The 113484-nt window shown below is 40.7% G+C and overlaps 3 protein-coding genes across 9 annotated transcripts; all 3 read left to right on the forward strand.

Moving 5' to 3' along the window:
• Positions 1-3318: 3318 nt before the first annotated feature.
• rbm8a (RNA binding motif protein 8A) lies at positions 3319-7666 on the forward strand. Of its 2 annotated transcripts, none has more exons than XM_047358302.1 (6): positions 3319-3457; positions 5311-5370; positions 5459-5536; positions 5987-6123; positions 6830-6966; positions 7280-7666. In XM_047358302.1, the coding sequence occupies exons 1-6, from the start codon at positions 3391-3393 to the stop codon at positions 7326-7328; spliced, it is 528 nt and encodes a 175-aa protein (XP_047214258.1). In that variant the 5' UTR covers positions 3319-3390; the 3' UTR covers positions 7329-7666. The 2 variants fall into 2 exon arrangements, with proteins under 2 accessions (XP_047214258.1, XP_047214265.1); XM_047358309.1 differs by having other exon boundaries at positions 3339-3451.
• Positions 7667-9123: 1457 nt separating this feature from the next.
• On the forward strand, positions 9124-51599 carry otud7b (OTU deubiquitinase 7B). 6 transcript variants are annotated; one of them, XM_047361194.1, is made up of 14 exons: positions 9267-9432; positions 18116-18313; positions 18456-18572; positions 31115-31349; positions 33450-33620; positions 35079-35309; positions 36546-36647; positions 37053-37180; positions 40026-40132; positions 40406-40533; positions 41945-42094; positions 43487-43604; positions 44400-44478; positions 45778-51599. In XM_047361194.1, the coding sequence occupies exons 4-14, from the start codon at positions 31265-31267 to the stop codon at positions 47278-47280; spliced, it is 2802 nt and encodes a 933-aa protein (XP_047217150.1). In that variant the 5' UTR covers positions 9267-9432; positions 18116-18313; positions 18456-18572; positions 31115-31264; the 3' UTR covers positions 47281-51599. The 6 variants fall into 6 exon arrangements, with proteins under 6 accessions (XP_047217151.1, XP_047217150.1, XP_047217149.1 ...); XM_047361193.1 differs by lacking the exon at positions 18116-18313; XM_047361195.1 differs by lacking the exons at positions 9267-9432; positions 18116-18313; positions 18456-18572 and adding an exon at positions 9124-9248.
• A 5234-nt stretch (positions 51600-56833) lies between these two features.
• Positions 56834-106696, forward strand: mtmr11 (myotubularin related protein 11). Its single transcript, XM_047361198.1, has 17 exons — positions 56834-57500; positions 71688-71757; positions 76810-76946; positions 77868-77937; positions 78183-78322; positions 78778-78862; positions 85057-85204; positions 85462-85549; positions 85788-85876; positions 88945-89072; positions 90558-90636; positions 91770-91840; positions 97936-98108; positions 99201-99371; positions 99473-99691; positions 101290-101607; positions 104481-106696. Exons 1-17 carry the CDS (start codon positions 57444-57446, stop codon positions 104904-104906), a joined length of 2469 nt encoding a protein of 822 aa, XP_047217154.1. The 5' UTR covers positions 56834-57443; the 3' UTR covers positions 104907-106696.
• The last annotated feature ends 6788 nt before the right edge of the window (positions 106697-113484 follow it).

Consider the following 113484-nt stretch of genomic DNA (forward strand, 5'->3'; position numbering starts at 1 on the left):
TTAAACAGCTATAAGTTTCTTATGTTTTAGGGTCAATTTAGATGTTTGTATTGAATCTTAAGGTGATGTTTAATGTCATACTGTGCTTTAAATGTTTTTATAAAATGCATTGAAGCGTCATATACAGTTTCATTTCTATATTTTTTTTAATTCACCCAGGCTCATTTCACTTTTTGTCAGAACTCCGGTGTTTATGTCACTATTCTAGATTTGGCTTCGATTAGATACAGATTTGTAATGTAAATTTCATTATTTATGTATTTTTATTTACAGTTGTGTTTAAAAAAATACTCCCTTTTTAATATTACATACAAGGATATAGTACTTTTCATCTGTTTTTTTTTTCAGGTCCTAAAGTATTTGCTTTTAAAGCATTTAAGCGTATTTGCACTATGACAGCCTGTTTTTTGTTTTCCTTTATAAAAAAATTGTGTATACATACACATACTTGTACATGCGGTTTGTTTAATCTTTATTTTATCTATATAATTATTTAGATAAATATAATAAAGGACTAAAGTTCCAGCAGGACATCAGAAACTCATCCGTATGTTTATTCTTAGTGGAATCGATTACTGCAACGGTGTCTTCACAGGTTTGCCTAAAACGTCAATCAGACTGCTGCAGCTGATCCAGAACGCTGCTGCCAGTGTCCTCACTAGAACTTGGAAAGTAGAAAACATCACCCTAGATCTAAAGTCCTTACACTGGCTCTCTGGACCTCAGAGAATAGACTTTAAAATGCATCTGTTAGTTTATAAATCACTGAATGGCTCAGCACCAGAGTACATTAAAGATTTACCTTCCAGACCACTTATTGGTCCTACAGTTCTAGTCTACTCTGCATCCTCAGAACCAGAACCAAACATGGAGATGCAGCATTCAGTTCTTATGCCCCACTTATCTGGAACAAACTTCCAGAAAACTGCAAAAATGCTAATTCCCTGAGTTCTTTTAAATGAAGGTTAAACATCTATTTGTTCAGAGTGGCTTTTGATTTTTCTATTTAAACTAAATGAAACATCATTAATTTCAATTAGTTTTCCATCTTTTCTTTACTTTCATTTATCATGCCACTACAATGTACTTTTATCATCATGTCAAACACCTTGAATTGTCTTGTTGCCAGAATGTACTATACAAATAAACTTTCCTTGCCCTATATTTTATATGCTGTGAACGTGAAACCTAAGTCAAATTCCTTGTGTGCGTACACAATCTTGATCAATAAAACTGATTCTATTTCTTCTAAGAGGAAAAAAAGCATCCAGGAGCTAATAATTAAATATACTTCATTGTTTAAACATCATCAATGTGATTAACTCTGTAAAAGCACGACGTCTGGTAGTTTGTTGCTGTGGATCATACAGGTGTATGTTAAGGCAATGCCAGGACAGAAATATAAGGGGCATAAGGCTATTTTAAAACAGTTTGAAGTTCATAAATAAAAATAAATATTAACATGAGGAAAAAATCTAGAAACAGGTTCCAATCTTGCCAGGAGTGGATGTCTGGAACGCACACCTATACAGGTCCTTCTCAAAATATTAGCATATTGTGATAAAGTTCATTATTTTCCATAATGTCATGATGAAAATTTAACATTCATATATTTTAGATTCATTGCACACTAACTGAAATATTTCAGGTCTTTTATTGTCTTAATACGGATGATTTTGGCATACAGCTCATGAAAACCCAAAATTCCTATCTCACAAAATTAGCATATCATTAAAAGGGTCTCTAAACGAGCTATGAACCTAATCATCTGAATCAACGAGTTAACTCTAAACACCTGCAAAAGATTCCTGAGGCCTTTAAAACTCCCAGCCTGGTTCATCACTCAAAACCCCAATCATGGGTAAGACTGCCGACCTGACTGCTGTCCAGAAGGCCACTATTGACACCCTCAAGCAAGAGGGGAAGACACAGAAAGAAATTTCTGAACGAATAGGCTGTTCCCAGAGTGCTGTATCAAGGCACCTCAGTGGGAAGTCTGTGGGAAGGAAAAAGTGTGGCAGAAAACGCTGCACAACGAGAAGAGGTGACCGGACCCTGAGGAAGATTGTGGAGAAGGGCCGATTCCAGACCTTGGGGGACCTGCGGAAGCAGTGGACTGAGTCTGGAGTAGAAACATCCAGAGCCACCGTGCACAGGCGTGTGCAGGAAATGGGCTACAGGTGCCACATTCCCCAGGTCAAGCCACTTTTGAACCAGAAACAGTGGCAGAAGCGCCTGACCTGGGCTACAGAGAAGCAGCACTGGACTGTTGCTCAGTGGTCCAAAGTACTTTTTTCAGATGAAAGCAAATTCTGCATGTCATTCGGAAATCAAGGTGCCAGAGTCTGGAGGAAGACTGGGGAGAAGGAAATGCCAAAATGCCAGAAGTCCAGTGTCAAGTACCCACAGTCAGTGATGGTCTGGGGTGCCGTGTCAGTTGCTGGTGTTGGTCCACTGTGTTTTATCAAGGGCAGGGTCAATGCAGCTAGCTATCAGGAGATTTTGGAGCACTTCATGCTTCCATCTGCTGAAAAACTTTATGGAGATAAAGATTTCATTTTTCAGCACGACCTGGCACCTGCTCACAGTGCCAAAACCACTGGTAAATGGTTTACTGACCATGGTATCACTGTGCTCAATTGGCCTGCCAACTCTCCTGACCTGAACCCCATAGAGAATCTGTGGGATATTGTGAAGAGAACGTTGAGAGACTCAAGACCCAACACTCTGGATGAGCTAAAGGCCGCTATCGAAGCATCCTGGGCCTCCATAAGACCTCAGCAGTGCCACAGGCTGATTGCCTCCATGCCACGCCGCATTGAAGCAGTCATTTCTGCCAAAGGATTCCCGACCAAGTATTGAGTGCATATCTGTACATGATTATTTGAAGGTTGACGTTTTTTGTATTAAAAACACTTTTCTTTTATTGGTCGGATGAAATATGCTAATTCTGTGAGATAGGAATTTTGGGTTTTCATGAGCTGTATGCCAAAATCATCCGTATTAAGACAATAAAAGACCTGAAATATTTCAGTTAGTGTGCAATGAATCTAAAATATATGAATGTTAAATTTTCATCATGACATTATGGAAAATAATTAACTTTATCACAATATGCTAATATTTTGAGAAGGACCTGTAGAGATGAATTTTCCTCTCTGATGTCCCACAAACATGCAGTCCAGTAGGTGGCAGTAAAGTAGCCCTAATACCGGAAAAAGCACATTCTAATTATATACAGGCAGAGACATCCAGTCCAGTAGGTGGCAGTAAAGTAGCCCTAATACCGGAAAAAGCACATTCTAATTATATACAGGCAGAGACATCCAGTCCAGTAGGTGGCAGTAAAGACCCAATGCCCAGAAGCTGGTGTACACAGACCGAGGCATCATGGCGGACGTGTTGGATCTTCATGAGGCGGGAGGCGAAGACTTTCCTATGGATGAGGATGGTGATGGTGATTATATTCTTTGCACTTTTACTGACACATAATTTGTTTATCGCGGTGTACAAGTTATGGGTCAGTTATACTTTTCTGTGAACGTGGAAAACTGGCAAAAGCCACTCTGCGTGTTGGCAGGCCTGAGCTAAGCTAAGCTAACAAAGCTGAATGCTATTTCATTCAAACGCTCTGCGTCTGTTAGCTGCTTAATCGGGCAGCTGCTTTTCAGATAGTTAAAGACTACATTTTAAAGTATATTTTCAGGTGTTAACGGCTTCTTCCTTGAATTTTTACCTCTAACGTAAAAGGCCAACAGTTATATGAAGTGTGACTGAGATTAACCGCCGGTTAACCGAACGCAAATCTACCGAAGCGCAATTGTAATGTCTAGTTTCTGGTTTGTAGTAAGTAAAACTTTCCTTATAGTGCAGCTTTCAAGACATAGATCAAGAAGTTCTGTATAGGAGAAAACTAAAAATATTAAACATCACTACGTCGTAATAGGTCGTTAAAAGCAATTGTGGATCGATGAGCCGCCACACAGACCGTTTCTTCCTCCGGGCTGTTTCTCTGTTGAACATTTAATAGAGTTTCAAACAGCAGCATACAGACGTTGCAAATGCACCTTTTTATTATATATGTGTATATTGTATATTTGTATACTCTTTAATGCAAAAACCAGATAGCAAAGTGTACCGGAGTCAAATTCCTTGTTTGTATGTACGAACCTGGCAATAAAGCTGATTCTGATGAGTTGAAGTTGTTTTTGTTTACATTGAAGAGTATAAAAAAATAATATTGTTAAACTTAGTTTTGTCATAGGTAATGATTCATTTATTTAGTTGATTGTTAAAGCAGTTTTCTACATTGTCTGATGTCTCAACCAAAGCTTTCTAGAGCTGAACTGTCAGCAAATCAGATCACAATGACTAAGCTGGAGATGTGGCTACCTTAAAGTTTTTAATGCCCTGGTCAGACCTGGCATTAAAACGTGTCCTTGCTGATTCAGATCCTAGTTGACGTCTGTCCTCAGAAATTAAGCAAGCAGACTTCCAGGTTATAGATATAAGCATGTCAATTAAAACAAAAAAAGCTGCATATTAACTTACTCGCTTGCAACAATCAGCTTCTCATCACACCTATGTTAGCCAATGAACACAGTGCAGTATAAAAGTTACTTCTATATGTGCTTTTCCATGAGCCACTTTAGAAGGTGGGACCCTGAGAGCAATTGGCTCCAAAAAATGCTAAAAACAAATCACATACTACAGAGAAAAATCACTGTACAGTGTCCTCATATCTAAGCTTCAAGCTTTTTATAGATGATGGTAAATTGGGCATAAACCTTTGACATCTAAACCAACATTTGGTCTTCTTTTGAAATCATCTTCACAATAACTGCTGCAAACCTCAGCTGCAGAAATGTTGACAATCCACCCCTAATGGAGAAAACATATCACAACAATTTTGAAATCTATGCGTTGGCTAGCATGGTTACTTTAAGGATTTATTTAGATCTTGAAAGAGGTCAGTATATTTTCCGGACTAAAGATTATACAGATTTTTTTTCTTTTAAATGTTGGCTCTTCCTCCAGCACAGTGTGATTTATTATGTTGACTGTGGTAAACACAGAAACAGGTAGACCCAAATCTCCTGTTTTCATCTGTTTTGTAATTCAGGTGACCAGTACTTCCCTTTAATTCCCAGAGAAGCCAGAACAATTGTGATCTGAATTTAAAACCCAAAGAAAAACAGCATATGGGCCAGTAAATAAAATAAAAATAAATACCCATCATAATTTATCTGTGTCAGCCATCAAATCCCCTTTGAGCTTTTCCACACACCGACTTTCTCTTTCTCTCCTCAGAGAGCATCCACAAGCTGAAAGAGAAGGCCAAGAAGAGAAAAGGACGAGGCTTCGGCTTGGGTAACTTTATGTTCATTAGATAAAGCCTTGCTGAGCAGTTAGAAACTATGTTCTGTGATGTTTTAAAAAAACATGTTATGGATTTCAGAGGAGGGGTCCAGGTCCAGAGCTAAAGAGGACTATGATACTGTGGAGCAGGATGGGGATGAGCCAGGTCCTCAGAGATGTAAGTCCTAAAGACTTTACTAAACCTTCTCCGACAGGTTCTTGAAGAAATTATTTGTCGGTGTAATCTGTTTACATTTTTTCCTTCTTTACTGTCAACTTGTTTGACTCCAGTTGTTTTTTTGTCATTTAAGTACTGGGGGACTGGTTTCACCAGTTAGCAGATCTTCTGCCCACGTTAGACTTTTGACAGATATTGCAAAACAGTTAAAAAAAAAATATTCAGCTTTAATTTAACATTTAATTTACTTAGTTACTATTATAACTAAGGATACTGTATATGTATAAACTTGATGTCTGTATGTTGTGAATGCGTGAAACCAAAGTCAAATTCCTTTTTTGTGCACACAATTATGGCCAATAATGCTCATTCTGACTTGGCTGATTTAAATTTCATAAGAGCCAAACAAAGTAAGTGAAAGGATTTAATACCTTTTTTAATTTGCTGTAGCTGTGGAGGGTTGGATCCTGTTTGTGACGGGTGTGCATGAGGAGGCAACAGAGGAGGACATCCATGACAAGTTTTCAGAGTTTGGAGAAATCAAGAACCTGCATCTTAACCTTGACCGAAGAACAGGTTACCTGAAGGTAAGAAAATTAAACCATGACTCTCAGTGTGTCATTTTTTGAATTATGACTTTAATGCAGTTTCACACCTTGTGAAAAGTTTGTTCTCACCTGTTTCCCTTCCTTTAAAAAAAAACAGGGATTTTCTCCTCATAAATTAAACTGATTTTTTTCTATTGGCTGCAATGTATATCAGACATTTAGTGATAGTATATATAACTTTAAAGTGAATGATTACGCAGGATAATAGTTGCATTGTGATTGTGTACTAAAAAAATAGACTGAAAGTAAAATTGTCTAATTATAACGACAAATAGTTTTAGTTGGTTTACTCCACAAACTTTCCTCAGTTTAGGTTAATTGTAAAATATTTTCTGATTAAAACACTCATGGGTTGCTTTACTAAAGAAATAATTAGTTAGTTTTAGACCTCTGTTATTAGAAGTATCTGTGTTGACAAACCTACATGATCTGACTTATATTTCTGTTTGAGTGTCATCGTTTTGTTTTTCTGCTCTCTGATTCACATCCACCAGGTGGCAGCATTGCCTTAGTTGTGTAGCCAGAACTGACTATAGGGATTTATTTCAGGGTTGTTGTGCTTCCTTCTGCTAATTATTTTATTTGGTAAAATACTTCTTATAATTCCAGAGTTGGATAAAAAAAAAAAATATGAACAAATGTGTCGTATTTTTGTCCCGATAATCTATTTAATGCTTTTTCTCAGGGCTACGCACTGGTAGAGTATGAGACGTACAAAGAAGCACAGGCAGCCATGGAGGGACTCAACGGTCAGGACCTGATGGGCCAGACTATAAGCGTAGACTGGGCATTTGTCAGAGGACCTCCTAAGAACAAGAGGAGGTGAGACATCTGGTTTTATTTGGTTTTTATTTTTTAGTAGTGCTTCAAAGTATGTAACTTAAAATCTTTAGATTTAGTCAGCCTCATATGTTTTATCATGCATTTATGTTTATATAAATATGCTACTTTGTCAAAAAATGCAGCATTTTGTTCAGTATAGGTTTTTATTTTAATATTTGTTCAAAAGTAACAGTGTACATTAAATAAATAAGTTAAATGTAAATGCACTGTGGTTCGACAACATGCTGGTTTTCATTGGTAGTCCTTATGCCTGATGTGTAAATCCAACATAATGTGACTTGTGTTGTCACAGGGGGGGTGGACGGAGACGCAGCAGAAGTCCAGACCGGAGACGACGCTGAGTGGAAGCGGAGTTTATCCATTCATGTTGGCGGGCAGTTTCTCAGTCTTTCATTTAAAAAAATATCTTGCTATTCTTTCACTAATTTTTCAGCTACTGTTGTATTATTATACAGAGCAACTGTACTGGACATAAGGCGCTCTGCAAGAAACAGCCGGTTTAACTGCACCATTTGCAGCACATTTGAGTCTTTTAGTGAAGGTTTGGTAAACACTGAAAACCAACTTGGTCGTGCATGTTTATAGTTTCCGTGATTCCTCAAAATGTTTGAGTTTGAATTTCATTGTGATTGTTTTGTGCTTTTACAACCTGGGGACAAATAAAGTTTTAAAAGATAAATGCGTGCCTTGTTGTATTTTATGCCACTTCATTGTTAGAAGGACGCCAGAATTGTCCGGCCAATATCAGTGTTTTTCAACATACGTTGCCTGATAACAAACGATGCACATCTTTAGTGAATCAAATTGTTAAAAGCAGATGCCACCAGTGTCTCCGTGCTGCTAGTTTGATGACAAGCCTTCAATCAGCTCAGCAAGGAAGGAGTTCTGCACTGCAGGAGGATTTAGAAGCTTAGGAGTCAACGATTGGCTTAAAAATATTGATTTCAGTTACAAATAAATTGACGGTTTGGGAGGAAAAAAAATATTAACCAAAAAACCTCTGGTTTTTTCTTCATACGGGTTTCTTGTTCAGTTTTGAATTTGATTACTTTCCAAAACTAGATAAGTACGGAAAAATAAAGAGATTTAGAAATGGAACAATCACCATGCATCTGTCCATCAATCCCTGTTTATGCACCTGGTTTTCTAAATGTCCAATATTTTTCCATCAATTCATCTGTTAGTCAATTATCCAGCCAGCCACCCATCTATCCCTCTTTCTTAGTTGGGTCTTTTTTTTTTTTTGTCCATTAACCTACTCATTCATCCATCTGGTTTTGCTACCATCCATTATTCATTCTTCTCTCAATCTGTTTATCCCTCTATCTGTGACACAAATGTCTTAACCATCAGTCCATTCATCTGTTTGCCTGTCCATCTGTCTATTCATCCATCCTACCATCAAACCATTTGTCAATCAAACTATTGTTCCATCTGTCCATCTAGCTCAGTACATCTTTCTCTGTCCATCCATTCATCCACTCATCTAGTTTTTGTACTGTTCACTACTCATCCTTTCATCCATTCATCTATTGAGCCATCCGTCATCCAACTGGTCCCTATTACTTAGTATTTTCTTTACACCCATCTTTAGATCCTCTGGTTTTCACTAACATCCATTTTTCATCTAACCATTGGTTTTTGTACTATCCATTCAACCGTCCATCTAATAATTAATTTAAGCTTCTATCGTTCTATGATGTTTTTTTTTGTGCTCACCAATTTTATATTCGTTTGGATTTTACCATCCAATATTCATCTGTTTCCATCCATAAATATATCCATACATACATATTTTCCTTACGGTAGTTGGTTTCCGTATTTACAGCCCTACCTTTGTAGAAATTTCTGCCAAGACTTATGTTTTATATTTATACTTTAAAAGTTGGCAAGACCAGAGAGAACTCTGGGAATTTGAGTCTGGAAAGCTGTGGCTTTCTGGCTTGATAGAAACATGTAGGAACCCTGTAAATATCGGCATCGACCATAGAAAACGACATCAGTCGACTTGTATGACGACGGTTTTACATCATCTGGGATGATCTCATTCATTGCTTTTTGTCAACCACACGGCGCCTATAGGCTACTGGGACAAACCCAGCAGCCGCTGCTCTCATTTGGTGTTTACTCTAGTGGTGAAAATCAGTCAGTGTTTGGGCATGTTCATTGGCTAATGTCTACATCGGTTCAATCAGCAGGAGGCCGTGATTGGCTCATCCGGTCGCGTGGGCGGGTACAAGCCGTGACTTGACGTTGTTGTTGTAAGTGTTAGAGAATTACTTTGTCGTTGATGGTCCGGTTTGGGATCCCGTGCTGTGTGTAAGCTGTGAATATGTTTAAAAGTTAAATTTCTGTTTTTGGGGGGTTATTCGTGAGATTTACAAGTTGGGACTTCCTGGGAAACTTAATGGCACGATGAGAAGTACATCTGCGAGGCCGCTGAAGGTAAGCAGTAAGAGGATACTCCAGCTAGCAGCGTTAGCCTGGGTTAGCTTCTGATTAGCGTGAAGTAGCCACTTGCTAGCTAAATGTTACGGCTTGGTGTTCTGACTGAAAACAAAATGCACCCCTTCGTTGTAACCAGCATTCATGCCCGTATATTGTACGCTTTCCGCGAATACTCCCATTATTTTTGGGTGAATGTAAAGTTCGGGGGTTGTATGTAAACGGAGCATCATTCTGCGTTTGAACGCCTCAAATGCGTTTATGTAAGCATGTGTATTGTTCGTAGATGTTTCAAAGAGTAGTCATAGCTACAATAGCTTCATCGCAAACTGCAACCGTCTGCAAATAAAATGCTTCCTGGACATTATTTGTAATAATTTAAACCACATGTTCCTTATTTCTGCCACACTTTATTTTATTTACAACCAAAATGAAGAATACTATCATTTGATTTCGTCAAAGCTGGCAGTCACGATCCAGAACATCGGAAAACCGGTGTGTGTTTAAGGTGCAGGCGTGATGTAAGGTTTATTTAAAGCACCAGCTTAGCGGGAAATTACCCGAAGTCACTGTTTACACCTGCTCACGTGTAAGTCCTAACCCACAATCAGAACAAGACGTTTTTATCAAGTCCATCAAACTTGGATCCTTTTGGGTCACCTGAGTTCACTGCACCGTGTTCGGGTTGAAACCTCGACTTGGTTATTTGCCGTCATTTCCAGCATCTCCTCCATATGAGAGAGGCAGGATTGAGTTTCTCTGGACGTTGAATTATTCACCTCTTGTAGTTGTGGAGGCCTTTGTTTTTTTGGCAGACGTTGGGCTGATGGTCAACACAAGAAGTAGGGCAGTGGTTTTTACATGGATTGTACTGCATTTGGCCAGATGGGGCGGCTTATGTTGTATTTGGTGACATTATGCAGGACCAAAATGGATCTTATATCTGAGCCTAACTGTTGGCTTAAGCAGCAAAGAAAATGATCTATCAAACCCTCCCATTTCTTCAATCTATTCAGTGGATAATCGCTATGTTAGCAACATTTTCAGTTGAATGTGCCTGGCTTTGCAGACTTCCATGTCCAAGCTGTAGGGCACAGAGGAGGAAGATGACCTTTGTCCCCAGGGCTGTCCCATCTCCTGAACTCAAAATCTGAGAACATTGACACAGCTACATAAATTCACATGTCCGAAAGTCCACTTTATAGTTTTTATTATTGATATTTTTACCTGTGCAAAGCGACAGTTGTACTGTATGTGTTGATCTTTAGGACAGTTCTATGTGTTGAAGCTATGTTCTTATTATTTTAAATGACCCCCTGGGGACAAATCGGAATCATCCATCTAGATAAGGGGTGTCCAAACTTGGTCCTCGAGGGCCGGTCTCCTGCATGTTTCAGATGTTTCCCAGCTTCAGCACACCATATTTTCATCGATGGCTGAGTAACAGGCTTTTGCTGAACTGTTAAAGCAGGAAAACAATTAAAACATGCAGGACACCGGCCCTCGAGGACAGACTTTGAACAAGCAATGCTGACAGTTTTAGCATTTTCAGTTTACAGACCCGAAGATATATGCAAATATAGATTCGGTGGAATTAGCAACTTTTCCTCTGATCGGGGAATTACTGAAAAATCAATTTTGTCTTCGATATGCATCAAAACTCCCATCATTGTTGTTCTATAAACGCGTCAACAAGCAGTGTGTACTTTCCTGCACTTTTTGAGTGAAAAATAGATCATGGTTAGAGAATAATACTTTAGGGAACACCTTATGCAGGTGTTTAAAGAGTTTCTTTCCGATCCCGAAGCAATCAGGATACATAAAATATAAAGAATACCTTTAAATGGATGTTACATCCACTGTTTAAAAACCACATCTATGTACGAATGTAGCAGTAGAGACTAAAAAACAATGAGCGACTTCCACACATTACCCAAGAACCAAACAGAAACATAAACCTAATTTGCTTACCGAGTTGTATACTTTTATGTGTCATTTAAATTAGTTGTTCCTGATGTAAATTTGTGGTTCAGAATGCCCTCTGTGTCATGCACCATTATTCAAAGGGACTGTGGTAAGCAGCCTCCAATAACCTCAGTTAAAAATTAAAAATGGCGAACGTGACGCAATCAACCAAAGTAAACGTTCTTTGAAAAAAGCTTGGTGCAGGTAGAAGGATAGCTTTCTGCTGTGAAACCTTTGCTTGTAGTACCTTTTCTAACCATTTCCTTAACTTGTATTATTCCTTTTGTATTTGACATAGTTGCTGATTGTTGCTTTCTCAGTGAACATTGTGTTTCAGTGACTGCTGTACTTGTGCATCTTCTGCAGCACACAGGGTATGAAAATGTAACATTTGTCTCTCACCGGGTTCCCCAAACAGCTGTTCACCGCCTGTTTGTGTATGAGTGTGTCATGGATCCAGTGTCACTTGGTGAGCCAGGCCCATTTGGCCACAGAGCTATTCCCTTAGGGTCCTGAAAGCGTGGTCAGATTAATAATTGGATAAGTGCTTCCTCAGGTTAGTAGGACAATGCATCACATTTATGATGAGTCTCCACGTTATTCTGCAGTGTTCAGCCTGCAGCAGGCGTAAGCTAACACTAGAAGCTGCTTCTTTAGATTAATAAAATTATGTTTGAAAGCCCTCTTCTCTGCAGGATGCACCATAAATACAGGATTAGATGCAGTAACCAGTGGAAAACAACTTTAGTGTTCACATTGTCGCAGCGAAGAAGCCAATTGACGGTTTGTGTGTGAGACAGCCATTATTGAAGCACCTCAGAGCCCCACCCTCCCCTGCATGCCTGGTTGCCAGCCAGTCTGTGACACAGCACCTTGCTTCTGGTCCAGGCAGCTTGTGTCATTGTGGAGAAACTCAGAACCGAGGCACCTGTCTGGATGTCTTTGGCTGATTGACTGCGGATCTTGCAGCTGTACTTGTTGCTGTGGGATTTACATAACTCAACTTGTCATCAAATAGTAGAGTAATACAGTTATTACATCAAATGAAATGGAGTATAGCCTCATGGTGAAAGTGGAACAGCCATAACCCAATACACTCCCATAACAGAAGCTGTGGTAATGAGAGCGTGCTGTATCAGTTACTCTCTCCAGTTCGCCTTTTCCTTCTCTTCATGGACTACAGAATGAGGACTGGATATTGATTGAGTTTGCTGCTGGGGTTGAGTGATTAAACAGTCTCCAGGTTATGTTGCAGTTACATTTTTGTTGAGTTCTGGAACAAGAGTTATACATTATCAGCCATTCTGTTAGTGGAGACGGCAGCCTTTATCTCAACGTATTTAATATAAAAGCTTCTCAGCAACCAAGGTCTGAGAGGAAGGAAGCTTAATGCCTGGACTCTCTCCTGAACTGTTTTCTCATGCTGATTAGGAAAAATATTTCGCACCATCTCCATAAATGGACAATATGTTTGTTTGAGGAACAAGAGTTTCTCCCCACAACAACTCATTAGCACACTATTCACACTAAACCCCAAATATTAGTGCTTTACTATAGAGTTGGGTGTACTTAAAATTACAATGTATTGCCAGAAGTGTTTGTCAGTCTGTCTACTTGTACATTAACATGAACTTTGATGACAATCTATTCACAATCAGCAAGGTCCAAGGTATTCCTGGTATTTTAGCTTCCTCCAAAGTCCAAAAACAAGCTTGCTATGTTGCCTAGAAGCTCTACATGACCCTTACCTGTCAGTGTTTGTGTGTGTTGGCCGTGGATAGAAAGGTGACCTGTCCATGGTGCACTCCAGCTCTCGGCCAAGGATTTCTGGGATAGGCTTAAGTCCACAATGAATGAACAAATGTATTTAAATGCTGACAAATGCCAGAACTTTTTAGAAATATTAGGTTAAAGGTTACAAGGTTAGGTGAGGCTTGAGTAAACCACACACAACAGACTTTATCCTGGTAACAGTTTCCTTGCATGTGCTCAACCTGGTAAAATAGTATCCAGAATCAGAGGTCTACAGCTTTGCAGTCAAAACAAAGGTCCCAAACCCGTTCTGTACAAATATAGACACTGATCACGAATGGATTTTGTGGTACCCATAGCAAAGACAAAGACAAAACAGGAAAGGGTAAGGTACTGGTATGTTGTGCTTAAAATGTACTTGAATGCAGCATCTGCCCAGCAGTGGTCCTGCTTTAATCTCCTGCCTTATTTGGCTATCATCTTATTGGTTGCGCAGACAGCCTAAGATGCTTTATGTGGTGTTACTTCTTCTGATAAAGATGTTATAAATTCTTGGTAGAGCAAACACTGTCTGATAAAATGATATCTAGTTGGATGTGAGACTCTTGATAGTCTCTCATATTTTTGAACCCAATCCAATATGGCTGGTTATTGAAACACAGTTACTTCAATGGATAAATACCCATAAGATAAGAACCTACTAAACATGACGGATGGGTTTGAACTTGAGGCAGCTGTGAAGGGCTGGACTGTGTCTTGATGAGTTTAGTTTTGGATGTACTACTCCAGCTTGCAAGTGGAAAAATATTCGTTTCCGGTTCAGACTTAGAAATGTTGCCATCCTCAGCCCAGGCCCGTTAAAAACAAGACAGCAGGAGTAATCCCACACATGGCCTAATGATGAGCCTGTTATCCTTAATGACGTCACCCAGAGTGGCGTTAGGTCGGTCCTCGGTGTACACGGCCTGGCCTGCAGCACATGGGGATTCACATGAGTCAGTGCTGTCTGCCTGCAGAGACAGAGGATTAAATCTAGAAGAATCCAGTGAGCTTCAAAGAACAAGAGTAGACCTTTTAAATCTGACTTTCAGCTCATAGAATAGTCTTATTTTTAATATTAATGTACTTTTAAAAGCAGATTATTCTGCTTTTACTCTATTCTTTGTGTTGCAGAAGGGGAGAAATCCCATTTGATTGTTGAACAGCTTCACCAAACATTATGTTGATGTGGAATAAAAAAAAAGAGCCTCATATTCCTTCAGGCTTCATATATTTATTACATCAGAAGTCATTGCTCCAGCCTTTTAAATGTGACTTGTGTAATAATAAGCAATCAATTTATATACAAAACAAATGTGATATTTTGGCATCATAATCAACTCCCTGACATTAAATGCTACAAGGAAAGCTGGAATCCAAGAAAACTTTAAAGTTAGAGGAATTAGGAAACTAAAACCAAGCATATGTGGCTTTGCTGGGAATGCTCCAAAAATCACATTAATCACTGTTACTCCGGTTATTCAATCTTGATATTCCCATAAGGCAGCATTGCTTGGATGGATGCAGAGGCTTGTGTTTCTTCACTAAGCAAAAAAATGAACGTGGAGCCCTATAGGACTGAACCAGGACTTCTCATCCACAGTCTGGAGTTTAGCTTGGCAGCTGTCCTGAAAACTGAAACCAACACTTACTCTTCAGCAATTTATCCATCTATCTCTGCACTGGTGATCCCTTAGCGGGAGAACATCATGCTCCGTTTTCTCTAGACAGCACTGGATAAATGCTCCTCCTTCCTTCTTTAACTCAGACAATACATACTTTTATCCATCAGTAGCAGAGCTAAGTTAATCCAAAGAGTTTCACAAATCAGAGTTTCTTAGCCAAATTCTGATCTCCAGTCTTTTTAAAACTTTGACCCGTGGATAGCAAATTTAGCTGATTCCGACTTCTCTTCCAGAACTATGATTACCAACCTGGAAAGTAATTGCTTTAGCCTTTCAAATTGGTTCTAACACTTTTTATGCTTCTGCTGGCTTCACTGTTACTGAAAATACCTAACTGTGAGTCTTCTTCCCTCACTAAGTACTTCCATGGCTCATGGCCTGGTCGGACCTGGTAATGCTCAGGTATGGTTCGTTCACCCCCCTTGGGTTCTGTCTTTGTTGTAGCACAACCATGACTTGGTTTGCTGACTGAACTGTGTCCATCACCGCATCTATAAAAGGTGAAATACCTCCTTTTAACTTATAAATATTGGATTTTTTTCCTGCATGACATTTTTTTGAAGCATAGACCAATTGAGGGACATTTTCATTGACTTCATCCAGTTTCAGATAGTGTTGGATGCTTTAGCATTTCGTGGTTATTGTTCGGCTTCTGACTGAAACTGCTCAGTGGAATGTGGGAATGCCACGTCTGATCCTTTAAAGCCTTGTCCACAGGAGCCGGCTTCATGTGGCTGTTAATTAGCACTCTGTGAGCAGTGATTAGTGGGCCGGACTGAACACATTAGGAACTTCTGAGGCACCTCTGAGCACAGAAACAACAGCTAAGGTTGAGAGGGATGAGTAAAAAACCCAAACTATAATGAGGTTGTAGCATTATACGTTCTGGAAAGCTTTTTAGGGCCATGTTTCTTTCAGTCCACTAGTTTTGTCTTGATTGATCACTGAATCATGTGACTGCTGAACTGTCAGCACAATGAGGAAAATTACACATTGTCAGGTGGTCCCTATTAAAATAAAAGAGCAAAAACTTTCAAATGACATTCATGCGCTTGAAGTGAGAACATGTATAGGAGAATTAGTTTTATCTATAATTAAACAAACAAAAGCTTGTTCACGTTAGTATTAAAGACAAGTAGAGCCGTGGTCCCAGCTTTGTCTATTAGCCTCAGTCAGACCAGGCTCTTTCTTCCTTTTTAAAAAGGGAGTTTGTTATTTCATGTTGTGCAGAGCTTCAGGGAACAGAAGATTCAGACGTCTCTGCTGCATGCTCTGCTACACCATGACATCAGCTCTCAGGCACTGATAAACACTCGTGCTCCGGAGCTACTGGCCGGTTCAGTAAGCTGGATTTAGCACTTATTACTTTGCTTCAGTGAATATCGGCAAAAGCACACATTAGGCTTTAAGAAGCCACAACGAAACACACAACTTCAGACACAGTTTGTTGGAAAATGCAACAGACAGATCAGTTTTTATCTGAATTTTCATCAGATGACCAGCGAGATCAGGTTCTCTCCTTCCCAATAAGGAACCGGAGGCAAAGCAAAATTCCTGGGAAGATGTTTCTTCTAATGACAACGTGTTCATTTAACTGTGGTTGTTTACGAACAAAATGTGGTTCAACTTCTATATGATAAGCATGCCTCAAACACTCATGCGAGGAGAGGTGCTTCATGTTTCCATGACATAAATTGGCATTTTTTGGTACCTTAGTATACCTTAATATCGTATTACTGTCCAACCCTACCCTTCCTCCAACTGTTTCTGCACACAGCTGGTCAGCTGGCTGAAAGAAAGCTACAACACCTTCCCCTTGTTTAGGAAAAAGACAAGTTTGGGTGTTATTAAATATCTCTGGCTGCAACAAACAGGATGTCATGGTACCAAAGCTAAATAAGTTTTACGATGTGCATCACAGGACAGGTTTGCAAAGTGAAAACTACAGCCACATGCGAGCTACACTTTTTATTTCTCCACACTTTCCATCCTTTGTGTTTCATGGACTAGGATATTATTTTTAAACAAGATAAATAAAATAGCTTGCATAACTTTGTTTTAAAGAGCTTATTCCTCTTCAAAAAGTCCAAACTATATAAATTAAGTTAAATGCTCTTGTGTCGTCACATAGAGAGGGAAAGGTTCAGTCACACGGAACAGCTTCGGTTGTTTCCGAGCCGTCAAACAGGTTAAAGAGGCTGCAGGAGGGAAATGAGGCTGTGCAGATATTTCTTTGATGACTGAGGAGCATTTGGACTCCACCAACTCCAGTGGCATAGCCTCCAAGGTGGAAGGCATGGCGTTGAATCTCTGACATCAGCAGTGGGTGCACAGTGGTGTTGTCTTTCACATTATGCACCGGCGCTCCCCCCAGCTGGTGCTTTAGGCCCTCATCAGGGCAGAAAAGTGTCACCTCACGTATCTTGTTTGAATTTCGTTGATCTTCCTTCTAAATACGTTGGATGTTTGACACTTCTTGGAGTGAGAAGACTGTTTATGTACTTATTTGGGAAGAAGATAGACAATTGAGTCTGCAGCCACATCCAGATTCTGTGCTCCACTCAAGGCAAAATCCATATTGGATTTACATGAAGAACCTTTTTTTGAGCTAATGTTATTAAAACAGTCCATTTACCATTTTAAATCGAATGTCACTAATAGCTCTCTGGATGTTCTGTTTAACTGCATTTCAGTGGGTTTTATTGATTTCACGTCAGTGACCAGCTTGCTAGTGTATTTCCTTTTGTCTACAGAAATGGTCACAGTCCAGTTTGCTGTATTGATTTCTCTATGTAACCAGTTACAACAGGAAAGGTTACTGGGATTGCTAAGGTACCAGTTATGGAACCTTGGCGTTCTTTTAATTGTACATTTTTGTTTTTAAATACTAGCTGCATTAGTGCAGATAGGTTTGTGTATCTCATAAAAGTAAGTACATCTCCTTTCACTGAAACACTGAAGATAGGACACTTTGAAACAATGTAAAGTAGTCAGTCTACAGCTTGTATAACAGTTTAATTTTCCTATCCCCTCAAAGTAATTAAACACACAGTCATTAATGTCTAAACCTCTGGCAACAAAAGTGAGTACACCCCTAATTCTGCCCAAACTGTCAATATATTTTGTTGCCACCATTATTTCTATGTCTTATCAGACCACAGGACGTGGTTCCAGTAATCCACGTTCTTAGTATGCTTGTCTTCAGTAAACTGTTTGCAGGCTTTCTTGTCCATCATCTTTAGAAGAGGCTTCCTTCTGGGACGGCAGCCATGCAGGTCAATTTGATGCAGTGGGCAGCATATGGTTTGAGCACCGACATGCTGACCCCCCACCCCTTCAACCTCAGCAGCAATGCTGGCAGCGCTCTTACATCTATTGTCAATAGACAACCTCTGGATATGACGCTGAGCACATGTACTCAACTTCTCTGGTCGACCATGGTGAGACCTGTTCTGAGTGGAACCTCCCTGTTAAACTACTGTATGGTCCTGGCCACGGGTTCGCTGCTCAGTTTCAGGGTGTTGGCAATCTTATAGCCTCGGCCATCTTCATGTAGATAAAAATTTCTTTTTTTTTTTTCAGATCCTCCGAGAGTTCTGTGCTATGAGGTGCCATGTTGAATTTAACACATCTGCTCCTCTTTCACACCTGAGACCTTTTTGCAATAACGACTCACATGAAACCAGAGAGGAATAAAGGGTAATTGATCACAAATTGGACATTTTACCATAGGGGTGTACTCACTTTGTTGCCAGCGGTTAATGGCTGTGTGTTGTTTTATTTTGAGGGGACAGTAAATTCACACTGTTATCCAAGCTGAACACTGATTACTTTACATAGTTTTAAAGTGTCATATCTTCCAGGGGTGTCCCATGAATTAAAATATTTACAAAAATTTCTTGAAGGGAAGAAACGCAAACGTTCGTTGGCTTTTTCATAGTTTTCCAAAGTGGATAAATCATTTTAAAATACATTTTACTGACGAAAAAGCTTCGTCACACCCTCTAAATCAGGAAGTACTTCCTAATATGGATCAATACATAGCATCTGTAAGAGCACTGTGTGGAAATCTCTCAGTAATCAGAGAATAAATTAGTTGTCTTGTCAAAGACCGGAGTATGTGTGATGGATGTGTGACCATTTATTAGTAGCATAGATAAGTGGTATGTGGAGCACTTTTACTACAAAGATTATCCTTGAAGAAAACTTAGGTAATGAAGATTTCTTATCACCCACCAAAAGGTTTTTGTTGAAAACATTTAGACCCAAACCTATAAAGTATTTGGGAGCATATTGTCGATCAGGTAAAAAAAAAAAATGCTTTTTTTTTTTTTACATTGTGTGTTCTCAGTCCAAACGTCTAATGATGAACAAGTGTTTAAATGCAGCTGTTCTGATTTGTAAATCTATATTTCAGCTTTCTTTTTGTGAAGTGACCGAAAACACTTTTTAATCCCTCTTTGGGGTTCTGGTTTGTTAGATCCCCAAGCTACTGCTCTCTGACAACATTTCTCCTGACTTTCTCCATCCTAGAAGGTAAATGGCCATATAAATATTCACCTTGTGAACTCAAATTAGAGCTGGAAAACTTTGCTTTTCTAGGTAGACATTGTGATGTGCATTCATGCCTTAGTTCAGTGTTCCCAAAGTAACGTCATCACTTTTAATTAAAGCTGTTAAATAAATTGTAGCTATTGTTAGCTGCAAGCCTGAACACAATCTAAAAAGAATGTCAAAATAAAGATGTATTTCCTTTAAAGAAGAGAAGCACTGAGTCACATCTCTGCAGAAGCTTCATGGTAGCTTGGAGTATATCAGCACTGCAAAGGCAATCCTATGGTTCTGCATCATGCAATGCCTTAGAAGTTAATGGGCCTACAATATACGCCCTTAAGGATGAATCATCCCACAGACGATGGGATTAGCAGATATTTGTTCTGCTTTTTATTCAGACTTTGCTTTTTTCTGTTGTTTTGAATGTACAAAAACATATTCAGTAAAAAGAGCCTTCTTGAGCTCAGCTCTGCAAGGATTTTATCCCCTTTTTTTTTTTTTAAGATATTTTTTCGGCACTAGTGGCCTTTATTTTTGACAGTGTGTAGACAGGAAAGGGGGTAGAGCGAGGGGGAGACATTTGGTAAATGTTGCCGGGTTCGGGACTCGAACCCGGGACAGCTGCCTCGAAGACTGTAGCCTTCATATATGGTCGCGCGCTTAACCCCTACACTATCAGCGCCACGCCCAGGATTTTATCATGCTTCTTCCTCTCATCTTTCTGTTGGGAATTTTTTCTTGGTTTCGTTCCTTAGTCAGGCATTGATCCCTCTCCTTCCTAGCTGCAGCTCTTATGTAATGAGTCGGTGTGGGCTGACTGGGCTCGGTCATTTAACCAGATTACAGTGCACTAGACAAAGAGACAGCTGACTATCAAACATCTCACCACACCTTCATTTGTCTTCTTCCTCTGCTTTGGTTCAATGAACTGTAAAACAATTGTCTTTTTGAACTTTTAGTTTAGTACTTTTTAGAGACCTCATGATATGTTTATTGGAGACATTTCAGCCCTCACATTAACTCTTGCAGAATGGGGTGCATAACTTTCACAATTCATTTGTTCGTTGTATATTCAGAATAAGTGCCAGACCACAAGTTTGTTTCATCAAGCGATTTAGCGTCCAATAAACGAGCTCAGAGCTGTTTACCTTTTAACCTTAGGTAATAATGATCTGAAAGCTGTTGTCAGTTCTGTTTCTGGTGATGGCGAACCATTGATAGCTCATATTCACATTCATACACCATGGTACATATTTACATCAGCATTCATTTGAAAAGGAGGTAGGCAGAAGTGAAAACCTATTTGACTCTACCCTTTTCCTTTCATATGTAACTTATTTTACACATTATTCTTTATTCAACAAAAACTAATTAAAAAAAAACAATCAAAACAGGACAAAACGTTTCCTTTTGTAAGACAAGATGTAAGATGTCCAAATACATTATCTGTTAAAAAAAATCAATAAATGATGTTTGTCCAAATTACACGATTCATTTTAAAAAATGAAAACAAAAGACTCATTTGTATTTAGAAACATTTCCTTTAGCGTCCCAGTTTAAACTGCTTCTCTCTATCCTTACATGCATTTAGAAAATGTACATTAGATTTTTTGGAGCTGGCTTATGTTTTTACTTTGTTTTAATTCTTCTGTTTCATAATTTATCTCCAGCTGTTGATATTTTCATACTTTTTAAAGTCCTTCTACAACAATGGATTTTTTCATTCAGTTTCCATCTTTAATTATATCTTCCATCCCTCTCCGCAAACAATTTCATTATTTAATAAATTATTTATTGAATATTATTAGGGCCGAGCAGTAAGGCTGCAAGGGCCTATTGTAATCGTAGGATTTCTTGTTCTTTTTTCCGTTGCGTCTTCGCGGGGCAATTTGGGGACTTTGCCATGCACCAAAACGCGTAAGACTTTACCCAAAATTCTCCCCCACGTGAAATTATTGTTCCTTAATGTCGTCGTCAGTGGGCGTGGCCAAACCTCTTAGCCACGCCCCAAAACATGAGATACACCGAACCGTAAATTGTAGAGATTTGAAATTTGGCACACTGCTAGAGCTCAAACCGAGAAAAAAAGTATCTTGGGGTATGCCCCAAAATGCACAGGAAGTCGGCCATTTTGGGTCAAAGGCCAATTTTTGGCCATTTTTCACTTTCACTCACCTCGAACTTCAACGAACCCCTCCTAGGGATTTTAAGCTATCAGCTTCATATTTGGTCAATATGCAGTTAAGGCATTGGGGATTAAAATTTAACAAAATCGTGAGTTTAGGGGGCATTTTTAATATCATAAATCTCTCTCTCTGCCAATGTTCTCAGAATCATGAAGCTTTCCTTCCTTTCAACATAACCTAACATGTCCATTTCTGTTTCACTAACCTTTTATTGCCCAGTTTTGGTCCTACATTCACACACAATGTATTAAATCCATTAACTACTTCATTCATATCTTCAACACGGTTTTCATTGTCTAGAAAATATTGGGGATAGTCATTATTCAACTTTCTGTTTTTGAGTAAACTGTTTAATATGTTCCAAGTACTTCTTGTGTAATTTTTACGGTATTCAATTCTCATTATATTTGTCAGCTTATTTTTATACGTTTCATATTTCTTTTTTGTGGTTCTCTTTTTGGTGAATTCATAGTATAGTGGTTTTGTAGTCCTTTAGTCATCCAGTCTTCCTGTTGAATTTTGTTTCCTGTATCAAACAGTCTATCCTCAATAATGTCTCATATTCTTTATTACCACAATTTTCTTATTTATATTCTTTATTCACACAATTTTCTTCTTTAAAATCCAGATTTGCTGTGATAGAGGGGCAAAGACATAATATACAAGATATTAATATATTCATCTTTAATATTGATTTGCTAAATCCAAATCACTATAAATATCTCCAAAAATGAATACTTTCTGGCTCAAGGAACAAGCTCCCCAAACTTTTCTTAAAGGTTTCAATCTTCTGGTGGATCTGAATGTTCTGTTAATACAGCTAATGATTATATTTATCGTTCTTTCCATATTTATTTCAGCTGTTAAGCATTCCTTCACCTTATCATTAATAGTCGTTACCCTGTTTGCTTTTTTTGTAGTTAAATTTTTTTATCAAGTTTCTTTGGGCCCAAAATTGTTTCAAAAGTTTTTGTGGTTTGTCAGATTTGCAACTAAGTGCAGCTGCATAGTTGCCTACCCTGCATTGTTTAAAATTTAATGTTATTATAAGGATTTAAATATTAACTCGTGTGCATTTCTACAGGATTATTTACAGGTGTGTACTTCAATACAGCTGGGTATGCATAAAGTTAGATGGTTTATTGGTCTTATTGTGGTGCTCATTGCTTTATTTACAGGCTGGTAATATGAACATTTCCGGTACTTTGCACTGAATTTGAACATTTGGGTCATCCTTAGCACTCCTGTTACAGGTCCCACCAGTCACATTGCTTTCCCATGTTTTCTTACGTCCTTAATCTCATTACTCATATGGTTTTGTAATTCAGAGAGGGCGTGTTGCATTAGCTGAGATCACAGCAAAGGTTTATGTGATTGGACTAAAATAGAACTGACACATTTGTGTGGTCGTTTATCAAGGCCAAGCCATTACAGGCAGACGTTCCTCCTCATACCTCAGCTTCATTTGGTCAGATCTGACCTCAAAGTATGCGAAAGGAAAATGGGGTCAGGTCATGATGAAGTGGGAAAACTCCTCCTGTAATTCCAGCTCATTTTACCTTCTGTTGTAAAGGAAAGCTCATATTCTCAGACGAATGAAAGCCTGTTGGGACAAACAATAAAGGGGGCGAATCATCCGCTGCTGACAGTTCATGACGGTGTGGAAATGAAGCTGTGTTTATAAGGCAACTGGAAGACCAGGTTATGTGCAAGAATAACTCTGTGCTCTCAGTGTTAGTAAAACTCTGACAGGATGGAACATGTCACTTCTTAATTATTTCCCAGGAGTTTAATCCAGGTGCTAAATCTCCCATCTGCTGACCTGAAACTTTTCACGTCTGCATCATCAATGATTACAGTAACAGAAATCCCAGGATTTATCAAGCTTTTTTCTGGAGAGAAAGTATATATTGTATATTTGAGTTGCTTATATGCTGTGTTCGTGTTCCCCACAGGGAATGCTGTTCCAGACAGGCTTTACTTTGGTCCCATAAATCATTAGACCCAGTTTGTTGACAGAACCACATTTTTTTTTTAAAGATTCTATTGATGTATAGTGCTTTAGATTATAAGTAACCTACACAACAAATGATTATAGATGAGTTAATAGAAAACAGCTTTTTGCATTCGGTTGACTCAAGGTCTAGTTTTATTAGGCGCAGGACTGTTGATAAATAGTTTTTATTATTTACATGAATGTGTTGCAATTTTAATTGTAAATATTCTTTTCTAGATCTTCTGGATGTAATGAAACAATGACTTGAGTTCTGGTAGAAAAACAGGCTGTCACCAATCAAGCATTGGCCAGTTTCCAACAGACAGGAGAGAGGCATGGCACATTGTTTGCTTGGGTAACCACAAGTTATGTTGTTTGTGTGGTGGAGTGTGAAAAAGAAATGAAAGGATTTAGACAGTCACCTGGTAGCCTCACTTGTTTCTAAAACACACACATATGTTCTTGTAAGGCAGCTTGACCGACTTCAGGACAGATCCTGTCAAAAATCTCGGTTTTGGTTGTTTTTCTTGGTCTTGTCAAATTAAAGCTGCAGTAGGGAGTTCTGAGAAAACCTGGACTTGGCCTGAAAGCTTTAACAAGCACACCTTACAGGTCCGTCCCCCCTCCACTCTCTGCTGTGCTACAGCCCTCCCTCCACAGCGGAGCCTACCGAAGACATGCATCTTGCTTTTCGCCATCGGTCGTCTTCTGTTTACCTGTCTTTGTTTTCTGAGCAGATGCCACTCAAGAAATCAGCGGTTTTCGTGTAACGTTAGGTTGTTTCTTCGCTGTTAACACAGCTGCAGCACGCCTGTAATCTTTAGCTTGAACAACAGTATGTGTGGGTGTTGGAGGGGTGTGAGCAGCACGTACATGAGCGTGATTGACACTGCTAAAACATTCCTCCTGGTCTGATTGGTTGGTTCTGACCGGGAGCGGTGTATTTCTGCAAATGGCAGTAGAACCACTGGGATGAGCTTGATATTTGTTACAGATAATCTGTCAGTACATAGTGACAGTTTTAACAAAGTTACCTTCTGCAGTTTTAGGGAGTGGCACCATAACTGTAATGTAATATAAATGTTTTGAGCTAACTGTTTGGTTTTGGAAGCCATAATTTTGCCAGTATGTGTCCCAAACTAGACCTTATCCAGATTTAGACCTTTCATTGACAGGTTAGATGTTAATAATTTATCTTATTTTAGTTTTAATGTGTTCAGGTTAAGTTAGTTTTACATATCTGACAAACTTTAGGTTTTCATGTAATGGAGAATATAAAGCTCTAACTTTGAGTAAGTACTATACGAGGTCTAATGTGGATGGATGTAAGATCTGATATATTTTAATACTATCACTTAGTCTTAAATAAGATCCATAAATATTTTTTTTACTCAGTTTGTTATTTTTTGTTCAGGCAATGTCATGAGACCAGGAATTTGTCTTTTTAAATGAATCAAACTAGCAATCCTGTTTGTGGTTAGAATGCATTTAATTAAATAAGTGCTAAATAAAAAATAAAACTTCAAACCCAATGGACACAGTGGTGGTGCATCTGTAGTAAAAAGCAGTGGGAGGTTTGGTGCAATGATATTAAACATAAAGCAAATCAGACCAGCTGATCTTTCTGTTCAACTCAAGCTCGCACTAACCAAGACAGCCCAGAAGCTACAGCTCACCCTCAAATTCCAGCTCACAGTTTGTCTAAAAATATTCTCTGAATGTCAGAACTTCTCTAGTTTAGTATCTTTTTTTCTGCTCTCCTTCTGTTGTGGGATGTTGGGGCCATATAAACCAGTTTTTTCATCTGAAGCATTGCAACATAATGTTGCATGCTGAGGTCCAGCAGTGAATTGACCCTCCCATCTCACCAACGGCTGAAGCAGTGGACTGGTGACCTCCCCGTCTCCCTCTGAGATCCAGCCCGTTCTCCCAAGCCATCAGCTCAGCACCCACGTGTTTTCAGCAGCTCCTGTTATGTAAGCTATCCTGCCAGACAAAAGCTCAGCTATCGCAGATACAAATCACTGACTGGCCCTAGCTGGCAGCAGAGCTCTTAATGCAATCCAACATACTGATGTTTCTGCTTAGAATGTCTTTTTACTAGCTGAAATGATCAACTATACACATATATTCAACCCCAAACCCCATTGCTTTTGACTATCCCATCATTATTAGCTTCAGTTTTAGTTCTTCAGATGCCCGCTGAGACATAATAACAGATTGTTGGAGCAAAGCTCCGTCCCTTTTGATTTTAAAGATAAAATCATGTGACCACAAATGTTCAACTTGTTCCTTATTTGTGTTCCCAGATAATTTTGCTACAGTGTTTGCCCTCCGTCTGACCTGATCCATCAATGATTCCCGTTTCAATCATTCCTGTATCCCGTCTCATCCAAATTCATTCTCGATTCCCGTCCAAAATACCGCCACGATTTCTGACGTCCAAATTCAACCATGACTATCAATAAGAACATCCATGATTCCCTTTCTATGCTGTCCATATCCATGATTTCATCATGTCCCGTCCACATCCATCCATGATGGAAGCAGTCCAGGAGGAAAACCATATAACCCTTTCCCCAGTAACAATCTCCCAGCCTGGAATACCACCAAATGGATTCGGGAACCACCTCACATTACTGCTGCCATTGTAGAGGTCCAGTTGCTCCACTCTGTGCCAAGATACCCGTTGTCACTGGAGGCAGCTGTAGACCTGCCTCTCCATGAAGGGAATCTCAATGTGTGGACATGAACAATGACAAAGATGAGGTTAACGGACTCAAATCGACTGTCAGTACATAAAGTCCAGTTTGAAACTGTCATGTAAGTCAGGTTTGAATTGTGTTACTTATGGGTTTATGTCTATTATTTTTCTCTCCTATTAAAGGTTCATCTAACTTTCAAATATCTACTCGCATCTTATCAGACTAATACAGAAAAATGATTCATGTTTATAGAAGAATGTAATTCCACAAGCCTCATTGGGCAATGTGCAATTTATACTGACCTTTTTATTTGAAGATAAACGTTTATTAAGTGTGTGTGAAGGTGGGCCAAATGACATGACCTCAGCTGTTGGTCCACAACCAGACTGACTCCAGGACATTCTGTCCACAGACCTTTGGCTTTATCACCCTGAATATTTTTCTTTCCTGCCTCTCACTGATCACTACACTCAGCAGGGGATTCAATGTGATGGCAGCTAAAATCTTTAGGTCTGGAAGCTTGGATCTTGTTGTTCCTTTACTCCAGGTCTTCTTTAATATTTACCAAATCATCCAACCACAGAGAGGTACTCTTCATCGATTATCATTGTTTTGACCTTACATCTCCTCTAACCTCAAACACAAACGCTTGCGTCTGAAGTCAGAACTCTAACCGGGGCATAGGGATGTAGCGGTGCAGTATGTACTTAGTTCTTTGTATTTTACAGCGTTTGTCGTTGTTTAAAGCTGAAATTCAAATATAGATTGAATGATTAATTGCTCAGCTCTAATGTCGGGGCAGACTTTTAACCCATGCTGATTTTTAAGCACTTGCCCTCACACCATGCTACATCCCTACCTGATGCAACTTAACATCTAGGGCTGAACAAAAGCAGAGGAACATGGGAGAACGCTGTTGACTGTCTCTGTGATGATCTGTCTTCTAAAAACTTGACAAATTGTGAACGTACAGTGTTAATGCCTAAACCTTTTTATTTCTGCAAAGGTAAGCATGACTTAATGTGTTATCTGAATGCATGCTACATATATAATTACTCGATGTCAGAGATGCACCTTATAGCTTTTTTGGTTGATGCAGACTTCTTGAAAGGGACATGGCTAACCTCTGGCATAGTTTGCACTACAGGAACCCCTGAATTATTCTCTGTCCCTTTGACTTTTGTGAAGTGGTGCCCTTGATCATCATTACACAGTGTTATCTCCATTTGTGTGGCAGTCTGAATAAGATCAAAGTTTCTTTCCTTACACCGAAGTGTACTTAGTTAACATCAAAGAACTTTACAGACTGTGGGAATGTCGGGGCCCGGCTCGTGACTGATTTTTGCAGGGAAAGCTGCAGAAACCCAGTGCCGGCTCAGAAAGCCACTCCCTGTGTGGCTTTCAGTAAAGATAAAGAAAGTGAGGGAGGATGAGAGGCAAGAAGAATAGTGGAGAAGAGTAAACCCGTGAGTCATCAGCGCAGTGAAAGAGTTCACTGAGTCATAGCTGATCCAGAAGCACTGGGAGGTGTATGAGCTGTGGGACTGATGGAAAGAGATGACTGGAGATGGGGCTGGAAAAAGTGTCAGGATTGGATCCAGCAGCTTCTGAACTGGTCCAGTAATGACCTAGGCATAAAATAGGAATAATAGCCTGCAGTAATTCTTAAACGTTTACAGTCTGTTTGTTGCTGAAAATGGTTGAAAGTGGATAGTTATTTCGCAAACTACTCAATCAAATACGCCCTTAAGCTTATAATATGATGTAAAAACGGTTTGTAATAAGCTGTTATGATTTCTGTTTGCTGTTTTTTCTCTGTAAATTAAAATAGCTCAGATTTTTGTTTAATCTAGTTACAATCCAGCTTTCTTTCTTATCTGAACTGAGTGGTAGAGCTTCTCTTTGTACAGAATATTATTTCTGCCCTGACTGAACATCCGTTGATTCAGGGCTGCCTTCTGACTCATCCCTTCTGTCCGGCTGCTGCATCGATTGCCCTCTACATCCCTTGTGTCAACAGCCCACTGATGCTGACTCTCTTATTCTTTCGGTCTTGATAATGTCTCTACATTGATTTCAGTGGCCAACTGATGCAACGCCACAGTCCCTTCTGAGCCACCAATGAAATCTGAGTGGAGCTATGTAATCGATTTGAAAGCAGCCAAAGCATCGACAGCCACAATTATTCTTTACGTATAGAATATTATATACATAATTGAGTTGTTGAGATGAAAAAGATGTCAAATCGCCTGCACAAAATAAATTTTTAAAACATGTTGAGATCAGTAAATATAAAATATGATTTATGTGGTTTACTCCTAAGTGGGATTGGAATAGGCCTTCTATAATCTCAGGGTGTAAAATGTCATGTCTAGAGATGCGCTGATCAGTCTTCAACTTTCATAGCTTAAAAAAATAAGTTTATTAAAACACTTTAGTTGATTTTAATTTGATGTGTTGATCACCAATCAGAACACATCCAGAAAAAACTGGCTGATTCTGATCCCTTTGCTGTTTGTTTGGTGGAGCCTGCCATAAAACCCAGTAACTGACTGACATTTAAAGTCATTTTTTCTTTTTGCTTAGATTTGTCCCTTTTTGCTGTGATCAGTTTAACTTTTTATTAGAATTCGTGTATTTATTTTCCTAAAGTTGTGCTTTTTTTTTTTTTGGATAATATTATTGTAGTGGCAGGGCTTCGGGGTGGATGAGATCCGCCGTGAGTACCTCAAGTCTCTGGATGTTGTAGGGCTGTCATGGTTGACACGCCTCTTCAACATTGCACGGCGGTCGGGGACAGTGCCTCTGGACTGGCAGACTGGGATGGTGGTCCCCCTTCATAAGAAGGGTGACCGGAGGGTGTGTTCCAACTACAGGGGATCACACTCCTCAGCCTCCCTGGTAAGGCCTACGCCAGGGTATTGGAGAGGAGAGTCCGGCCGATAGTCGAACCTCGACTTCAGGAGGAGCAGTGTGGTTATCGTTCCGGCCGTGGAACACTGGACCAGCTCTATACCCTCTACAGGGTACTCGAGGGTTCATGGGAGTTTGACCAACTGGTCCACATGTGTTTTGTGGACTTGGAGAAGGCATTCGACTGTGTCCCTCGTGATGCCCTGTGGGAGGTGCTCCAGGAGTATGGAATCGGGGCCCTTTATTAGGGGCCATCCGGTCTCTGTACGAGCGGAGCAGGAGTTTGGTCCACATTGCCGGCACTAAGTCGAACCTGTTCCCGGTGCATGTTGGACTCCGGCAGGGTTGCCCTTTGTCACCGGTCCTGTTCATAACTTTTATGGACAGGATTTCTAGGTGCAGCCAAGGGCTGGAGGGGGTCTGGTTTGGGGACCAGAGGATTTCATCTCTTCTTTTTGCAGATGACGTTGTCCTGCTGGACCCCTCTAGCCAAGACCTACAGCATGCGCTGGGGCGGTTTGCAGCCGAGTGTGAAGCGGCTGGGATGAAGATCAGCTCCTCCAAGTCCGAGGCCGTGGTTCTCGACCGGGAAAGGGTGGCTTGTCCTCTTCAGGTTGGAGGGGAGTTCGTGCCTCAAGTGGAGGAGTTTAAGTATCTCAGGGTCTTGTTCTAGAGTGAGGGAAGAATGGAGCGGGAGATCGACAGACTGATCGGTGCGGCTGCCACAGTAATGGGGGCGCTGTGCCGGTCCGTTGTGGTGAAAAAAAAGTTGAGCCGAAAAGCGAAGCTCTCGATTTACCGCTCGGTCTATGTTCCTACCCTCACCTATGGCCATGAACTTTGGGTCATGACCGAAAGAACGAGATCCCGGATACAAGCGGCTGAAATGAACTTCCTCCGTAGGGTGGCTGGGCACTCCCTTAGAGATAGGGTGAGGAGCTCGGCCATCCGGGAGGGGCTCGGAGTAGAGCCGCTGTTCCTCCACATTGAGAGGAGCCAGTTGAGGTGGCTCGGGCATCTATACCGGATGTCTCCCGGACGCCTTCCTCGGGAGGTGTTCCAGGCACATCCCACCAGGAGGAGGCCCAGGTCACGCTGGAGGGACTATGTCTCTCGGCCGGCCTGGGAACGCCTTGGGCACCCCCCGGAGGAGCTGGAGGAGGTGTCTGGGGAGACGGACGTCTGGGTGTCTCTGCTGAGTCTGCTGCTCCCGCGACCCGGTCCCGCATAAGCGGAAGACAACAAGTACGAGTATTATTTTCATGGCAGACTTGCACATTTAGTGTTAAAAAAATGAAAATGAAATACTTCATAAACTGTAAGAGGACGATGATTAGTACAGGAGATCTCATGTGGGATTTTGTAAGTTTTTAATGCAACTTAACAATTGCATGTTGTGTATCAGATGAGACAGCACAATGAGCTCTAAAAAACAGAGGAGCTCGGTGTTTCTTGCAGCATGTGAAGACTGGAGGACAAGGCTCTTTCTTAGGTACGACTGTTTTAAATGCCAAAATGAATCAGGAATATCAAAGTGTGCATTCGTGTAAGGAGAGAAAACATTGTGACGAAGCAGTCTGCACACGCTTGCGTTCAGAGTTTACCCTGTCAGAAGATCTAGTATTTAACTGACTGACTGAAGGCTACAGCTTTCTGGCACACTTTTTCTTAGCATTTACATCTTTGCCTGCAGTTTCCTGTCTGGATAATGTTATGGCTACCGGGCACTGTGTTAAAGTTTTTAAGCTGTGACATTAAAAGCAGCATAGACGAAGGTCTCTATGTCCACCCTAAGACATCTCTAATCTCTAACAAAGAGGCGTAGTGTTGTCATTTAACAAGCCAGGAGTCTACACAGCCTGGTTTAACCTTTTTTGTTTTTTTCAGGTGTGGCTGGTACAGTAGCTCACCAGAGGACTGCTCCACCTCCTCCCTTGCTGTCCTGTCCCGGAGTGCAGAGTCCGGGTTTGTGTTTTCCTTCCCTTTTGTTTTTTTTATGTTTGGAAGCAACCACTCAACTTGTGAATTCATGATCACATGACCGTGGACATGGACGCAGTCCTGTCCGACTTTGTCCGTTCTACTGGAGCTGAACCGGGATTGGCCAGAGATCTTTTAGAAGGTGAGATATATCTTTACACCATCCAAAGTAGCCCTAAAATGTCTCCAACTGTGATTCTCTCACTCCCTTCCTCCCACCCTTCTTAAAACTGAACATAGGTGAGATGTCCTCATGTAGACGAGGAGTTCTATCACTGGAGATGTCCAGTTTCAGCCACTGTTTGTGTCTTACTATTAACTGGTAAAAACTGAGGGAAGCAAGGTATGGCTAAAGTTAAGAGGACTTGTGTTGCCTAGCAGCAGTGCAAGCTGCCAGTAGATACAGGTCCTTCTCAAAATATTAGCATATTGTGATAAAGTTCATTATTTTCCATAATGTCATGATGGAAATTTAACATTCATATATTTTAGATTAATTGCACACTAACTGAAATATTTCAGGTCTTTTATTGTCTTAATACGGATGATTTTGGCATACAGCTCATGAAAACCCAAAATTCCTATCTCACAAAATTAGCATATCATTAAAAGGGTCTCTAAACGAGCTATGAACCTAATCATCTGAATCAACGAGTTAACTCTAAACACCTGCAAAAGATTCCTGAGGCCTTTAAAACTCCCAGCCTGGTTCATCACTCAAAACCCCAATCATGGGTAAGACTGCCGACCTGACTGCTGTCCAGAAGGCCACTATTGACACTCTCAAGCAAGAGGGTAAGACACAGAAAGACATTTCTGAACGAATAGGCAGTTCCCAGAGTGCTGTATCAAGGCACCTCAGTGGGAAGTCTGTGGGAAGGAAAAAGTGTGGCAGAAAACGCTGCACAACGAGAAGAGGTGACCGGACCCTGAGGAAGATTGTGGAGAAGGGCCGATTCCAGACCTTGGGGGACCTGCGGAAGCAGTGGACTGAGTCTGGAGTAGAAACATCCAGAGCCACCGTGCACAGGCGTGTGCAGGAAATGGGCTACAGGTGCCGCATTCCCCAGGTCAAGCCACTTTTGAACCAGAAACAGCGGCAGAAGCGCCTGACCTGGGCTACAGAGAAGCAGCACTGGACTGTTGCTCAGTGGTCCAAAGTACTTTTTTCAGATGAAAGCAAATTCTGCATTTCATTCAGAAATCAAGGTGCCAGAGTCTGGAGGAAGACTGGGGAGAAGGAAATGCCAAAATGCCAGAAGTCCAGTGTCAAGTACCCACAGTCAGTGATGGTCTGGGGTGCCGTGTCAGCTGCTGGTGTTGGTCCACTGTGTTTTATCAAGGGCAGGGTCAATGCAGCTAGCTATCAGGAGATTTTGGAGCACTTCATGCTTCCATCTGCTGAAAAGCTTTATGGAGATGAAGATTTCATTTTTCAGCATGACCTGGCACCTGCTCACAGTGCCAAAACCACTGGTAAATGGTTTACTGACCATGGTATCACTGTGCTCAATTGGCCTGCCAACTCTCCTGACCTGAACCCCATAGAGAATCTGTGGGATATTGTGAAGAGAACGTTGAGAGACTCAAGACCCAACACTCTGGATGAGCTAAAGGCCGCTATCGAAGCATCCTGGGCCTCCATAAGACCTCAGCAGTGCCACAGGCTGATTGCCTCCATGCCACGCCGCATTGAAGCAGTCATTTCTGCAAAAGGATTCCCGACCAAGTATTGAGTGCATAACTGTACATGATTATTTGAAGGTTGACTTTTTTGTATTAAAAACACTTTTCTTTTATTGGTCGGATGAAATATGCTAATTTTGTGAGATATGAATTTTGGGTTTTCATGAGCTGTATGCCAAAATCATCCGTATTAAGACAATAAAATACCTGAAATATTTCAGTTAGTGTGCAATGAATCTAAAATATATTAATGTTAAATTTTCATCATGACATTATAGAAAATAATGAACTTTATCACAATATGCTAATATTTTGAGAAGGACCTGTATATGGTCTGAAAATGTGATGCAGCTGCAGTAGCTAATGCTGACATTTACCCAAGTGACGGAATGTGCCACTGGCCTTTGCATAAGATATGACAGCCCATCCTGCAATAACTTGTGGTAAATAATTAAACTCATTAACAATGCGTCATTTGCTGGCCATATAAAACAGGTGTCCTGTTGTCCAGTTGACTCAGACAAATGTTTTTGTCACTCTTCGCCTGTCTCTGTAGGTAAGAACTGGGATTTCACGGCGGCGCTCAGTGACTTTGAGCAGCTGCGACAGGTGCACGCCGGCAACCTCACGTACTCGTTCCCAGAAGAGCGGGTGTATCAGCCGTCTGAGAAGGAGATGGCCCGGGTAGGGCGTCCAGTTCTCCACCGACAAGACGAGGTGGTGCAAGGTGAGGCCCTTACTCAGCACAATCACTTAATGTTGCTTGGAAATGTAAAAAGTACTTTATGTTTGTCAGCTAGCGTTGGAATAATTGATCCTTTCATGAGTTGAAGCCAGTTTATGTTATGTTTGAAAAAGGTGCTGATTAGGTGTCGTGTTCTGTTCTGCCAGTCAAAGGTTGAAAGGTGTGGTTCATCTCCATCTGTGTAGTTTTATCTCAAAATTCAGTAAAGAAGTTAAAGATTGTTTTGTGGACCTGCTTTAAAAGTATGTCTATTTGAACAGAAGTGTGATAACATTTAGTTTGCCAACAATTGAAATAAATAAAATGCTCATTAACTGCATTATTCTAAAGTAAATACACATTTATTATAGTTTAATAGTTAGTCAGATGTTTAAATGAACAACTGAATAAGGAACAAAGGACAAAGTCTGATCATTGAGACATTTTACAGTCTCTGGTATTCATTTTGACTTCATTTGGTCACTTCCTCCTGATGAACATGTGTGTTAACATGTCGGAGAGGGAGCTGGACTTTTTAACCAGGACCATTCTTAAGACTGGCTCAGTTAGACATTTTTAATTTCAAATAAAGTCATTCTTTTTTGGGAGTGTGCACCTGGAGAATGGTAGACTTACAGTTTATCTGTAAAATCATGTAAGTCCAATAAAAAATCAGTTTTAACAGAAATGTAGGCCTTCTGAAAGTATGACCATGTACAGTACAGAACAGTACTGCATCAATGCAGCATGACATGGAGGTGATCAGCCTGTGGTTCCGCTAAGATGTTCAGGACGTCCAGGTTGCTTTAATAGCTGCCTTCAGCTCGTCTGCACCTCTGGTGTCTCGTATCTTCCTCTCAACAGAATCCCAGAGCTTCTCTGTAGCCTTATAGTCTCACCGGTTTGCTGTCCAGTCGAGCACAGCAATATTACGGTCATTAAAGCAGGCATTGGTACTTCTGGGGGAGTGGGCAGATGTCAAGTCCTGCTGGACATCAGCATCTCCTGGTAGACAGCTGCACTAACTGTGGACTTGGTGAAACACAGTGGACCAACACCAGCAGATGGCATGGCTCATGCCCTGGTAGCTCCTGAAGCTGTCTCCGAGTTTCCAACCACAATCTGTTCCCTTTGAAGCTCCCTAAACTCTTTAGCAGTCACCGCTGTTGCTTGTGCATCTATTCTACCAAACTTTTTCCTTCCCCTCAACTATTCATCATATAGTTTTCATTATAAAACCTGAATGATATAACCCCCTCAAAGTATGTACTCATTACAATCTTGTTATATACTGCATTATTAAAAATAATGCACTAAGCTTTATACTTAATTAGTTAGCAGCTGAGTTCATTGAGCTCGCCTAAATAAAAATATCTGGTCGCTGTTTGTTTCCTAGTAGTTTCTAGAAGGTTTCTTCCCTGCAAACATTTTCTCTTTGCTTTATCTGCCGCTGTGTTTCAGCGGCCTCAGAGAAGCGTCTGTCGAGGGGTATTTCTCACGCCAGTTCAACTATCGTTTCACTGGCCCGCTCTCACGTCTCCAGCACTGGCGGAAGCAGCAGCGAGCCGCTCCTGGACACACCGTTGTGCACTTTCCAACTGCCGGACCTCACTGTGTACCGGGACGACTTCCGGAGCTTCATCGAGAGGGACCTCATCGAGCAGTCCATGATGGTGGCGTTGGAGAATGCAGGTTAGTCATCTACTCGTGTGTTTTGCTGCACAACAGTTGCACGAAATTAGCGACTCTAAAAACCATTCAAATAAAGAAAGCATTTAATTTGATTAAAGTGTTTAGGAACTTGTAATTAATAATCTTTGTTTCCCGGGGTAAAAGAGTACGTAACACTTTCAACCCCTGTCCACTAGGCTGTACTCGGACACACATTTATCCTACCTCTACACACAGCGAGGCAGGAGGTAATGCGGGTGAATAAATCTCTAAAGCTCATTGCAGAGAACGTGAGCTAAAAGTGGCACTTTGAGGTTACTAAATATCTGTAACAATCATTAGACGTTCTAATACTGCTGACTGGTTGTTTATGTGACATGTCAGGACAAACCTTTTCTGTCCTACCATCACATGCGTAAATGTGGAGTTTACGCTTGTGAGAAAAAGCACCTCATGTCCACTGTTGGGTATGATGGAGGATCTGTGATGCTGTGGGCCTGTTCTCATCCAAAGGTGTCTTAGAACCCTGTCAGAGTTCCTCGCAACATGAACTCTTTCAAATACCAGGAGATTTTTAATAGAAATAACCTCTGCCAGAAACTTGATAATGGGTCATTGCTGTGTCATTCAGCAGGATAATGATCCAAAACAAAATGGCATAAATATGGAAATAAACCTACTTAAAAGGCTAACTCAGTTCCCAAAATTAAATCTGAGGGGATGAGCTTTAGAGAAGAAAGCAGCAGCAAGGGTCCAGCACTGTGGACCATCTAGAGAAATCATAAGAAGAAAAATGGATCCCTCCAACCTCCTGAAATGTTATTGGAGAACACACTCTAAGTGAGGTTTGGTAAAACAGGATTGGTCAACATTTTAACATCATGGTGCTACTGTGGGATTTCTTTTCTTCACTGAATAAATTTACTCAGCTTTTTACACCTCTTTTTCCCTGAGGCACCGAGGCGTTTTCTGTATATGATGAAGCATGCTGAGATCTTTGTTAGCATAAAGCTATTAATGACTTTAGGATAGCATCATAAATAAGTGTTGTTCTATACAGCATGACATTCAGAGTGTGTCCAACATCCCACCTCTTTTAAATAAGATGAGTATAAGCTTAGAAACACATCCCCAACAGCATGTTAAAATGTTCATATTATATAATTGGGACATTATCCAGCATGGAGAGTTACTGTCAGCACACTGCTCTGTTTGAAACATCAGCATGGGATTTAATGTTAGCTTTTCTGTCTGCAGGGCGTCTGAACTGGTGGACGAAAGTCGTTCCAAACTGTCAGAGTCTGCTGCCGCTGGCAACGAGTGGAGATGGAAACTGCCTGTTACACGCTGCCTCGCTTGGTGAGTCTCAAAGACCTTTTAGAGAAGACCCTCAGCATCGTTCAGGTTCACTCTCCATTAGCATTCATCAGGAGAGCTTCACTGGCTACTCAAGAACTAATTGCAGTGTTGCTGTGCACATTCACTTAGTCTTTGTAGCCCTCTGAGGAGTGCTTGTTTAGAGAAATTAATAAGACCAGAGCTGATGTGGACACATGATGTTGGACCTGGTTTTGTTCACCGGCTTAAGGTTTTATCTGCCAAAACTAAATGCAGATCTACCTTTACAGAATTCTTTTAATGTATTTGGGATAAAGAAAACATACAGAATATGTGTAGCTTAAATTTGCGAAATTAAAAACAACAGAGAAAAATCCACTGGTGTGTGTTTCTAACGTTTTACCACGCCGTGTGTTTCTGGTTTAGGTATGTGGGGCTTCCATGATCGCGACCTGATGCTGCGGAAGTCTCTGTATGCGCTGATGGATCATGGCCTGGAGAGGGAAGCTCTGAAGCGCAGGTGGAGGTGGCAGCAGACCCAGCAGAACAAAGAGGTCAGTTACACTGACCGCCTATAACTCTCAGCTGGATTTATTACGCTGTCGACTGGCACTAAATTACTCAAACATTTCAGATCTAATTAAAGTCGTTACTTTATTTCTCTGCCAATAACAACACATGCCAGATTGCAGCAGTAAAACATTTGGGAAGATGAATTGTTTTACAGTATCTATCCATATGAGCATACAGGCTGGAGCTCTAGTAACAGCTGCAGCAGCACTTCAAGTCCTTTCATTTCTATGGTTTTATATCTAAGGAAAAGTAATGTATGAACTTCAACAGGTCCTGAAATTATCTAAATCTAACTTCAAATGTAAAAAAACATAAATTCCAAACTACAAATTTTATTTAAGAAGACAAAAGATAAAAAATTAAATCTGCTGCTTTCTTTTAAGTTAACAGAGAAAGTAGAAACCAGGTACTGCCAAGAAGAAACAGCTGATTATCTGACCATCAGCATGTGTGAGCACCTCTCTGAAAGCAAGACTTTTGACACTCTGCTGCTCTCGAGCATATTGGTGTAATTTAACACACTGCCAAGGTGGAAAGGCATCAGCAATGCTCTCCTGCTGCCCATCAATCTGGGGACTGTTTCCAAACCATCTAAAGTTCATCATAGAGTGAAAGATTATTCACAAGGGGAAAACTGCCGAGTTTCCCAGGATCGTATGTCCCAGGAAATGTCCTCGGGCTGTGCGGTGTTTAGCTCCATCCTAGGCTGTAATCCTAGCCCAGATTGATGGGCAGCAATGAATGATTCTGTAAGGTCATTTCTGACATCCTACCGCCTTGGCATTCAGGAGTTCTGTAAGGTCTTAAAAATGCAATAATTGGCTCTGAAAAGTCTGAACTCAGATTTTCCACAGTAGGAATCCAGGTGGTAAAAACCTCTAGACAAAACTACAAACTCCATAAAACGCATCAATATTGAGCCCGGAATGAGACATTCTGGCTACCACATCAATCTGCGAATGAAAGCTGTCTTACTGCCTTAAAACTGTGTGTTTAGGCTATTAAAATCCAAACATTCATTACCAGCTGCTTCAGCATTGGAACATCCATATTTAATGAGGCTTGGCTTCAACACAAGGATTTCAATAGTTTGCCAAAACCCAATAATAGCTATGAATTTTAGTATAAACTGTAGGAGTTTAGGTAACCAAGGTGTGAAAACACCAATGTAAGTTGACAGAGTTGTATTTAGAATGCTTATGCTTTATAGTAAGTAAGTTATTGATTGAAATTATGTTTCATAAATCGTGTAGATCTTGAAATCATAATGGTCCTATATTTTTGAAAACACACCTGTGTGCTCAGGGCAGCAAACAGACAAACCTGCTTTTATAAAGGTGGTCACACTGGCTGCTACCTGCCCACTTAGGGAGTATTCTCACCAGGAAAGTCCTTTGGTCCGGACCAAAACCGAACTTTCTTTTTTTCCGTTTAGTGCGGTTTGTTTTCACATTGTACTTTTTGCAAGTGAACTATTACTAGTAATCAAAGCAACGCGGGTGACGATCATTGTTCCCATTGGACAGAAATGACGGGGGCGGGACAGAACACAGACCCGGACATTTAGGAAAACATCTGTAGACGTGCTGCGTGCAGCACCTCTGTTCTGCATATTTGTGCCGTTATTACAGCTGCAATATTATTGTGAGGCTGAAGAGCAGCTCATTCAACACAGATTTCGCGACATTCTATTTCTAAGTTTGGAACAGCATTAGAGAATGCGTGCTGAACGCCGAAGAAGACGCTGTGCTCTCCGTGCCCGGTCCAACATGCCCAGTGTTGCAACAATCAGCTGGCCAGGTACGATTTGAGTGTAACGTTCACCTTTGCTATCGGCTACGGTGGCTTGTTAAGTCCAAAGAGACGTACGTTATCTGCAGTTGGTTTGGATCGGGGTCGGTTCGTATTCAGACCATAAACGAACCGCACCAGTGTCCGTTTGGAAGCGGACTGAGACCACTTCAAAAGTGGGTTTCGGTCCGGTTGTTTGGTCCGGACCAGGGTTCGCTTGAGTATTCACACCTGCACAAAAGGTCCGGAACAAGGAGGGAAACGAATCCTGGTCCGTTTAAAGCGGACAAAAAGTGGCAGATGTGAATACACCCTAAGAAACTTTGGCTGCAGCAGGGGATGTACTTACTTTTTGTTTAACAGCTATTCCATTTTGGCCAAGCATTATTTAATAAAGGATCTCTGTGTGTTTTTTACTTTAAACTGTTATCATCATGACTGTAGACATTAAACGGTCTTAACCATATTTACTTACTTAAATCACTGTTTCCTCTTTTCTAATTTTGGACATAGCTGTAGTTATTTTTATCTTTGTGAAGCATTGCTGATGATTCTGTCTGATGCGTCGTTAATTTTCTCCCTCCTCCTTACTTTCCTTTGGTAAGAAACTATGAGCTGTAAATGTTCTGTACTGAGGCTCTGAAACAAAACAAACTGTTTGGACCTGTTTTAATTTTTTTACAGACTGTAAATTTTCTTATGAAAGCAAGCGTTGTGGTACAACAAGTGTGTTATTTAATGTGGCAGCAGACGCCCCCAGAGGAGAGGCCACACCAATAACTGGTTAATATTTTCTCATTCTTCCACGGCTGCTCCTGCACTGCGTTTATACGCCGTTTACTGACCGATCTTTTCCATGGGAAATCCTGCTGCTACTCTATGAACAGCACAGACGTTGTGCAGATGATCTGGGCTCCGTTGTCAGTTGGTAGCTTTGCGGTAGGACGGAGTAACGTCAGTGCATGCTTCTGTGACATTTGACACCGTCTCTCTAAATATCAAACTTGTGCACGTGTGTCCTTCCTGTCTCCCCAGTCCGGGCTGGTGTACACAGAGGAGGAGTGGCAGAAAGAGTGGAACGAGTTGTTGAAGCTGGCTTCCAGCGAGCCAAGAATCCACTACAGCACCAACGGCACCAACGGGTAAGGTCTGGCACGGACAATGCACTGACTGTTAACCCATGCCACTTAGTCACATGCTGCTTGTTTTCCACGCTCGCAGTCAGACAGAAGCGAGTCCCGTCACTGTGACAAGTCCTCTGAGATGCATGAACAGACAATACAACCACCAATCAAATGCAATAAATGTTGATCATGCTTTTTAATTGTTTCATGCTTCCAGGATGTAAGGACTTACATTATCGGATTCATTTCCAGCATAAACAAGTATGTGTTTGTTGTTTGTGTTTTGTTCAGGGCCGAGTCTTCTGAGGAGCCTGTTTATGAGAGTTTAGAGGAGTTTCACGTCTTCGTCTTGGCTCACGTCCTCAGAAGGCCCATCGTCGTGGTGGCTGACACCATGCTGAGAGACTCTGGAGGAGAAGGTTAGTGTCCAACACGCTTTTCATCTCATGGACACCTTGTAATGCATTTTAACGTGGGTTTTATGTGGGGGTCACCAGACCAGGGCCATCGTGCTTGACTTCTACACAGATTAACGATGTGCTTGCGTCGTCCAAATGAAGAAACGGAACCTATTCTCTAACTGAAGCAGGAGAATACTGACATGCCATCCAAAAACTGCCAGATTGTAAAAAATCGGCAAGCCCCACTTCATTTCGTCATATTTTCCTGAGCTCTGAAACTATTTCTTCAGGATTTCTGAAAGGGGTTTAGTTTTTTCTTTGGACTTTTTCTGCTTTTACTTTCATTTTCAGAGGAATGTTTTTTGTTTGAGGCCATTGTCTCTGGCCTGTGAAGCATTCACAGCATTGTGTTGTCAGATAACAGAACTTAGCAAACAACAACTTTATAAGTGGATCATTAGGCTGTCTGTCACAATCTCTTCACTTTCCTTTAGTGTAAGGAATGAAAAATGCCAAAGATAGAGTTTTAGAGATAGAAAAGAAACATTAGCTTCAGCAAGGTGATTCCCAGAGAGCCATTTCCTGAAAATGTAACATTGATACAGTTATTGGTTTTCTGATTGGTTTTCATGATTTTCAGACTCTCCTTTTGTCCACGTACTGCACAAAACACACTTTTTTTCTGTTGATGAAATAGAAATGGGACTAACTTGTGTGTTTATGAGATCCTGTTTGTAATTGCCTAAAGGTCCGCTTTAATATTGATTCTTTGGTACCACTGGAAAGACCAACACTCATCATTCGCTGCTCTTTAGGCCAGATGTAAAATTCAGTTAACATGGAAGGACATGACCCTCCCACACATAACCAAAGGTTAAACAATCTCAGAACCTTTTTAGTTCAGTAACTGATTCTGGTCATAAGCTTTGCACAGTGTGGAATACATTCCAGGACCTTTCCAGCAATGTTTCATATCTTCAGACCCATTTCCCATAAAGCTATGCAGTAGGGTACATTATTCAAGAAAGCTTTATCCCTTATTATTAAATAAGGACACATAGTTCGGTTTATTTAAAGGGAAGGATCTGGAGATTCAGTCCCACGGTGAAGATGTTTGATCATGTTGTTCAGGTATGAAACTGATCGTTTTCACACATTTTTCATCTGTTTTGTAATAATCCGCCAGACGTAGTTTTTAATTGTGTACATTATTATCTAGTGTGAATATTATTGTTGGTTTGTATGTTACTAATTCAATAAATACGGATATATTTATTATATGTATAGTTTTATATTGGCTGAAACAGATGTTAATGATGTTGAGATAAATTGTTTACTCATTCTTTACCTTTTAATTTTCCTGATCTTCATTATTGGAAACTGAGAATGTGTTTTTTTTATACGTGACCTCCTCATTTCTCTGCTGCAGCCTTTGCTCCCATTCCGTTTGGAGGCATCTACCTTCCGCTGGAAGTGCCAGCTGCCAAGTGTCATCGCTCTCCCCTGGTCCTGGCATATGATCAGGCACACTTCTCTGCCCTGGTCTCCATGGAGCAGAAGGACAGCTCCAAAGATCAAGGTGAGACTCTGCACCATTCATCACTCCTACCATCTACAGTGTCTCTGAAAGCTGTACCCAGTTCTACTGAATGCCAGGTTTTTAGGATTAAACAATGAGACCAGATCACTTTTTCCTCATAATTTCAACATTTATCCAGTGCAGTTCAAGTGGGCAACATACAAATATATCAGAGGAAAAATAATATGAAAAAATAGAAAGCTTGACTAACAGAAGTGTGTACAGCTTTACACTAACACTGGGTTGAAGCACCTTTTGACCCAGTTTCACACCTGTCCTCATTTATAGTAAATCTGATTCATCTGAAATAAAGTTCAGCTGTTCTTAATGATTTTCCAGACATTTACTCATCAGATAGTTTACAGACGAAGGATCAAAAACATTATATGGTCCAATATGATGTTATTATTAAATTATATAATTTCCCTTTGGGATTAATAAAGTATTTTTGAATTGAATTGAATTGAATATAAGAATAGAATTATAATTTGTTGTCATTGAGTGAGAAACTTCAGCTGTATTAGCAGCAAAGTGACAGAAATACACAAAATCAGCAATAAAAATACAAATATGATGGAGACCGTACAGCAAGTTAAATATATATACATAGAAAACATTCATTAAAAACAAAATGAATTTGCATTTATTTGGATTGTATAAAATCAGCAGTAATACCAGTGGTACTGTAGGGATAATGTCCACTAATGTTTCCTTGGACATTTTTTACCTATTTCTGTCACCCATAAACTTCTTCAGCTCATCTTTTGAAGTTACCACAGGCGAAGAGGACCACCATGTCGTGTTTCTGTTAACATCCAGACATGCAGATACGTTACAAACTGAGCATTTAAGCAGTGCAAATACTGCAAAATAGCTCAAACTTACTGTTGACAAGGTCCTGAACTTTAAATACTTAGACGGTTCGTTCAGATCAGTCCCAAACAGTCACTATGCTTGTGTCCCTGACACAGTCATACAGTAAACCATTACATGTAATTATAAGTTCTGCAGATCTTAGAGAAATAAACATGCATCTACGGATTTGCACAAAATGTATGTATGTGTATATTCTTTATATTAAACCTCCACTGAACCCATTAATTAAAGGTAGTGCCCTGGGAATTAATGAATTGGTTCTGATGTCAGGATAGTAATAAATGGATGAATTGTGTCCATGTGGACCGGTTCAGTTGGTGACAGTCAGCCTGCTGGTGTTGAATCAAGGGAGGAAGTGAATGTTTCTGCCTACATTCTGGGAAGATTTATCCTGGAATGTTAATGGTCACACTGGGCAAGGTAAACCTGAAAGGAGGAAAAGCAATATAACGCTCTTCACACAGTCCAAGCATTTAGTCCCCAGTTTGTCTTTTTTCCCTTTGTTGTCTCCACCAGCAGTTGTGATTCCACTCACCGACTCAGAGCACAAAATGCTGCCTCTGCACTTTGCCGTGGACCCTGGGAAGGACTGGGAATGGGGAAGAGACGACACAGACAACGTGATGCTGGCGAGGTAAATTACACAAAATAAAAATGTCCAGCTCTCAGGTCCCATGTGCTCAGTAGGTTCTCCTAAAAAGCTGTTCTAGAAAGGTCACAAACAATGCAAATAAAAAGCTGTGCCACATTTACGGATATGAGAGTGCACTGAGACGCCGTTGTACTTTCAGCGCCCGGCGTCAGCGTGCAGGGATCGGCCACTGACTAGAGATTAGAGATACCTGCTGACAGCAACAGTTAGATTAGCTCTAAATACCTTCAGTGAATAAACCGGAGGAGCAAGTACCAGAAATAGCAGCTCTTTGGAAAACAAACCTTATTTACCTCAGCTGCCGGTGTTCAGTGTCTTATCTTCAAGTATGTTTAAAGGTCATAAAGTTAAAAGTTTATTGCAGGATGTGACAACATTATGACCCTTGTGATCTATTTTCCAACTAGTTCTAATTTCTTAAATTATTGAAATACTAGAATTGGCATCTAAAATAACTCATTAAATTAGTTTTTTGTATACCGCCAGTTCACAGGTTCACCTTGCGGCATTTTACAATACAGACCAAATGTATGTATTGAAATATATATTCAGATCAGGACAGTCATATAGACTTATCATTGGTCAATTTTCTAAAGTTTTGTTCTTTAATCTAAGGAAGCCCAGCTAACTGCAGCACTCCCTCCGCTTGTGCAAGCATGTGATAACAGTGGACGGTTGCTGGCATAGCTTTTCAACACAGAACACAATCATATCACCATCAGCACCAGAATCCATCGAAAAAATGAACTTCATTTATTTTCTCTCCTCTTTATGCAGTGTGGCTCTCTCCTTGGAAGCCAAGCTCCAGATGTTGCACACCTACCTGACGGTTACCTGGCTGCCGCTGCCCTGTGAGGTAATAACAAGCTCTGCCCCCCAGACACACACACACACACACTTATGTAGGGTTGAAAAACAGAGATGCAGATAAAAAATTAATGAAGGGACCCCAAAGATCTGATGGACTTGATATGAAGCCAAGCCTTTGGCGTTGAGATTTTGTCTTCTTCATCACACTCGCCATCTACTGGCAGCTTCACAGAACACGTAGAAAACAAACTGCAGCTGATCATGTATGTCATAGTGTCACTCGACACAAAGGTTCTGCCTTTGATATTATTTATGGGAATTGTTTACCTCCCACTGGATTGATGAGTGAAAGGATGCACAACACAGCTAATTCACATGGTTCCCCTTAGTTTGTCACCTAGCTCTGCAGAGGCCCGTTATTGAACCATTCATTTGATTCAGGTGTGTTCAATCAGGGCAACAATTAAGACATGCAGGACACCGTTCTTTAGAGGACTGACTTTGGACACCCCTGGCTCATACACAATTGATTTAAAAGTACTCAGCCCTGTTATAATGTCTGGCTTTTATAAATTAACCAATGAGACCATCAAAAATAACTTCAAATCGTTTTCCCACCTTCAATGTGTCCGCATTCCTTCTTCTTGAGTTCACATTCTCCATCAATAATAGAGATTGAAATTAGCCTGAAACAAGGTTTAGATCTTCTAGTTGCATTTTCCTTCCTCCTTTGTCTAAAGCCATAGTTTGCAGACAGGTTACAAAGTATCTAAAACAACTGAACAAAGGTGTGAGCAGATTCAAAATGTCCCCAGCGTTATATAGAGCACGGTAGAGTAAGAGTCATCAGTAAATGGAGATAATTTGGGACAACTGGGACACTAAAAAGGAGACAGGTCAAGGAGGCCAACAGCAGCGCTGAAGGAGCTCAGGAGGTTTCTAACAAGAGCTGAACAGCTTGACTTCATGTGAAGAAGTTCTCCAATGATTCAACAGAAAATCATTTGGGTCACCCAAAGATGGGGTTGTCCTCACAATCTGATAGATTTGGTGAACCTTTGCAAGGCAGAGCGGGCAAATATTAGAAATCAAGGTATAACATGCTGATAGACTCCTAACAATGGACACTGAATGCTGCAACTGAAATGCATGTCAAGAAAGGTAGAAAAGTTCTGACAAGATTTAAGATGGTTTCATGGTGCATCCACACTTTTTTGGATGGGTTTAAATCTGTGGCGAAGTCTTTAGCTCAGGTTATAAATAAACTGAGTTGTAAAGTTAAATGACATTTTATTTAAAAACAAATCTGCTCAAACTTGTGTTTTTCTGCTCTGTTTGCCTGCAGCAAGCCCCTCTGGCCCAGCCGGAGTCCCCAACAGCTTCGGCGGGAGAAGACGCCCGGACGCCTCCCGACTCCGGGGAGTCCGACAAGGAGTCGGTCAGCAGCAGCTCCAACGGCAACGGAGACACAACAGCAGGCTCGACTGCCAACGGAAACGGCTCTCTGGCCAAAAACAGCTCGTCCTCCTCCTCTAGTTCATCCAGCAGTGGTTCTGCAGGGGCCGGGATGGGCGGGAAGGATAAAACAAAGAAGGAGAAGGAGAAGGACAAAGACAAGAAGAGGGCAGACACTGTGGCAAACAAGCTCGGCAGCTTCGGGAAGAGCCTGGGCAGCAAGCTGAAGAAAAACGTGGGTGGACTAATGACTGGGAAGAACGCTGGAGCAGCAGGCGCCAAACAGGAAGGCGGGGAGAAGAAAAAGGGCTCATTTAGGGGGAGGAAGGGTAGCAAGGACAGTTCACCTTCCACCCAAGCCTCCGAGGATTCTGGGAAAGGATCCCCATCATCAGGTAGCGAACGTCTGCTTGGAACAATGAGCAGTATGAGCAGCAGTGGCGGCAGCAGCACGGAGAGCGAGCACTACAAGTACAGCGCTGACGTGAAGGTCAGCCTGGGCATCCTGCGAGCCGCCATGCAAGGTGAGAGGAAGTTCATCTTCGCCAGCCTTCTCACCACCAGCAACCGGCAGCCCTTCCAGGAGGAGATGATCCAGCGCTACCTCACAGATGCAGAGGACCGCTTTCATGCGGAGCAGGAGCAGCAGCGGCGTGACGCAGACAGAAAAGGTATCACAAATAACATCCAGCCTCCTAAAAAGGAGGTTCTCTGTGGTGCAGAGCTGAGTTATCGGCCTTACGAGGCCAAAGAGGAGCTGTCAGAGAACTCACCTGCCTTCAAACCTACGCCTTTGAATCCCGCTCTGTACTCTGCTGTTGTGCCCATCCCACGACCCTCGTTCATCGATCAGCCTCTTGCAGCACCCCCTCTGACTCAGCATCTTCTCATGCACAGCCACCTGGATACACGCCGCCAGCTCGCCGGTGGTTCTCCGGCCACTTCCTATCCGGGCCTCCCCTCCTATGCGACCCTTCCTCGCCACTGCCCCACAACACAGGGTCCCTCCCATCCCCAGTACATCTCCTCGCAGGGACCCTTATCTCTGGGCCCCTCATCTCTGGGCCCCTCATCCCTGAGCCCCTCCCGTCCCGCTCCCTCCTACCCCCCAGAGTTCGATCCACCTGATTATCCCGGGGCCGAGCCCATCGCCGGGGGCTACACTAACGGCTTCCGGGACCTGAGCTCCAACCTGGACTCCCGGAGCGGGCAGCCCCCTATCAGACACTACTCCCTGGGCAGCGCGGGCGGTCTGGCAGGCCTGCAGTCCATCCGCTGTCGGACACCCAGCTGCAACTACTATGGACACCCGGAAACGGGAAACTACTGCTCCTACTGCTACAGAGAAGAGCTGAGGAAGAGGGAGACGGAACCAGTCATTCATCGATTCTGAACGGAGCGCACCGTGGCTTCAGAGTAAAGAGTGGCCTTTTTGTGTTTCAGTTCAACAGATCTGCTTCTGGGAGTAATGGGAAATGGCCTTCTTTGTTTTTACCGTGTCATTTCCTGTTGAAGGTGAAGAGAAGAAACAGGGTGGTTTCTCGCTGCTGGGGGGGGGTTAGGGTCATGTGTTAGCCCATAGAATAAACTGACTGCACTTCTGTTACATTTTTGCTCTTATGCAGCTGGTGTGTGTGTGTGTGTGCGCGTGTGTGTGTGCGTGTGTGTGTGTGAGAACTACGACTCTCCTTTGTAACATTTAGACACCTTGCTACTGTCTCCTCCTAGTGGAGAGAATGTATACAGCAGGCAACGTATATAGCACTCATGCAGGACATTCACGCTTCATAAATCACACTACTAGCAGTGATCCAAGCACAACTGGAGAAGGCACAAGTGTCTCCACTTCATATGTGGTCTGTTGGAAGATGTTTAGTCCATTATCAGTGTTACAGATATTACATTATTGTTACTGGATGCTTTGCAAACATCGACTCCATCCTGATTGGATCGCTTTTACTCACGATTTGCATTATGCAAACTGAAGCTACTGTTTATTGCTAATAGCTCAACATGCAATGAGCTGCTGCGGTGCTAAAATGCAACAACGAAAGACATCTGTACCCCTGCAATAAATTCTCCTTTTTAACTAAGTCATATATCTGAAAACTACATCTGGCAGATGTCAGCATTTTAAAGGTGAAAACCTGTCATCCAAACCAGGTTTAACGCCACCAGGCCTGGTTTTGGTATGTAGGGACTTACTGTACTTTGCAAAAGTATTTAGTCCCCTGAACGTTTTCCAAATTTTTTTCATGTTAGAACCACAAACTTAAATTTATTTTACTGGGATTTTATATCATGGAGCAACAAAAAGTGGTGCATAACTCTGGAGTTAAAGCAAAATGATGCATGGTTTTCAAAGATTTGGACACAATTTTGAAAAGCATTGTGTGCATTTTTATTCACCTTGTAGAACCATTGCTATCTGCTGGTGTTTCAGGGGGTACTTCTCTACAAGCTTCACGTTTTTTTGCCCTTTCTTTGCAAAATCAGTCAGATTGGGTGTCAATATCAGTTCAGTTCGAGTCTATTGGATTTAGATCCAGGCTTTGACTGGGCCAGTCCAACCCATAAATAAGTCTTGATCTGAACTGTAGGAGAGGACTGGATGTATTTTGTTCCTGCTGAACCTCTTTCTGGTCACAAGTGTTTTGCGGCCTCTCACAGACTTTCTTCCAGGACTGCTCTGTTTTGACTCCATCCATCATCCCATCAACTTCATGTCCCTGCTGAAGAAGACCATTCCCACAGCATGATGCTGCCACCGTCGTAGGAATGGTAAGTTCAAGGGTGATGTTCAGTGTATGTATTTTGTTTCTCTATTTAAAGAGCTATTTTTGTCTTACCTGACCGGAGCACCTCCGTCCACGTTTGCAGTGACCCTACAAACTCCAAATCGGTCTTATTGTGGCTTTTTTCCAACAATGACTTTCTTCTTGAAACCGTTTCGTAAAGGTCAAATGTTTGAACACAGGACTAGTAGTAGTTCTGTCAACAGTCTCCCACCTGAGCTATGGGTCCCTGCGGCTCACTCAGAGTTACCATGGGCCTCTTGGCTGCTTCTTTGAATAATGATCTGCTAGTTGCTGAAGGCAATTGTTTGCTCTTTATTTTACTTTTGGATATCACAGTAAAGGGGGCTGAATACAATGCAGTGAAAAAAGTTTTTTCCTTCCAGATCGTAATTATGCACCACTTTCCATTTCACTTAAAATCCCAATAAAATGAACAGACGTTTATGGATGCAATGTGACAGAACTTGAAAAATGTCAATGGGGAATGAATACTTTAGCTCAAGGTGCTGAAGATAAAAGCAATAGCAACAACTGACATCTATGACGCAGGTTGTTAACTCTGAAAGTGAACCCAGGTTTTCGGATCCTGGATAGATGCAGCTTTTCTCACAACAACAGATCTGCAGCAGGATATTTGGAAGAACACAAACTGTAACCCTAAACTTATAACATGTTCACATGTAGAGCTGCTTCAGGAAGGAACATTGGCATAAATAAGACGAAGGCTGACTTCATGGATGCCTAAAGCAGCGGCATCACCTTAAAGGAGGTCCAATCTCATCTGGTGCAGGTAATTTTAAAGATGTTGAAAACTTTTGGTTTTTTAGTGTCAGCTGCTACACTTGCTGTTTTAATTGCTCTTTGCACCAAATAAAGAACAATTTAAAAAAACATCATATTAGACAATTGGGTTAAGAGAGATGTACAAGTTTATTGTTTTCTAGGCTTAAACAGAATTAAAAAAAGGGGTAAATTTATTCAGGATTTTTAAATATTTTCTAAAATCTTATGTTTATACGATTTATAATAATTCCTGTCCATCCTTGACCAGGCTAAATGACAACCACCATGGATAATCTGCTTAGAGCTCAGTTCTTTCTGATAACAAAGGTTTAATCATTCAGCGCTCATCTACAATACTCTGACATAGTTTTACCTTCTTCGCAATTCAAGCACTTTTCCAGATGTTTTCTGGATTTTTTTTCCCCTGATAGTCTCTGCAGACACTGCCACCTTGAAGTACCGGCTCAAACCGGAGGGTTTTATTTATTAACAGCTTCCTTCCAGTCGGATTTGTCTTTAAAACGTTTGTACAAACATTTGCAGATTTCACTATTACTGACCCCTTAACTTACCAAATAATTGCACAATGTTGAATTTGTATCGGTCCAATTAAAAAATTACACCTTTGTTATTTATAGTAAGCACTAGAAATAAGCTGATAATTAGGTGGATTTCTTTGAGTCTTCCTTGTTACTTCAAGCTAAAGACAGTTGTTGCGGTTCTCACGTCTTACTGTTTAACGTTTCACTACAAGAAGCCATGATGGATTCCTGTTGCTCTGTCTCTCAATGAGGTTGTTAGAAAAGCACAAAATAGTATGCAATCACTGCCTTGCCCATTAGAGGGTGCTCTCGTCTTGTTTTCCGTGTGAAGTCAGTTTTGACTCTGGCCCTGCTGCTCTCCCAGCTACAAACATCAACTCCCTAAAACAGATAATAAGATGTAGTTTTCATTAGTGTTGTTGAAACACTATTTAATAGCAAGATGCTGCTAAAGCTGCTCAAAGAAACGGCATCTTTCTGCCGTCTGTTCAATTTACAATGAAACACTGACGTTTCCCCAAACAACCAACCCTTATCAGTATGAATGTGTGTCAGAATGTGTTCATCATGTAGGATTTGACCCTTCGTTAGGGGAGTAAAGTGTGTATTTGTGTGCTATCCCTTCCTCCAAAGTAATAATTAGCTCACAAATGATCAGTTGTTTGTGTTGCTGCGATGAAAGAAACTTTACAGGCTGCAAACCGTTTCTTTTTGTATTTAAGAAGACAAACAGAAGAGCTTGAGAGGTTGTATAAATATGTTCCAAGTTATTTTTGTAAGCCCAAAGTTTTCCAGTGTTTTTAAAAGGGTAAGAATGTATTTTGTTGGAAACTTCCACAGTTCTGAGAATAAGCTTGTTAAAGAGGCTGGATTTGGGGTGGGAACGTCATGTTTTGGGTGTTGAAGGAGACCCCCACATGGGCCTTTTTGATACTTGAGGCTCTCTCATTGCAAAGTAATTTCCTTAATACTGACATAACAATTTGAGAATATATAAATATATATATATATATATATATAAATATATATATATTTATAGTGAGATTTTTTTGTCCTTTTAAATAGGTTCCTTCTGGGAAGTTTAGTTGAGACCATTTAGGATGTTCTTTCCGGCTAATTTGTCTGAAGTCCAACTTTTGTTTGTTGCTTTTTAAATTTGTAAAAGTTTAATTTTGATGCTGCAGCCCTCCGTCTATCCTTCATTTAAACAAAGTCTCTATTTTGACTCTGCTCATTTCCTTGGAACAAGAAGAGAAACGGCTCAAATTAGCTTGCGACTCAACGGACTCGTCATTGTTTGGGGGCAACGCGGAAAACATCCGAGCTACATGGGACTGGAACTGTTGCATGTAAATGGCGAACCATTCTACCAAATTTGTGCGTTATTCTAACTTGATTTTTGTTCTTTGTTGTAATTTGTTCGGTTTTGATTTTTTTTATCTTCAATTACTTTGGTTTGTTTTTTTAAAAAAAAATCTCTAAAAGGCTGTGTGACAGTGCAATCTGGATAGAAAGGACATCAGATTTTATGTTAGTTATTATTATGATTATTTTTTGCACCGTTTGAATAAATTCTCATTGTATTTCAAGGATCTTATGCCTCTTCTGTTTTAATAGGCAGCTTTATTTTATCAGTTTAATCCTTGGTTTTATAATAATACACTGTCTTTCTATTACTTTCTATTCTCTTTACTTCATAAAGATCTGATCTTTAGAAGGTTGTTAAATTGTTTAAATCTAAGCTCAAGTGTAGAAAAACCCAAAATGGCATTGAAACTGTCATTACTTATTAAAACATGAGCCCAAATGAAAAATCTGTGTGAAAAACTAAATTTACCTTCACCGCTCCTGTAGGAGTTTTAATGGAAATAAGCAGCCAGGTGCTGCTGATCAATCAGCTCTTGATCATCATTAGCACAATGCCAGGGTGGGAAGACATCAGCAACAACCACAGAGTAGAAAATTCGTCATTCTACTGAGAGAAATATTATCACTAATGAAAACAATAATCCTTGTTGCAGTAACAATGAAAAACCATTTTAATAGCTCTTCAGAGACAGTGTGGCAGTCAGCCAGTAGAAACATTTAAGATGGATGCCAATCTTTCCCGGAGTGGACATCCCACCAAATTCCCCCCAAAGTCACAGTGTGCAGCTCAGGGAAAGTGTCCTTCAAAAACCAATATGGCGGTGCGACTTCAGTTTGTAATAAAGAATTCTGTAACGGTGTCCGTTGCATAGATGAGATGTTCGACAGCTGGAGTTTGGTCCCAACTGGGTCATCAACAGGACAATGATCCCAACACAGCAGCAAATCTTCCATAGTGTGACTGAATCAAGTCTTTGTAATGTCCTAGTTAAAGTCCAGGCCTCAGCTTGGTTAAAATGCTGTGCAGAAATTACTGTCTGACAAACCTGATTGCACCGAACTAATATGGCTGTTATGCTTTTTTTTTTTTTTTTTTTTTTTTTATACACTGGGGGTTAGATTTCCTGAGTTTTACCTGCATTAAAAATAAGAATATTGGATAAACAGTAAATTTAGCTGTAAAGTACCAGTAACGTTCTACTGGGGGAAAAAAGTCTCGTTCTCATTGTGAGTCATTCAAGAAAATAAATATAAACACCAATAGTGAAACCAGTAAATTAGGTACACATGGAAGTAATCTGTGGCTGGAATCCAACTTTCCCCCTTCCCTCCAAGTAGCTGGTACTGTGGTACTTTAAACAGTAAGAAGATGTTTCCTAAAACACTCTCTCCAGTTTGGCTTTCATCTTACTCCTGAAGCTCTTTCTGAGACAGCAGTTCACCTGGATGTGTTTTTATTGCAGGACTTTGATCCTATTTGTTCTCTGTGTGGTTCTGTTTTATCTTAACCTTGCTGCATTATACATTAGAGAATAACTCCCAGCTCAGATAATCCATGCTCCTATGTCTGTGACTGTTTTATGTATTAGAGAAATCGGAAACCCTGATGCATTATTAAACAGTTTCTCATGTGGTTTAAAAAAATCCAGACCTCTATATTAGAGCTCAGTAGGACGACGTCTCCGTACCTGCTCAGCAGAGCTCAGGATTACTCAAACTTTCCCTTTTCTTCTGGGAAGGATTTCTTTCTAACGTGGCTGACGAGTTGGTTCCTTTCTAAAGGGTTGTGGATGAAAGTGAAAAGGTTCCTGCACAGATTTGTCCGAGGATCACAGTAAGGTAAGAAAACAGGCTGCAGATGGAAGATTAGCTCAACTATTTGGTTGTTTTTATCTTGGTATGAAGAGAATTTTTCCAGATCTGACACGCTAAAATAGTTGCAAGGATGCTTGTTTACTGGTTTAGCTTCGATGTCACTTAATTCCTGGTTTTATTCATACCTGTATGGCAAACGCTGCTCCATTTAGACATCAGTTATAGCCTTCAACAAGCGGGAGCTGCTTTCAAGTGAACAGATCCATTCGTTTCATGATATAATATGATGTTTAAAACTGAAATACTTGGACATCCTGAAAGGGAATCTAGCTCGAGCTTATTTAATCTGCTTTTTGAAATCAGAATGAAAATATCAACATATTGAAATATAGAATAATTTGCTGTATGAAACAGCTAATAATTTAATCACACTACAGATATTTGTTCATTGTAAAAACGTTTTACTTGTGGTTTTATTCAGTGGGATTTACATGTGAGGTCATCGAGAAACTAAAGGACATTTATTCTAGTTACTGCTGTTTCTGTTGGTTTGAAAAGCTGATGGACTTGGCTTGTGCTGTAAGAAATGACACCTCTGAAGTTGTATTGATATACTTGTCACCTGTTTTTTTTTTTTTCTGTTAACATTAAATAAATATCTAAAAACGTAGAACTGAAGCCATGGACTCGCCTTTCCCCATAATACTGATTTATTGATTTCATGTAAGCGAGTTTTATATTATTACAGATAATAAACTCATGTCAAATTCAAGGCTGACCTGGATCCAAAACAGCTTTTATCTTCCTTATGCATAAGTCCAGTGGTTCTCAAAAGTTTACACACCTTGTTAAAAATGTTAAACCCAGTTAAGTATTCATAGTTTTTTACTTTAATGTGACATTTATCTTGTGCAATTCACCTGAAAATAAACAAATCTGTTAGAATAGAAAAGGTGCAATTACCTGGTTACCACCACTTTGTTTTGTTCAATTTCAACATTCACCTCTCTCGTCCACAGCTCTCTTCAGGAAATGCCACAGATCTGCTCCCAGTTCTGTTTTGGTAGATGCAAAACAAGCCCAAATCATCAGCTCTCCACCACCGTCCTCTACAACTAGTATCAGATGTTTAAGCTGATTTGCTGTTCATTTACTCACACATGGCGCTTCATATTGTGGGCAAACATCTCTACTTTCTAGTCCTCGGTCCAAATTACATTGTTCCAGACATCTTGTGGTTCATTTGGATGCATGTTTGCAAACTTAGGCACAGACTTTTAATTGTTTAGAAATGGCCTAATTAACCCTGAGGTCATGGTTAATATCTCTCTAACTTGGCATTATGTTAAAACTCTCTTATGTGTTAAATAATCACAGTGTAATCTGTTGGATTCTAGGAAGCAGCAAGGGTTTCTCCCATGAATGCAAGCCCAGCGGTACAGTTCACCTTGTTTTTCCCATAATACCTGGCAATATAACTGAGTAAAATAATTACAGGATTGTTGGCTTCATCTACTGCACCCAGTTTCTTCTCCTGGGAAAATTTCACATTCAGAAAAAGAAATGATCAAACACAACCCACTTCAGCAAGGAGTTCAATGGAGCACTACAATTAAGGGACTTGACCAAAAAAAGGCAATGAAAACCGTTTGTGTTCTCGACAAGCTTAAAGTCCATTTTTGTAGCTAATTTTTATATTGATATGAATTTCTGTAATTGTCATTTATGCACATGACATCCAAATGTTATGTTTGTATTGTTGATGGAAAAAAATAAAGATGTTATAAAATTGGGAATAGTTCTGCTAATCCGCTAACAGCTAATAGTGGAAATAGCATTTTTCTTTTAGCGGATCAGTGTTTTTGCTAGCTTTGGAAACTGTTAGTGGACCGTTTAGCAGTGGCAGAGCCAGAAAATTTGCACTGGGGTGTCCAGACTAAGGCTATTGCTCACTGAGGGGTGGCCATAAACTGATTTTAGGTTTCTTTTAAAATATTTTTTTGTTCTTTGAAAGTAGGGTGAAGAGAGGGGGAAAATGTGCAGTATATGAATTTGTCTTCTTTCATGTTAGTATATCAACAATCTGAATAATTCACCTTAATTCATCTTATTATAAGAAAACTGCATTTTTTCTTCTAAACACCAGGAACACCATTAAACTGTTTAAAAAAAGAAAAAGAAAAGAGGTCCCTTCCACTTATGTTAGTTCAGAGATTGGTTAGGAGCTAACAAGCATAAACACATGACAAGTTGCCCTTTCAGTTGCAGTTATGTACGGTGCACATAACATGTTAGTGAACGTTGTCTCATTTTTTCTTTCTTTTACAGGAAAGCAGCAATTTAAATGGTTTTTTTTTTTAATCGTATATTAAAATAGTAAACTTTTCAAACAAAGTAAATAAACGTTGCTGTAGGGCTGGGCGATAAACCGAAAATTTACACTGAAATTTACGACAATAACCGATGTCATATTGTCCATGACGAGAAGTGAAAGAGACGATGACGCTGAGAAAATGGAGGAAATTTCAAATATTGAAGCAGAGGTAGAGGGGGTAGAGCAGCAGCTCATTCTCGAAGAAAGTGGGTTCAGCAAGGACAATCTTGAGCAAAAGACTGCGTTGACAAGGTCCGCCGCGGAGAGTGGGGAGGTTTGCGGTGGTGGGTCCGGCTGGTAGTGGTTAGGTTAGTGTTACCGTTCAATTATCGTTACGAGGTGAACTGCTCAATATATCATATTTCATTTTAAGCCATATCAACCAGCCCTACATTGCTGCCTTTTTAACTTAACTCAGTCTGAGCTCTTCTGCTTCATAAAATCCTTCTGTTGCTGCTACCTTTACTGATCTTGTGAACATGAACCAACAATACTTCTTTTATTATAATTGTCTTAGTGGTTAACGTTCTATTTAACAGCATTACTGCTGCCACTGTCTGTTTTGGAGGGGACTGCTTGCTCCGAAGGTGCGCTCTGCGGGTCCTAATGGGAAAAAAAAAATCACTTGGCTGGGGTAGGCAGGGGTGGCCAAAGATTGGCTTATCGGGGCCATGGCTACCCCTGGACACCCCCTGGCTCCGCCCCTGCCGTTTAGTCTCTACTAAATTAGGTTTGGCCAAATTGTTGCTTTCCTTTGTGCACGCTATTGGCTTGTTTTAAAGTTTTTAATTGCGGTTAAAAATGGAAGGGAAAGACAAAGTCCAGTAAGCAGTCAGCGGTTTACTGTTGGTGAAACTGATAGTTTAGTTAGCGGAATATGGGTTAGTGGAACTAACTTTTTAGTTAGCTGTGCCCACCACTGCTCTCCACCCTTAAACTTCCTGCTACACGACCGTCTAAAGAGGACAGTGGGACACGCTACATGTGAACAGAGTGGCTGGCGACTCAAAGACAAAATGAATAGTGTGAGCTGAAGAAAATACAGCTGGGAGTACTTTCTGATTATGATGATGAGACATTAAAATCTATTGAAATGAAATTCTAATCAGTATTTTAGTCTAATTCAAACTCAGACATCCCTCTAAAAGAACATGTATAGTTAAATCAAAAATTAGTCATACCCCTAGCTCCCTTCGCAGAGCCATAAATCCCACATCAACTTTACACAAGTATTTTTAACTTCTGTGCTGAGTGATGGTGAGTTCAAGGAGTTTATAAAAAGCAGGAAAAACTGGGAACATGGAAAGCGTGATTTTCGTTCTAACCAGAACCGGGTCCAAAGCACATCCAGTCTCTATTTGGAATTTTCCTGTCGGTGCTGATGGAGAACTGTCTCACAGCTCAGGCGTACTGTCTCTTTAAGAGGACTCCGCGGTTCTACTTCAGAGCTCTCTGCTTCACTATGGCGAAGAAGAAACAAACAAAACGGAACGGGCCCCGGTAGAACCGTGAACACATCGCTCCGTTAGAGTGACTAACAGCCACTCAGTGAGTTCTGGCTGCTCTCAGGCAGGGTGTGCTCTGGTTTACTTATTTTTCTCTCTGTGCGGGTTGAGAGGCAGATGCTGGCCGCGCAGAAAGCGATGAGAAGAGCTAAAACAGTTGGCTTGATCACGCCGAAAACCTCAGCTGGAGGAGGACAAGAAGAAGAAGAAGAAGCCGGTGGTGATCGCGGCTTAACGCTGTTTTAACGGTTTTCCTCCGCTAGAAACAGATGGACGGAGGAGGACGCTAACCCATAACCATTAGCTTCGAACAGCAAACATTTTTCGACCAGGATTCTCCGTGTCTCTCGCTGCTGAAACAGTCCGGAAAGATGTTGACAGGGTCCAGGACGACGTTCAAAGTGAGACAGATGCTCCCAGATATTAAGGTGAGATTACAGGACAGGCTAACTGACGCTAACAGGTCTCTCGGATTGCTCTCACTGACCTACTTTTGCTTATTCTGTAAATTCTGGCCGCTTTTCTTCTCAACAGAAGTGTAAATAATCCTCAAAACAGCTCATGTTCCTTTGGGGAAAGTGGCTCCTATTGTGTTTTTTTTTTTTTTTTGCTTCTCAGAAAACCTTTCAGGTCTTATTTAAAACAATCTAATCATGTTTTCACGCTTTCCTCTCTCATCTTCTGTTTTCATATGCATTTCCCACCTAATATGTAATTTAGCAGACTTATCTGTGCTTTTGATTTTGCTCTCTCGGTGCTACAGCTCCTCATCATAACTGTGCTTGTGACCATAAAGCACAGGGGGCAGGAAAAAGCCAGTGTTATGATGCAGGAAACACCAGCCATCATTCAGCAGGCTGAGCTAAAAATGTACAACCAGACAGTTTGAGAGTGGCCAGATTAAACACTGCTGTCAGTGTTTAGATGCACCGATCAGTCTTTTTCTTGCCAACACCAATTTTATTTTTATGGACTATAAGAAATACAGTACAAATTAATATAGGACCATTTTCTCTTAATTCAACATTTACATACAAAATATTAACCATAAAGGATATAAAAGTGCTTTACAATACTTGATAGCGGTTTCCAATCGAAGAGATGACACATTTATGCCACTGTCCTTATTAAAGCTGCACAATATATCAGATCAAAATTGTTTTTGCAATATTAATGTGTGTAAAATTGCAAATGACTGCATGGATGCAATATTAAGTCCGATTAGGTATTTGAAGTACCATGCATATGTTTCTGCATGCCAATAATATATTTGGCCCAATGGATGGTGTGTTTCCTGCTTTTGATGCCCACACCTCATATAGGTTTTAATGACAGAGATGCTAAAGCTCACAGAGAGTGGTGAAAACGTCGTCACAGAAAAGACAACTGAGGAAAATGTGGGTTAATTACAACCCTTATCATCTTTGACATGTTCCACGATGGTCCATGGCATATTTTCCTAATAACATGCAGCCCTAGTTCTCAGCCTTTTATTTGATTCTTACTGAAACTCAAACTAAGTTCATTAAAACAGGCTGTTTGTTGATTTATTCACCAATGAACTAATAAGAAAAAAGAACATTTTTGATATTTCTTTATCAAACCTACCAGTCACCAGTTAGAACCTTTTGTAGTTGGACAACTGAATGCATAACTAGTATTTATCCTTTTCTAGACACGATTAAGTAAGGAAAACATGAAAAAACAGCTTGAAAAATAAATTTTTTTCTACATTTTTCCAACTATCGAATTTTTAAGAGATACACAGCTAAATCTCCAAATCACATCTCTTTATATTTAAGACATGGAAAGCCCAAGTTGCACATTGGAACCGTTTGCCGCAAGAAGATAGTGAGTTTGCATCATGGCTGGGTGCCACTCTGTGTGGCGGTTGTATAGTCTCCCCAGGTATTCATGGGTTCTCTCCAGGTACTCCAGCTTCATCCTACAGACCAAAAATATGCATGTTGCACAAGCCGTTTGCATGGTTGTGTGTCTCTGTGTTGGCCTGGATGGACTGACTAGCTGTGGGGTGTACCCCGTCTCTCACCTGTTAAGTGCTGGAGATTGGAACCAGCCCATCCTGCAGCCCTGCGAGGATAAACCAGGCACAGAACATGGGATGGAAAACCAAAGTAAGTGGCAGTACGTTGGTTGCCAATAATATGTTCAGGAGAAAGACATTTTTGATTTCTAAAAAAAATAGGTGATCTTTATTTTCCACACATTGATGACTCAGCCCGGAGGGCGTTTCACATGGTTGGTGTTCAGGAATCTAATAAGTGATATGAACTTGGATAAGACTTCATTCAGGTCCAGATCCATTAGGGAACCTCTGTTCTAAGAGGTCATCTGATCTGACCAAACAAACATCATGTTTTACTGATGAAGAATTTGTGGTTAAGGCTCTGTCAGTGTTCATTCACACTTCTGGTCAAGATTACAACTGCCTGCTGGACCGCTGTTGTAACTGTGCCAGGGTACGGTTCTCTGGGTCGTTTCAGGGTCCAGGATGGGTTCAAACCGGTGTGATCTGCTCCAGAAAACGGACTCTGGCACAGTACAAAGCGTTCCAAAGCGGTTTGGTGTGAAAGCTCTGTATAGGCCTAATAGGAATAGATTGGTTGTGTTTGGTGTCAGATGTGTCGTTCCTCGTTGTCTGCTAAGCTGGAGGTGCGTTCCAAGCATTCACTGTAAATGCATTAGACACACAAACGTGTCTTAAAAAAGATTGAATGCTAAAATGAAACCATTAAAGGAACTCTGTGCACATCTGAGACATTTTTCCATGAATCTGGATTCCTGTTTGTTGTTTTAGTTCACAGCTCTCTCCTGCTGGTTCCTTGGGTTAAAGACAAGAGGTTTGCATATTGAGAGAAAGGCTACATGTAATCACTGTTGCTGCTCGAGAGCCTAATTACAGTCCAAAAAGGGCTCTGGGAATCTTAATCATGTCTCTCAGCAAGGTGGGATTAATATGTAGCCTTAGATCCATCATCTGGACAGCTGTGTGCTTTCTATTTCTGTTAACTGCAGGAGCTATTACAGAATTTCAATGAACGGCTTTGAAAGGTTTGGGGTGTGTTTCAGGTGTGTCAAATCATGCACTCCTGTCAGGATAAACATTAGTAGAAATACCTGGATGCGTTTGGAGTTTCCTGTTTTTTGGCCGGGTCTTTGTGCCGCCTGGTTTTTTTGTCTATGCTAATATTTTCTGTAGCCACAGGGGGAACTGGGAACAGATGCCTCCCTTTGCTCTCCCTGCAGGCGAGGCTTGCATGTGAAGTGGTGGGGGTGACTCGCTGTGCACAACATCTGGCTGTCGTCATGGAGACGGGGGCTGCATGGGTCAGGACTTCGGAGTTTTTATTACATCAGAATGAGATGTTCAGAAGTCATCACAGTGAGGGACTGTGGCTCAGCCAGAGATTGGTAATGCAGTGTAGCAGGCGGTGGACTGTAGATTATATGCAGAGGCCACCCACACACTCTTTTGATTCACTTTCATGAGCCTGTGGTGAAGCAGAATCTAAATCTGGGCTCCTCATGGACCAAATGGGTTTACCGTTTGGATGTTCTGTTGAATCTTCGCTCTTTTATCACAATTTAACCACATGTTTATTGGCTCAAATAACATAGGCCTCCCAATTAATTATTTAATCATTATGAAAAATTGTCTATTAAACATGTGTTCTTTAACATACCTTACACTCAAACAGCGAGTTCTAACGAGACAAAGAGAAGCAGCATTTTTCTCAAGGCTGATGCTGAAATGTTTGGTATATTTATTTGAAACAGCTGCGGGGACTATCAGGAGAACTTTTAAGGTTTGATTTGTTTTTACAAGTCTGAGTAAGTTTACGGGTATAAAAGGAAAGTGTGTGAAAAAATTTTTTTATTCCATTTTCTGAAACGAGTTTGGATCTTAGAAATGAATGAAACAACCTGAGCAAGCAGAGCTCTGGTGATATTCTCCCTTAATATCTCATTGTGATTCCCCCTTTTCTTCCATCGACTACTTCAAGCCTTGAGGATCATGACCTTTGAGTCACTGGTGGTAGAGGTACACACCATATCAGCCATATGTTGCCAATCCATGTCATGCAACCTGTAACAATTGCAGAACAAAGCCCAGGTCATCAGCCCTCCACCACCATGCTTTACAGCTGACTTTACTGTTTTTTTGTGTTTTTTCTAAAACACCTCTAAGACATTTCCACCTTGGTCTCATCTGTCTAAAGGACATTGTTCCAGAAGTCTTGGCTGTTATTCAGAACCAGCTTTGCAAACCCGATTTGAGCTTCCATATCTGTTTTGGCGAAAACAGGCTATTTCTTTCAACATTTCCAAAGCAACCATACCTGTTCAGTCTTTTTCAAAAGGTTCTGTCATGAACTCTTAAGACCCAGAAGTGCCTGGTACAACTTCACTGACCTCCAAGGTGCACGGAGAGGGACAAAGATCCGGTTGAGGTGAAGACTCCAGCAACACTTGAAGTAGTAGAAAACAACTTTATGAGCAGAGTATTCACTTTCATCAACTCATTTAACACACTAACTGAGGCCCGTAGAGCCTGAGATGAAACTCTTGGGGTTTTTTGTCATATCTTTGAGCATTGCTTGTTTCTCCTTTAGGATGAATTTGCTGGGATGTCCAGAAGATTGGAAATCGAACGTTTTTCAACTGTCAAAAACCATTTTCTTTGTGGGTCATTGCTGATGTCTTTCTAATTTGGCATTGTGTTAACAGAGGTCTGAATGCTTTAAACCAAACTGCCGAAACTGTATGAACTGTAGGATCTCACATTATACTTCTAATTAATTATTCTGATCAGCAGGACCTGCTGGCTGCTACTTTTTCATGTATGTATTGCTTTAGACAACTCTAGAACTTGCATTAGTGTTTCCATCATATTTCTTAGTTTACTGTAACTCCCTCAGTCCTCAGAAAAAGGAGTACTTATTCAAGATGCTGAAATGGCATTGTCACTGATTCCTTTATTGTCAGCAGATATGATGCCTACTGCCACAACTACTTAGAGTGGGTATCAAACATGTCTGTTTTTCTCACTAAATATGTTTCTGATATTTCAGACATGAAATTCACACCAGATGTTGGCAACAGCCCTGGTGAGCCATTCTTCATAATAAATTAATGGAAATTAGTCCGAATATGAAGTTCTGGCTAAAACATTGAAATGACACATAGAATAAGTATTAACCATACTTACGGACTTGTATTAAAAACGTTCTAGAAAATACTGTTGTGGTAATAACCTACTATGTCTCTTGTATGGAGAAACTATTCACATGTATCGATGCGGTGTGATGATAACCCTTTTCTTCACACGAACTGTCTTCAAATCTTGAAGGCTCTGGATATCCTTTGTGTGCATTCTGATCTTCGGTGAAATGATTGGGCCATTCTAGCAATTTTAATTTCTTTCTCTGAAACCAATTAAGGATTTTCTTGGCTGTTTTTTGGTCTGTGGTCTTGCCTGGAAATTCATTTTATCTTTAGATTCCTATCAAGAATGCCCAAGTGTATTTATCCATTCATCAATCCTTCAATTATATAAATTCTGCCAGTTCCATAAGCTGTATTCTAGCCCACACTCTGAGGCCCCCACCTGCAAACGTCATTGGTGGTTTGGTGTTTTTTGGTGATGTTTAGAACCATTCTTCCTCCAAACATGGTGTGTGTGCAGTGACGTTCAAAGCTTTGGCCTCATTTGGCCAGATAATATTATCTCTGCTTCACATGCTAGTCCAAATCTTCTGCAGTAAACTTCAAACCAGCTTCAAAATACTTTTTCTTCAGTGGTAGAGGCTTGTGCTGTGAGATGGGCACCTTGCTGTAACTGGTTTGTAGTGAAATTATGTTTTTTCCAAACCCAGGTTAAGGCTCCAATGACGATCACTGGGACCTTCAGAAATTTAGAAATGCAGCTGTAACTATTGCTGTTAGTATGTTTTGCAACAGTAGGACTTTAATTTAAAGGTCTCTTTGCTATTACCATTTGTACCTCTCTAATACTTTGGTAATGAGAGACCATATTAAACCAGCACATTTTGTTTTGCAGATAGGAGCAGGAAAGCTTTCTAAATACTAACAGGTTTAAGCTGGTTTCTTGGCTTTTCATGTCTATTTGCACATTCCTGTACCATTCCACTCCATTACATATAAGTAATCTATGGAATGGATTGGGTTATTTGTAATGTGTGGATTACTTGATCTGTTGCTGACGTTTCATGTCTACGGGAATATTAGAAATATAGTTAGTAAAACAATTTGTCTTCAATACTTATTTTATCTGCTGAATTTTACTTGACCTTCAACCGTTATCAGCATTTGACATTATTTTTCTGTTCCTCTGAAGAAAAATAGACTGATAACAGACATGCTAGTTTGAAAACATCACAACAGACTTTATAATTATCGTTGTGCTGCTTTTCTGAGTTTCTTCATCATATGAAGAGTGCTTAGAAAAATAAATCACCTTCTGTAGAATTTGAAATAACTTCAGCCTCCTCCTATATGGCTCAATTTACAAAGACATTTTTACAAAATGTCAGCATTTGAAATAGGAAATGTCCAGGAGCTGTAAATACATACAGATGGCCAAGCCTTCTTTTTGACTATATAGCGGGCATGTTTGGCCTCGTTTTGGCTGCACTTTTATCTCGAGTTCACTCTGTTGGCACCACCCATCCAACTTTGAAGAAGCCAGCTTGAAAGACAAACTGCACAAAGCTCAGCAGAACTAGAAATGCCAGACGATGGATCATCAGAGAGCTGTTCAGAGTGGCTAAAGATTAAAGCCTGATAAAACCGTGCCAGTCCAGCACACACCCGCTCCCATATCAGCCAAATACCACGACTACTGCCAGTCCCACAGCTGGCTAAAGTTTCTTCAGCTTAAACCGAGCACAACAAAACGCAGTTCTCAACCTCTGGCCAGATCTATGGTCCTCTCAGAAGGTCTGTTGATCTGATATTTGTTGATTGATTAACCAGCACCGCTGTATACTAATGGAAAATTTCAGTACTTCTGAGAATGGCCATTTGTCTTTTTGAAAGTGTGGATGGGGTTTATTAGTCTAGCTTCAGGTAAGGGAGACATCGGAATAATAGTGAATCACAGCACTGGAGTTTTGTTTTAGCCATTGCTGTGTTGAGAGATGAGTTACAGAGATCATGCCTTCTTTTAATTCATTGCACTGCTTTGCAAACCTATCTGCAGGGATTTAGATATATTGGTTTAGTGACATCCAGTCGTCTTGGCTGAAAATACTATTTGGCTTCAGATGAAAGAGAGCATTTCTGCATAGTACCATTTCAAATACATAGAAATATTCAGCTTTATTATCTGAATTTTCTCACAAAAAAAGAAAATCTAGATCAGGATTAGGAAAAAGACAAGAAATAGCAAAATCTTGAGGTAGAAGACATCTTGGCCTAAAGAATTCCTATCTGATAAAAACAAAGCATTATTTTAATTTTCATATGCTAAGGCTTTGCAGTACAGATAAGCTGCAGGTACATTTTCTTTGGAAGATCTAATTTGACTGTGAGTTGCAGCTTCTGTTCGAGGCAGCTTTGTTCTTGTGCTTTGCCCTTGGGCTTCTCTGTGTAGTGCATGAATAAATTAATGTCATGTCTTCTGTTACTGTTATAGTAAATGTGGTATAATATCACAGATGTGTTGTGAATATAAATCTGAATATATTACTTAATATTTAATATTAATACCTTAATGTTTTATCAAATAATATTTGGGTCTGTTAAGGGTCGTCCTGTGAATACCAGCCCAGTAAGGCGATGGTATTAGGACAAAATCAAAAGGGTGATCCAAGCTCTGACATTATTGAACAGCATAAACTCTGCACACACATGGAATGAATTCACACAATTTCAAGAATTTATTAACAAAAATAAGTCAACTCAAAGTCAAACATATTTCAATCAACAAACTCTTTACTATGCTAAAAACAATCCAACTAAACTACCAAGCAGAATTAAAGAATAAGGAAGACTAATGGACTATGTACAATATAAACAAGTTGATTAAAGATGATTGATAATCATGACCAAAAAGAGTGATGCAACATTACCATGCAATGTTTATGTTTGAGAACCAAGGATTATCTTGAAGAATCTGGAAATGAAGTTAAGTTAGTCTTGGAACCAACTTAGACAACCCTTCACAATGCAAGATCAGATAAATATTATTTTATTAAAATGTTTTAAAGATCTTCTGAATAAAACCAACCTTCTAGATGACTAATTCTCAATGGTGTTTAATTAGCTGCCTTTATTTATTAAAATAATATTTAAGGAAATGGTAAAATATTTAAGGAAATATTTTGGAAAAGAACCAAATCTTTCTGGAGAAATGGGTCTTAATGGTGTTATTTAGTTATCAGGTTTAATGAAATAATGTTTAGGGAACTATTATTTACTGGATTGAAACTAACAACCTTTCTGGGTAAATATTATTTAGCAGCTAGCACGTGTTCTTAGCTGTTAGCAGTTGAAGCTAACAAAGGAGGCTGATAGCTTAGCACCAGAATCAAAAACACACCTTTTAAAAATACCATCAATAAATGGGTTAAAAATGCATAAGCGCGGACGGCGCGTTATGATCAATCTTCTGTGTTTAAAATCACCCTTCAAGTAAAGTTCTTCTTAACTTTAAAAACACACAAACACAGAACACAAAATTGAGCACCTGCTGAGCAGATAGCCTACTAGCACCAAGATAGCTGAGTTTCACACAAACAAAACCAAACTTCATAAAATGAAAATGTTTAGATCATTTCATCCTAAATCACTTCTCTCTGCCCAAACCCCTAACCTCGTTTGAACCGTGCTGAGTAAAAGTTGTCCGGGCGACGACGAAGTTTGAAGAAATTCTGTGAACAAAAGGTTAGCTACAGCTAACCTCCGTAGCTCTGGCTGGGCGGTTCGCTCTGTCTGCTGACCACACTGCACGTTAACTGCCGTAACCACGGTGATGCCTTGTCCTTCCTTGGGAAACTGCTTCACTTGGCGTCGTAGAGACAGTGTCTCTGCTGGGAACTCTCTGGAACACAGTTTGCTTCTGCAGGCCTCAGAGAGAAAGTCAAGCAACGCTTGTACCTTAATTATCCTGTTTATGAATGAATCTACCAGGTACACGAACAGTAATTCATTCATACTTAACTTGGTGCATATGATCGATGATTGTATGACACTCTTGGATCCAGTTCGAAGAGTTTATGTCTGTTTGCCAGCAATGAGACATTAGTGAGGTTTGCAGACATTTTATGGTCTCACCACACCACTTCAATGAGGTAAAGGTTTGACTGGGCCACTGCACCACCTTGATTCCTTAATTTATTCATGTATTTTCTTGTAGATTTGATGCTGCATTTGGAATCATTGTCCTGTTGATTCACATTTAACACAGAGGAGTCCATGTTTAAATTAAAAAGCTTTTTCACAAGTTAGTCCTGGCAAATTACTGCAGAGACGAGCAAGTCTTTAAGCTTTATCTGCCTTCCGTAAGTCTACTACTTGAGTCACCCACGTCCCGTGATGTGTGCAAGCTTAATTGAAGCTGGAGTAGAGTTAGCAGTAAGGGTGTATTCACACCAGGAAAGTCCTTTGGTCCGCTTGTTTGGTCCGGACCAAAAGCGAACTTTATTTTTTTCATTTGGTGCGGTTTGTTTTCACATTTTACTTTTTGCAAGTGAACTATTACTTGTAAACAAAGCCACGCGGGTGACGATCATTGTTCCCATTGGACAGAAATGACGGGAGCGGGACAGAACACAGACCCAGACATTTAGGTAAACATCTGTAGACGTGCTGCGTGCAGCACCTCTGTTCTGCATGTTTGTGCCGTTATTACAGCTGCAATATTATTGTGAGGGTGAAGAGCAGCTCATTCAACACAGACTTTGAGACGTTCTATTTATAATGTTGGAACCCTGTCGGAGAATGCGTGCTGAACGCCGACGTTCTCTACGTGCCTTGTCCCACAACAATCCAGTAGCGTTGCTAAGCAACACACAGCTTATCAGGTAAGGTAATGATTACCTTACAACACACACCTTTGCTACCGGCTACGGTGGCTTTTTATGCCCAAAGAAACGTACGCTTTTTGTAGTTGGTTCGGATCGGGGCCGGTTTGTATTCAGACCATAAGCGAATCGCACCAGAGTCCGTTTGGAAGCAGACCGAGACCACCTCAAAAAGTTGGTCTCGGTCCGGTTGTTTGGTCCGGATCAGGGTTCGCTTGAGTGTATTCACACCTGCACAAAAGGTCCGGACCAAGGAGGGAAACGAACCCTGGTCCGTTTAAAGCGGACCAAAAGTGGCAAGTGTGAATACACCCTTAATATAGATAGTATAATGGGGCCACTGGTACTAAATCTCCTCGACTTCACAACTGCTCACCATCCCATCTGTGTGACTCTCTTCCTCTGCAGTTCAGATGGGTCGTAGGTTAACTTCACCCGTATATTCCACCTCGTGTCGCACCAAGATGATTAGAAGACTTCTCAGGCCTATCTTCACCTTTGCACGTCTAAGGCTTGCGTCCTATGCAAAAAATGTTTAAAAGAAATAGAAAAGACTGTTCCCTTGCATCTAAACGGTTTGTAAATGTGGTTGTAAAGTTAAGGGTGACAAAACTTCTACAGGAAGATATGGTTAAAAAGTTGTTAGACCATTGAAAGTCAGGCACACATTTCACTCTAGAACAGGCTGGTATACAGAAGAGTTTCAACATTATCAGGCTAACTTTGGACAAGAAATATGAGCTAAACAGGGCCAGTTTTTAACATATGATCCTAAATAAATGATTGGCTGTTTCTGCTTGGCTGTCTTGCTCTTTTTAGAGACCAGACGGTTTCTCCTTTAATTCTTCCAAACATGCGATACTTGTTTAGTCTTCTAACTGTGCTTTCACTTTACATGCCAACTTTGTTGTAGTTCTGCAAGTCTTTATCAAACCCAGTGGACCATGGATGGGGAAAAAAACTGTCTTTGTGTTTTTCTGAGAAGGTTTTTGTTAAGGGAAAGAAGTGTGTGTGCCTTCCACAGCCAGGAACAAGCAGTGTCTGCAGTAGCATGAGGAATGGAAACTGCAGCCAGGTTAGAATAAATGGAGGGAACCGAGCAGTGCAGAAGTGGGGCAATAAGGTAGCATGTGGGGGGAGGAGGAGGCAGTGAGAGCCATATAATGGCAGTTTAGAAGCCAAAGAGTCATTGTGAAAGTATTGTTGGGAAAAACAACCACGGGAATATGAATCTTAGGGGTAATATGGCTCAGAGGCTTCGGGCAGCATTTGTTTGACCACTGTATCATTAATTTTATGCCAAGACATAACCTCATGGCCATTTCTCTTATCTCTGGTGCCATGTAGAAAACCTCTTGATAATGGCGTCAGGTTTTGAACACTGTTTACTGCAGTGTTGGCTGTTCTCTCTTGTGTTGCAGCTTTCAGAGGGCTGATTCAGTTGACCCGACTCGAAACAACAAAAGGCTTTCCATCCACTTAAAAGGACCCGAGGAATTCAGCTGTGGGTTTTCTGTGGGTGTGGATGTAGAGACAGAAAGGAAGAGTTGGCGTGTTAAAGCCTTACTAGGGGAAAAAGGAACAATGAAGTTGAATTTTATTGTGCTGCCTTGTAATAAAAAGTTATTTTTCTGAGCTGGATTTTCCATCCAGACGGCTTTCTGGCTGTTAACGAGCTCGGTAACGTTGCAGAAACTGTGGGCACATTTGGGCCTAACTGTGCTACAAGGATTATCAGAAAAAAGTGCTCGCTTAATGTTTTTCTGTGCTCAGTGTAAAGAATCATTCATTCTCTAATTTAGTTTGTCAGAAAGTGTTTACTTTATATTTTCAGCACAGGTATATGCAGAGTTTTTATAGGCAACAAGCTGCAGAGTGTCTGTTTTTTGTTAGGGAAACAGAAGCTCTCACCTTCTGAGAAGACAAGCAACTATGACTAAGTGTGATTTTTGCAACCTTCTCATAGAGCAAGGGTCATCTGTGTTAATTGTTCTACATGAAGCTTAAAGTCTCCAGTTTTCACCAGCAGGCTGCTAACAGATTTCACCGCCCTGCAGAACGGTTAGCATAACATTGTCGACTGAGTGAATTCTTTGTTGTTGTTCACACATCCTTGCTGACTCAAACACTAGCTTGTATTTCATGATAAAGCCGGTGCCTTTAATGAAACAGTAATAAATTGTTTTGTCGTGGGCTGAGCTCAGTCAAAACTGCTGAGGCTCTGCAGTTTGTTGTTTTCTTGGATCGAAACTCAGACTCCTCTCTCTCTCTGTTCTATTTAAAAGCTTCAACACCACCTGTATAATCACCCCACCCTATCAAATTGCTCCCCTCTTAGCGTGTTATGGGTGTTCAGGCCAATAAATGTAGATTGCCTTCACTGGTGGTAGGGGGGGTTAGTAGCAAACTTAAGTGAAAGCATATGTGCCAGTGAGCTCTCAGACTGGTTATGAAAAGTCTTTGTGGCTCTGCTTGATTCTGCTTGTTGACTTCCCGAGACTTCGGGACGATGTGAAAAGCCGGGAAAAAACATTACGACTGCATGGAAACTAAGAACCTTGAAGGATTGAGTTTGTGTGTGTGTGGGGTGGTGGCGGGTAATGGGACCAGCGGAACAAGTCCAGCTCAAAGGTCAGGACTCTGTCCCAGTGAGCTGAGTGTGGTATTTGGTTTAAATTTGTGTATCATGCAGAAACAATTGGAGAGGTCTGTGGCTCACAGCTGCAGAAGAGAGTTGTGAGAGAACTGTAGACCTAGCCTGAAAGTTTGAGCAAGCACATCTCACAGGTCCCTCCCCTTTGCTCCCTGCTGTGCTACAGCCCTCCTTTCACAGTGGAGCCTACCGTAAACATGGAGGCTAGCAAGCATGGCAAATAAACTGCTATGACACATTCACTGGTAGGGATGAAACATCAGTGATGTGCTTTACATTGACTATGGCCTGCCTATACTTCGACTACAAACTTGGTCCTCACATTATTAGCACATCACCATTAGCAGAGCTGCAGCACACCGGCAATCTTGTGGGGGAGGGTGTGAGCAGTGCGGACACTAGCTTGATTGACACACGTTCCTCCTGGTTCTGATTGGTTGTTTCTGACCGAGAGCGATGTATTTCTGCAAATGGCATTAGGACCACTGGGAGGAGCCAGAGGTGCTTGATTTCTTTTTTTCTTCTATATTTTACAGTCAGGACATAGTGACACTTTTAACAAATATGTAAAAAAAATAAAAATTTTCTTACAAAAGTTACCTACTGCAGCTTTAAGTTACAATAAAAATGTTCTGCTGGCCTAATCTATGAAATAGAATGGGGTTAGAGGGTGTTTAAGTAAGTAGTTTTAGAACAGGCATCCGTGGGAATAAGGGATGATCTCAAGACTCGAGACTTGACTTGGACAGGGTCTTGGACTTGGGTCTCATGTAATCAGGAGTGAAAAGGAGCTGTTATGTAAGATGCAGACCTCAGTTCCCACAGGTATCTGCTGCAGGCTCATGTTTTACTGTGAAAAGGTGCGCTTGACTTATTATCTACTGATGCTTATAAGCAGTGGCTTGGTAATGGTTTGTGGGAAGCTGTTTGTGTTAGCTGCAGCTTCATAATGGTGAGCACACAGAGGTCTCCACCCAAACTCTGTAGTAAATAACTTCAGGCCGTTTCAGAACAATTTAAATTTGGTTACCTCCACCACGCTAGTCTCTATAAAGGGACTTCCTGCTTATTAAGATAAAAGCACTTCTTGTGTTCAGGTTGTAATCTTTTACACATTTGTATTTCTAATGGTGTACATTTATTATTAGTATTATTAACAATATACCTTTGATATAAATATTTTTTCTCATGTTGAATGGAATGTTAAACTAAAATGTCGTTGCTGATGAGGTAAATGATTTTGAACAATAACAGTGAATTGTTCATTTGTTAAGTTTGTCATAATGGAAAATAGTCAAAGGTATTTGAATTACTGACCTACAGCATAAAGGGAAATATACAGACTAGATGACTTGCATTTAATGAGAACATGTTTATTTAATTTAGCAAAGATCTGAAACATGACTTGGATTTAAAAATAAAACATGGACTCGGAAATTACTTGTGAACAAGTCTGTAACACATGTAAACATGTCTATATTACTGTGTTGAGTGAATGTATGAATTTTATAAGATGGTGCTGAAAATGGTCAAACATGTTACATTATTGGATACAAGGTGATTTTACAGCTGATGTGCACCTTTTTAATGAGCCATTATGAAAACTATACAGATATTATATTCGTGCTATCTTTTCGATTTGTTCTTGTGTTATTTAGGTTATATAATGTAATGTATCTTGTCTAAATTTCTATTATGGCCCTTTGCTTTCGAGGTTAAAAAAACTTCCTTCCTTGTTTTTATTCTTTCATTAATTCAGAATTTTTACTCATAAATTTTTTTAATTGTTAAATATTGTGAGATTCATTTAAACACACGCAGATCGTTGTACCAAGTTGACGTCTCAGTCAAACAGGGAACGGGTTCTGATCCTGTCTTCTGTGTTTTTCATTTAGGAGAGGATGCTGAGCCAGAGTAGCACCAGCGCAAGGAGTCGAGATGTGTTTGGGCTCCGGTGTCTCCCAGGTAGACTTGTTCAGTACTAGAAGATGCAACTGATGATTTATTTGGTTGACTTCTCTTCACCCAACCACCTAGTTTTCTGTAGTTAATCTCAAAATGTCAGATAAATCCAAACTCAGCTAAATTAATGTTAATTCAGGTATTTATTTGTAATGGTCAGATGTAACAGACTAAAGTGGAAAAACACACCGAAGGGCTGGTCTGTAAACAGGAAGATGCTAAATGTGCTAAACATTTTATAAAACAAAGGTACACTCCCTAGTATTGGTCTGACTTGGAGAGATTAGACTAACTAGTTGTCTTTTTAAAACACTTCTGGTCCAATCAGATGATTTCTGCTCAGCGGTAAAGAGCAGCTTCTAGGTCAACCAGGGCTGCTTCAGTGCTCCACAGCTACTAACCTTTAGATGTTCCAGAGGCTAAAAAGCAGGAAGAATAACCCTTTACCTCACAGATGAATTGGAAAACAACTTCACCACTCTGTAACGTCACTATTCGTGGAACAAAGAGATGGTAAAACCCAGCTCTATTGTGTTGCACTCAAACACCGCTGGAAAAAAGTCTAGAAATGTCAGTTTTTCTAAATTATGGAATAAAAAACATTTAAATCTGTTCAAACTTTGAATGTATCTCCTCTGCCGCCCTCTGAGCCCAGGCATTTATTGTTGGATTGTGCATAACTGCAGGAAAATAAATGACATTAGTGTGAGATGTTGCACAAGCCCAACTCTGGTAGCTTTTCTTTGTCTCTTCAAATCAGCAAAGAAATCTCACAGTGCTCAGAGAACTGAAGCATCAAAGTGTTAGTTGATCTAAGATATGATAGTTTCTCTGTTTTGCTAATATTTCTTCCTCTTTTGTTCACTGGAAACTTTTCCAAAAGCTTGTTGTCTACGACAAATATTCCCACTGTTTCTATCCTTAAATTTGAAAGCTTCGCTGTGAATTGACGGTTTTGGCCTCATCTAATTTCGCCTGTGCTGGCTGTCAACCTTTCTTCTCCTTTAAAAACCACTCACTATTTTCTGACTTTTTCTTCACCTTCATTCCAGCTAGATTAAAATCACAGCTGTCCTTGACAGGAAGGGCAGATGACTAATGATGTATATTCTTCATTTTCCAACCTCTCGGCTAAAGCTACTGCTTGTAAATATTACATGAAATTTGGAAAATGATTCTGGTTCAAGTAGAGGAATCCATCTTTTAAATTTTATTTTTATGCATTTTCTCCTAAGTGTTGAGGCAATTAGTAAGAGCAGGTTCTCTTTCAGACAGAGGAGGCAGGAGTCTGTGTAACTGCACCACGTGAAAGGCTCATGTTGCACCTGCAGACTCTTACTTTCTACCAGTCATCCCTTTCTACAGGTTCATGCAAACATGTTGGTATGCCTTATATTAAAACGGTCATATAATCTATGTTTTATCATTGTAGAGTCAATAACTTTAGATTTTTAAAAGACCTAAATGTTTTTCCTTTCAAATCAGACGCAGGTTAAAAGTAAATTTGCGTTTCACAGTTGGAAAAACTGTTTGCAGAAGAAGTTCTGTTCTGTCAGTAGTTACCGGACTCACAACACAGCTGGTATTCTCATGTGACGCCGGGACACAAGACCTCAGAAACGGAGCTGGCCTGCAGGAGGTCAAACGGGTCAGCACAGCTCCAGCAGCCATAGGTAGATCATGTACCATTTCAATGCTGCCAATGGAGGAGAGGATGCATTGTCCGTCCACACACAAAGCCAGTGGCCCGAACCCCCTTCAGAGCAACTTCACAGTCCCTTTTCTACTCAGTCTAATGTTACTGAGGATTTTACAAGCTGTCAGTCAGCTGTATAGGATGTTAATTGATGAACAAGAGAGTGATGATCTTTGCATTCTCTGGTTTCATTTGAAAAAACTAATATTTGTTTTATTGCATAAAGATTGATTGATAAAGAGGATTTCAAACTGAAAAATATTTAGAATATCTTTCTTTAATGTTTTGATTTCCAGATAGCACATGACTATGTTGATCCGGATTATTTGGGGCAGAAAGTAAATACTGTGGTGGACATGGGAGTCTGGTTGTTGAAATTTCTTCTGGGACGGATGATATTAACACTGTTTATCTCACTGATAATATTTTCTGTCCTTTGTTAATTCTTTTAATCAGTTTAACTCGCTGGAATCTGGTCCCTCCTGGTCTTCACTCCTCCTCCCTGTTGATCCAGGGGTACAGAAGTCTTTTGTTCTACACGCAACTCGGTGGAAAATGAGAAACATGTGGCTAAAACCGAACCAGTCTCTGAGTATTTGGTTCTGGAGTGGTTCTGGAGTCTCCTACCGCTTTTTTAAATCCTGCTTGCATGTAGTGGCAAATAAAGTTAAGCCCAGAATTGTTCATACCCCTGGCAGATTTATCACCATGTTTCTTTTGACTGGAAGTAATAGCAACAGCCAGAGTCCTGACTTGAACCTGAGGGAGCTGAAGATTAGGGTTATGGCAAAGAGGCGTTTCAGCCTCAGAGTTGGGGCTCATCACCTAACCTAAAAATACCAGTGGAAACATCCTAAATGCTGATAAGCAAATGTGAAAATGGTCTGATTTGCTGTCAGTGAAACCCTTTCCTTTGATTATTGAGAAGGCTATACATCATTTTTATTCATTAAAGCTGTTTTTTATTTATTTATTTTTTCGGGGGGCTGCACAGTGGCGCAGTTGGTAGCACCTTGCAGCAAGAAGGTCCTTGCTTTGACTCCCGGCCGGGGGTCTTTCTGTATGGAGTTTGCATATTCTCCCCGTGCATGCGTGGGTTCTCACCGGGTACTCTGGCTTCCTCCCACAGTCCAAAAACATGATTAATTAAATGGTCTCTCTAAATTGCCCTTAGGCATGAGTGTGTGCATGGTTGTTGGTCCTGTGTGCGTCTGTGTTGCACTGCAATGCCTCCCGCCCATAGACTGCTGGGGATAGACACCACCTTTCCCGCGACCCACTATGGACGAAGTAGTAGAAAATGACTGACTGGCTGTTTTTCTCCATAACTGCTGCTCCTGTCACATCATCTATATGTCCCAGGGTTATAAATCATTTGGGGCTCGACTGCATCATGGGCCCGGATGTTATCTTCATTTAGGTTTTTTTGTGCTTTATGTAGATTGTTCTTTTTCTGTGGTGAAACATCAAACTTCACAGATGTAAAGAAAAAACAAAGCTTGCGGGCAAAAGTATATAGTTGGAATGCATTGAGCTTGATGTAGTTGGGCGTTCCTACTGGACAATGATCCTAAAAAACTCTTCCAGACAGGTTTTCGAGTGGCTAAGCAGGGTAACATCAATCTTCTGTAATGCCTACTCAAAGCCCAGACCTCAGGCTTGGTGAAAATGTCTGTACAGAGAAACCAACTCACATCACAATTACTTTCTTAGGTCAGTTTTGTGCATTTTGTTCATATAAATGAACTGTACTAATTTTGATGGTAAAGTATGAATATATTTGAGCCTGTTTGACCACTTGTGGATTAGAGAAAACACACAATAAATTGAACTTGCATCCAGTTCTGCACATGCATGTTGTATCATCATTGCACTCTGGAAGAAGCAGTGTTCAAATTAATCATGAAGAGTCCACAATGAAGATTAAGTTTATGGCAAGTTAATTACTTTATTGTATTTTACTGTTATTATTATTATGCAAGAAATGTGTCCACGATTGTTTAATACAACCACATACAGTACAGTGATTATTTACCCAGTTATTAGTAACTGTCCTGGGATAATAAAATAAATTTGTTATAAGCAGAAAATGTCATGAGGTTTCCTGTTTTAATTGGTAACTAAATGTGCAACAGGTCTGTTTTAGTACAGTAAGGGCTTGTTCTACTACAAATGGAGCTCTGCGGGAAAACCATAAAGACTTTATTGGATTAAAGGGCGACATTAACACCTTTACTTGTCCTGCTGACTCACACTGGAAGGAATCAGCTGCTTGAAGAAAGTTCGTAGTGAAAATCTAACTTGAGATGCCTGTTTTCTGTCTTCCTGTTTGTTTCACCTTTAAAAATCTGTAGCCTGCAGGAGTGTTTTCAGCTCAGTTGCTCCCTGAGGACACTTTAAAGAGAACCACACGCTGTTCTCTCCCTGTGCTCAGAGTCTGCCTGGATTCATAAGTCCAATCTGGAGTTGTTCAAAGCTTAATTACAGTTTATGCTGCTTGATTTAAACTTCTCTTGTGTAATCATAACATGGTGGCAAAAAATGTTTATTCCTCGTTTTCAGCAACAGAAGCAAGTGTATTATATCCAAAAATGGCCATTTCCTGTTTGTATGATGGTTTCCTCCGGAACACAGAAGAGTCGAGCTGAGAAGAAAGACTGGGCTTGGCCCAAAACACAAAGACTGTCCCTGTTCCTTTTCACATGAGTACTGAAGGAGTCATTGTCATTCTCCAGGTGGTTTATTGTGACAGCAGCCTCTCCTCACCTTCTGTTGATCTTTTGAGTGAAACTGAAACGTTTTCTAGATCATTTTTCCACGCCTTCCCAGTTCTAGTCTCTGTTGCCATGGAAGCTCAGAGTCTTGCTGGCAGGGCTTTTGTATTCCTGCGAGAGACTTGGAAATGTGCTGCCCTCCTCCTGTGTGTGTGTGTGTGTGTGTGTGTGTGTGTATATGTGTGTGTGTGTGTGTGTGTTTTCTGAAGTACTTTCTTTTTCTGCTTTTAAGAGTATGTTTACGCACATCTCTGTTTGCAAACCATACCATGATAACTTGGTGTAATGTGTAGAAGACAGCTGATCACTTTTTCCCAGAGCCTTTATTCAACACTCAGTGACGACTTGGAACAATACAAGGACATACCTTTTGGTGTGAGGATGTCGTTCCACCTACTCCCAGCTGTTTACTCCTTGTAACAATCCTGTTCTTTCCTTGTACACTTCCGGTTGTGGATCCTCACTGAAGCCCAGCCACACAGTGCATTATAACAGAAAGAATTTGTCATTCTGTTGTCTGCAGATGTAAAATCTTCTGAATTTCAACACACAGTCTCTGACGGTCCTTTGCTGTCTGACCTCCAGGTGAATGTGTCCTTCAGAGGACTGTCATGGTGAGGAAGAAACTGACCGCCAGGGAAGGGAGAGGATGGCTCTCTGGTACTCTCTTCTGTACCCACTTCAGAGTGGCGTTTGTTCCCCAGGACAGCCCCAAATCTGACGTGAGTCTTTAGTTGAACTGACCTTTAAAGATGGTGTTTTTTTAATGAGTAAAAGTATGATGTCATGACAAAAAAGTCAGCAGCTTTCAGTGGGAATGTTTTCAGGACATTATGAAAGAGTGTGACATCATTTATCAAATACTAAATGTTTGATAAATGACACTAAATCAAAGTTTAGCAAGTGTTTGAAAACAATCCTTCTTTACTACTACCACAAGAGCTACAAAGGATCTTTTTGGTTCAAGTTCAGTCTCTCCTATGAAAGCTACAAGCCCTTGGTAACGCCCTTAGATAAGCAACTGTTGCTACCCATCAATCTGGAGTGGATGCCCCTGCAAATTCATCCCAGGGTCAGACTCAGCTAACAGGCCAAGGCCTCATTGGGCATGTTAAATGTTAAAGAAGCACCATGTTTAGTTAAAGCCAAGCACAGCTGTTCAGCACAAACACCTTATAACAGCTGTCAAGCACGGTGGTGGAAGGATGATGATTTGGGCTTGCTTTGCAGCTAAAGGACCCAGAACGGCTGAAAAAGAAAAGAATCAAGGTGTTGTAATGTCCTAGTCAAAGTTCAGACAAAATCCTGCTTGGTTGCACCTTAAGAGAGCTATGCAGAAGCTAGTGTATGCAAACCTCAATGAAGTAAAGCAACAGGGTCAAAAGAGGGGCCATCATTCTTCCACATGTCAGAGAAAGACAGTCAGCTAGGAAACAACAACCTGGAATTATTGGTGCTGAAAGCTAAGGTGTCCAATCGTCCAACTTTTAAACCTGGAGGGACAGATTTTCATCCTAAAAACCAACATCTTAGAACTGATGTCGAAATATGTTAATATGCTGCAATCCATTTAAATCCGAGCCAATGTTAGCAAGCCCTGACCATCTAAATCGGGTTTCCTGTGTAACATCTGTACGCTGCAGGACAATGCAGATCCAATCCTTCTGGGAGATCATGACGTGGCTCTGGCATCAATCGAGAAAGTGGTCGCTGGTGAGTAACCCGTCAAACCCACTTTGTAGTACCGTAAACTATGACCTTGATCATTGGTTATTGTAAAGGATGTGCTGTGATGCTGTTATGGTGCACACCATCTAAAGCTGATTAATTACCTCAATTTTTAGTTTGTTTTATAGCGGGTATGGTGAAGAATCATAATAGTGTTTTATCTTTGTTTGGATTTTGCCTTATTGGATTTAATGTTTAACTGGTAGTTTTGTTTCTTCTTTGTGCTTCAGTTGGACCAAATAGAACCAAACTGGTGACCCCAAACTCCTCTCTGAAGTTCACTCCAGAGGAACTGGTGCTTTATTGTCGGGACCTGCGAGTCATGTGCTTCCTGTTTGACCGCCTCACACCTGATGCACAGGTCATAGAGGTGTGTCCAAGGGCTTTCTTATCTATTTTGGTCGATGACAGCATTATTACACACCCTGGGACATGACACAGTTTCTGCAGGTCCAAAGTCTTATCAGAAACACACAGTTGAAAGTTACCACACCTGTTAGTTGAAGTTCAAACTGGGAATATGCATTGCTTTGTGCTGTCTTTGATGAATCTTTTCTTTTTTTATTTAATACCCTGATAGATCAATGTGCTGTGTTTTCTAGAGTATTTTCATACCACAGCCTTTGCCTGAGTGTGTGTTGTGCAAAATATTGAATGCTCAGGTTACTTATCACACTGTACATCATTCATCTAAGAGCCACAAGACGTCAGCATGAAGACACTCATCAGTGCCCTAGTCCTCTGATCTGCCACTGCAGGGCCTCCTTGCTGAAAGTTGATGACCTTTTGTCCTGTTGATGGGCTCACTGTGGTTTCCCTCCTCAGATAACGTACACCATCGCCAGGACCTACCAGCCTCTGAAACCTGGATCCGTTTTATCTTTCCAGAACTCTGCCCTCGGGAGTGTAGGTGAGTGGTTTACTGTATACACCCACTCAATGCCCTTCCTGGAACTGGTTCAAGATCCCATCAGTCTCTTTAATGTTCCATATTTATTTCCCCAGGGTGTAAATAGGATAGGAATTCAATGTATCTGTTTACATGTGGAAAACTGAGCACATCTGGGCAATATGTTTATATTTATTTTGCTATTTTAATTTATTTGAAACATGTTTTTTCCAGGGTGGAATTATTTACAACGGCAGAGATTAAATTTAAAGAACAACTGGGTGCACAAGAGGGAATTTATTGGGATTTTGTTTTTTATTGGGGTCAAAGTTATACAACGTGGTTCAAAAGTACTGTGGTTAATGTGGTTAGATACCCCTTTTGCACCCTGACCTTGACCACCTTTTTGTGGCCATCAGCAAGCTTTTGGCATAACTCTGCTTGGATATTTGATCACTGTTCTTGGTAGAAATTGCAGAGTACACAGTGGTAGAATTTCAATTATTTGGTTTCATAGCAGGGCTGCACGGTGGCGCAGTTGGTAGCACTGTTGCCTTGCAGCAAGAAGGTTTTGAGTTCGATTCCTGTCCGGGGGTCTTTCTGCATGGAGTTTGCATGTTCTCCTCGTGCATGCGTGGGTTCTCACCGGGTACTCTGGCTTCCTCCCACAGTCCAAAGACATGCCTGTTAGGTTAATTGGTAACCTTAGGTGTTTGAATGAGTGAGTGCATGGTTGTTTGTGTGTTGCCCTGCGATGGACTGGCGACTTGTCCAGGGTGTACCCCGCCTCTCGCCCATAGACTGCTGGAGATAGGCACCAGCTTCCCCGCGACCCACTATGGAATAAGCGGTAGAAAATGACTGACTGACTGGTTTCATAGCATGGATGTAGCTTTAAAACACAGTCCATGAATGTTCAGTTATGCTGAGGTCGGAGCCTTGAGAAGACCATCCCATAAGCCTCATGTAAGCCTGATTTTTTTTTTTTTTTTCCAAACCCACCTTGATGTGTGTTGGAAATCATTGTTCTATAGGAACACCAGCTTGTTTTTAGTCATCTAGTTGTTTATATTATGAGGTGAGGTTGAACAGTTGATAGGTTTTCCAACAGCACAACTAGCAGCAATGCAACCCTGCAGCATGATGCTGCCACCACCACACTTGATTGTTGTACGATGTTTTTGTGTCACTTTGGGCCTTTATTCATCCGTAGCTGTATAGGAAGTGGGGCAGAGAGAGCTGCATTGAGGACTGTAGCCCCAGCATATGGTGCGCCTGCTACATGATTCCCAGTGGCACAAGGTTTTGGGTTTTAATGCTTCACTTTGCCTCCTCCAAACATAAATGGCCCAACCTTTGTCCAATGCAATGTAAAACCCTCTTCACTGTGGACAGCAATACTGGTGTTTAAGCAGTTTCCAGTTCATGGCAGCCTTGAGCTCAGTGGCTCCTGGGTTCTTTCTGAACATCCTGGCACTTTCTTTTCATCTGAGGCCAGTGGACTGGGTCAGATGGTCTCAGTTTGGAAACGGTTGATTATTTCAAAACACAGGAAAATTATCCCAAACACTTATCAAGACCCCCCCCCCCCCCCCCCCCCCCCCCCCCACACACACACACACACATATTTGAACTTTAATCTAACCACAGCCAGTTGAGTGAATAAATACCCCCAAAAACATAAATCATAAAATCATATTTTCATAGTGTTTTAACATTTCAGTTGGCCTCTAGGGCATTTAAAATGTTGTCACTTTGGTAATCTTTTGGTCTAAAGACAGAATGTACAGAAATCTGTGATCACGGTTTGTCATCCATCTCTGACTTCCTCTCTGTCATTCCCACCATCTGTAACACCATCTGAATGTGATGCTGGATCTCTCAAACTTGTGGAGAATATACAATTGGAAATATGATAAAATCTGTGCAATAACACATAAAGCTCACATCTTCTCAAGTTGCAGATACTGGAAAGATTCTCTTAAGTGGAGGCACAATGAAAGTACTGGCTTTGAAACCATAACCATATGGAAGCAAATCTGTCAGCAGTTTGAAGCTCAGACTCATGCTGACATTGATTTGAAAGCTAAATATAGGAAAGATTAAACCTCCAAAACATAATGTACAATCATGATATCAAAAAGCAGGAATTATTTTTAATGGTTATAAAAACAGACCTCAGAAGTTTGTTGCAGTTATAAACATCTCTAATTGAGCTGCAGAGTTCTCAGTGCAGCTATTTATGGAGCCTCTCTGAGTTTTATAACAAGGTCTGTTAAAGCTACACTGGGCTCTGGGTGACTGTTAGCTCTTGAAATAATTCAAGCTCCCATAAGCAACAAGTAGTTAGATGACCTGGACTTCAACTCTGTCCTAAAGGGTCAAGTGTGTCTGTTTTGCCCTCTGAATCTAGAATAATGTCACTGAAAGAACAATTAAATAGAGATCTGACATACAGTGGGGAGAACAAGTATTTGATACATTGCAGATTTTGCAGGTTTTCCCTCTTGCAAAGCATGTAGAAGTCTTTTTATCATAGGTACTGTTCAACAGTGAGTGAAGGAATCTAAAACAAAAATACAAAACATCACATTGTGTGATTTATAAGTAATAAAGTTTCTTTATAGAAAGCAGAGGCCATCTACTGCAAACGTTCTAAACTTGTCAAGTCTATTATTTTAAACTAGGGACACATTGATATTAAAATTTGGGACGATATCAATATTACAACTGCTCTAACGGCTGATAACTTTTATGTGTGTGGGTGTGTGTGTGTGTTGGGTCATCGTCCATTTGGACTGGAAACTGACTGCTACTACACCTCCCATCATGTATCGCAGCTCTGACGTCAGCGGAGATGAGCTTTATAAGGGCTCGTGAAACGCTCCGCTGGTAACCGTAACCGGTTACCACACAACAGAAGCACACCACTGGAGAATTAGAAGCTCGCAGGCGGGTTTTCACTCCATTCTCCATCACTGGGCAACCTCATGAGAAGCTTGACAGAGCTAGAAATCTTCCTGTGATAAGAAGACCAGGAGGTTTATTTTACCGATCAAAGGCGCGTCTGTACAGCGTTACTCAAGTAAAACTACTCACAAAGGTTTTCCAAGGACACGATTTTTCCTCTTTGTTTTTCTTCCAGTCGACAGTCAACGGTCCATCATATTTTTTTCCCTTTTGTCAAAATTGGAGAAGTTGCCCATTCCTGAGTTTGTCACGGACGCGCGACGAATGAAGCTCCTTCCTTCCTACTTACTGCTCCAAAGAAGATGACACCAAAGTAATTTTGTTCTTTTCTGTTGGTACTGTAGAAATAGCCTGGGCAGGATAAAGTAAGATAATTAGGGTGATTTAGCACTACCTGAGCCACTTGTGTGGGTTGTAGAGTCCGTCTCATGTTACCACGAGTGTGAAAGCACCACCAACATTCAAAAGTGACCAAAACATCAGCCAGAAATCATCGGTACTGAGAAGTGGTCTGTGGTCCCCACCTGCAGAACCACTCCTTTATTGAGTGTCTTGCTAATCGCCAAAGATTTTCCCCTGTTGTCTTTTTCATTTGAACAACAAGATGTGAAATTGATTGTCAATCAGTGTTGCTTCCTAAGTAGACAGTTTGACTTCACTGAAGTTTGATTTACTTGGAGTTATATTGTGTTGTTTAAGCGTTCCCTTTATTTTTATATATATATATATATATATATATATATATATATATACACACATATAGATATATACACATATATATATATATATATGTGTGTGTATATATATATATACATATATATACGTGTATATATATATATATACATATATATACGTGTATACATATATATATATATATATATATATATATATACGTATATATATATATATATATATATATATATACATATATATATGTGTATACATATATATATGTGTATACATATATATATATATATATATACATATATGTATATATATATATATATATATATATATATATATATATATATATATATATATATATACGTATATATATGTGTATATATATATATACACGTATATATATGTATATATATATACACACATATATATATATATATGTGTATATATCTATATGTGTGTATATATATATATATATATATATACATATGTATACACATATATATATGCATTTATGTATGTGTGTATGTATATATAATATCATACACTGCTCAAAAAAAAATAAAGGGAACGCTTAAACAACACAATATAACTCCAAGTAAATCAAACTTCTGTGAAATCAAACTGTCCACTTAGGAAGCAACACTGATTGACAATCAATTTCACATCTTGTTGTTCAAATGAAAAAGACAACAGGGGGAAATCTTTGGCGATTAGCAAGACACTCAATAAAGGAGTGGTTCTGCAGGTGGGGACCACAGACCACTTCTCAGTACCGATGATTTCTGGCTGATGTTTTGGTCACTTTTGAATGTTGGTGGTGCTTTCACACTCGTGGTATCATGAGACGGACTCTACAACCCACACAAGTGGCTCAGGTAGTGCAGCTCATCCAGGATGGTACATCAATGCCAGCTGTGGCAAGAAGGTTTGCTGTGTCTGTCAGCGTAGTGTCCAGAGCCTGGAGGCGCTACCAGGAGACAGGCCAGTACACCAGGAGACGTGGAGGAGGCCGTAGGAGGGCAACATCCCAGCAGCAGAACCACTACCTCCACCTTTGTGCAAGGAGGAACAGAAGGAGCACTGCCAGAGCCCTGCACAATGACCTCCAGCAGGCCACAAATGTGCATGTGTCTGCACAAACGGTTAGAAACCGACTCCATGAGGATGGTATGAGGGCCCGATGTCCTCAAATAGGGGTTGTGCTCACAGCCCAACACCGTGCAGGACGCTTGGCATTTACCAGAGAATACCAGGATTGGTAAATTCACCACTGGCGCCATGTGCTCTTCACAGATGAAAGCAGGTTCACAGTGAGCAGATGTGACAGACGTGACAGAGTCTGGAGACACCGTGGAGAACGATCTGCTGCCTGCAACATCCTTCAGCATGACTGGTTTGGCAGTGGGTCAGTAAAGGTGTGGGGTGGCATTTCTTTCCATGTGCTCATCAGAGGTAGCCTGACTGCCATTAGGTACCAAGATGAGATCCTCAGACCCCTTGTGAGACCATATGCTGGTGCGGTTGGCCCTGGGTTCCTCCTAATGCAGGACAATGCTAGACCTCATGTGGCTGGAGTGTGTCAGCAGTTCCTGCAAGATGAAGACATTGAAGCTATGGACTGGCCCGCCCGTTAACCAGACCTGAATCCGATTGAGCACATCTGGGACATCATGTCTCGCTCCATCCACCAACGTCACGTTGCACCACAGACTGTCCAGGAGTTGGTGGATGCTTTAGTCCAGGTCTGGGAGGAGATCCCTCAGGAGACCATCCACCGTCTCATCAGGAGCATCTCCAGGCGTTGTAGGGAGGTCATACAGACACGTGGAGGTCACACACAATACCGAGCCTCATTTTGACTTGTTTTAAGGACATTACATCAAAGTTGGATCAGCCTGTAGTGTTTTTTTCTACTTTAATTTTGTGTGTGACTCCAAATCCAGGCCTCCATTGGTTCATAAATTTGATTTCCATTGATGATTTTTGTGTGATTTTGTTGTCAGCACATTCAACTTTGTACAGAACAAAGTATTCAATGAGAATATTTCATTCATTCAGATCTAGGATGTGTTATTTGAGTGTTCCCTTTATTTTTTGGAGCAGTGTATATATTGTCTGACCTGGGATGGATTTACTAGGATGTTCATTTCTTGCAATATTGGAGGTCTTGAATGTTGTCCATTTGTAAATCATTTTCTCTGTAGATAAGCAACACTTCTTTAAAGGTCATTGCTGATGTTTTTCCTACCTGGTGTTGTTTTAACCCACTCCCATATTCTCCAGAGCAGCAAACAGCTAAAACCATTTCATTAAGAAGTCTCAACAGTTTTGTGTTGTGGTTCTCTTGAAGTTTTTATACAAGATGTCTTGATACTTAAACTCCAGAAATGTAAGAAGGTGTAGTTTCTTATCATAACTGTGAAAAACAGCAAATAACCAAATAATCTAATTTAAATACTATATGTTCCCTTACTATAAAGTGTCACAGATAACAGGACAATATTTAAATAAAAAAAATACAAACCTTGGCTGAAACGTTTGAATCGCTTTTCCTCCTCCAGAAATGAAGCAGTTTCTAAGCAACCGTCGCCGAGACGCCCACATGAACTGGTTTGAATCCGCCTCGGACTGGGAGCAGGAGCTGGAGAGGTGCGGGGCCACAAGCTGGAGGGTCAGCTCCGTCAACGACCGATTTGAAATGTCCACCAGGTAAAACCGCGGGCTGCACACTGGTAATGGGAAGCAAGCAGGCCACTCAGTAAAAATATGATGTGCTAAATTATACACAGAAACCTGCATTTTAGATGCATTTGATTTCTGCACAAAGAGAAAATAAAGCAGGTCTCAGAAGGCTGAAGATGAATTGCTGTAGACACTCCCTCGTGCTCCACTAATGTGTTCACCCTGGTATTTTGAATGTAAAATAAAGCAACCATGTCAAAGCCTTTCTCTCTGCTTCCTGACAGCCTGTCGAGGTTCATCGTGGTCCCTCAGAAGGTTCTGGACACAGAGCTGAAGAAGAGTTTTGCCCACTTCAACGAAGGACGAATCCCTGTAGGTTTTACAAATACCAGGACATTTTTTGATTTAAAACACTGCTTCACATTAAGCTGCATATTTTTAGATGGACAAATGAATTGGTTCAGTGACAGAAAGGGATACTCGTACATTTTTAATCAATAAGACACATGTTGGTGTGTTAAAGCAGAAGGAGTTTAGATCTTAGTGGAACATTGTTGTTGTGAAACATATAATTAAGAAGGATGATGCTCTGTGTTTTCTTGTTGTACAGCGCTGGTGCTGGAGGCATCCCAGAGGCAGCGATCTGCTGCGCATGTCCAGCTTTCAGAACAACATCTACCACGAGAAGGACGACATCAGGTCTGGGAATGCTTTAGACTGTTCAGCTGGATTTATTTAATTATAATCATTTGATCACAATAAGTTATATAGGATGGGTAACATTTATGTAGGCCTGCCAGAATATCATAGGGATGGAAACGGTTGGTGGACTTTCTTGTTTTGGTTTAGAATCTCTTGCACAATAGTCAGTTCAAACTCCATGCATTAAACATCCTCTAAAGGTCTAAAAGATGGCTCTGTCACTGTAGTCTACCCTCCAGGAAAAATATTCTTTCATTTAAAATGAGTGTTATGTTCTGATCAACATTTTAAGTCAAACGCTCTCAAGCTTTTATGGTAAATAACTAAAATGGCATTTTGAAATCAAAAGGATCTCCACATTTGTGGTCTAAGAATCCCAACTATATTCAACTTCAGACTGTCACAACTACATGCCTTCTGCCAAACGACCTCCAGCTTTCAGCTCGTTACAATGGAACATAGTTTGTCCTTTAGATATTAAAATCCATAAATGGTTCTATATCTGTTGCTTATACTTGGTATTTTTGGAGTGTCTAAAAATAGGGAGGAAAAGGTCACCTGATTGTGGAGAACTGTGGAACAGCAGGTTCAGATGCTCTAAAGTTAAGATATTCTGTTTACCTTTTGTGTGTTTCACTCTCCATTTTAGCTCTATATTTGACATGATTTGTCAAAAACTGTGGAGCAGTTGTTAAAACAGCCAGAAGACGCATTATAGAGCAGAATATGTTGGCCGAGGTCTGATCAAGCACCCTGGCTACCTTTTTGTTTTTTGGTCAAATTTCACTTTTAAATATGCTGCAAGTCTGAACAACATGCAGCTAAACAGTAAAACGCTGGTAGAGCTCCCGTTGTAGTAACTAGAACCAGAACCAGAACAATCTCAGAAACAGGAAACACAAAAATATTCACTACAGAAGGCAGCTTCTTTAATTAGTTTTTTGTTAACGATATTAAGTTCCATATTTGTTCAATCCTTTGGTTGATTTCCATCTTCCTTTTTTGTCCAGGTTTACTCCTGCCTATTCTGAAACCAAGTCATGTTTTGACTCTTGTTATCACCATGTTGAGAAGATGCTCTAATCAGTTTGATCGCTTCCTGAACAGGAAACAGAGCTGAAAGCCACAGGCTGCAGATTAAAAGCTGTTTAAAGTCAGAACAGCAGAATCAACTTGCTTCACCAGTTTAAACACTTTATTCTTACCTCCCTATCTATGAACAACTCACTGCTGCGACTGGGGACACCGTTAGAAATTATATTATACACAGAGAAAAAAAAAATGATTATGTTTAAAACAAATCCGAAGAAAAAATGGAAAGCTATGTGTGGAAAAACTAAGTGCACCTTCTGATCCAATAGGCTTGTAGAACCACTGTTTGCAGCAGTACTGGAAGTTACATTGTAACTATGGTTCTGTGAATTCCTGGATGACTGCCAGTCACACCGGTCATTCAGAACTTCTCCCCTGCGAGAAGATCCCAGGAGGTCGAATATAGCCTTCCAGGTGTTAATAGCAGCGATGCCCAGGTAGTCCCATACGTGACTTTGTTTACATCAACCCTTGACCTGAGAGAAGAAACATATCCACTTTGTCTGCTGCCACTGGCAGTAAAGAAGGAATGAAACTGAAATCTTCCATATGACTATCAGCTTTTCAGGTATGGACTTTGACTAGGCCATTGCAACACCTCGAATTATTGTTTTAAGCATTCTTTTGTAGATTTGCTGCTGTGTTTGCAGTCATTGTCCTGTTGATGAACCAGTCTGGGACAACCTTCAGCTGTCACACATATGGCCTCGCATTCATGGTCAACCCGGTAGGTAAAAGGTACCCAGGTCCTGTAGCTGCAGAAAAAGCCCAAATCATCAGCCCTCCACCACCGTGCTTTACAGTTGGAATGAGGTGGCTGTGTTGATAAGGTGTGTTTGAATTTCCCCAAACCAGGCACTATGCATTATGGCAATCCACTCTCTACTTCTCATCGGTCCAAAGGACTTTTTTCCAAATGTCTTTTTAGTTCATTCAGGTGCAACTTAAGTCGAACTGCATTATTCCTTTTAAACAAAATAAGTTTTCTCCTTTAACTGAATAATCTCTGGCGTTTATAGTGGTGGTCAGTCACACCTGGATATTACTTTTACTTAGAAATCCAGTGGGGGAAGCAAGGGTGCACTTAGTTTTTTTTTTGTTTTTTTTTATCGTGTCCTGTCCGGCACAGTAGCGCTCAGAATTATTGTCTGAGTGCCAAGAAAAAGCCCAACAGATTTACTGTTGTTAAGAAACTTTATTAGAAATTGCTTTGGGATTATTTTAATTGTTACGGACACAGAGACAGATATGAAAAGGGAAAAAAAAGAAGCACAAAAGAGAGAGAGGTGGGGCAAGAAAGAAAAGGGGAGAGAAGCAGAATAGATTGGAGAAAAGAAAGAAGGATGAAGAGAATGCAAGATAACACCCTGCTTGCTTCTACACCTGCAGAAATGTTCATATTACCAGCTTTTTTACCAAAAAGTGCACGGTACTTATCAATGCAAGACGTCCTTAGTGGTAAATGTGGGTCAATATAGAACATTTGTGTTTCTGTTAACACTTGAATTAAAACACCTGTGGGTGTGAGCGTGCTTGTACATACAAGGTTTCTCAATAAAAATATGCAATAGTGAGTGTGAGGAGCCACAGACCTGCCCCCGAGACCACAGGAACCCCAGGAGAACCACCGCCGGGACTACTGCAACTACCCAAGAGAAGAGCACGGGAAAGTCCCAGGGTGCACTTAATTTTTAACACAGAGCCATTCCATTTTGGCTTCATTTTCTAATAAATGCTGACAGTGTGGAATCTGCTGTGTGTGTTTGGTGACTGGAAGTTAAATTCCCACAATTTTAGAACCTGGTAAAGATCAAATTATTTATAAGAGGTATGAAACCTAAGAATCCAAGAAGGGTGCACTTATTTTTTCTCATGGCTGTACATGTAACTAAGAAAACATCAAAGGTAAGTTTGTTTGCAAAGCAACCCATTCTTGTTGCAGTGCGTTAACAGCAGGATGTTGTGTTCTGTAGAAACCTGGAGATGATCCTGTTCGGTTGTCAATCCTCTCTGTGTGTGGTGGTGGAGCTGGGCGACGAGCTGCCGTCGCCCGCCGACATCCAGCTGGCACACAGCCGCGTGAGGGCCCTTTGTCTGGGAGGTGGGCCCGGACACGGACAAACACATCCACACCTGAACAACCATGTGTTCAGACACAACACATCATTATAAACTACTGTGATGACTGGAAATGTATCTATTATTTAAAGCTGTAAAAGGGTGCACATTTTGGGATAATTTCAATAAAGCTGATAAAACTCTAAATGCAGTCGTGCCAAATGAACTAGTTTAATAGCTTTTAGGCTAGAAAGAAAGTATTTATTTGAATTTTGAGGATTTCTCTGTCATCATTACAGTGTTTCTGAATTTTAGCTTTTTTATGTTTATTTCAGTACAAAAAGAAAAAAATCTAAACCACAGCAATGAACCTTTGTAACTTAGATTTTTAAGAAAGAATCAATTGAAGCTGAATTTGTCAAAACACTTATTAGCACAAGAAGTTAAGGCCGATGCGTACATTTTTCACAAAAGTTACACATTTTTTAACCTCTTGTTATTTTGGATCTTTAAAACAAAATATAATCAGTTTTCATGTGAAGAGGAAGTGATATTGGGGAAAAGAAATCTTAGATCGGACCCAAGCCGATCACTTAAAATGTGTGATGACATTGTTTGAATCAATGCTGCATCTTTTCTTCAGCAAGATAAGAAAAAAAGTTTGGAATCACTCTTTAATTTGCATTCCTGAAACTAATTCCAGTTATCCAAATTAGCCCGAAGTTGAAGTGTAGCTTTTTCATAAATTATACTTTTTGGTGGATATGATTTATTGAAGTCACATAACTATTTCCTCCCAGACTAGGAGCACAGTTTAGAAAACATTGGTTGTGGAAGTGAGCTTGAAACACCCCCAAGGTAGATATGAAAGTCTGTGTGGACAAAATGTTTTCTGACAAATAAATAAGACCTAAACTGCAAAATGACTAACAACCCTATGTAAAGCTGTCAGCGTTGGGTTCGTCATGTAATCAACGGTTGACTGAGTAACAAAAGATGCCAAATGCGATGTTTGTCTGCAACTGCAGGCAGCAGAATTGAAATACTGATCCATCCCTCATTGGTACTCACACAGAACCAGTGTGTGAAGGTTGCTGGTTATCACAGCTCTGTTTGTCTTCCTTCACAGCGCAGTGCTCTCTGCTGTAAAAAACACCCACACACATGAAATCTGTCAGCTCACCAGCAAGATTTAGTGTTTTAAAGTGAAACTAAATGATGTCTTTAAAGCTTTAAAGCTCACTTATTGGGTCAGCGTTTTTCTTTCTCATATACCTGTCTGAGAAGGTAGCATGTTTGAGGTTTGGACATCTAATTTCAATGAGATTTGACCACAGAAACGGGCAGATTTACCAATGTTTCAGATTTAGGTTTGAACTCGGATGAAAAATGGCAACCAAATGAACATTTGGCTTTTTGGAGACTTTCTCTGTAGTGAAAATGTCTCAAAAAAATGTCTAAACTCATAATTGCAGGTGTAATCATGTTGACATGTGAGCTAATGCATCTCTCATGCTTTGGTTTGTAGACATCTCCATGTCTGTGTCTGCGCCTGATGACAAATGGTTGTCCACGCTGGAGAGCACCCACTGGTTGGACTACATCAGGTAGAACTCTGACATGGTACAGACTCTCTTTAACAGTTTTCAGCCACTTTATGCTCTCACATTGCTGAGGAATTTGGGTGTTACGCTGTGACAAAACTACAGCTCCCATAATGCAGCGAGCACACAGCCTGTCATAAGCAGTTCATCCTCCAGACATTCAGCTCACTCTGCAGATCTGCCAAGGAATTCAGTTATTTTGATCCTCGAATTTGCACAGAAGGAAAATCAACAGTTTTTGTTTCTTGATTCACTATGAGCTCCTTCAAATCATCAGTCCATCCTTCCCTCCTCCATTCCCCTTTGCCTTCTTGCCTCTGTCCATTATTTTATATATCCTCTCCCTTCTCCTTTTAGTTTTTTCTTCTTTTGTTTCTCCTTCCATCTATGCTTTGTTCTGTCAATCTTTCCTTCCCTCCTTTCATCTCTCTATCCCTCTTCCCTTCTTTCTTTCCAGCTGTCCTTCCTTCCTTCCTTTCTTTTTCCTCCCTTCATTTTCTATTTTCTTTTGGAATTCCTCCCTCCCTCCCTGCCTGTCTGGCCTTCCTTCCATCCATCTATCCATCCTTGGGTCTCACTGTCAAACCTGCCCTATAAGACACATGCTGATTAACCATACAGTAGAAATAAATGTGTGTATACAGGTAAATGGATAGTTTTAAGTTTCTACACCATGATAAACCAGTAGGATATTTAAATAATTGCAGATACTTCCCCAATCTGTCAGTTTCCTCCCTCATTCTACCCTAATTGCTGGAAAAGACCCCTTAATACTTAAGCTCATCCACCTAAAGCCTCCCGCTACATCCCCTCATGTTGTCAGTGAATTTGGGGAAAAATACACTGACTGCAACATTTAGCGTTCCTTCCAAGAGGACATAAGCAGTAGCCTCTATATTAATAAAGAAAAACCAATCATGTTTGTTTGGTGGTTTTAAATTTGGTTTACATTCTAATCAGAGGCAGAAAGCAGGCCTGATTAATTCCTGCACAAATCAATGCTTGAGCTACTGCTGGCAACCTGAACCTGACTGAAGGGCTCCAGAGTTTGGTCTTCCCTCACTCTCATGCTCCTCTGAAAAGGACAACACAACTGATGAGTCGTCTGAATGTCCCATGTGTGTGTGTGTCTCCAGGTCCTGTCTGAGGAAAGCTTCAGAGGTTTCCTGTTTGCTTCGTAGTGGTCACCTGACCGTGGCCCTGCAGGGTGAGTCACATGGTGCCGGACCCTGGCTCATATTGTTTAATCCATCCATTCATTATTCACATCACCCCTCCTCATTAAAGCCACATTAGGGCTCACACTGAAGTAGCTCTTCAGCAGGAACAGCCACACTCCACTGGATCTACATGCACACTGTTAAAAAGCTTCCACACAAAAGGCTTGCAAAGATACGATCACAGCCTGCAACGACCGTTGTTTCACCTGAGAGGTAAATCCATACAAGGAAACACACAGCTACATCCCCCTGAATGTGACTTTCTTTAGCTACTAAAATAGCCACTGAACCGGTCAGGTTTATTTATGCCAAATATGAATCTGCGATTTTTGTCAATGTTCATCTAGAACCCAAAACAAAAACAGTGAAATAGTCCTTTACCACCCTGTCGAATCGGAAGCCAACTTTAGCGCTAAGCTGTTTTATGATTTGTGAGAGGGAAAAAGATAAAACCAAAGTAGGCAAAAGTTTTCAACTTAAATGTTATAAGTAATTGACTGAAAGATGAAAAGTATGACCTGAATGAATTGAATATTTGTAGGAACCCTAAAATAGAGACACCAAGAATATATTCTAAGCAGTTGTCCCGCTGTAGCCAAAAAGGCTCAACCATATAGCTTCTGTCATAATTCTGCCTTAATTTTCCACCAGTCTTCTTGGTAGAGTTGGTTTATTAAAACTTCCTGATCCAGACATGGCATTCAATGATAGCCCCCAAATGTTCAGTTGAGTTGGGCCTGTAGGAAACTAATTGTTACCCTGCTTTATTCAGTCCTGTTGGAGTACCTGATTGTGTCCAGGTTTCAGCAATCTGACCTAACCTGTCACCTTGGTTAGTATATTCAGGAGCAACCCAGGAACCACCAAACCTTTCAGAACTCCAGGGCCACTGTCCACATTGAAAGAAGGTCGTGTTGTTAAAGGATCTCGGCCTAAAAAGAAGCTTCTGCTCCAGAATCGACTGTTTTAGATTGGACTGAAATGAGCTGTTGCCCACATAAAAAAGCTATTTGCCTTCAGAAGAAAAGTTTCATGGACATGACAAAGACTGAGCTGTTTGGTTTCAATGGTGAGAGGTATGTTTAGAGGACTCAGCACTGTAAAAACTCTGTACTAACTGTCAAGCATGGTTGTGGCTGCATTATGATGTGGGGCGGTTTTCCTTCCAGTGGCACAGATGCATTTAACAAAGTGGATTAAATAATAAAAGAAGAGGACTATCTCGAAAGTATTTGATTTTAAATCATAATTCTTTACCAGTTATGACTTGGAGTGGTAAAATCTCCAGCCAGGATGATGCCAGAAGCTCGATAATGTCTGTAAAAAGTGTATGGTTGAGATGCAGCTGACAGTCCAATAATAACAGTCTATTCAGTAGGACTATCAGCTGTGTACTGTATCCACCTCCTGCACAACACAACTGATGGTCCCAACCCCATTTATAAAGCTTGAAATCCCACGTATTAAACCTGACAGGGCACACCTGTGAAGTGAAAATCATTTCAGGTGACTACCTCTTGAAGCTGATCAACAGAATGCCAAGAGTGTGCGGAGCAGTAATCAAAGCAAAAGGTGGCTACTTTGAAGAACCTAGAATATAAGACATATTTTCAGTTGTTTCACACTTTTTTGTTCAGTATATACAGGTCCTTCTCAAAATATTAGCATATTGTGATAAAGTTCATTATTTTCCATAATATCATGATGAAAATTTAACATTCATATATTTTAGATTCATTGCACACTAACTGAAATATTTCAGGTCTTTTATTGTCTTAATACGGATGATTTTGGCATACAGCTCATGAAAACCCAAAATTCCTATCTCACAAAATTAGCATATTTCATCCGACCAATAAAAGAAAAGTGTTTTTAATACAAAAAACGTCAACCTTCAAATAATCATGTACAGTTATGCACTTAATACTTGGTCGGGAATCCTTTTGCAGAAATGACTGCTTCAATACGGCGTGGCATGGAGGCAATCAGCCTGTGGCACTGCTGAGGTCTTATGGAGGCCCAGGATGCTTCGATGGCGGCCTTTAGCTCATCCAGAGTGTTGGGTCTTGAGTCTCTCAACGTTCTCTTCACAATATCCCACAGATTCTCTATGGGGTTCAGGTCAGGAGAGTTGGCAGGCCAATTGAGCACAGTGATACCATGGTCAGTAAACCATTTACCAGTGGTTTTGGCACTGTGAGCAGGTGCCAGGTCGTGCTGAAAAATGAAATCTTCATCTCCATAAAGCTTTTCAGCAGATGGAAGCATGAAGTGCTCCAAAATCTCCTGATAGCTAGCTGCATTGACCCTGCCCTTGATAAAACACAGTGGACCAACACCAGCAGCTGACACGGCACCCCAGACCATCACTGACTGTGGGTACTTGACACTGGACTTCTGGCATTTTGGCATTTCCTTCTCCCCAGTCTTCCTCCAGACTCTGGCACCTTGATTTCCGAATGACATGCAGAATTTGCTTTCATCTGAAAAAGTACTTTGGACCACTGAGCAACAGTCCAGTGCTGCTTCTCTGTAGCCCAGGTCAGGCACTTCTGCCGCTGTTTCTGGTTCAAAAGTGGCTTGACCTGGGGAATGCGGCACCTGTAGCCCATTTCCTGCACACGCCTGTGCACGGTGGTTCTGGATGTTTCTACTCCAGACTCAGTCCACTGCTTCCGCAGGTCCCCCAAGGTCTGGAATCGGCCCTTCTCCACAATCTTCCTCAGGGTCCGGTCACCTCTTCTCGTTGTGCAGCGTTTTCTGCCACACTTTTTCCTTCCCACAGACTTCCCACTGAGGTGCCTTGATACAGCACTCTGGGAACAGCCTATTCGTTCAGAAATTTCTTTCTGTGTCTTACCCTCTTGCTTGAGGGTGTCAATAGTGGCCTTCTGGACAGCAGTCAGGTCGGCAGTCTTACCCATGATTGGGGTTTTGAGTGATGAACCAGGCTGGGAGTTTTAAAGGCTTCAGGAATCTTTTGCAGGTGTTTAGAGTTAACTCGTTGATTCAGATGATTAGGTTCATAGTTCGTTTAGAGACCCTTTTAATGATATGCTAATTTTGTGAGATATGAATTTTGGGTTTTCATGAGCTGTATGCCAAAATCATCCGTATTAAGACAATAAAAGACCTGAAATATTTCAGTTAGTGTGCAATTAATCTAAAATATATGAATGTTAATCATGACATTATGGAAAATAATGAACTTTATCACAATATGCTAATATTTTGAGAAGGACCTGTAATTCAACATGTGTTAATTCATAGTTTTGATGCCTTCAGTGTGAAGCTACAATATTCATAGTCATGAAAATAAAGAAAACTCTTTGAAATGAGAAGGTGTGTCCAAACCTTTGGTCTGTGCTGTACGTTGGAGAACTCCAGGGAGGCTTTTTCTCTCTGTCAATTTCTTCTCCTTTGTTGTGTTACAACAAGGAGTTTCTCTCATCATCTCTGCCTGCAGTTCTTCCTTCTGTTCATCTTTCATGTTGCTTTTTTTAGAGAATGCAGCAGAAATAAGCGGTGCTTTGAAGTGAAGGGTTAACGCATTCCTAAAAAAGCTCTAGAATGTAGGTTTGGTGATAATATTCATTAGTACACTTTACCTGAGATGAACATGAGTTTTCCTAAAAAATTTGAGTGCAAATCCAGTTCCAGACACAGTTGTTGGCCGTCCTGGTAAAACGATGGAAAAAGCCTTTCTAAATGAATCTTTAATTACAGTTGCATAATCTCACACTGAATATTTGGGAATAATCCAGCCTTTAATCTAACTAAGTGGCACAATTATTGGTAGGCCTACCTAACTATTACTTTAGGTTGATCAGAGTATCTAGGAATGTCTGATTAATAATCTATAATTTTCTGTTTCCCTGGAGTATCAATATGATGTGATACAGACGCCCATTTCCTTTAGCCACTGGCTACTAGCTGGATAATTCAATTCAGTTTTATTTATAAAGCGCCAATTCACAACACATGTTGTCTCAAGGCACATCACAAAGTCAGGTTCATACATTCCAATTAATTGTAACCATTGAACAGTTCAGTCAGATTCAGTTATTTATTCAAATTGGATAAAAAGTTTTTCTATCTAAGGAAACCCAGCAGATTGCATCCAGTCAGTGACTTGCAGCATTCACTCCTCCTTGATTAGCATGTAGAGACAGTGGAGAGTGGCTGATGTTGACTTTGCAGCAATCCCTCATACTGAGCATGCATGTAGCGACAGTGGAGAGGAAAAACTCCCTTTTAACAGGAAGAAACCTCCAGCAGAACCAGGTTCAGTGTGAGCGGCCATCTGCCACGACCGACTGGGGGTTTGAGAGAACAGAGCAGAGACACAAAGAGAACAAAGAAGCACTGATCCAGGAGTACTTTCTATGGGAAGGAAAAGTAAATGTTAATGGATGTAGCTCCTTTAGTCGTTTCATCTAGAAAGAAAGAACAGATAAACTCTGAGCCAGTTTTTAAGGTTAGAGTCTGAAAGAGAGCACATAGAGTTATTCACAGTAGAAGCTCAGTCAGTAGCCATGTCTAGGAGAGAGAAAGGGTTAAACACTGAAAGACAGGGCTTTGTGGATCATCGGTAGAGGGTGAGCATTAAGTTGTTGCCAGCAGAAGTTCGGATGATTCCCCTCTCCAGAAAGGTGTCACAGGTAGAAATAGTCAGGCCAGGTGTAGCTTCTAGGAAGAGAAAAGAAAGAAAACATGAAGTTAAAAGCTGAAATAACAGCAAATAATGCAAAATTAGAGAGTAGTATGAGAATGTAGCGAAGAGGGTGAAAGTGGTCATTATGTCCTCCAGCAGCCTAAGCCTATAGCAGCATAACTACACAGATAGTAAACCTGCAGTCTGAGAACAAAGTGCTCTGTTAGGAACATATGGACCAATCAGATCTCTGATGTATGATGGAGCTAGATCATTAAGGGCTTTATATGTGAGGAGGAGAATTTTAAATTATATTCTGAATTTAACAGGGAGCCAATGAAGGGAAGCTAAAATAGGAGAAATATGATCTCTCTTTTTAATTTTCATTAAAACTCTTGCTGCAGCATTTTGAATCAGCTGAAGGCTTTTAACTGCATTTTGTGGACATCCTGATAGTAAAGAATTACAATAGTCCAGCCTTGAAGGAACAAATGCATGGACTAGTATTTCAGCGTCACTCCTGGACAGGATATTTCTAATTTTGGCAATGTTCTGGAGATGAAAGAAGGAAATCCTAGAAACCTGTTTAATATGGGATAAGGATCCACATTTATGTTACCATAATCCACAGTGATTCTAAGGGAGGTAAAACATCTCAAAAGCTCACTATTGGAGAGCTGCAGCAAATAGTGGCCTCTCAGGGTAACCAAGTTTCCATAACAACCATTGGATGCTATCTATTAACAGACTGTCTGTTTGGTAGGCATGAAGGAAAAATCATTTACTGGCCTACTGACACAAATGTGAACCTGTGGAGATTTCTAAACTACTGGGACTTTAACAGGAACTGTCTGCTTTGGTCAGAAGAGACTGAGATTGATCCTTTCTGCAACAAACCCCTTAGGTGGATCCAACATTTAACAAAGGATGAATATGTGAACGGGTACTGCATTGGGTTAAGTTAGGTGGTGGATCTGTGATACCGTGGGCTTATTTGTCTTCCGAAGCTCTTGTGAACCTGGTAGAGGTTGGGTCATCACTGGGTGACGTCGCGGGAGAATAGTTTAAAACTTAGATGAACATATAAATGGTTCATCAGATGCAGAATCAACTTCCTTTCATGGGCGTCTCCGTCCCCAGAAGACCTGAGGGTAGAGCTGAAGAGACGTGAGAACCAAGAAGTGAGAAGTGTGGACCCAGAAATTTAGAGTAAGGCTTTTATTCACCTTTACCAAACGGCCGATTCCAGTGGTGGGCCCCCCATGGCCATTACTATCAGTGACAGTAAAGGTAATGTTTACAATGTGTGGAGGGGAAGTGAGCGCAATCAGACCTTATAAACAACAAACCCTGCCACATCTTAGATTAGGCTTCAGACAATGAAACAGAAAACTTTAACTTGTGTTTAAAACCTGTGTTTGAAATCAGAGGTGGAGGACCGGGACATGAGCTGTGTGGTGTCCAGTCTGATCCAGGTGATGTGCGACCCCCATTATCGGACCCAGCATGGCTTCCAGGGCCTGGTGCAGAAGGAGTGGGTGATGGCCGGCCACCGCTTCTACAGCCGCTTCAACTACCACCGAGACAGCGACAAAGAGGAGGTGAGATCCTGAAACGAGACCCAGATAAGAGCATGAAAAGACCCTCAAGTGGCAACATGAAGCAACACTCTGCAGAATGCATGCAAATCAGGGGCTTATCAAAATGTCAAACAGCAGCTGAAGTCCCCATAATCCCTCATTATTCATTTTCTGACTGGTTCCACTTACAAACTCAATCCCAATGAAGTTGGGACGTTGTGTAAAACATAAGTAAAAACAGAAAACATTGATTTGTAAATCCTGCTCAACCTAAATGCAACTGAATCCACAACAAAGACAATATAATCTTCAAATTGATCAACTTTATTGTTTTTTTTTTTGCAAACGGTCACTCCTTTTAAAGTTGATGCTTGCGACACGTTTCGACAAAGATGGACAGGGGCAACAAAAGACTGGGAAAGTTGAGGAATGCTCAAAAAACACCTGTTTGGATCCTTCCACTGGTGAACAGGTTAGCTGGAAACAGGCGAGTGTCATGATTAAATGGAGCATCTCTGAAAGGTTCAGTCATTCACAAGCATGGATGGGGCGAGGTTCACCACTTTGTGAACAACTTTATGAGCAAATAGTCTAACAGTTTACGAAGAACGTTCCTCAACGTACAGTTGCAAGAAATTAGGGGTTTCATCATCTGCAGTCCAAAATATCATCAAAAGATTCAGAGAATCTGAAGAAATCTTTGCATGTAAGCAGCAAGGCCGAAAACCAACATTGAATACCCATGACCTTCGACCCCTCAGGAGGCACTGCTTGATGTACTGAAGTTGTACAAAGCTCCAACAATTAGTCGTCAGTTCCCAAACGCTGATTGAGTGTTAAAAGGAAAGGTGATGAAACACAGAGGTGAACATGACCCTGTCCCAGCTTTGTTGGAATGTGTTGCAAGCATCAAAGTCAAAATGAGTGAATATTTGAAAAAAAACAACAAAGTTTATCAGTTTGAACATTAAATATCGTGTCTTTGTCATGGATTTAGTTGCATTTAGGATTTGCCAATTATTGTTTCACATAATGTCCCATCTTCATTGGAAATGGGGTTATACCCTTCTCTCTAATCTCTGTGTTCTTCATCTCTCCTCTTTGTTCCTGCAGTCTCCAGTCTTTCTGCTCTTCCTGGACTGCGTTTGGCATCTGTGGTTCCAGTTTCCATCACGTTTCCAGCTGACGGATGAGTTCCTGTTGGCGCTGCACGACAGCGTCCACCTGCCGCTCTTCTCCACCTTTTTGTCGAACTGCCAGCGGGAGAGATGTAAACGTTCCCAGGTACTGAACACCTGAGACAAGCTAGTTTGTATCGACCAGGCTCAGAACCAGAACAGATTTTCTGACTCGTTTTTTTTTTTTTTTTTCTTAACTCTTCCCAGAACGTCGGCCAATCCTACACGCCTGTTAACGGCTGGCGGGATATACCAAGTCTGGACTCTTTGTCGGATCCATCAGACCCTCCTCTGCCTCCAGTTTGGGACTGGGCCCTGCAGTACAGCCAGGAGAGACAGGACTGCTTCAGCCAACCTGTCTCCCCGATGCTCCCGCTCCAACCGCTGCTGAACGGAAACCTCAACACCAACCTGGATGCACACAGGGTAAATGTTCTGAGCACCTGTAAATCACATGTAAATCTGAGGTGTTGGCGGCAGCCGCTCACATCGTTGGGAATCACATCCTCTTCAGTGCCTTGACTTGTTGTGAGAGACCACTGCACCCTCTGGTGGTAGGCATCAAACAAGAATCCTTCGCACCGTTTGGAAGTACAGCAGCTGCAGGAATAGTTAACTGATTCATTTGGGGGAGCAGAGCCACTCCGCAGCGAAAAGAGTCAGCTAAGGTGGTTCATCAGATCAAGATATCTCCTCCCACAAGAATGAGATCCTAAAGTCACTGGAGGGAATATGTCCATTTTTGTCTGGAAACACCTGGGAATGTTGTTGAGGAGAGGGATATAGTGGACCTGTTGCCTTCTCAGCCTGATTACAGATAATCAGAAGAACATGGTTAGATTCTTACCTACCAGATTTAAATGTGAATAGTTCTAATGTAAACATAGGATTAATTCAGGTATTTATGGGTCATATTTTTGTGTTTTATCATTCATGTTTGTAATCTACATTAGAAAACAATGTAGCTTTTCTTTTTTTCAATATTGTTACCAAAATAAAAAAAATTAGCTTGAATTTCCTAATCTGAGACGCACCAGAAAACGGTTCTACTAAGAACCCACCAACACAGACCTGTCGTCAGTCATGACACGGAAATAGTTTTAATAGTTACCCTGGTAAAACTTCCAATGGTTAGAATTACCGTTTTAAAATGAAATAACCTTTAGAACTATAAGTGATTTAAAAATAAAAGTGAATAAAAAGGTTTTTTCTTGTGTGTCTCAAGCTGTGATCATTATCAGGCCGAGCATTGAATGTAGCTGCATTCTGGGCTTTATGACCTTTGGTTTTTGACCTTCCTACTTGCTGAAGGGAAACAACATGAGTTATTCTCTGCCTCCAGCAGCACAGTAAATGTAGGGTAACTTTTAGGTAGATATTTGTGGCCTTCCGAATGTTCTGGTTTATCTAAGTTATTTGTGTTGGACTACCAGCATTGTTGCCGAAGGTCAGATGAGCGTCTACTTTTAGAGACGACGCAGCAGATTAAAAAAGACAACTTCCTGTAAAAAGAACCTCAAGTATACTTGCTGCACCCTCAACTCTTCACTTTAAAATGTTCTGAAGGATCTCTTACAGCTCGGTGTTTGAACTGCAGTAATTAGTCTGTGACATCATTCAATAAAAGGCATTTTTTAAAATGTAAATATATCTATAATTTATGCGACATAGGTATTGCTAGTAATGTTTCTGCATCTATAAGGATGCCCTTTTATTTTGTATGTGCTGTAAGTACATATGTTGATGGAAGAATAGTAATTTAAAAGGATAAAATAATTGTTTTGACTAAATTGATATAATTGACCATGACTAAAGTATTGAACATTGTCAGGAAAGATGTAAAGAAAAGTGAATAAATAAATAAAGCAGGAGGCAGAAAACATCATGTCTGTTCAGTTCAGGATTAAGAGAAAGTAAGTCTTAAGTGAACTCTGCCCAGAGCAGCTGCTTGTGTTTCCGTTATATTAGTTGAAAGTTTTACTGACTGAATCTTTTTTATTTCTGCTCCTGTCTCTGCTCTCCAGCTGGCGGACACCATCCCCGGCTCCGTGTTCCTGCTCTCCCGGGGTACCTTCACCTGCCCCGCAAACCTGCCTCCCTGGCGCAGCGGCAGTTCAGGCGTTTACAAAAAAAGCCACCGGAGGGCGCTGTCCTCAGAGAACGTGCCTGGCCTGGAGAGGTTGCTGAAAGCGTGGGCCATGGCTGAGTTTCCCAAGAACATCCCTGCCACCTCTGGACCCAAGGGACCTCTGGATCCATACGAGCCCCTTCTGCCCCTCCTGATGGGTCCATGCATGAGCCTGTGGAGGGAGTGCTACCTGCGGGGCGCGCTCCATGCTCAGGTATGTGCTAGGAGTTGTTGTGTAATGAGGAGTGAGTTGGTTTAGTTCAATATACTGTAGAAATGGAAAAATGAATATGAGGAACACTGCTAAATATTTCAGGGCTGAGTGTCCAGGTGTGGACTTTGTCCTCCATGATGCTTCCTGAAACCCTAAAATCTGCTCTGTATGATGTTCTGTCACATCGTTACTGGGTTTTCAACAGAACGTTGCTTCTTAGAAATGCAGATTAGTTGGAGCTGCTGATCAATAACTCCCAGTATGGATGCAGAAGAGCAGAGGCTTTGTGGTACGTCTAACATCATCAACATGGCGATGATAAAAATAGTCCAGGGCCATGTGGGTGGATGCCGACACCTATTGCACACGAGCTGCGGGGGCAATCTATTAAACTGCTGACAGATCCATCTCATGTTAACAGGAAGGGAAACAATCCAGCTCATAAAAATAATTTTTATTTCTTTCTTGGGTTTTCCTCAAGATATTAGAGGAACACAAGTCATGACAGACCGCTGTTAACACGGGGCTAAACCTCTGCCTCAGAAATTCTTTGCTACACGGTCTGTTATGTATTAAGTTTAGGATCCTGTAAATGTCTGAATGATTCACAGGTTAGGGTTTCCTCTGAAAATGCTCAGGTGATCCACTAAAAAGATATTAGTAAGCCTGGAAACATGATGTTTTAAACTCAGAGGTGCTCTGGGTCCAGTCCTCCAGAGGTGCCTGTCTTCCAGAGTTCCTATCTTGACACTTTTATATGCATCCCTTCTGAAACACACCTGAATCAAATAGCTAAATTCCCTCATCAGCATCCTGCCATCTAGGTCTGCAGACGCCTGCTAACGAGACATTTATCTGATGCATCTAAAGGTTCCAGGTTAGTAGCTCTCCAGGACTGGACTCGGGCACACCTGTTTGATAAGGAAAGTGATTTTGAAATCCAACAGAAAATAAAAAGATTTCAAAATCATTTTAATTCATTCTTTAAAGTCTCTAAATTCTGTTGTTTTTCTACCGAAGGGAAAAGAAAGAGCATAAATGAACATGTTGTTTGTTGAGGCACTTAAAATCCGAACACAGTCGGACTCTTTAGTATTAACGCAATAATGAATAGGGCTAAAAAATAACAGTTTAACTTCATGTTTTATTATTTGAACTGCTAATCACTAGTCAGAGTTGACTCAGGGAAAATTTTGATCACTAACTGCTTGATTTGTGCATCACCACCCAACACCACTTTAAAGTGTTAGGTTAAAGGTCTTTTATGGTGCTGCTGGGAATTGGGACAGTAGAACATAAGATCAAGGATGCTGATGAGGAAAATGCAGAAGAAACGCAAACAGTGAAAGCTGCATCAATACAAAGTTTTTGTCTATAGTATTATTATTTTGTTGTGGTTTGTTTTAACTGGGGAACTTTTTTAATAACTAGGCAGCAAGTGGCAGAAATGATGAAAGCTGTTTGAAATCAGGCTGACTGCTTCCTTTACCAGAGTGAAATCACTTGCAGTCTTTATGAGGCTTGAAATGAACAAAGTTGGGTGTGAAAAGCTGCTTGGACTGGCTGATGGTGCAAGATGGAGTTATTTATATGCAGCTGTATTAATGCATGCAGTATTTGTTTGCATACATACGAGCAGTGTTTCCATTTCTATTTCTACTACGGTGTGGTGAGAGGTGAAGAATTTCAAGCAGCTGCTGGTTAAACAGGGAACTAAAACTTTTTTAGACTACTGCAGCTAACAGGCATCGTGTGTGTTAAGATGAAATGATAAAGTCAGAGCATGGTATTATCTATAGAAATCTGCAGTGAGCCAACGGGGCAGAACTGCACCGTGTGAACTTAAATGAACTCCATAGTCTCAGTAGAGGAAAGGCATTCAGGGAGACTTTAGTCAAAACTAATATTTTAGTTTTTTTTTCTAAAAGTGGACAGAATTTCACTCAGATTGTGTTTTAGAAGAATGCAGAAAATTTCGTTGGTGTTCTTTGGAGAACCTTGACGAAGCACTTAAACCTTTCTGAAATCTCTGGCATTTAGTCTCATCACAGATTCAAGCATCGGTGTATTTTATTCAGATTTTGTGTGACAGACCAACACAAGTAGAGCATAATTGTCAAGAGAAAGGAAAATGATGCATGTTATCAAAAATGTGATGTGCATTAGTATTCAGCCTCCATGAGTCAATACGTAGAACCACATTCCAGTCCAGTTACGGTACATCTCCATCAGCTTTGCTCATCAAAAGATTTGAGCCTTTTCTTCTTTGCTAAGTACCTAAAAGTAGCTGGACTTTGACTAGGCCATTCTAACACATGAATGTGTATTGTTCTAAAGCATTCTATTGTAGCTCTGGCTGCTTGTTTTAGGTCGTTGTTTTGCTGGAAAGTGAACCTCTGTCTCAGATCTTCTGAAGCTCCTAACAGGTTTCTTCTGAAGTCGAAGGCAACTGGACTTATTCTCTTGTTTCTTCAAAATGTTTCACCTTTCATCCAAAAGGCTTCTTCAGTTCTGATGATGGGTGAAATGTCTTCAAGAAACAAAAGAAGAGGTCCAGTTAAAGGTACACCTGTTAGAAGCTGCAGAAGATCTGAGGTCATGGTCACTTGGGATTGTGATATCCTGGATGACTGAGAATCGACACTATCGTACTACTTTGGTCTATGTCTATTACATAAATCTTAATAAACTACATGAAACCACAGAAATTTCCAACAGTCATATCAGGTCTAGCAACATATTTCACTTCAATCGACCTTCACCTTTAGAAGTGTCGTCTCTTGGCCCAGTTTGGGCCCAACACATTTCATGTTACAGAATTAAAGTTCCTGTGGTGTGTGAGACAAACTGACCCTGCAGCTCTCTCTCCCCAGGCCTTCTCTCATCCCGTCTCGGCCAACAGGCCCCACCCCGTGGACCGTCTCGCTCAGGAGGTGCAGCAGCTCAAAGATCAGCTCGCCCAGCTCTCCACCAGCAGGAGTCCCGACCAGCTCACCGTGACAGCTGAGACCCAACGAACTGACACCAACTTAAACCAGAGCACCAACAACAGCACCTTCCTTTACTCAGCGCTCAGGCCCAGAGCAACGCCCCCACCTACCTCCACCAACCAGCACACCTCCAGGGGCTCCTCCTCCGCCTCGGCTCCGCCGTCGAGGCCTACAAACAGAGACGGCAACAAGCACTCCTTCCTTTTCGGACACACTGCTGTAGCAGAAGCTCGGTCGGACCCTCGCTACCATCCACCACCCAGTACCGCCAAGCTGCCTAAGAGCAACGGGCCGTCGCTGACTTCCTGAGATCAGTTCCTGACTCTTTTCTATTCCTGGATTGAGACCAGTAACTTTTAAACCAGTATGAGACTGAGATATCGCTCAGTGCTGCCCATGGGTGGAAAGAGGCCTAAAATGACCTGAACTGATGTAGGAAATAATGAGTAGAAGAGCTTCTAACTGCTCTTTGGTGTCTGTGCTGTACAGAGATGCAACAACTGTTTTGTTCTTAATATAAAATCCGACTCAACAGAAATGCAAAAAACCAGCCTGCAGCCGAGGAGTGGCTGGCAGGTTATCTTCAAAGCGGCACAGTTCTGGAAAAAGAGGACAGGAAAAGTTCTGTTTTTAGCTTCTTATCCACACTGTTCAGATAAACTTAGAGACACAGAAGCTTTCAGTGCTTTTAACCTCTAACCTGTGTGATTTTTCAATATGCAAACAGATTTGTTCCTGTCGACATGGCAGAGATGGTTTCTGAAAGCTGTCGGTACGACAACCGGTAGCTTTAATGTGGAATTTAGGACATGAGAGCTATTTTTGGTCTCATATCCCTCCGTCAGTGCATTCTCCAGAGCAGTGTGAAGGCCTACGTTCACTTCACAGTATTAAATGTGTCTGCGGTCACAATTCAGATCATTTTACAGGGAAAGGTGAAGAATTTGCTTCAGTCATTGTATTATGTTGTAGAAATCTGGTTTCAGGACGGTCTGTTTTTCTAAAAGAGACTAATCAATATCTGATCTATATTTAAACTACATCCCTAATCTGTCATTTGTCTCATCACATCTTGAGTTTAACATTCAAACCATCCTCTGGGTTTTTGAGTTTACTGTCTGAGGACCCGCACTATAGGACCATTTCACTGCTTTTTTGTACAGATCTTCTCTGGTTTTCTTTCTGGTGTCTTTAAGAAATCTATTTAGTGTCGAGTGGTGCAGTCTGGGTTTGATACATCTACATGGGAACATCAGTTTTAAAACGAACCAGATCAAAATTGGTCCAGATGCCAAAAAAACCAGTGAAATTGCCCTTTATGACAACTGACTCAGCAGCTACACTCATGCAGATAATAAAACCAGACTTCTGCACAAGCATGTAAGATAAATCTTTTGAGATTTGATAGAAAATTCTAGAAATTTGTCTGGAAAATGATGGAATTTTTTAATGTGAAAAGTGTTGCAACTTGGTGATATGAGTGTTATTTAGTAATTACGGATGTAAAATGTGGAAGGGAGTCATTTCTGAGCAAGGTCAGTGTTATCCTAATTTAATAAGAAACAAAAAGATGCCAGTACTGGCAGCAAAGGGAAGCTTATTTCTTCTGATGTTTACAGTTTCATTTTTTTGCCTGCTTGTTTTAGTTTGTAATCGATTGCTTGCCCGGGGCTGAAAATGTTCTGTCCCGCCAATAAATTTGCTTGAGTAATGTATTTGTCCTTAATTTAAAAGCAGGAAAATAGCCATCAGTCCTGATCTCATCCTGTCGGACGGTACCTCACTCAGATCTGACCTTTATTAGATTGTTGTAAATATTTAAAACATAAAAACGCTACGAGCATTCCAGCGGTGATGCCAACCTGTTTGTCTTCCACAGAAACATGTTGCCCCTCACATGGAAATTTTTATTTGATCTTTTCACACCTACTGCTCTGTATTCATTCATTATTTAAAGTTTTTGGTACAAGCATCCTTTAAAATTTGCCAGGTGTAAATATTGTTTTTGGGGGTTTTTTTTGTACCAGCATGTTTTGCTCTTGTTTCTCATTTCTGTTGATGGAAAAGTGAATTTCCCAAAATAAAACCCTTGTACACAGGCTCACAAACTTTATTTTCTAACAAAATAAATACTTACAAAATGATCTGGAACAATTAAAGTAGCATGGCATTTTTACAGTAAAATCAGGATTAAAAACGGACGCTTACACGCAGGGTAAAACCGTTAAGAGTTCAAGTGCAAATTTTAAAAAAAACAAAGGTCAATACTGACAGAAAATATCCACTGCAATTAGCTTCTGTGAAGCCTCTCCAGGTCAAAGTGACCAGAGAGCCGTTTTCTAGAACACTTTGGATGAAACGAACTGAAACAAGTGAGCTATCTCTTCCATATTTATTGTGCAAGTTTCTACCAGTCTCTGAAAATGCTTCCTGGTACTCATTGATACTAGTGCTCTGTATTCTCATTTGTTTTAACAAATAACCATAGAAAACCAAGGAAGAGAGACAGAATAAAGTGGAATGATTGGCTTTAGTCCAAAGTTAGGTTAATGGCAGTGCATTCACAGCTGAGGAAATCTGTAGTACAACATCAGTGGAAAGACTTCACCCCCACTGACTCCTGTCCTCCTTCCCGGTAAGCTGCTGGTGTTGCTGCAGGATACCGCAGGGCCCATAGAAGTACCCTGAGGAGGACGGGCCCAGGCCTCCCAGCTGCCGGATGGACTTGCACATTGGGCAGGGGTACTCTGACAGACCCTCGATGTCCTCAAACGCCATGTTGACGATCTGGTCGCAGCAGGGGCTGCAGTAGAGGTGTCCACATGAGAGGCGCTTGAGGCGCACCTCGTAGGTGATGCAGCACTGGCAGTGCGGCAGGTCGGGTCCCAGCGACAGGGAACCAGTCAGGGAGCTGCTCTCCAGGCTGCCAGCCTGGCTGGAGCTGAGTTTAGTGGGAGACCTGGAGAGAGGCAGGAACAGCTGGGATTAACGGGGACTAATACGTTCAAACCAATTCAACACACATTTTCACATCTGGAGTCCCACAGAGGTCTATTCTCAGCCTTTCCCTATTCAAATGTCCCTGTTTATTTATATTTATAAATTTAGTCTCTTTTTTTCCTAGATGAGCATCAGGTCTCTTGAAGGTTGTCATGGGCTCTCTTGATCATTTAAAATCATGATTGTTATTAGTTTCTTACCCTAAATAAAACTCTGAAGAGTTGGAAAAATCCATTTACCATCACTTTACCCACAGCTGTGACCTTAGGTCATTTTTAACTTTGTATGTACATTTGAAAAACAAATAAGTGTTGTTTTCAGAGCTGGTTTATCCCAGCTGATGGCCCATGTGAAGGTTACAACTTCTTTCATTAACAGATTTTGAAAAATTATCCTTGCCTGTCATCCAGACTTGACAGGCAAGTGGGACTACATCTAGCCTTTTTTGTTTTTCTGCTCATCTAAAACAATTTTTAAAATTTTATTTTGTGTTTTTAAAAAAAAGGTATTAAATGGGTATGAGCCATCTAAACTTGCTGAACCTTTAACTTTGATACTCCTGATACAGAGGCTTCTGAATGTACAGAGGTGGATTGAAGCATCTAAACTTTAGAACAACCTAACCAACAAATGAATGCCAAACCAACTTACTGTATGTACTTTAGCATTTAAACCTGTCTGAATTATAGCCTCCATTTGTTTTTGTATGTTGCAATGTTTGATTGTTTTTCCCAGCACTGGGTTTGGTAAATGTACATGTTTGAATCTTATTTGGACATAATAGTCTATTTTCATTTAGAAATTTGGGTGAACCATCACATGTGGGGTTCCTCAAGGCTCCATTACGGGGCCACTTTATTTCCATATCAACATTTTACATCCCAACGAGCACAGCATACAGAGTAATAAAATATGTCTTCTGATATGCTGATGACACACAACTTTATATTTCTGTGCCACCACAGGACCATAGTCTTTTACAGTTATTGATGGGCCAGAAATTCATTGTTTTTTGCTATAGAGCAGCAGTGAGCTAACCGTAATGGTAAAAAAAAAACATTCCAGAGCATGTCAGAAACCACAGCATAGTCATAGTTCCAGGCCTACGTTTTAAAGGCCACAAAAAGTCTATTACTTGACAGAAATAAAATGTTTTATAGATAAAGTTTTATAGCTAAAATAACAAGAATTGCCATATTTAAACAAAAAACACATAGAACACAGAAATATATGATCCTTAAAAAAAATCCAAACTTTTTCTTTAGAGGGAAATTTTCAGTCAAAAAGTAGAGCTGGAAATGAGGGTTTGCTGCAGCAGTTTACCGGCTCAGGTTCCTACATCACTGATACTGAACACCTGTGAAGGTATCAGTGAAACAGCTGAAACTCATACCAGCGACCTCAAGGATTAATATTATCATTTTTCTTCTAGCACAGGATGAATTCCTTACCACAGAGGACTTAATGAGCTAATTACCTCTATTAGAAAGATTGGATTAGAACCAGCTCTTACCAGTAAACCCCCAAGGATTATTAGTGTCATTTGATTTGTTCTTCTGTGTCTGATTTTCTGTATCATTGTAATGTTTTTCCTCATGTACAGCGCTTTGAGTGCCTTGTTGCTGAAAAGCGCTCTATAAATAAACTTTACTTGCTGAACAGAAACCAATTTTTTAAGGTAATCTGGGAAACATCTGTAATTTCCCTTGGTACTCAGATTTGGAGATGACAAACCAAAGTAAGCCCTGAAGCCAGTGTTTTCCTGCATTAAAATAGACTCAGGGGCAGAACAAGCTCCTGCTCTATGAGAAATGTGTCTTTTAAATCTGAGGGAAGTCTATTTGGACAATGAGATGTGTTGCATTTTTGCCAATAACTGAAAACTTCAAACCACCTTCATGTAGTGGATTAGAATAAGCTCTGTATGACAAGAATGAGCCGAATAACATCTCTGTGAGATGTAAAAGTTTATTAATAACAGAATCCTCGATGGAGGATGGAGGCGTCTTCTCACATGTTTATTGTTGTCTTCTAGAACAAGACAATAAATTTTCTGGAAAATCCACAAATTATAAAATCAGTGTCCAGATGACTGTGAATGTTCCTCTGAAGTGATCCATCTTGTTTGTCTACAAACGGATTCAGGGCCGGTGTGTGCACAGATTTGCTCCAAAGGTAAAAACCTAACTGGTTCGACCTGAAATGATCCCAGTCAGGGTGTAGTTAAAGGGAGGTTGCACAACAATACACAGACTGCTGACATTTCTATGCGTTTAGATGGAGAGAGGATGTTTCTGCATTAAAGGGCTGCAGCTGCTACCTGTTAGATGAGACAAATTAGAGTCAAAACCAGTTTAATATTCTGGCTGATTTTTTTCTGCGCAGGAAAATGGTTAAATGTGAACATTTCTGGGCTGGATTTTTGCAGGATGCAGTTGGTTAAATTTGAAGATTTAATTTAAGGACAGAAACTGGCTCCATGATGCAAAGCTGAAGAAAATGAGAGCTGCACTTAGGAAACCTGTTGTCACTAAAACTAAGAAGTGAAGAGCCATATATTTCCTCTTAGTGTTAGAGAAGTGAATCGTTTTCCACCTCCTATGCTGACATTTAAATGATTCAATGCATTTTTGTAAGCAGAGAGATATGACAGTTTATGGCGTTTGGCTTGTGTCGGAGAGGGTTACGCAATTAAGGATTAAAAAACGGAACAGGCGGATAAATATGACTGTTAAGGGCTAAAAATGTGACCGAGCACGTTGGGCGAGCAGAAACTGTTGTTGCTTTGCTGCAAACGCCCACCAGCTGCAACCAGTCAGAAGATTCCAGCCTGAATCCAAAGAAAAAAATCAAGCGGATCGATGCTCACCGTGATGAAGATGAATCTTTGAAGCAGTCGAAGCTGAGCGCTGCGAGGATCCTCCAGAGCAGATCCATGCCGGTTCCTCTCATGGTAAGATCCAGATTCCAGCGACCTGCTTTCTGACGAGCGTCATGTTGGGGAAAACGCCGCCGAGGCTCTTTAAATGAGGACGCACGACGCTCCCCCCACCTCCCTGAAGAGGTCAAAAATCCTAAACCGCCCCCCCCCCCCCCCTTCCTAATGCTTCCACAGAGAGGAATGAAGAGGATGTTCGCTCATCTTCATCGTCATCTGCTGGTATTTAAAGAGAGGAAAACAAAGCGCCGCTTAGATTCTGAGCCTCCCTGGGCGCCTCTCCTGGCGTCTTCCTCCTGCTCCTCCTCCTCCTCAGCAGCAGCAGAGGGAGGAGGCGAAACTGAGGTGTTTCACTTGCATCACACGTCTCTTACGAATGAGCCCACAGAGCAACAGGAAGCCCATAAAATACTCGGATGTTCCTCATATTTTTACCTAAGCAACATTTTAGTCCCATTTTCAGAACTGCGCCCAGTTATATTTAACCCAGCAACAACTGTGGATTTTTATGATTTTCTAACACAAAAAAACTGCATTTGAAATAAAACCGAACCTGTCTCTTTTAATACATAAAATATCTCAAATCTTCATTTTATTCCAATGGTCTCGAACAGACAAACTTTTCAGAAAATGTTAAACTTTTCTGCTCTTTGGCTGCAGTTTTCCGTCTTGCACCTGACCATGTTCAGAATGCTGTGAACAAAGAATGCTTTCAGGAGATCTGTGGTTAGTTCTCCAAGATATTTGGATCAACCAGCCGAACTTCGTCAAAAACTGTGTGCAAGTGTACCTAGAAGAACAAGGCAAAGGGTGGTCACACCAAATACTCATTTGATTTAGATTTCTCAGTTGTTCATTCACTGCATTTGTTGATATATATATCTATATCTATATATCTATATAAATATATATCTATATCTATATCGATATAGATATATATATATATATATATCTATCTATCTATCTATATAGATATAGATATAGATAGATATATATTTATATAGATATATAGATAGATATATAGATGTATATTTTTTTAATCAGAGGTACAGGGCCATCTGTCACAAATGCAGAGTTTGTTCCAATCACCTCTGTTGAACCTTCGGGAAATCCGAGATCCCAGTCTGACAGACGTTAAATAGGATTTCTGCACCAGTATGGCGATTTCCCATGTTATCTGTAAACTTTGCATACATTAACATCTGATAAATGATGCATCTAAAAAGTCCTGTCAGGTTTTTCTGTTTCTCACACCTGCTAAAGATAGCCCTGACACATATAAAAAGTCAATCTCTGAATGAGGTGAACGGTTCAGAAAATCTTCCCAAGCGTCTGTCCTGACATCATATTTCTCTGTGTATTCATAATAATGCATATAAAACTCAATCATACATTTGAGGTGAAAGACAAATCAGTAATATCTTAAAATACATGTTTTATATCTAAAACGAGAAAGAGTTTATCTGTTCTTTCTTTCTTGGTGAAACGTCTAAAGGAGCTACATCCATTAACATTTACTTTTCTTTCCCATAGAAAGTACTCCTGGATCAGTGCTTCTTTGTTCTCTTTGTGTCTCTGCTCTGTTCTCTCAAACCTCCAGTCGGTCGTGGCAGATGGCCGCTCACACTGAGCCTGGTTCTGGTTCTGCTGGAGGTTTCTTCCTGTTAAAAGGGAGTTTTTCCTCTCCACTGTCGCTACATGCATGCTCAGTATGAGGGATTGCTGCAAAGTCAACACCAGTGACTGTCCACTGTCTCTACATGCTCATCCAGGAGGAGTGAATGCTGCAAGTCACTGACTGGATGCAATCTGCTGGGTTTCCTTAGATAGAAAAACTTTTTATCCAATTTGTATAAAAAGCTAACTCCGACTGCACTGTTCAATGGTTAGGATTAATTGGAATGTATGAACCTGATTGTTGTGAAGTGCCTTGAGACGACATGTGTTGTGAATTGGCGCTATATAAATAAACTGAATTGAATTGAAAAACGTATAGGAAATGTTGGATAAAATGTGAATTAAATCGGGATCTAAGAAATTAATAAGGGGAAGGAGAAGAGAGTGTACGTTTTGTAATAAAGATTTGTGTCCATGATCTGTGACATTTATTTAATTTCGAGTGGCTCATAGAGGGGAAGAAGCTATTTAATCTGACTCCATACAAACTCCAGCCTATTATTAGTATTTTATCCAAGTGACCACTAGATGGCGACAAGCATTTGCCCTCAAAACAACTCAATATAAACTTCAAAGCTGTTTAGGTTCTCAAACGTGTTATTTCTTCACTTCTTCCCAAAGAAACGAGAGCTTTGTCTGTACCTTTAAAGAACAAGAAAGCCTCAGACTGAATGAAGTCCACACTCTGCCTCTGCAGCTGAATGATGAAGAGCTGCTGCCTTTAGCAGTAATTCATCAGTGTTTACAGCAGCAGATAAGGGCATCATTAAACTGGTCCGGATTGTGTTACTTTGTGCAGGAAATTAAACTGCCTCAGAGAGACACGCTGGTGAGCATGAAAGGGCAGCTAAACAGGAAGCTATTATAATACAGGAAAGACTCCATGAAAAGTTAGAGCGATTGTAGAAAAATAACCAGAAGACTCAAACTTTACTGAATCCAGAAAGGACTGATGCACATTTTGAGCGCCACGATGTACAGAAGGCCTAACCAACCAGCTCGTCATCATGATCCATGTGGGCAGTTACCATACTTAGGGGCCAATTATATCATCTTTCATGACATTAGATATTTTAAAGTTTTATAAAACAATGCTCTAAAACCTAATGAAATGAAATACATATACAGCGCTGTAAATAATTGTTTATATATTTGTTCTGTTTTTGCCTTCCAGCAACACCATGATGGCCGAAGGAGATGCTGCATTTGTAAAGGAGCTGAACCACTTCTTCACTTGCTTTGAACTGCAAGGACATGACAGTTGCAGCTCTA

The sequence above is a fragment of the Girardinichthys multiradiatus genome, chromosome 3 (assembly GCF_021462225.1).
Source record: "Girardinichthys multiradiatus isolate DD_20200921_A chromosome 3, DD_fGirMul_XY1, whole genome shotgun sequence".
NCBI classification, from domain to species: domain Eukaryota; kingdom Metazoa; phylum Chordata; class Actinopteri; order Cyprinodontiformes; family Goodeidae; genus Girardinichthys; species Girardinichthys multiradiatus.

Coding starts and splice junctions, on each gene's coding strand:
- rbm8a (XM_047358302.1), top strand. CDS start 3,391: ATGGCGGACGTGTTGGATCTTCATGAGGCGGGAGGCGAAGACTTTCCT. Junction 5,537..5,986: donor TGAGCCAGGTCCTCAGAGAT/GTAAGTCCTAAA, acceptor AATTTGCTGTAG/CTGTGGAGGGTTGGATCCTG. Junction 6,124..6,829: donor GAAGAACAGGTTACCTGAAG/GTAAGAAAATTA, acceptor GCTTTTTCTCAG/GGCTACGCACTGGTAGAGTA.
- otud7b (XM_047361195.1), top strand. CDS start 31,265: ATGACCGTGGACATGGACGCAGTCCTGTCCGACTTTGTCCGTTCTACT. Junction 42,095..43,486: donor GGACAGCTCCAAAGATCAAG/GTGAGACTCTGC, acceptor TGTCTCCACCAG/CAGTTGTGATTCCACTCACC. Junction 43,605..44,399: donor GACAACGTGATGCTGGCGAG/GTAAATTACACA, acceptor CTCTTTATGCAG/TGTGGCTCTCTCCTTGGAAG.
- mtmr11 (XM_047361198.1), top strand. CDS start 57,444: ATGTTGACAGGGTCCAGGACGACGTTCAAAGTGAGACAGATGCTCCCA. Junction 78,323..78,777: donor CTGATGCACAGGTCATAGAG/GTGTGTCCAAGG, acceptor TTCCCTCCTCAG/ATAACGTACACCATCGCCAG. Junction 98,109..99,200: donor GAGACAGCGACAAAGAGGAG/GTGAGATCCTGA, acceptor TTGTTCCTGCAG/TCTCCAGTCTTTCTGCTCTT.